Source organism: Anomaloglossus baeobatrachus, chromosome 8 (genome assembly GCF_048569485.1).
Source record: "Anomaloglossus baeobatrachus isolate aAnoBae1 chromosome 8, aAnoBae1.hap1, whole genome shotgun sequence".
NCBI classification, from domain to species: domain Eukaryota; kingdom Metazoa; phylum Chordata; class Amphibia; order Anura; family Aromobatidae; genus Anomaloglossus; species Anomaloglossus baeobatrachus.
The window spans coordinates 244,206,108-244,342,468 of NC_134360.1; the positions used below are offsets into that span (position 1 = coordinate 244,206,108).

Genomic DNA, 136,361 nt, shown 5'->3' on the forward strand with positions numbered 1-136,361 from the left:
GTCTTATAGTCCGGTGCGTCTTATAGTCCGAAAAATACGGTATATTAGATTTTATGACAGGGTATTGATCCATGGAACTAGTCTGATTGCCGGATGTGGAGTCAGGAAGGAAATTTTTTCCCCATTGGAACTTGTTTGCCACATTGGGGTTTTTTTTTTTTGCCTTCCTCTGGATCAACATGTTAGGCTACGGGTTGAACTAGATGGACTTAGAGTCTCCCTTCAACCTTAAAAACTATGATACTATGATACAGTGTGTCCACCCATATCCTGTCCACCGCCATTAACTTGAGAAACGGCGGCAGCTATAGGAATAGAAGTGGTGTCTAGGTATAGTAAAGTAGCCATGTGCTACGCAATGAAACCACCTATAGCGCCACCTGGTGGAAAACGGAGTTAGCATTTTTTAATCGAAAACGGAACGAGAGAGAAAAAAACTGAATTAAAAAAATTGTAGGGCATCATAAATTCAATACGAATCGACACCTTGCATACAGAAATGCTATGATATGAAACCCATGAACCCCCCCTAAACATTGAATGCTGGTCACACATATGGCGCTCATTTAACTTTGATGCTCAAAGTGGCCCCCGTCAGCTGCAATGCACATCTGGCCTCTGCACAGCATACTGTATCTTGCTGCACGTTGTGCAATATGGTAGGGGACACGTTTGCACAAGCATCTGTGATACGTGGTCGTAGGTCCTGCAATGTTGGTGGAGGGGTCGCATACACCTGCTGTTTGATGTGACCTCACAGAAAGAAGTCCAATGGGGTCAGGTCCGGTGAGCGGAGGCCACTCCACACAGCCACCATGCCCAATGACTTGTAGGAAGGTCTCCATGAGGTATCTCTTCACGTCCGCAGCCTTGTGAGTGTTACACATTCTAATCATAGCATTTCTGTATGCAAGGTGTCGATTCGTATTGAATTGATGATGCCCTACAACTTTGTAATTCACTTTTTTTCTCTATCTCGTTCCGTTTGAGATAAAAATGCTAACTCCATTGTTTTCCACCAGGTGGCGCTATAGGTGGTTTCAATGCGTAGCGCATGGCTACTTTACTATACCTAGACACCACACTTCTATGCCTATAGCTGCCGCTGTTCTCAAGTTAATGGCGGTGGACAGGATATGAGTGGACACACTGTATATGGAACCCAGATTGACAAAATACAGAGTCAGTCTTCATTATACAGTGAAACAACAATGTGCAGACTCTGGTGTAATGCCACCGCACAGTGTAACAAATATCACACCCACAAAATAGTACCCTGCACTATACCACCAAGTTGTTTCATAGCCAGCACGTATTTTCATCACTGTATTTGATACACTGCCGATTTTGCAAGTTTTCCCACCTACAAAGCATGGAGAGTAGAGTTGAGTGAACCCGCACAGACCTTTCCCAAAAAAACAGAGTTCAGGTTTGGAGATTGGGTACTTTACATATGCAAACAATTTGCGCGAGCATCTCTGTGCATGGGCACACTCAGTGCTCGGCCCAGTGCGAGCCGCTTGCAGTTTTTAATGGCTCACACTGCGGTTAACAACAGTGCGATCGAATATAGTTGCACCCAAACAATACAAACAAAAAAAAAAAAAAACGCCCTGCTCGCCCTCCCCTGGAAGTGATCTGTCTATGGCTGGCAGCATGTAGGCAGAGACCTGAACTGCCCAATCGGTGACTTTCCCCTGGGGTTATCTAAAGTCCGGCTGACCTGAACTTCCACGGGTCCGCTCATCTCTAATGGAGAGGTTGTAATTATTCTCATAGGTACACTTCAACGGTGACAGAGGGGAAAAAAAAAAACAGAAAATCACATTGTATTATTTTGCATGAAATAAGTATTTCATCACCAACCAGCAAGAATTCTGCTCACAGACCTGTTATTTTTTTTTTCTGTAAGGAGCTTCTACAGTCATGGACAAAAGTTTTGAGAATGCTACAAATATTAATTTTTACAAAGTCTACTGCTTAAGTTTTTCTAATGGCAATTTGCATATACTCCAGAATGTCATAAAGAGTGATCATCTTAACAGCAATTACTTGCAAAGTCAATATTGGCTAAGAAAATGAACTTTAACCCCCAAAATACATTTGAACATCATTGCATTCCTGCCATAAAAGGAGCAGCTAACATTGTTTTAGTGATTGTTCCATTAACACAGGTGTGGGTGTTGATGAGGACAGGGCTGGCGATCAATCAGTGATGATTAAGTAAGAATTACACCACTGGACACTTTAAAAGGAGGCTGGTGCTTGGTATCATTGTTTCTCTTCAGTTAACCATGGTTATCTCTAAAGAAACACGTGCAGCCATCATTGCTCTGCACAAAAATGGCCTAACAGGGAAGAGTATCGCAGCTACAAAGATTGCACCTCAGTCAACAATCTATCGCATCAGCAAGAACTTCAAGGAGAGAGCTTCCATTGTTGCCAAAAAGGCTCCAGGGCGCCCAAGAAGGACCAGCAAACGCCAGGACGGTATCGTAAAACTGTTTCAGCTGCGGGATGGGACTCCCAGCAGTGGCGAGCTAGCGCAGCAATGGCAGCAGGCTGGTGTGAGTGCTTCTGCACGCACTGTGAGGCGGAGACTCTTTGAGCAAGGCCTGGTTTCAAGGAGGGCAGCAAAGAAGCCACTTCTCTCCAGAAAAACCATCAGGGACCGACTGATATTCTGCAAAAGTTAGGGAGTGGACTGCTGAGGACTGGGGGAAAGTCATTTTCTCAGATGCATCCCCTTTTCGATTGTTTGGGACATCTGGAAAACAGCTTATTAGGAGAAGAAGAGGTGAGCGCTAGCACCAGTCTTGTCTCATGCCAACTGTTAAGCATCCTGAAACCATTCATGTGTGGGGCTGCTTCTCAGCCAAGGGAATCGCACCACTCACTGTCTTGCCTAAAAACACAGCCATCAATAAAGAATGGTACCAGAATGTCCTCCAAGAGCAGCTTCTCCCAACCGTCCAAGAGCAGTTTGGCGCCCAACAATGCCTTTCCCAGCATGATGGAGCACCTTGCCATAAAGCAAAGGTGATCACTAAATGGCTCATGGAACAAAACATAGAGATTTCGGGTCCATGGCCTGGAAACTCCCCAGATCTTAATCCCATTGAGAACTTGTGGGCAATCATCAAGAGCCGGGTGGACAAACAAAAACCAACAAATTCTGGCAAAATGCAAGCATTGCTTATGCAAGAATGGACAGCTATCAGTCAGGATTTGCTCCAGAAGTTGATTGAGAGCATGCCAGGGAGAATTGCAGAGGTCCTGAAGAAGAAGGGTCAACACTGCAAATATTGACTTGCTGCATTAACTCATTCTGTCAATAGAACCTTCTGGTCTCATAATATGATTGCAATTATATTTCTGTATGTGATGTAAACATCAGACAAAACACAATTAAAAACCAGAGGGCAACAGATCATGTGAAAATATCATTTTGGTGTCATTCTCAAAACTTTTGGATATGACTGTACTCTGCCTTCATTACCTGTATTTGCTGCACCTTTTTGAACTTATCTGTATAAAGCCCCCGTCACACGTCAGTGATTCCAGTACATAGGACGTCTGTTTTCATACGTACCGGAGACACGAACATATGCAGACCCATTAAAATCAATGGGCTTGCGCAGAAGTCTGTGTTTTGACATGGACCGTGTGTCCATGTGGAGCAGACGCGTGTCCGTGTGCTCTACACAGCGACATGTCAATTTTCTTTGGCAGAACGGTTGTCACACAGACTGCACACTGATGTGATCCGTGTGACACGTACTGGAGAAAACAAGTGTCTTTGAAATAAAATTATTTTTTATACTCGCCTGTTTCCAGCGCTGCTGTCACTTGCTTCCAGGCCCGCTCATTATGCTCATGCATATTCACTGCACCGAGGACCCAGAAGCAGCAGTGGCGGGGATAGGTGATTAAAAAGTTCCTGCTCTCCGTGTGCCATCACAGATAGCACACAGAGAACACACGTGTGCTAAAATCACGGCACACAAATGACCACCTTCAACATGGTGTTTGCAAAATGTTTGTTTTGGACGAACGTGTGAAAGAGGCCTAAGAGACACTTGTCCACACACTCTCAATCAATCACACTTCAACCTCTCCATCATGGTCAAGGAGCTGTCTAAGGACACCAGGGACATGATTCAAAATACAAAATCTCGCCTTGTGGGGTAAGGACGGTTCTGAGAAAGGTCAGGAATCAGCCCAGAGCTACACGGGGTGACCTGGTCAATGACCTGAAGAAAGCTGGGACCACAGTCTCCAAGATTACTGATAGTAACACACTACACCATCATGGAGTAAAATCTTGCAGGGCATGCAGAGGTCCCCTTGCTTATTAAACCAGCACATGTCCAGGCCCGTTTGAAGTTCGCCAATCACCATCTGGATAACACAGAGGAGAGATGGGAGAAGGTCATGTGCTCAGATGAGTGCAAAATAGAACTTTTTAAGGATGAGTACAACCTCAAAAACCGTCCCAACCATGAAGCATGGGGGTGAAAACCTGATATTTTCAGGGTGCTTTTGTGCAAAAGGTACAGGATGAAGGATTGATGGGGTCATGTATCACAAGAATTTGGCCAACAAACCTCCTTCCCTCAGTAAGAGCATTGAAGATGGTTGTGGCTGGGTTCTTCCAGCATGACAACCTGAAACACAAAACCAGGGCGACTAAGTAATAGCTACGTAAGAAGTGTTCCAAGGTCATGGAGTGGCCGCCAGTCTCCAGACCTGAACCCAATAGAAAATCTTTGGAGGCAACTGAAATTCAATGTTGCCCAGTAACAGCCCCGAAACCTGAAAGATCTGGAAAACATCCATATGAACGAGAGACCTGAAAGATCTGGAGATCTGTATGGAGACGTCGCCAAAATCGTTGCTGCAATGTGTGCAGACCTGGTGAAGATCTACAAGAAATGTCTGACCTCTGTAAGTACAAACAAAGGTTTCTACCATATATTAAGTTCTATTTCTCTATTGTATCAAATGCTTATTTTATGCAATAAAATGTTAGTTAATGATTTAAAAATCATACAAATGTGATTTTCTGGATTGCTTTTTGGATTCTGTCTGTCGCAGTTGACGTTACCTACGATAAAAATTACAGCCCTCTCCATTCCTTGTATGTGGGAAAACTTGCAAAATAGGCAACGTATCAAATACTTATTTTCTCCAGTGTATGCCCATTCCTCAATGGTAGACTGGCTTTACCGCTCAGTAATCCACTTTCTAGTGCAAAGAGTGAAGTCTCGCTTCCTTGTGAGTGGCTGCGGAGGGTTGTGGGATCCCGGTCTGCATGAAGAGCCCTTTCAGTGGAACATCAGGAGCACATTTGACACTAAATTGCATTAAATAAAATCACCAATCTGAAGCTGCCCATTACTTATAGATCACATATTAAAGGGCAGCCCTAGCTTTGGGATAGGTACTATTTAAAGAGGTTGTCCACAACTTTTACATTGATGACATATCCTAAGGATAGGTCATCAATGTCTGATCGGCCGCGGTCCGACACTCCACACTCTCGATGATCAGCTGGTCTTGGTGCTGACAATGGTAGCAGGCAGCCAGAAATGCTTAGTTCCGGAGCTGCCCCATGAACTGATAGCAGCCGCGATCGGGTACTATTGATTTGTATAGGAGGCGGATGTGCAGTACCCAACCTCAGCAGCTATCAGAAGACGGGGCAGCTCCGATACGGTGCATTTCCCGCTGACGCCGGCATCGAGAACAGCTGATCGGTGAGGGTGCCGGGTGTCGGACCCCGGCTGATCAGACATTGATAACCGATCCAAAATATATGCAATTAATGTTAAAGTAGTGGCCAACCCCTTTTAAGTGTCAGCATTTCTATATTCCTGCCTTCCTCTTACCTGCTGTATTCAGTGGTTGCAGTGACCCGGCATTAGACAGTTTGATTGCCCTCTTGAGTGATGTGCACAATAGCTTTCTGTATGTTCCAATTTCTGACTCCAGAGCTGACAGTGATTTCCACTGCTGTGGAAATGATCAGAAAGCAGAATGTAACTGCAGCCTATTGATTTGGAAATGTAGGACAGGTATTATATCCAGGGTAGCAGCCCTTGTGTCACATATTAGTCTACAGCAGTCGCACCTATCAACAAAGTTTGGAAACTGATTGTGAGGGCGGTGGTGGGCGAGAAGTAAAGCTTGTTAAATTAGAAAATATAAACCACATGTACAAATCCAACTGAATCCTTCCAGTGTGAATCCTACAAAGACCTCAGCATGATGGGACTGCTTTTGTATAGGTCAGTCTTAGGGAAAAGTCACCGTCATCAGTTCTAATGATCAAAACAGACCTAAGCGAAATCAGTAACCAGCTCATTTTATTTAAACATTGCGTTTATCTGATCCGATATCCAATATGGGGCTATTAATATCATGGCCACAAACTCATAAGTAAATCTTCAATATATCCCAGTATGTATACACAGGGCAAAGGGCCATATTCACTAAATAAACTGTTAGGGACGTTTCACATTTGCGCTATTTTGACGGAATCGGGTTCCGTCACTAATGTAGTACAGTTCATTTATTTACAGTGGAAGCGCGACATCATGTGGACACAGGCGGGTACTGCATGACACACACACGCGCCATAGTAACGCGCTTCCAATGTAAATAAATGAACTGTACTACATTAGTGACGGATTCAGTTTGCGTCAAAACAACGCAAGTGTGAAACTAGCCTCAGTGATTTCTAGTACGTCTTTCCAGAAGGATTTCACATTAGGGCAGATACATATCACATCTAGTACATATGGGGTTAGGCTGGAGCCCTATATTAAATAGGAATTCAGGTGTTCTGTGTACTTGATGTAACCCATATAAGTGGACAATCTATGACAACTGCGGAGCCCTCTCTAGAGTTTTCAGCCTCCGACCTTCTTCAGTAGGACCCATTTCATCTTCCCATTTTCCTTTTGAGCGGAATGGATGTTTTGTTCGTACGGAGATGACACCACCAGAAATAAATGAACTAGTAGTCATCCTCAGTATCATGTATTGGGATACACCGTTGTCTACAAGCCCCTCTGCCTGATATGCATGCCGTACCCGGAGGTACTGATACAATTCAGAGACATTCTAAACTCGCTTTGTAATTGTGAAGATTCCTTAATCTTGTCTCCCATTAAATGAGTAAAGGGAGGGAGCACTTTCTCCCCATCTCCTCCGTTGTCTGTCTCTGCGTATATCGCACTGCAGTTGCATAACATGCGAGTGCAGTGCAATATTTCACACGCTCCCCTAGGCTTGTATAGGGGTGCGTGAGTTGAGACTCGCTGCCAAACACAGCATGCTGAGATTGCACCGAGAGCGCGATTGAAAGGGAGAAATAAAAGGAAGGAGGACACTGCCTAATTGATTAACACTGGTGCAAGTCGATTTTTTTTTATCAGATCGCACTCGAACCAAAAAAAAAAAAAAAGAAAAATCGCAAGTGGAAAAGAGCCCTTAGTAGTAGAGTTGTTGTTTTGTTTTTTTTTTTTGCCAGAGGAGACGAGTGGAACAGGCTGCCACGAGAGGTTGTGAGTTCTCCTTCAATGGAAGTCTTTAAAAAGAGGTTGGACGGACATCTGTCTGGGGTGATTTAGTGAATCCTGCTTTGAGCAGGGGGTTGGACCAGATGACCCAGGAGGTCCATTCCAACTCTAATATTCTATTCTTTTCTATTCTGGTATATACTGTATGTCCCCATCCTGGTATATATGTTCCCATCCTGGTATATATGTTCCACATTCTGTTATACATGCCCCCCCTCCTTTTCTGACCTTAAACTTACACTATTCACCAAAAGTTAGGGTGAAATTTCTGGATTATCCTATGATGCCCTCTAACCTCTTCAGGTGAACTTAATGTAACCTCCTCTAATTTTTTGGATGCTCATGTCCATCTGTTCAATGTTTCAGGACTTTTTGCACAACTTCCTGTTCTCTAACAAGGAGCGTAATGGCAAAATTCACTATACGTGTTTGATCCATGAATTGCCCAGTAAATTTCGGGGTTCACTTAGAATTGGTATATAAACAGTTCTCCTCATCGGCTGTTTACATTTTGACATCATGAGACCAAGAAGAAACCCAACAATTGATCAGCAGCACCGCACTGTGAGGCTTCAAGCAGGATGTTCTCAGACGGACGAGGCCACTGCCTGAATCCCATTGAAAACCTGAGTCGACGTGTAGAGGACGCAACTCTGTACCCCAGAACCTCAATGACCTGAGGGCTGCCCTTCAAGAAGAGAGGGATGCCGGCCTCTGCAGACAATAACTCCACTTGTGACCAGCAGGAGACGTTGTTCTCAGCCGGAATTGATGCTCAAAGCCACATGACAAGTTACTGAGACATTGACATTTTTAGGGGATGTAGCCACCACTTTTGTTGTTTTTTGTTTCATTAAATTGTTTCAGATGAGGAAATCACCGCTGCATGCTTCTACTTCTACTTAAATGCCCTACTAAAAACATCACTTTAACGTGATGTATAGCGCTCTCCTTGATGTCTACAACATCATTGGCGGCCATCATTTCTGCTCAGCATGAATCGACTCTTATCTGTGACCAGCACCGAGGCCACTGGTCCCTCATCCAGCGTACACGACACCTGTGCCTGGTGCTGCGGTCAGGTACCTTGCAGATCGTCTAGCCAGCAGACCACGCTGATGTAAATGGTTTTGAATGGTCTGACGTGACACTTGGTGCCTCTCACCTGCCTTAAATGTGTCTGGAGTTGTGTGGCATTCATCATCCGTATCCGAAGGGCATTGTTCACAATGAAGCAGTCATCAGTGTGGGATGTGGACAGAGGACGTCCACTTCTCTGCCTTTCCATGACTCTTCCAGTCTCTCTGTATCTCTGTACAGCCTGCTGGTGACACTTTGTGACGCTCTAAGCTCAGTGACCACTTCCATCTGAGAACCTCCTGCTTGACGCCTCACAACTGGTGATCATTTGTTAGATGTCGTCTTGGTCTCATGATGTCAAAATGTGAAAAGCAGATGAGGACGACTGTTTAATACCAATTCTAGTTGAACCCCAAAATTTATTGGGCAATTGCTAATCAAACACCTGTTGTGAATTTTGCCATTAAGCTCCTTGTTAGAGAACAGCAAGTTGTGCAAAAAGTACTGAAACATTGAACAGTTGGACATGAGCATCCAAATGATTAGAGAAGGTCACATTGAGGTCACCTGAGAAGATCCGAGGGCATTATAGGAGAATACTGAAATTTCACCCGAAAGCCAAATATCCCTAACTTTTTGTGAGTAGCGTATCTCTAGGGTTGCATTTCCTTTATAAATAATGTGTAGTATATATCGTATCATATAGTCATTCTTTTCTAAGAAGCACAACTTCATCTTTACTGGTGGTAACACATGGAGGATTGCTTTCATCTATTACAAACTCCTGTAAGGCCCTGTGCACACAATGAGGTTATGCTACCACCGGCAACATCCAGCAGAAATGTTTCTAATCTGCTGAGAGTAAAAAGACTAATGATGATCCCATTACCATTCAGAAGAAATAATCCGATGTCTGGAAGCCTCTGGCAATGGGGAGACTGCAAGAAAGAAGACATATGAAATGACTATTACAGCGCTACTAATAACTACTGAGTTGTAGAAATATGACAGCAAAGACTCGGTTCAAACAACTGAATAGTAAAAAGAGTGCGAGTATAAAAGGGACCGAACAGCGTGATGGGGACATCGGCACCACAAAACTGAATTCAGCACAGCGGGGAACCGGGGAGCAGCGCAAGAGGATAATAGAGGAATGGTGAACCGACATAATAGAGAGAGGAAGGATGGAGACGAAGGAAGTAAAAGATGCGACAAGCAACTAATAGGGTCTGCGCTCTATAGCAATAATACCGTCAGATGAGGCATAATGCACCCACACTATACTGTCCTCGGTGAGACTAAACCCACCATGTAAAGCACAGGTCTCAAACACGCGGCCTGCAGACCCAGTGACGATCGCAGCTTTAAGCCGCGGGTCAGCGCCAGGCAGGACTTCACTAAAATTGAATCATTTGCGGTGCCGCGCAGAGGAGCTGTTTGCGCTGTACCAAGGGCTGCCTCCTGCCAATCAGATGCAAGGAAGTGACGTCGCTGTATGAAGTCACCTCCTTGCACCTGATTGGCGAGCAGCAGCCGCCATCTCCTCTACCGGGAACACCGCAAATGATCCAATTGTGGTAAAGTCCAGCCACCGACGCCGACACAGACACCCGGTATGGAGCTGCGATCGTCACAGGCAGCAACAAGCAGGTAAGGTACTGTACATGCTCAATAAGGGTTCGGGAGCACTGCGGTCTCCTCGCTGTGTTCTCCCTAGGAAGGGCAGTGACTCTGCAGCATAAATTTACATGCAAGACGCACCTCAGGTCAGATTTCACTGCGGGCCGCACAAGCACAGTGGGTGTGAGATTTTTAGAAATCCCATCCACTCCGCTTGTACTGTACCGCAGCATTTTGGATGAAGCTGAAACATGCTGCCTCCAAAACGCTGCAAACCCTAATCGTGTGCACGTAGCCTAATAAGAGGGAACGGAGGAAAGGTGGAGAATTTTTATTTTTTTTTGCGTAATACTAAAAAGATTGGGCACAATACTACAAAGCACAATACTACAAGGAAGGACACAATACTACAAGGATGGGCACAATACTACAAGGATGGGCACAATACTACAAGGATGGGCACAATACTACAAGGATGGACACAATACTACAAGGATGGACACAATACTACAAGGAAGGACACAATACTACAAGGATGGGCACAATACTACAAGGAGGGGCACAATACTACAAGGAGGGGCACAATACTACAAGGATGGGCACAATACTACAAGGAGGGGCACAATACTACAAGGATGGGCACAATACTACAAGGATGGGCACAATACTACAAGGATGGGCACAATACTACAAGGATGGGCACAATACTACAAGGAAGGGCACAATACTACAAGGATGGGCACAATACTACAAGGATGGGCACAATACTACAAGGATGGACACAATACTACAAGGATGGGCACAATACTACAAGGATGGGCACAATACTACAAGGATGGACACAATACTACAAGGATGGACACAATACTACAAGGATGGACACAATACTACAATGATGGGCACAGTACTACAAGGAAGGACACAATACTGCAAGGATGGGCACAATACTACAAGGATGGACACAATACTACAAGGATGGGCACAATACTACAAGGATGGGCACAATACTACAAGGATGGGCACAATACTACAAGGATGGACACAATACTACAAGGATGGACACAATACTACAAGGAAGGACACAATACTACAAGGATGGGCACAATACTACAAGGATGGACACAATACTACAAGGATGGACACAATACTACAAGGAGGGGCACAATACTACAAGGAGGGGCACAATACTACAAGGATGGGCACAATACTACAAGGATGGGCACAATACTACAAGGATGGGCACAATACTACAAGGATGGACACAATACTACAAGGATGGGCACAATACTACAAGGATGGACACAATACTACAAGGATGGGCACACTACTACAAGGATGGGCACAATACTACAAGGAGGGGCACAATACTACAAGGAGGGGCACAATACTACAGAGCACAATACCACAAGGATGGGCACAAAACTACAGAGCACAATACTACTGGGTACAATACTACAAGGATGAGCACAATACTACAAGGATGAGCACAATACTACAAGGATGAGCACAATACTACAAGGATGAGCACAATACTACAAGGAGGACCACAATACTACAAGGATGAGCACAATACTACAAGGAGGAGCACAATACTACAAGGAGGATCACAATACTACAAGGAGGGGCACAATACTACAAGGAGGGGCACAATACTACAACGAGAATCACAATACTACAAGGAGGGGCACAATTCTACAAGGAGGGGCACAATACTACAAGGAGGGGCACAATACTACAAGGAGGGGCACAATACCACAAGGAGGGGCACAAAACTACATGGAGGGGCACAATACTACATGGAGGGGCACAATACTACATGGAGGGGCACAATACTACAAGGAGGGGCACAATACTACAAGGAGGGGCACAATACTAAAAGGAGGACCACAATACTACAAGGACGGGCACAATACTACAACGAGAATCACAATACTACAAGGGGGGGCACAATACTACAAGGAGGGGCACAATACTACAAGGATGGGCACAATACCACAAGGAGGGGCACAAAACTACTGAGCACAATACTACAAGGAGGGGCACAATACTACAAGGAGGGGCACAATACTACAAGGAGGGGCACAATACTACAAGGAGGGGCACAATACTACAAGGAGGGGCACAATACTACAAGGAGGGGCACAATACTACAAGGAGGATCACAATACTACAAGGAGGGGCACAATACTACATGGAGGGGTCCAATACTACAAGGAGGGGCACAATACCACAAGGAGGAGCACAATACCACAAGGAGGAGCACAATACCACAAGGATGGGCACAATACCACAAGGATGGGCACAATACCACAAGGATGGGCACAATACCACAAGGAGGAGCACAATACCACAAGGAGGGGCACAATACCACAAGGATGGGCACAATACCACAAGGAGGGGCACAATACCACAAGGAGGGGCACAATACCACAAGGAGGGGCACAATACCACAAGGATGGGCACAATACCACAAGGAGGAGCACAATACCACAAGGAGGGGCACAATACCACAAGGATGGGCACAATACCACAAGGATGGGCACAATACCACAAGGATAGGCACAATACCACAAGGATAGGCACAATACCACAAGGATAGGCACAATACCACAAGGATGGGCACAAAACTACAGAACACAATACTACAAGGATGAGCAAAATATTACAAGGATGAGCACAATACTACTGGGCACAATACTGCAAGGATGGGCACAATACTACAGAGCACAATACTACTGGGCACAATACTACAGGGATGGGCACAATACTACAGAGCACAATATTACTGCGTACAATACTACAAGGATAAGCACAGAACTTCAAGGATGGGCACAATACTACTGGGTACAATACTACAAGGATGGGCACAATACTACAAGGATGGGCACAATACTACAAGGATGGGCACAATACTACAGAGCACAATACCACAAGGATGGGCATAATACTACAGGGCACAATACTAGAAGGATGGGCACAATACTACTGCGTACAATACTACAAGGATAAGCACAGAACTTCAAGGATGGGCACAATACTACGGGGTACCATAGTACAAGGATGAGCACAATACTACAAGGACGAGCACAATACTACTGGGCACAATACTACAAGGATGGGCACAATACTACAAGGATGAGGACAATACTACAAGGATGAGCACAATACCACAAGGATCGGCACAATACCACAAGGATGAGGACAATACTACAAGGATGGGCGCAATACTACCTAGCACAATACTACTGGGTACAATACTAAAAGGATGATCAAAATACTACAAGAATGAGCACAATACTACAGGGCACAATACTACAAAGGATGGGCACAATACTACAGAGCACAATACTACAAGGATGGGCACAATACTACAGAGCACAATATTACTGGGTACAATACTACAAGGATGAGCACAATACCACAAGGATGGGCACAAAACTACAGAGCACAATACCACAAGGATGGGCACAATACTACAGAGCACAATATTACTGGGTACAATACTACAAGGATGAACACATAACTAAAAGGATGATCAGAAAACTAAAGGATGGTCACAATACTACTGGGTACAATAGTACAAGGATGAGCACAATACTACAAGGATGAGCACAATACTACAGAGCACAATACCACAAGGATGAGCATAATACTACAGGGTACAATACCACAAGGATGGGCACAAAATTACAAGAATGAGCAAAATATTACAAGGATGAGCACAAAACTACTGGGCATAATACTACAAGGATGGGCACAATACTACCTAGCACAATTCTGGGGAACAGAAACTTGCAGTTCCAGCAAAGGAAATAGATTTTTGATAACAATGAAAGATAATTACCTTTCACAAATGGTACAGGACCCCACAAAAGGGGGAGCACTACTAGACCTTGTACTAACCAATAGGCCAGACCACATATCAAATATACAAGTTGGGCGTTACTTGGGGAATAGTGATCACAAAATAATAAGTTTTCATGTATTCTTTAGTAAGATGTCTAGTAGAGGGGCTACAAGGACACTAAACTTCAGGAAAGCAAATTTTAAACGGTTGAGAGATGATCTTAGTGCAATAAACTGGGATGATGTACTAAGTAATAAAAGTACACAAAGCAAATGGGAGACTTTTATGAGCATCCTGAATAGGGCTTGTGCAGAAAATATACCCTATGGGAACAAACATGCTAGAAATAGGAGGAAACCCCTATGGCTAAATAGAGCTGTAAGGGAAGCAATAAAAGAAAAACAGAAAGCCTTAAAAGAATTAAAGAGGGTAGGTAGTGATGAGGCATTATATAATTATAGAAAATTAAATAAAATATGTAAAAAGCAAATTAAGTTAGCTAAGTTTGAGACAGAGAGACTCATTGCGAGAGAAAGTAAAAATAATCCTAAAATATTCTTTAACTACATAAACAGTAAAAAACTGAAAAGCGATAGTGTTGGCCCCCTTAAAAATAGTCTTGGTGAAATGGTGGAAGGGGATGAGGGTAAAGCCAACCTGCTGAATGACTTTTTTTCTACGTTTTTTATACAAGAAAATGCCATGGCAGATGACATGACCAGTGATACCGTAAATTCACCCTTGATAATTACCTGCTTAACCCAGCAGGAAGTACGCCGCCGCCTCGAAATCACTAAGGTTGACAAATCTCCGGGCCCGGATGGCTACACCCCAGAGTACTACAGGAATTAAGTTCTGTGATAGATAGACCATTATTTTTAATCTTCTCAGATTCCTTAATAACAGGGTCGGTACCGCAGGACTGGCGCATAGCAAATGTGGTGCCAATATTCAAAAAGGGGACAAAAACTGAGCCGGGAAATTATAGGCCGGTAAGTTTAACCTCTACGGTTGGTAAAATCCTTGAGGGTTTCTTGAGAGATGCTATACTGGAGTATCTCAAGAAAAATAACCTTATGACAGAGTATCAACATGGGTTTATGAGGGATCGATCCTGTCAAACTAATTTGATCAGCTTCTATGAAGAGGTAAGTTCAAGCCTGGACCAGGGAAATGCAGTGGATGTTGTGTATATGGACTTTTCAAAAGCTTTTGATACGGTGCCACACAAAAGGTTGGTACATAAAATGAGAATAATGGGGATAGGGGAAAATATGTGTAACTGGGTTAAAAACTGGCTCAGTGATAGGAAACAAAGGGTGGTTATTAATGGTACGTACTCGGACTGGGTCTCAGTTCATAGTGGGGTACCACAGGGGTCAGTATTGGGCCCGCTTCTTTTCAACATATTTATAAATGACCTTGTTGGGGGCATGCGGAGTAGAATTTCAATATTTGCAGATGATACTAAACTCTGCAGGGTAATCAATACAGAGGAGGATAATTTTATATTACAGGGAGATTTATGTAAATTGGAGGATTGGGCTGAGAAGTGGCAATTGAAGTTTAATGTAGATAAATGTAAGGTCATGCACTTGGGTAGAGGAAATAACATTTATGATTATGTACTTAATTGTAGAACACTGGGTAAAACAGACACAGAAAAAGACTTGGGTGTATGGGTGGATGGTAAACTTCACTTTAGTGGACAGTGTCAGGCAGCTGCTGCCAGGGCTAATAAAATAATGGGATGTATTAAAAGAGGTATAAGTGTTCATGAAAAAAATATAGTTCTACCTCTGTACAAGTCACTAGTGCGACCGCACTTAGAATACTGTGTACAATTCTGGTCACCGATATATAAGAAGGACATAGCTGAACTGGAGAGGGTGCAGAGAAGAGCCACCAAGATTATTAGAGGAATGGGGGGGCTGCAATACCAAGACAGGAAAAACGAAGGCTTAGGGGGGATCTAATCACAATGTATAAATATATGAGGGGACAGTACAGAGACCTTTCCAAAGATCTTTTTACACCTAGGCCTGCGACTGGAACACTGGGGCATCCGCTACGTCTTGAGGAAAGAAGGTTTAATCATAATCACAGACGAGGATTCTTTACTGTACGAGCAGTGAGACTATGGAGCTCTCTGCCGCATGATGTTGTAAAGAGTGATTCACTACTAACATTTAAGCAGAGCCTGGACGCCTTTCTTGAAAAATGTAATATTACCAGTTATGTATATTAGATTTTATGACAGGGTATTGATCCATGGAACTAGTCTGATTGCCGGATGTGGAGTCAGGAAGGAAATTTTTTCCCCATTGGAACTTGTTTGCCACATTGGGTTTTTTTTTTTGCCTTCCTCTGGATCAACATGTTAGGCTACGGGTTGAACTAGATGGACTTAGAGTCTCCCTTCAACCTTAAAAAACTATGATACTATGATACAATACTACTGGGTACAATACTAAAAGGATGGGCACAATACTACTGGGTACAATACTACAAGGATGAGCACAATACTACTGGGTACCATAGTACAATATTACAGAGCACAATACTACAAAAATGGGCACAATACTACAGAGACAAACAATATTACTGGGCACAATACCACAAGGATGGGCACAATACCACAAGGATGGGCACAAAACTACAGAGCACAATACTGCAAGGATGGGCACAATACCACAAGGATGGGCACAAAACTACAGAGCACAATACTACAAGGATGAGCAAAATATTACAAGGATGAGCACAGTACTACTGGGCACAATACTACAAGGATGGGCACAATACTACTGGGCACAATACTACAAGGATGGGCACAATACTACTGGGCACAATACTACAAGGATGAGCACAGTACTACTGGGCACAATACTACAAGGATGGGCACAATACTACTGGGCACAATACTACAAGGATGGGCACAATACTACTGGGCACAGTACTACAAGGATGGGCACAATACTACTGGGCACAGTACTACAAGGATAAGCACAATACTACAAGGATGGGCACAATACTACTGGGCACAATACTACAAGGATGAGCACAATACTACTGGGCACAATACTACAAGGATGAGCACAGTACTACTGGGCACAATACTACAAGGATGGGCACAATACTACTGGGCACAATACTACAAGGATAAGCACAATACTACAAGGATGGGCACAATACTACTGGGCACAATACTACAAGGATGAGCACAATACTACTGGGCACAATACTACAAGGATGAGCACAGTACTACTGGGCACAATACTACAAGGATGAGCACAGTACTACTGGGCACAATACTACAAGGATGAGCACAATACTACTGGGCACAATACTACAAGAATGAGCACAATACTACTGGGCACAATACTACAAGGATGGGCACAATACTACTGGGCACAGTACTACAAGGATAAGCACAATACTACAAGGATGGGCACAATACTACTGGGCACAATACTACAAGGATGAGCACAATACTACTGGGCACAATACTACAAGGATGAGCACAGTACTACTGGGCACAATACTACAAGGATGGGCACAATACTACTGGGCACAATACTACAAGGATAAGCACAATACTACAAGGATGGGCACAATACTACAAGGATGGGCACAATACTACTGGGCACAATACTACAAGGATGAGCACAGTACTACTGGGCACAATACTACAAGGATGGGCACAATACTACTGGGCACAATACTACAAGGATGGGCACAATACTACTGGGCACAGTACTACAAGGATGGGCACAATACTACTGGGCACAGTACTACAAGGATAAGCACAATACTACAAGGATGGGCACAATACTACTGGGCACAATACTACAAGGATGAGCACAATACTACTGGGCACAATACTACAAGGATGAGCACAGTACTACTGGGCACAATACTACAAGGATGGGCACAATACTACAAGGATAAGCACAATACTACAAGGATGGGCACAATACTACAAGGATGAGCACAATACTACTGGGCACAATACTACAAGGATGAGCACAATACTACTGGGCACAATACTACAAGGATGAGCACAGTACTACTGGGCACAATACTACAAGGATGAGCACAATACTACTGGGCACAATACTACAAGGATGAGCACAATACTACTGAGCACAATACTACAAGGATGGGCACAATACTACTGGGCACAGTACTACAAGGATAAGCACAATACTACAAGGATGGGCACAATACTACTGGGCACAATACTACAAGGATGAGCACAATACTACTGGGCACAATACTACAAGGATGAGCACAGTACTACTGGGCACAATACTACAAGGATGGGCACAATACTACTGGGCACAATACTACAAGGATAAGCACAATACTACAAGGATGGGCACAATACTACAAGGATGAGAACAATACTACAAGGATGAGAACAATACTACAAGGATGAGAACAATACTACAAGGATAAGCACAATACTACAAGGATAAGCACAATACTACAAGGATGAGCACAATACTACAGAGCACAATATTACTGCGTACAATACTACAAGGATGAGCACAGAACTTCAAGGATGGGCACAATACTACTAGGATGGGCACAATACTACTAGGATGGGCACAATACTACAGGGCACAGTACTACAAGGATGAGCACAATACTACAAGGATAAGCACAATACTACAAGGATGAGAACAATACTACAAGGATGAGAACAATACTACAAGGATGAGAACAATACTACAAGGATAAGCACAATACTACAAGGATAAGCACAATACTACAAGGATGAGCACAATACTACAGAGCACAATATTACTGCGTACAATACTACAAGGATGAGCACAGAACTTCAAGGATGGGCACAATACTACTAGGATGGGCACAATACTACAAGGATGAGCACAATACTACAAGGAGGAGCACAATACTACAAGGATGAGCACAATACTACAAGGATGAGCACAATACTACAAGGAGGAGCACAATACTACAAGGAGGAGCACAATAATACAAGGAGGAGCACAATACTACAATGATGAGCACAATACTACAAGGATGGACACAATACTACAAGGATGAGCACAATACTACAAGGAGGAGCACAATACTACAAGGAGGAGCACAATACTACAAGGAGGAGCACAATAATACAAGGAGGAGCACAATACTACAATGATGAGCACAATACTACAAGGATGAGCACAATACTACAAGGATGAGCACAATACTACAAGGATGGACACAATACTACAAGGAGGAGCACAATACTACAAGGAGGAGCACAATACTACAAGGAGGAGCACAATAATACAAGGATGAGCACAATAATACAAGGATGAGCACAATACTACAAGGAGGAGCACAATACTACAAGGATGAGCACAATACTACAAGGATGAGCACAATACTACAAGGATGGACACAATACTACAAGGAGGAGCACAATACTACAAGGATGAGCACAATACTACAAGGAGGAGCACAATAATACAAGGATGAGCACAATACTACAAGGAGGAGCACAATACTACAAGGATGAGCACAATACTACAAGGAGGAGCACAATAATACAAGAAGGAGCACAATACTACAAGGATGAGCACAATACTACAAGGATGAGCACAATACTACAAGGATGGACACAATACTACAAGGATGAGCACAATACTACAAGGATGAGCACAATACTACAGAGCAGAATATTATAAGGATGGGCACAATACTGCAGAGCAGAATACTACAAGGAGGAGCACAATACTACAAGGATGAGCATAATACTACAGAGCAGAATACTACAAGGATGGGCACAAAACTACGGAGCATAATACTACAAGGATGAGCAAAATATTACAAGGATGAGCACAATACTACTGGGCACAATACTACAAGGATGGGCACAATACCACAAGGATGGGCACAAAACTACAGAGCATAATACTACAAGGATGAGCAAAATATTACAAGGATGAGCACAATACTACTGGGCACAATACTACAAGGATGGGCACAATACTACCTAGCACAATACTACTGGGTACAATACTAAAAGGATGAGCAAAATACTACAAGGATGGGCACAATACTGCAAGGATAAGCACAATACTACAGAGCACAATATTACTGGGTACAATACTACAAGGATGGGCACAATACTACTGGGCACAATACTGCAAGGATGGGCACAATACTACAGAGCACAATATTACTGCTTACAATACTACAAGGATAAGCACAGCACTTCAAGGATGGGCACAATACTACAAGGAGGAGCACAATACTACAAGGAGGAGCACAATACTACAAGGAGGAGCACAATAATACAAGGAGGAGCACAATACTACAATGATGAGCACAATACTACAAGGATGGACACAATACTACAAGGATGAGCACAATACTACAAGGAGGAGCACAATACTACAAGGAGGAGCACAATACTACAAGGAGGAGCACAATAATACAAGGAGGAGCACAATACTACAATGATGAGCACAATACTACAAGGATGAGCACAATACTACAAGGATGGACACAATACTACAAGGAGGAGCACAATACTACAAGGAGGAGCACAATACTACAAGGATGAGCACAATACTACAAGGATGAGCACAATACTACAGAGCAGAATATTATAAGGATGGGCACAATACTGCAGAGCAGAATACTACAAGGAGGAGCACAATACTACAAGGATGAGCATAATACTACAGAGCAGAATACTACAAGGATGGGCACAAAACTACGGAGCATAATACTACAAGGATGAGCAAAATATTACAAGGATGAGCACAATACTACTGGGCACAATACTACAAGGATGGGCACAATACCACAAGGATGGGCACAAAACTACAGAGCATAATACTACAAGGATGAGCAAAATATTACAAGGATGAGCACAATACTACTGGGCACAATACTACAAGGATGGGCACAATACTACCTAGCACAATACTACTGGGTACAATACTAAAAGGATGAGCAAAATACTACAAGGATGGGCACAATACTGCAAGGATAAGCACAATACTACAGAGCACAATATTACTGGGTACAATACTACAAGGATGGGCACAATACTACTGGGCACAATACTGCAAGGATGGGCACAATACTACAGAGCACAATATTACTGCTTACAATACTACAAGGATAAGCACAGCACTTCAAGGATGGGCACAATACTACTGGGTACCATAGTACAAGGATGAGCACAATACTACAAGGACGAGAACAATACTACAAGGATGAGGACAATACTACAAGGATGAGCACAATACTACAAGGATTAGGACAATACTACAAGGATGAGCACAATACTACAGAGCACAATACCACAAGGATCGGCACAATACCACAAGGATGAGGACAATACTACAAGGATGAGCAAAATATTACAAGGATGAGCACAATACTACTGGGCACAATACTACAAGGATGGGCACAATACTACAAGGATGGGCACAATACTACCTAGCACAATACTACTGGGTACAATACTATAAGGATGAGCAAAATACTACAAGGATGGGCACAATACTACAGAGCACAATACTACAAGGATGGGCACAATACTACAGAGCACAATACTACTGGGTACAATACTGCAAGGATGAGCACAATACTACTGGGCACAATACTGCAAGGATAAGCACAATACTACAGAGCACAATATTACTGGGTACAATACTACAAGGATGAGCAAAATACTACAAGGATGGGCACAATACTACAAGGATGGGCACAATACTACAGAGCATAATACTACTGGGTACAATACTACAAGGATGAGGACAATATTACTGGGCACAATACTGCAAGGATGGGCACAATACTACAGAGCACAATATTACTGGGTACAATACTACAAGGATGAACACATAACTAAAAGGATGATCAGAAAACTACAGGATGGTCACAATACTACTGGGTAAAATAGTACAAGGATGAGCACAATACTACAAGGATGAGCACCTTACTACAGGGCACACGGATGGGGGACATTACTTAACTAAACAAAAAAGTGCAGGTTTGTCATAATAAACAAGCAAAAAATGTTAAAAAAAAATTGATCCAAAAAGGTGTAAAAAAAATTTATATATATATATATATATATAGTGAGACTGTGACCGGGGTTGTCTATGACGGCCGGTACGTCTCGCCCCGGTTGTGCTCCCTCCATGTATAGAAAAGCAACTCCACTCCAGGGTTTATTGCTGTTTCCCTGCAGGCTGAATGGAGAGTTAAAAGGAAACAGGAACCGGGGTGTGGGCCCCTAGTGAGAGGGAGTGAACACAACTCCCTAAGCTTCTGCCGAAGAAGCACATGTGAGCCATTTCTGGAATCTGGCTTGTTGGTTCTGGAGGAGGATATTCCGGAAAACGTGTCGTGTGCTGTTTTGGATTTTGTTTGTGCAATAAACTGTGTGCTGAGACCATTGGCGCCTGGATCCCGTGTCTTCTGCCGCGCAGCCGACTACGCTACTTCACAGATGGTGGAGAACGCGGGCAGGCCAGCCTGGTGAGGTGTAGCATCCGTCCTTGGTGACCCAGTAGCGCATGTCCTGGATTCGAGCGGCTACACTACAGCCCAAACCCGGCGGCACCATGGAGGACATACTAAAGCAGCTGGCTCAGGCTAATGCACAGCAACAACAGACCAATGCACACCTGCTCCGGTCGTTGGATCGTCAGCAGCAACAGCACCAGCACTCCTTGCAATTGCAGGAACAAAGGCACCAAGAACAGATGGTCCTCCTGACCAAGTCGATCCGTGCCGGACCGGCAGCAACAACCCCGGGACCGGGTGACGACGGCAGCGTCCGGAAGGCGGTGAGACAAGCGTTGCAAAAGATGACCCCGGGGGATGATGTGGAAGCGTTCCTGGCTGTGTTTGAGCGGGTGGCCGAGCGGGAGAAGCTGCCGACCCCCCAGTGGGCTGAGGTATTGTCGCCCTATCTGACGGGGGAGCCCCAAAAAGCGTACCTGGACCTCTGTACCGAGGACGCCATAGAATATGAGACCCTGAAAGCCGAAATCCTTGCTCGGTTGGGGGTGAATACTTATGTACGGGCTCAGCGGGTAAATCAGTGGTTCTATGAGGAAGTCAAACCCGTACGCTCCCAGGCCTATGACTTGTTGCATCTGGTGAAGAAGTGGTTGCAGCCTGACACACTGAGCCCTGCGCAAATGGTGGAGAGGGTAGTGGTTGATCGCTTTGTGCGCACTTTACCCGTCACCATTCAACGGTGGGTAGGACAGGGCGATCCAAGTACCCTGGACCAATTAGTGTGCCTGGTGGAGCGGCATGTGGCTACGCAGGACTTGATACGGGACACTGAGACTTTGCGTGCCGCCCGTCGGTCCGGCCCCTCCAAGCCTCGGGCTAAGGACCCACCGCTGACACCGGTGCGGGAGTCCGTTACCGTCCCGTCTGAGGCCGCGTCCCGCCGTCCATGAGGTCCGGAAGGCTATGTACCCTAAACGACAACTCGTCAAGGGGGTTTCCTTCCCTATTAGATGTTGGCGGTGCCAGCGGGTGGGACATATGGAAGCCCAGTGTCCACTCACCACGGAGCCCATGGATTGTGGGGTTACCAGGCGGGGTTCAATGTATGCTCAGGCGGTGTGTACCGCGGACCTTGTCTCCCCGGAAACTGAGCCCCACTTGTGCCAAATACAGGTGAATGGATGTCCGGTTACAGGCTTGCTGGATTCCGGAAGCTTAGTGACCCTTGTGCGATCAACCCTAATGACTGAAGTAAAGGCCACAGGACGTACAGTGGGGGTGGTTTGCATACATGGGGACCGCCGAGACTATCCCACGGGGGTTGTCACCATCACAGCACCCTGCGGTCAGGTGCAACATGAGGTGGGACTTATGAACACTCTTCCCTATGACATGATCCTAGGAAGGGATCTGCCGTATTTTTGGACTCTATGGAAGGGGCCTTCTAAGTCCCCTCAGGTATTGGACAGTCCGGGGCCTGAGCCCGACAATCCCGAATCCGGGACGCCTGCCATAGGGGTCCCCATGATAGGGACAGAATGTGAACCCGATAGGTCATCCCTAGAGGTATTGGCAGGAGAGGCTGAGATGGTCGAGCCAATCCCGGAGTTGGAGGCGTCCCCGGATACGTTTGGGACAGCCCAACTCCAGGACCCTACATTAATACATGCCCGGAGTCGGGTGACAGTGGTTGACGGGGTGGCACAGGTGCCCGGTGCCCAGGTAAGGTACCCCCATTTCGCTCTTAAGCAGGACTTGCTCTATCAGGTAGATGAAATACGGGGCGTGGTGGTAGAGCAGTTGGTGGTGCCCCAGCCGTATCGCCGGCGGGTCCTCAACTTGGCTCATACACACCTGATGAGTGGCCACCTAGGGGCCAAGAAAACGCAGGAGCGAATATTGCAAAGGTTCTATTGGCCCGGGGTCTTTGGGGAGGTAAAACGGTTCTGCGAAACCTGCCCGGAGTGTCAGCTTACCGCACCCCTGGCCCACTTTCGCAGTCCGTTGGTACCGTTACCCATTATAGAAGTCCCTTTTGAACGGATAGGGATGGATCTGGTGGGGCCCCTCGTAAAGTCCGCTCGAGGGCACCAACACATCCTAGTGATCGTTGACTATGCCACCCGGTATCCAGAGGCGATACCTCTCAGACATACTGCGGCGAAGCTTATAGCTTGGGAGTTGTTTGCTGTGTTCTGCCGGGTGGGGTTGCCCAAGGAGATCCTTACAGATCAGGGGACCCCATTCATGTCTAAAGTGACCAAAGAGCTATGCCGGCTACTCCAGATCAAGCAGTTGCGTACGTCTGTGTATCATCCTCAACCGGACGGTTTAGTGGAGCGATTTAATAAAACCCTGAAAACCATGCTAAAAAGGGTGATTTCCAAAGACGGGAAAGACTGGGATATGATGCTTCCCTATTTGATGTTTGCCATCCGTGAGGTGCCACAGGCATCCACGGGGTTTTCGCCTTTTGAGTTATTATACGGGCGACATCCCCGGGGATTGTTGGACCTGGCAAAGGAAACATGGGAGCAGGAGTCCACCCCCCATAAAAGTGTGATTGAACACATTTTAGGAATGCAGAACCGCATAAACGCGGTCATGCTAATTGTGAAGGAGCATTTACAGGAGGCTCAGGCGCGCAGAGCGGCCGGTACAATAAACAAGCCACCGTGCGGACCTTTAACCCCGGGGATCGGGTGTTGGTGTTGGTCCCCACGGCAGAGAGTAAATTCCTGGCTCAGTGGCAAGGCCCCTACGAGATAAATGAAAGAATCGGGGCGGTCAACTATAAGGTATTGCAGCCCGGTAGGCGAAAACCTGAACAAATATACCATGTCAACCTGTTAAAACCTTGGCAGGAACGGGAAAGCCTGACCTCCGGAGAGGACGAGCCGGAAGTAAGGATTGGAGAAGCCCTCACCAAGCAACAGAGGCGAGAGGCCAGAAGGCTGGTTCAGCAGAACCCCGATGTCTTCTCCGAACTGCCTGGTAGGACCAGTCTGATACGACATGACATTGTCATCGAGCCTCACCTGAAGGTACGCCTGAAGCCATGCCGGGTGCCGGAGGCTCGAAGACAAGCCATATCAGAGGAAGAGAAGACAATGCTACGCCTGGGGGTCATCGAAAAATCCCGGAGTGAATGGGCTAGTCCCATTGACCTAATACCAAAACCCGATGGCTCCTTAAGGTTCTGCAATGACTTTAGGAGATTGAACGAAATATCCAAGTTCGATCTCTACCCCATGCCCCGGGTGGATGAGCTGATTGATAGGCTGGGACAGGCGCGATATTTCACCACGCTCGACCTGACCAAGGGCTACTGGCAGGTGCCACTGACGGAGTCCGCCAAGGAGAAAACCGCTACTTGGGCTACGTAATAGGCCAAGGAGTGATTAAGCCCCAAATTAACAAAGTTGAGGCGATCCAGAAGTGGCCTAGACCCCTGACCACGAAGCAGGTTAGGGCCTTCCTGGGTATCGTGGGGTACTACAGGAGGTTTGTTAAAAATTTTGCGGGACTATCAGCCCCCTTGACGGACCTTCTCAAAGGCAAGAAGTCCGTTATGGTGCGCTGGACTCCGCAGGCCGAGGACTCCTTCCGGGCCCTGAAGGGGGTCTTGTGCGGACAGCCCGTTCTTGTCAACCCTGATTTCCGGAAGGAGTTCGTAGTACAGACTGACGCCTCTGAGGTCGGCCAGGGGGCAGTGCTGTCTCAGGTGGTTCAGGGGGAGGAACACCCTGTCACCTTCTTAAGTAGGAAGCTCACCCCTCCCGAGCGGAATTATAGCGTAGTGGAGAAGGAGTGCCTGGCGATCAAGTGGGCCTTGGAGTCCCTACGCTATTACCTGCTGGGACGGCAGTTTCGCTTGGTGACTGATGACTCTCCGCTGGTCTGGATGAGGTCCGCCAAGGAACGGAATGCCCGGGTTACCCGGTGGTTCCTTTCTCTACAGAACTTCTGGTTTACGGTTGAACACCGGGCCGGAAGGTTGCAGGGCAACGCTGATGCCTTGTCCCGCGGCCCGTGTTTGATGGCGGTAGTTCAATCCCGCACGCCTGAACTGAGGGGGGGGGTATGTGAGACTGTGAACGGGGTTGTCTATGACGGCCGGTACGTCTCGCCCCGGTTGTGCTCCCTCCATGTATAGAAAGCAACTCCACTCCAGGGTTTATTGCTGTTTCCCTGCAGGCTGAAAGGAGAGTTAAAAGGAAACAGGAACCGGGGTGTGGGCCCCTAGTGTGTGAGGGAGTGAACACAACTCCCTAAGCTTCTGCCGAAGAAGCACATGTGAGCCATTTCTGGAATCTGGCTTGTTGGTTCTGGAGGAGGATATTCCGGAAAACGTGTCGTGTGCTGTTTTGGATTTTGTTTGTGCAATAAACTGTGTGCTGAGACCATTGGCGCCTGGATCCCGTGTCTTCTGCCGCGCAGCCGACCACGCTACCTCACAATATATATATATATATATATATATATATATATATACACACATATATATATACATAATATAAAAAAAAACAAAAAAACATGGAATCATTAAAAATGTCACTTTGTCCTGCAAAGAATGTGGCCCCTCAATTTTTTTTCTCACTATATTTGGACCATACACCCAGCTGAGTTTGAGACCCCTGATTTAAAGAAATGGTGCATCACAGACTGTCGTGTGGCGTTTTTTCACAGGATAGTTGTGTTATGTTAATGATGTCTGACATTTGTCTTAAAGAAAACACATTTTATTATTTGATCATTTCATTATTTTGCTTGTCCTATTTAATACGGAAATTGTGGTAGAATTCTTCAACAATATCTTAGACACAGATATTAAGATAGGACAATCGTCACTAACAATAGTTCAGAGACGTCAGCAAATGTGGTTTCACTAAGGTATTTTTAGGGTAGATCATTTTCTGTTTAAAGTGGCTATTAATGCAGATGGCCAGCAGAGGGCAGCAGCATTCAGCCTATGGCAGCACTACATGGAGGCTGCGCTCACATCAGAGAATGCTCTGGGCACAGAAGCTGGATCACACACTGGCATGATGAATGCCAAAATAGTGTCTGTTTTGCATACATGATGAAAGAATGCTTGAATGTTTGCATTGTATCTAAATAAAAAGTGTGAACAAAGCCTTACCTGAATATGGACAAACTCCGTTGTTTAAAGTGCACATAAATAAGTAGTAAAGGTTCGTTTATACAAACAGACACTCAATGACCATGGATCGGCAACTTGTTTGTCATTTACAAAAGATGACTTCTCCCAATGAACAAGTGCGGTGTTACTTCATCAGGTGAACAAAAGATTTATCAGGTTCCTAGAAATGTTCGGCCACAAAAATCTTTCAGTGTAAAGGTATGTGCACTTTTTTTTCCAGGGGGATTCCCACAGAAACCTGCCTGAAAAACAGCTCACAAACACTCGCTTTCTTGAAAACCACTAGCAGTGTTGAATAGTTAAAAAAAAAAAAACAGTCAGATAAATACCAGGGAAAAAAAAACAACCCACAGAGCGCTAGGAAAAAAAAATAAAAAAAAAATTAAAAGAAATTGTAAGACTAAAATGTCAAAAAAAAAAAAACACAGTAAAATTAAAAAAAATATAATAAATAAATCAAAAACATTAAGAAAGACTTTAGTTTGAGATCACCACCTGAAAAGTACATTGTGTGCACAAACCCCTATGGATCTATTAAAATAACGCAAAACACACACTTCCTAAAGCTTGCATTCCATGCTTTGCACCACCTTTATTGTGTATTTTAGACATTTTTTTCAGACCTTCTTGGCAAGTCGGTTTATCCTAATTAAAATGACTGCAAAATTGTCAAGCAAAATATCCACGTAAATTAAATGCATCAATATTTTGGTGCATTGAAAAGTGTTTGTCACCAGATTTCACATTCAAATTGCTTACTTTAAAGAGGACCAACCACCAGGATTTTGCTGTGTGAGGTGCGGGCGGTGCCATCCCGGCAGTAAGATGCTGAATCCAGTTGTAGAAGATCTGATGCTTGGTAGATGAAATATCTTTAATCAAAGTTGCAGAAATGCCCTGCACTTTGATTAACGGGTGCAACATGGGTGGGTCTTTGTGGGTCTGGTCCTCGGCGTATATTCTTGCTCCTCCTTTGGCTTCCTCCTGGCTTGCCCCCTTTTGTTTATTTGAATATCGTGCTGCCATTGCGGTTTGTTGGCGGCACATGCATGTTGCCACAGTAATTCTGTCTTCATTCAAATATTGTCGGAGTCGGCGCATGCGCAAAGCGTGATCTCCAGCATCATTTCCTTGAAGACAATGCGGTGAAGACTATGAGGGGCAGGGGCGTGTGCACAGATGTTAGAAACAATAAATAAATAAAACTGTGCAGGCGCTGATGCCTCTCGTAGCCTTCTTGACAGTGTCTTCAATAAAATGGCGATGGAGATCCCGGTTTGCGCATGCGCGGACTTCGGCGTCATTTTTATGAAGACAGAATTACTGTGACAATATGGACGTGGTGCCAACAAACAGCAATGGCAGGGCAATATTCAAATAAAGAAAAGGGGGCTAGCCAGGAGGACGCCAAAGGACGAGGAATAAACACCGAACACCTGACCCACAAAGATCTGTAGCCGATGCACCCGTCAATGAAAGTGCAGGGCATTTCTGCATCTTTGATTAAAGATATTTCTTCAACCAAGAATCAGATCGGTCTACAACAGGTATGCCTGGATTCAGCATCTTACTGCCCGTATGGCACTGCCTGGATTCAGCATCTTACTGCCCGTATGGCCCTGCCTGGATTCAGCATCTTACTGCCCGTATGGCACTGCCTGGATTCAGCATCTTACTGCCCGTATGGCACTGCCTGGATTCAGCATCTTACTGCCTGTATGGCACTGCCTGGATTCAGCATCTTACTGCCTGTATGGCACTGCCTTTACTTCATATCACAAATCCTGCTGGTTGGTCTTCTGTAATATATAGATCTCCTACACCTGTTGAGGTTGATGTACCTACTTTGAGAATCAAAGTCAAAATGGCTGTCTAATCGTGATATAAATATAAGCATTTTATCATCCACCTAGAATGAGCGCTGGTGTACTCAGTTCGCCCCCCCCAGCCTGACGGACAGCTGTGCATACTGAGCAGTGAGAGATTTCAGCAGCGAGGAGGACACGGAGGAGCTGTCAATCAGGCTGACCGGGCAGAGATTTGCTTCAATTTACATAAAGGATCATGCAGCCATTCTGATATAGATTTCCATGTAAGTACACCAGTCTCATCAGGTATAAGAGGTCTATTTAATAATGTATATAGTTTTCCATCTAGAACAAGTAGTAGAGTTGGAGCAATAAGATTCTTGCTTCTCTGGTCTTACGTCTAGTCCGGTTCTCTGTTGAAGCCGCAGCAGATCAGTCTGCACGTCTGCGGCTGGCATCCCGGACATGTCTGCCATTTACTAGTCCCCAAGACCTCCACACATCACAGGGTCTAGTAAACGCCAGAGGGCAGTGAAATACTTTTGCTCAACTTTGCTGGCCTGTATATTATAGACAGGATTAGTAAACATGTGTTTGTAAAACATAAAAGATAAGGTGGTAAGATAAGGTGAGGAAACAAAACAAAAAAATGGAGACCTGTCTGCCATTGCAATGTAGGAAAGTGCCCACCAGGATTTTTGTCAATTTTCTCCCATTGGCGCATCTGTGACATGATCGCGGTACACCAATGTGTTACCATGACATCCGGGGGGGGGGTCAGCTGATGACCCCTGTGTCTGACATCCCAGAGCCCCTGTGAAAGCCAGCGTTTAGCGGGCATTCATAGGAGATTGTGATTTTCACTATACATAGCCATGCTGATGCACTGCTATGTACAACACAAGCGATCAGATGATCACAGCTTCAAGTGCCCTATTACAGATCTATGCAGCAAGAAAAGGGTTAAAATCCACTCTGGCGAATAAAATAATAACTTAAGAAAGTGTGATCTTTATTTCTACGTGTTTCCGAGTCACAGCTCCCGCTACTCCGAAACATGCAAAAATAAAGATGACACTATTTTATTCGCTGGAGCGGTTTTTAGCCCTTTTCTTACTGCATCGATCTGCTATCCACCCATGGGGACTGCAGCAGCTGTTAAGACTACATGTGCTTTATAGTGACTGTTCACGACCACTCCAGGTGACCAACCTCCTTTTAATATATTATCTGATCCCTCCCGGATAAAACCCTATTAGCGCCTTTTTTTCCTTTTCAGCTTCTTCACCTAAGGAGACTTTTAAATACAGTAAAAAAACAAAAAAAAATGTGGTTTAAAAATCTTAAAAATACAAACAATGAAAAAACACAAGTTCAATTTGCCCCATTAAAGATATAATTATATATATATATATATATATATATATATATATATATATATATATATATATATATATATATACACACACATATACATATACATACATAAAAATAAATATATATAAATTTGGTATTACTGCATTCGAAAAGTCCAATCAATCAAAATATTAAATAAACTAGAGGCTGATCAATAAACAGTGTGACGAGAAAAAAAAAAACACATTTTTTTGCAGCCACAAAAAAAAAAAACTCACAGCCACAGATCTCGAAAACTGAAAGCATTACAGGTCTCGGAAAAATGGAGACAAAAGCAAAAATGTAGTTTTTTTGTTTTATTTTACAAATTTAAGTAACATTTTAATTAAACATTAAAAAAAAAATAAATAAATGTAAAATTATATATCTATATATATATTATATTTATTTTCTATGCAATTTCAATGCACTTGAAAATGTCCCCCCCCCAGCTTTTTTAGTGTATCACATGATAAAATGAATGGAGTCATTTAAAAAGTAAAATTCGACGTGCAAAACAACAAGCCCTCATACAACTGTGCACAGAACACTAAAAAGAGTTATGATTCCTGGAAGGAGATGAAAATATGAGAACGTAAAATTGCCCAGTCGGGAAGTGGTTGAGCAGGCTTTGCTAGTAATGGACAACCCCTTTTATCTCTTCCTTTACAGGGGAGCCCCATGTGTAACCTACTATACCCCAAATTACTTTGTCTGCTTTTTAATGCACACTTCAGCTCTTCTACGTCCTTCTACCCATTTCCAAACCTTGATGCTTCCCATGATTTTATTTGCCTTGGCAGCAGCTGTCTGGTTGGTAAAGTTACGTTTTCTGTCCGCAGACACCTTTAAATCCCTTTGTCAGTTTTTCCATTTAACATGATCTCAAACATAATTTTCTTTTTACTTTACATGTGTGAAAAATTAAATTAAACTTGTCATTTCTTTGCCTAAACCTGCAACGTCTCCAAGTCTCCTGTAATATATCATGCTCTCTGTTTTGCTACAGAGCACAGGGTTGCAGGTCCTCTGACACAATTGGCTCCCAACCTAAAATCTACAGAAGCCAAATAAAAATCTGTCTCCAAATTGATATGCAGATGAAATGAAAGGGGATTGTTGTGTCACAAGAGGCGGATTACCTATCAGGTTGGTATGAAGCACCAGCTCCCCACCGCTCAGCTGTTATGTGCTCCGGTGCCGGGTAATACGGGACACCACCTAGAATAAGAAGCGCAGGTTATTAAATATTGAGTGTTAGAATTATTACTATTTAAAGTACGCTGCTGGGCAAATCTATGGGGCAAGTGTGGAAAAATGCTGCAAAGCAAAATGCTTCTAAAAAGAGAAAAGTGTTAATTGTTTATTTTTATCAATCAACAAGATGCAAAGTGAAAAAACATAAGAAAAAACTAAATCCCATCATTACTTGGTGACTGTACTTGGTCTTCAAAACAGCATCAATTCTCCTAGATTTCCTTGTACACACCAGGGCAGGGGTCATGAACCTATGGCTCGCCAGGCAGATGTGACTCTTTTGATGGCCGTATCGTGCTCGCAGACAAATCTTCCAGTTTGTAAGACGAACTTTTTTTCCCCAAAACTGGGGGGAAAATGGGGTGAGTCTTACAAACCACATATGGCTTACCGGGGTGGCAGTGTTGGCGAAACTGAGGGCTCGTGGGGTGTTGCGGCAGTGAGCCCACAATAGCCAGCGGACTGGTTTGAATTTCCTGCAGCTGACGAGATCAACTTCAAGAAAATGGCCGCAGAGGCGACGCGTGCACAGATAGGACTCCGGCCATTTTTCTGAAGCACATCACATAAATCTGCACATGCGCTGTGGCCATTTTCTTGAAGTCTATATCGTCAACTGCAGGAGATTCAAAGCAGCCCGCTGGCAGATCAATGGCGCCTGCCGCTGTGACACCCCACGAGCCTCCAACAGTATCGCCGACCCCCCCAAACACTGACCCTCTTGAGTCGTGACACCCCCTTCTCTCCTGCCTCCTGGGACCTTCTGAGCCGCTTCACCACCACCGCTTTCCCCCTGGTGAGTACGGCTCTCACAAAATTATATTCTAAAATATGTGACGTTCATGGCTCTATCAGCCAAAAAGGTTCCCGACCCCTGCACTAGGTAGTAATTGATGCCCCCAAAAATTACCTTTGACATGGAAGCAAGATCAAGCAACTCAACAAGCCCATAAAGAGGAACGGAGAGCAGAACAATTTTGGCAAGGCCGCTTTCACACTGCGTTTTGTCCCCCGTTCAGTGGTCTTGGGTCGAACTCCCCACAAAACGGTATTAGGACATATTCTATGCCGAAGCCATTGACTATAATGGTGCAATGGAGTCACAGTGTGCTCTGTCGTGCATAATTTTTGGGCGTATACAGCTACTGGAGGCGGTCACCCAGATGTAGAAGAATGTGGCCGAGGGGACCAAAAATTATCATTTTGATGTTTGGAATTTTGTTTTTGTCACACAGTTTACCGATCAGATTAATTGATTTTATATTTTGATACATTAGGTATTTCTGAAAGCAGCGATACCAAACATGTGTATTATTTTAATTGTTTTATTTTCAGTGGGGTAAAAAGGGGGGGTGGATTTGAACTTTTACGTTTTTTTTATTTTTTCAAAACTTTTTTTTTACATTTTGTATTGATTGTAATAGTCTCCCTAGGAAACTTTATGACTGTAGCGTGTTTGCATCTCCTGATCGGAGCGATGCTGTAGACGTTTGTCATGGCAGTGTCAGGGGTCATCATTTGACCTCGCTCTACCATAACACATTGATGCCCACTAATTGCGTCACGGAGCCGCCGATAGCAGCGGGGAACGGCGCGATCCCCGCCGCAGCCCTTTAAATCGCGTTGTAAGGCTCTGTGCCCACGTAGCAAATTTTCATGCAGTTACGCTGCGTTCTGCACTGTCGCATAACTGCATGCATCCTGAGTCCCCTGCACAATATATGAAGATTGTGCCTAATCCATGTCCATGTGGCGTATTAGACGCAGCGCTTCGGCTACTACCGAAGCGCTGCGTTCAAAGAAGTGACATGTCACTTCTTTCATGCGCTTTGCATGCAGCCCCCGCTCTGTCTATGGGAGGGGCTGCATTCAGGGCGCATGAAATCGGCTTTTCAGTACGCACTGTTTCTGTAGCGATTTGAAGCGCACGTGTGCCGTTCAAATCGCTGCAGAAATTTCTGCAGGGACAGAACGCAACGTGGGCACATAGCCTTAGTGTTTGACATCGCAATCTAAAAGGTTAGCAGGCGGGTGTGGATCCACCCACGCCTATTGGCCGCACATATCTGCTGATCAGATCAACATGTGCGGGAAGTACAGCGGAGGTAGACACCAGAGCCCCGGTAACTGGAGGAAGGCGACCAAGGACATACCAATACATCTTTGGTCATTAAGAAGTTAAAGGGACTCTGGAAGCACAGAATAACTATTCAATGTACCGGGGGGCTTGGTGCTTCGTAACACCTCCAACCTGCTTTGATTCCCATCTATCTCCTCCCTTCTCTCACTGGAACAAGCCAGAGCTGTCAATCAAAGAAGAGGGGGTTGGAGATTGAGGGAAAACATGCAAGTGGGAAGGTTCACCGAAATGTCTGGCCACACCGTGATGCAGAGGGCACCCGTAGTTGGGATTGAACAGTCATTCTGTGCAGAGTTCCTTAAGGAATCCTGGAGGTGATGATCCGATCCAGAGAGCCCTGACAACAACGACATCATCATCATGTCTGCCTGGAATTACATGAAGAGTCAGAAGGATTTGCACAACCTCAAACACAGATCTTTGCTTCCTTCTCAGAGAAGTTTGGAACAACTTCTCTGCTGCTTTCTTTCAAAAACTGTGTACAAGGATTAACTAGGAGAGTGGATGCTATTTTGCAAGAAAAGGGCAGTCACCAAATGAAGAGGTGACTTTGGGTACCGTCTCACTAAACGACGTACCAGCGATTCAGACCACGATACGACCTGGTCAGGATTGCTGGTACGTCACTACAGGGTCGCTGGTGAGATGTCCCACAGTGAGACCTTACCAACGACGCAGCAACGATATGGCGGTCACTGGCACCCCGTCACATAGCACGATTCAAATCTTGATTAGTAACATAGGCGTGCATCTACATTGCCTTTTCCGCGACCCCTCTGCTCCGATTGGTGGTGGTAACTGCGTTGTGACTGGGCGGCCTTGCCTTTAGAGAAGGCAACATAATAGCGCTTCCATCCTTCTCCATCCTTGTCCATCCTACAGTCCCGATGCAGAATGGACCGTATTACGATCTGCGGTTACACGCGGGCCGGGACAAGTGAATTCAGCACTCTGAAATGTACTGCGATCTACAAGCCAAAACAGAGGATGGAAGCGGCCAATCCAAACGCAGTTGCCATCACCAATCGGAACAGAGAGGGCGCGGAAAACAACGAAGATGCACGCCTACGTGAGTCGCGAACAAGGTCGTTGGGTAAGGTGTCAAACACAGCGATGCGTGCTGCCCTGCGGGAGCCCGACGACCAAAAGATGAACCAGAACAGTTTGTAACGATCATTGATTTCACAGCAAGGGCCAGGTCGCTGCTTAGTGTCACACACACACAGAGATTGCTGATTAGGTCACTGGTACGTCACAAAACCTGGGACTCGGCAGCGATCGCTATGTGAGAAGTACCCCTTAGATTTCTCTTTTGTTTATTCACTTTGCATTTTGTTAATGTATAAAAAATAAACTATTTAACACTTCTTATATTCTTAAGCTGGTGTCACACTAAGCGACAACGACGTCGCTGTTACGTCACCATTTTCGGTGACGTAACAGCGACCTTGTAAGTCGCTGTTATGATCGCTGCTTAGCTGTCAAACACAGCAGAAGCAGCGATCATAACGTCGCTGTGCTACATGTACAGAGAGCAGGGAGCCGCGCTTAGCGCTGGCTCCTTGCTCTCCTAGGTACAGTACACATCGGGTTAATTAACCCGATGTGTGCTGCAGCTACATGTCACAGTGCAGAGAGCAAGGAGCCGCGCGCACTGCTTAGCGCTGGCTCCTTGCTCTCCTTGCTACAGTATACATCGGGTTAATTACCCGATGCGTACTGCAGCCACATGTCACAGAGCAGGAGCCGGCACTGGCAGCAAGAGCGGAGGCTGGTAACCAGCGTAAACATCGGGTAACTAGGGAAAGGTCTTCCCTTGGTTACCCGATGTTTACGCTGGTTACAGCTTACCGCAGCTGCCAGTGCCGGCTCCTGATCGCTTCATTTCGTCGCTCTCTCGCTGTCACACACAGCGATGTGTGTGTCACAGCGGGAGAGTGACGACCAAAAAATGAAGCTGGACATTCAGCAACGACCGGCGACCTCACAGCAGGGGCCAGGTCGTTGCTGGATGTCACACACAGCGACAGCGACGGGACGTCGCTGCAACGTCACAGAAAATGGTGACGTAGCAGCGACGTCGTTGTCGTCGTCGTTATGTGTGACACCAGCTTTACTTTGCAGCATATTTGTCACAACTGCCTTTCTTTTGCATAGTGCTGTGCTTCTTTAGAAAGATTAATCATTTAAAGTCCTGGGTATGACTGCATATCTGAAAAGAATGGGCTTCATTTGTATGTAGAATTCAGAGTGTTTACATCAATTCTCACTCCAAAAAAAGTCTACAAACAGGTTTATCTGTTTAAGATGTTAAATAGGAGAACATCTGTGCTCTGCAGATACAATGAGTGACACAACCACCTGATAGAAAGGGGCAGCACTATTTTATTTTGTGTATTGTTGGAGCTGGAAAATCCAACTTGAATATCCAGAATTCCTTTATCAGAATGGCCAGACTGTCTCCGGGCACTGGGAGAACAGATAGCTGCAGCCACAATCAGCATAAAAGACCACAGAGTGTCTTTAACATTGTATGTTTCTTGGGCAAGATAGAAGAGGCCAAGTTTTTTTTGTATCATCTCTAACAAGCCTGAAATGTATTTAATAGCCATTCCTTAAGATGTGCATGAGAAATGATAATTTTTAAGATGTCTAATGGGCGTTCAGAACCATAAATGAATGGGGCCCAATTGCAAAGATTTGTGATATGCTGTATCTTGATATAAAGTAATTACAATAAAAACAAAAATTTCCAAAATGCTCCCAATACAATGCCTCGATAAGAAGACTGGTAACATATACATTTTAATACCGATATGTACTTAGTTAAAACTACCTACATCAAAAATTAGGAAAAAAGATCTTCGCAATGGTATTGAGCCCATTGAGTGGGGAAATTGCTTTTAAGCATTAGGCTATGTGCGCACGTTGCGTAAATACATGCAGTTACGCTGCACTTTGTAGCGCAGCGTAACTGCATGCGTCCTGCGTCCCCTGCACACAGTCTATGGAGATTGTGCAGGGGCTGTGCGCACGTGGCGTCTTAGAGCGCAGCACTTTGGCTGCTGCCCGAAGCGCTGCGTTCTAAGAAGTGACATGTCACTTCTTCCGTGCGCTTTGCCGGCAGCTCCTGCTCTGTCTATGGCAGGAGCTGCAGGCAGAGCGCATGGAATCGGCTTTTTTTTTTTCTCTACGGACATTTTCTGCAGCGATTTGAAGCGCACGTGTGCTCTTCAGATCGCTGCAGGGCTAGTACGCAACGTGCGCACATAGCCTTACACACAAATCCAACACGTGTTACGCATTACACACTCATTGGTATTTGACCCCTTCAAGATTTTGCCTTTCCGGTCCCCCCACTATGTTGGAGGGATTGCGGTCATATTGGGAATCTATAGCACTTATTTAGGGAATGTAGCACGATTAATAACCTGCGGAGACCCTTACCTACGATGTTACTGGCCATAGGATTATTCTTCACACTCGTTAGGCACTCAGTAGGTGAAGAACACCAATTTATCACGTCACCTATTTTCAATCACCACAAATATCATTTTACGTCTACTTTTTGGAGTACGACTGAATTAACTATTGAAAAAATAGTAACTCGTAATATAATTTTATATATATATATATATATATATATATATATATATATATATATATATATATATATATATATATATATATATATATATATATATATATATATATATATATATATATATATATATATATATATATGAACACAACCATGCATTGAGAAATAGAAACCATAATCAATTATTAATGAAATTGGTTGTACCGGAATAGGAAATGCTCAACCTCTTTATCCTTAAAGGGAATTGGTCACTAGATTTTTCCCACCTAATCTGAGAGCAGCATAATGCAGGGGCAGAGATCCTTAGGCTGGTTTCACATCAGCGTTTTTCTGCCGCACTGCCGGATCCGGCACAAGGGCAGTACAGTACAATACAGTTCAGTTCACAGACAGTGCGGCAAGCCCCGGTCACATGCTGTCACATGCTCCGGTCACATGACCGCATGTGCCCGATGCTTGCCAGTGAACTGTATTGTACTGTACTGCCCTTGTGCCGGATCTGACAGTGCGGCAGAAAAACGCTGATGTGAAACCAGCCTTATTCCAGCAAGGTGTCACTTACTGAGCTGCTTAGGGGCACTTTGCACACTACGACATCGCAGGTGCGATGTCGGAGGGGTCATGTCGAAAGTGATGCACATCCGGCGTCGCATTCGACATCGTAGTGTGTAAATCCTAGATGATACGATTAACAAGCGCAAAATTGTCGTAATCGTATCATCGGTGTAGTGTCTGGGAATTCCATAATTACGCAACTGTGACAGGTACGATGTAGTTCCTCGTTCCTGCGGCAGCACACATCGCTGTGTGTGAAGTCGCAGGAGCGAGGAACATCTCCTAACTGTGTCCTGCGGCTCACGCCGGCTATGCGAAATGACAGGAGGTGGGCGGGATGTTTACGTCCCGCTCATCACCCCCCTCCGCTTCTATTGGCCACCTGCCGTGTGACGTCGCTATGACGCCGCACGACCCGCCCCCTTAATAAGGAGGCGGGTCGCCGGCCAGATCGACGTCGCAAGGCAGGTGAGTCCATGTGAAGCTGCCGTAGCGATAATGTTCGCTACGGCTGCTATCACAAGATATCGCTGCTGCGACGGGGGCGGGGACTATCGTGCTCGGCATCGCAAGCATCGGCTTGCGATGTCGTTGTGTGCAAAGTGCCACTTAGTGTCGTCTTGATAAGCTCCTGCTGATTAAACAGTGATTTTATCATTACTGGACTACTTGGCGTGCTGCAGATAGTCCAGCATAGTCATGAGCTCTGTGTCACTGCTAAAAAACATTGATTTTATCAAAATGTCAGCAAACAGCTCAGTAAGGCTGGACTCACACGAACGCATGAAAAAACTGTCCCGTTCTCATCCAGAAGAGTAGGGAGGATTTTTTTCTCCCTTGTCATCTGTGTGCTGTCCATGTGCAATCCGTTTTTTACTCAGCAGCCATTAGTGATTTACAGTCAGTTTATTGAGTCTGGTACGATTTCGGCAGCAAATTGCAACATGTTGCGAATTTTCTCTCATCCATATTCTGGATGATAAAAAAAAGCTGACCAACTGCTCCGCCTCATTGACTAACATTGGTCTGAGTGCACGGCACAGTGGCTCAGTGGTTAGCACTGCAGTCTTGCAGCGCTGGGGTCCTGGGTTAAAATCCAAGGAGTTTGTATGTTCTCCCTGTGTTTGCGTGGGTTTCCTCCAACACTCCAAAAAACATACAGATAGGGACTTTAGATTGTGAGCCCCAATGGGGACAGTGTTCCTGATGTATGTAAAGCGCTATGGAATATGTTAGCGCTATATAAAAATAAAGATTTGATTTTTGATTCTTTTTTTTTTAATGAGAGATTTTCTCACATTGCACTCGTCTGATTCATACGCTTGTGTAGGCGCTCCCTAAGAAACACATCGCTGGAATCAGCATCTGACTACTTTTGCGCAGATGAGGTAGCAAAAACCTGGTGACAGATTCCCTTTAATTGCTAAGTTAGCTAATCCTGTAAACTTCATCTTTCCCAAGCTTCTATTCTAGCTTTAAATGAGAATTTAGTCCTTTCTTCTTTGTCCCTCTCCCCTCCCCTTTCCCTTCTCTTTTGTTTTTAGTAAAATAATTTGGTTATTTTGTTATAACTTTATACTAATATGAAAAACCTATTAAACCCTACTATACTAAGGCTACGCTCAATTCCCTCAATGAGTTTTTGACACTGTGCATGTTCTGAGTCAAAAACACAGTGTCTTAGGGGTACTTCACACACAGCGAGATCGCTACTGAGATCGCTGCTGAGTCACGTTTTTTGTGACCTCATTAGCGATCTCGCTGCGTGTGACACTGAGCAGTGATCTGGCCCCTGCTGTGAGATCGCTGCTCGTTACACACAGCCCTGGTTCGTTTTTTTATTGTTGCTCTCCCGCTGATAAGCACACATCGCTGTGTGTGACAGCGAGAGCGCAACAACCCTGAATGTGCAGGGAGCAGGAGCCGGCGTCTGACAGCCTGCGGTAAGCTGTAACCAAGGTAAACATCGGGTAACCAAAGGTGGTTACCCGATATTTACCTTCGTTACCAGCCTCCGCAGATCTCACGCTGCCAGTGCCGGCTCCTGCTCCCTGCACACGCTAAGTTAAGCGGTGTGAGATGGTAACTAAGGTAAACATCGGGTAACCATACCCGATGTTTACCTTAGTTACCAGTGTCCGCAGCTTCCAGACGCCGGCTCCGTGCAAGCGCAGCGTCGCTTGCACGTCGCTGCTGGCTGGGGGCTGGTCACTGGTGAGATCTGCCTGTTTGACAGCTCACCAGCGACCATGTAGCGATGCAGCAGCGATCCTGACCAGGTCAGATCGCTGGTTGGATCGCTGCTGCATCGCTAAAGTGTGAAGGTACCCTTACAGTTACAGTAAAGTGGATGGCTTTATAGAACTCTCCTGCCCACAGCGCTTCTTTTTTACTCCGTGTAAACGGATCTGCGGAGCCTTTTTCCAATCTGCAGCATATCAATTTCTCTTGCCGCTACGCTCAGTTTTAGGCTGGATTCACATGATCATAATGCATCGGATGCGATATGCTACATATAATAATATGCTGTGCTGAAAGCTTGAGCCAAGTGTCATGCGACTGTGACCCGATCCTGCAGCTGCGGAGGAGAGGGTGGGATTAATCTCCACCATTGTCAGCTGACGCAATTATTGCACTGCACTCGAATATCATCTGAGTGCAGTCCGATGTGTCACTCGCACCCATAGACTTTTGTGCATGTGGGTGACACAGCTCTCACAGCATGCTGCGACTTTTCGCTCACTGAGAATCTGGATGAGAAAAAAAAGCTGTCATCTGCTCTCCCTCACTGAATCACATTGGTCCGAGTGCAATGAGTTTCTCATATTGCACTCGTCTGATTCATGCGCTCGTGTGAGCGTACCCTTGTGTGCAGATTTTCCCCTTAGGCTAGGTTCACATTTCCATTGTTTTAAATCCGTCAAACGTTGTTTTTTAGGGTGCTTTCACACTTGCGTTGTTTTCCTTCCGTTACAATCCGCCCTTTTGGAACACAGCGGAATCCGTTAATGGATTCCGCTGTTTCCCATAGACTTGTATGGATGACGGATTGTACCAAAAGGACCTGCGTTTCTTCCGCTGGGCGACGCTCCGTTGCTTCCGCCCAGCGGGAGGAACGCAGCATGTAACGTTGTTTTGAGCAGCGGAATCCTCTGGATTTCACTGCGCATGCTCTTTTTTTTTTTTTTAAATCACAAACTTTATTTTGGCTCGCGGTGGCCGAACGTTCAGCTGAGCGCCCGCCCGCCGGCAAGTGACAGCGCTCAGCTGAGCGCCCGCCCGCCGGCATGCCCGGGCTCCGGCAAGTGACAGCGCTCAGCTGATCACCCGGCGGCCGGCTGCAGGGAGCGATCAGCTGATCACCCGGCGGCCGGCTGCAGGGAGCGATCAGCTGATCACCCGGCGGCCGGCTGCAGGGAGCGATCAGCTGATCACCCGGCGGCCGGCTGCAGGGAGCGATCAGCTGATCGTTCACAATAGTCTGCCGCCGGTAAAACTGTAAAAAAAAAAAAAAAATCAAAACGGATTCCCTTGTTTTGCAGCATCCGTTGTACCACTATATGCAACACATCCGTTGCATCCGTCACACAACGCAATGCAACGGATGCCGTTCAACGCAAGTGTGAAACTAGGAATCCTGTGAAAAAACTGATCCGCCGCGTCCGTTACATCCGCTATGCATCCGTTTTTTGACGGATCAGTCATGATCAGTTTGTGTTTGGGACAGCCCAGTAGGTGTGCCAAACATGCTGGGCATGCTGAGTAGAGCAAGACGGAATCCAGCGCTGGATTCCGTTGTAAGACGGATTACGACGGAATCCAGCACCATAGACATCCATTACAAGCTTGACAAATGGCGACGGATTCCTGAGCGACGCGTTAATTTTGACGGCCAGAAAAACATTACATTCCGCGTTGTTCCCACCCGGCGGTCAGTCAAAAAATTACTTGATAGCGGCGCAGCGGATGCAACGCAAGGTAATCAGTCGCAATCTGCCACTAATACAAGTCTATGGGACCCAATGGAATCCGCTAAACAGATGCCGTTGTTTACCAGAGCCACGGATTGTGACTGATACATTTTAACGGAAATGTGAACCTAGCCTAAGACTTGTATTAACTACACGCGCACTGTGCATGACCGGAACCGCAGGAGTCTTCTGAGCATGCGCAGTGCACGTCAGAAGCCGACTAGCAAACACCAGGATGAGGCGGCGGCGATATTGGTAAGCGCGCACGCGAGATTCTGAAGGAACAGACGTGATGTCGCTCATGTAAATCCATGGTATCACGCCCACAGGGGTGTGATACCATGGAAAGCATACAAACGTCCACAGGGCGATGTGACGCCCATAGGGCTAGAGACCTATGCTATTTACATAGGGAATATGTAAGTAATAAAACGTATTTTATTACTTTCATATTACACAATATTACAAGAAGGGGATGGGTAGGAAGGGGTTAATAGCTCACACAGGCTGCTGCTTGTGGGTCAGAACGCTTTTTTGACCTGAAAGGTTCCCTTTAAATCCATTTATTTTTTTACTTTTTCCCCCAAGTATACACCATAATGTCTCATGAGCCGTGATGAGTTTGTTTCTCCTGGCTCAAAGTAAAGTTTAATCAAAATTAGCGATAGTGTTAAGTAAACAATGGCGGCCAATTCAATGTCTCCTCAGCTGTTTTCTACATTTGCAACTGTGTATTTTTTCATTAACTTATATAAACCTTAGAGCCTCACACATGAATCCAGCTTTTTTTGTTCAGAGTAGTCACTATTTCTTCAGACATAAAAACTTTTCCCTCTAAATAATTTGATCAAATTGCCCTTTTATCCAAAACAGTGTTTTATGGTGTCACAACCGTCGTCTTACATTGGTGGCACAGCACCTTGTATTATTCATGCTTGCAAGGTGGAGACAAAGTTAAACTTTGGGATTCTGAGAAATTACATTTTGGTAGTAAAGCAAATAAAAAAAATAAAAAAAGATGCAGCCAAGAGATCAGGTTTTTGCTGCAGAAAAAAAAAAAAGCAACATGTGCACACAGCCTAATGCTGCTACCCGCTGTCTCAGCATCTCTTCTGTACAAGTGCGCATGAGCGCAATGGTGGCCTCTGTGTGGATGATATAGGACGTGTCATGGACACGGAGCAGGGAAGGAGGACGGCGATGGCAGGAAGCAAGGTGGCCCCGGATTGAGACCAGTGACGTCCACTGGACCAGACCCCCCCCCCCAGGCGAGTATAATAAAAAGGCGTTTTTTTTACGTTCTACAGAGCAGCCTGGGCTCTTATATACAGCTTTCTTGAACAATGTATATAAGGGCTGGTGGTGGCTGCAGCTTATAGGGGACAAATCTGGTGACCAGTTCCCTTTAAAGGGACTCACAGAATAACTGTTCAAACCAAGTGCGGTCGCTCGGGGCATCATGTCGTGGCCAGTCACTTAACAGCTACCAGTAGTAACCTACAGTCAGTCAGTGTAATGTTTACCTGCCATCTTTTGCAGATTAGCCACAGACATGTTCACAGCAACTCAAAGCCCCTCCCCTAGTGCACAAGTTCCACCCCAACTATTAAGCTCCACCCCTTTCAGAGGCTGGTGGGGGGGCACAACTCTCCCTTTATCCACCAAAATGAACAGGACAGCAGACAAGCGGCTGAGGAGCTTCCTTCCTCTACAGCAGTCTCCAATCACACAGATGTGACTGATCAGAGCTTCTCAGTAACCAATCACAGCTCTGCGTCACAAGGGAGGGCGCTCATTGGTTAATGCAGTCTCCTGTCACACAGCCTCTGCCACTGAAAGGCGCCTACGATAAACAATCAGCGCTCTCCTCTGCAGGTGATTGGTACTGATGAGTGTTATTGTTGTCATGGCGACAGCACTGCAGCCAATCAGTGAGAGCAGCAGTTTTGGGGCATAACATCTACACAGACGCTGCAGCCAATCAGTGAGCTCAGCAGCTCTAGAGCGTAGCATCTACACAGGCGCTGCAGCCAATCCATGAGATCAGCAGCTCTAGGGCGTAGCATCTACACAGGCGCTGCAGCCAACCCATGAGCTCAGGAGCTCTAGGGCGTAGCATCTACACAGGCGCTGCAGCCAGTGAGCTCAGCAGCTCTAGGGTGTAGCATCTACACAGGCGCTGCAGCCAATCCATGAGATCAGCAGCTCTAGGGCGTAGCATCCACACAGGCGCTGCAGCCAGTGAGCTCAGCAGCTCTAGGGTGTAGCATCTACACAGGCGCTGCAGCCAGTGAGCTCAGCAGCTCTAGGGTGTAGCATCTACACAGGCGCTGCAGCCAGTGAGCTCAGCAGCTCTAGGGTGTAGCATCTACACAGGCGCTGCAGCCAGTGAGCTCAGCAGCTCTAGGGTGTAGCATCTACACAGGCGCTGCCGCCAATCAATGAGCTCAGCAGCTCTACAGCATACCATCTACACAGGCGCTGCAGCCAGGGAGCTCAGCAGCTCTAGGGCGTAGCATCTACACAGGCGCTGCAGCCAGTGAGCTCAGCAGCTCTAGGGCGTAGCATCTACACAGGCGCTGCAGCCAGTGAGCTCAGCAGCTCTAGGGCGTAGCATCTACACAGGCGCTGCAGCCAGGGAGCTCAGCAGCTCTAGGGCGTAGCATCTACACAGGCGCTGCAGCCAGGGAGCTCAGCAGCTCTAGGGTGTAGCATCTACACAGGCGCTGCAGCCAGTGAGCTCAGCAGCTCTAGGGTGTAGCATCTACACAGGCGCTGCAACCAGTGAGCTCAGCAGCTCTAGGGCGTAGCATCTACACAGGCGCTGCAGCCAATGAGCTCAGCAGCTCTAGGGTGTAGCATCTACACAGGCGCTGCAGCCAGTGAGCTCAGCAGCTCTAGGGTGTAGCATCTACACAGGCGCTGCAGCCAGTGAGCTCAGCAGCTCTAGGGTGTAGCATCTACACAGGCGCTGCAGCCAGGGAGCTCAGCAGCTCTAGGGTGTAGCATCTACACAGGCGCTGCAGCCAGGGAGCTCAGCAGCTCTAGGGTGTAGCATCTACACAGGCGCTGCAGCCAGGGAGCTCAGCAGCTCTAGGGTGTAGCATCTACACAGGCGCTGCAGCCAGTGAGCTCAGCAGCTCTAAGGTGTAGCATCTACACAGGCGCTGCAGCCAGTGAGCTCAGCAGCTCTAAGGTGTAGCATCTACACAGGCGCTGCAGCCAGGGAGCTCAGCAGCTCTAGGGTGTAGCATCTACACAGGCGCTGCAGCCAGGGAGCTCAGCAGCTCTAGGGTGTAGCATCTACACAGGCGCTGCAGCCAGGGAGCTCAGCAGCTCTAGGGTGTAGCATCTACACAGGCGCTGCAGCCAGGGAGCTCAGCAGCTCTAGGGTGTAGCATCTACACAGGCGCTGCAGCCAGGGAGCTCAGCAGCTCTAGGGTGTAGCATCTACACAGGCGCTGCAGCCAGGGAGCTCAGCAGCTCTAGGGTGTAGCATCTACACAGGCGCTGCAGCCAGGGAGCTCAGCAGCTCTACAGCATACCATCTACATAGGTGCTGAGCTCAGTGATTGGCTGCAGCGCTGTGGACGTGGACCTGGGGAGGGAGAGTAAAGCACAGCTTGCTTTTTAGTACGAGTAAATTAGGTGGCGGGGTCACCCGTTCACCGGCCTCTTCCCGCCATATAAACCTTCATCAGGGACAGGTCACCGTTATTAATACTCTGACCACGCCCACTTTTACCTCAGATATTTCACCAATTGTTAAATGGTGAATAAACCCGCAAAATATGAGCAGCGCCACAGACAGAACTGACGCCCGGTACATAACGAGCTACTACGGGCCTGACCCGCCCTACACGGCGCCCCGCACCGCCGCCGCTCACTGTTTCGCCTCACGCCGCCTCCGTCCATTGTGTTACAACCGAGTAAATACAGACACAATAACAGCCGCAGACCGCTCGCCACAGCCTGTCCTGACCACACCCACCGAGTCTGATTGGAACGCAGGAACACTCACTCCGCCTGTGATTGGATAACCTGATATAACAGTTTGTGCGTCACAGCCAATCAGCAGCCCCCTCCCCTCAGCAGGGCGGATGATGCACTAGAAGAGGCCTTGTACATTCAGTCATTGGCTGCCTGGCTTAGGCTTTGCTTCGAGAGTACAGCGCAGGCGCATTGGAGAGAAAACGAAAGACGACGGAGGAGCAGCTCCGGCTTGATTCCGTCGTTATTTGTGAGAAACACCGAGAGCGCAGCGGCCGCTGGCCGGTATCAGACCGGGGGGTCACACCGGGGGCTCCCCTGCTCTCTCGGCTGCTCCGTTGGGGTCTTGGAGGGGAAGAAAAAAATAATCTCTACTCTGGATCTAGACTCATCCGGCGGCCGCCGCCCACAGGTCAGTGCCCGCGCTTCTGCCGCGCTCCCCTCACTCCTTGTATCGCAAATCACAGGGCGAGCGTCCCTGTATTGCCCGAGAGATTGACCCTCGTCTCAGCCAATGAGCGAGCTGCGCACGTTTCCCTATTTTCGGTTTCCGGTCCACATCTTATTAGCCAATTACATTCTAGAGAAAATGTTTAGAGCCCGCCTCATCTCGACGTCACTTCCGGAATGTGATGTCGATCACAGTTCTAGACTCCTCGGGAGTGGCTGGAGCGGTGTCTTCATCCGAGATGTAGTCCCCAAACTAGGACTGTATTAACGTGCCGGTGCTGGGCGTGCGCTGCGGGGGCTCGTCTGAGCGGTGCTCTGTGAGGGAGGGCCTGCTCTGCCCTGGGCGTGCTCTGAGGTAGGAGGGTCTGGGCTGCGCGGGGCGTGCACTGTGAAGGGGGTGGATTATTGCTTCGTGGGGTGCGCACTTGGAAGGAGGGGGTGGGCACTGCTGCGTGGGACGTGCGCTGTTGGGGGTGGGCACTGCTGCGTGGGGCGTGTGCTGTTGGGGGTGGGCACTGCTGCGTGGGGCGTGCGCTGTTGGGGGTGGGCACTGCTGCGTGGGGCGTGCGCTGTTGGGGGTGGGCACTGCTGCGTGGGGCGTGCGCTGTTGGGGGTGGGCACTGCTGCGTGGGACGTGCGCTGTTGGGGGTGGGCACTGCTGCGTGGGGCGTGCGCTGTTGGGGGTGGGCACTGCTGCGTGGGGCGTGCGCTGTTGGGGGTGGGCACTGCTGCGTGGGGCGTGCGCTGTTGGGGGTGGGCACTGCTGCGTGGGGCGTGCGCTGTTGGGGGTGGGCACTGCTGCGTGGGGCGTGCGCTGTTGGGGGTGGGCACTGCTGCGTGGGGCGTGCGCTGGGGGGGGTGGGACGTGCGCTGGGGGGGTAGGGGTGGGGCGTGCGCTGAGGGGGGGAGTAGGGGTGGGCACGGGCGTGCGCTGGGGGGGTAGGGGTGGGCACTGCTGCGTGGGGCGTGCGCTGGGGGGGGTAGGGGTGGGCACTGCTGCGTGGGACGTGCGCTGGGGGGGTAGGGGTGGGGAGTGCGCTGAGGGGGGGAGTAGGGGTGGGCACTGCTGTGTGGGGCGTGCGCTGAGGGGGGGGTAGGGGTGGGCACTGCTGTGTTGGTCCAACTGCCTGGGGCATGCGCTTTTGAGGGAGGGCTCATCTGTGTGTACTTGGGTTGAGTGGTGGGCTCTGCTGCGAGGGGCATGCACTGTCGCAGGGTTCGGCATGCACTGTTGCGCGGGGCATTCGCTGTGGTGGGCACTGCTACGTCGATCCGACTGCCTGGTGTGCGCGCTTTTGATGAAGGGCTCAACTGCGTGCTCTTGGGATGGGTGGTGTTCTTGGCTGTGAGGGGCATGCACTGTCGGCAGGGGGGTGCGAGGCGTGAGCGGTTGGCGTGCTGTGGGGGGGGCGTGAGCTCAACTGCGCAGGGCGTTTGCGGTGGTGGGGACATGCGATTTGAGGCAGGAAGTGAGCTTGGCGTGGTGGGCTTGACTGTGAGGGGTGGGGGTGCTGCATGGGGTATGCACTGTCGGGGGGGGTCATGCTCGGTTGCATGGGGGAGGGGGCCTTGGCTGCGCGAAGTGTACAACGTCGGGGGGGGGGGGGGGGGGGGGGCGGCGGCGCTCGGCTATCATCGATCTGATGCTTTTTGTTTGGACAGTTCGCAAAATAATTTTATGCATCATGGGAATAAAGTATATAATTAAAAGAGATTTAAAAAAAATTGTGTAGTCTCACTTTTTTTTATTTTTATATACTTAAACTATATATTTTCTAATGATGCCAAAAGCGGAGTTATTTTACATTTTGCCAATTGTCTTTTTTCCATATATTTTGAGTACTCTTTGATTTTAAACATTTATTCATATTAGTACTTAAGATGTGCTGTTATAATTTATTCTTGGGTATACATAACTTGTGAATGTGATGACATATACACTAAAATATTTCAGTTAATGTGCAGTAGTATCACAGCAGTGATGTAAGTGGTGAACCAGCTCTTCATTATTATAGGTTGTCATCTGCAGTGTGTGTGTGTGTGTGTGTGTGTGTGTGGTGTTTTTTTTTTTTTTTTCCCTTTTTTCACTAATTGTTTTGTTTGCTCCTCAACCGTAGGACACTACAAAAGCCTACCGGGCATAATTCACCATCAAGATGGCAGGGGAATACGACAGCCCGAACCCCAGCTCTAGAATCATGACCTTCTACCCAACAATAGAGGAATTCCGCGACTTCAGACGGTACATAGCGTATATTGAATCCCAAGGGGCCCACCGTGCAGGTCTGGCCAAGGTAAGAGTGCCGCAGTAGTCTAGTAAATCATCCCGGACTTGTCAAATTTGCTGCTCTGTATAGGCATAACATGTCCTGCAACATCGCACCTGCGATGTCGTAGTGTGCAAAGTGCCCCTAAATGTGTTCTAATGGAAATAAGCTGCAGGGTGAAGTGTAGGGAGCAGATCAGCAGCCTAATGCTATGTTCACACAGTGCATCTTTGTGTTTTTTGAGGTCACAAAGATGCACCAAAATGCATGCATGTCCTTCCCCAGCAAAGTCTGAGATTTCTATGTTGCTGTCGACACTAAACACACACTAAAGTCATGAAGACTAACCTGGAAAGTAAACATTCCCCTGAGTTGGTGACTTCTGTATGCCGGCTGTCTGCTTAATCTATACAGTATACCAGGAGTATATTGACAGCTGCAGTCACTTGTAACATCTATTTTAGGTGGTTCCTCCTAAGGAGTGGAAGCCTCGGGTTTGCTACGATGACCTTGATGACCTGGTGATCCCGGCTCCCATTCAGCAAGTGGTCACTGGACAGTCGGGCCTCTTCACACAATACAACATACAGAAGAAACCCATGACTGTGAAAGATTTCCGGAGGATCGCAAACAGCGACAAGTAAGTGGCCGACAGCAGCCGTATACATGAGAAAATGTCTTTATATGTTACTGACCCGGAGTTACAACCTGCATTATATTTTCAAGATGCATTTAGTGGCCTACAGACTAACTCAGGAGCTGTAGTGTATTATACTCCGGAGCTGCACTCGTTGTTCTGCTGGTGCAGTCACTGTGTACATACATTACTTATCCTGTTCTGATCCTGAGTTACCTCCTGTATTATACTCCAGAGCTGCACTCACTATTCTACTGGTGCAGTCACTGTATAAATAAATTACACTACTGATCCTGAGTTACATCCTGTATTATACTCCAGAGCTGCACTCACTTTGGTTAGCACAGTTTTATATACTTTTTACCCTGGAGTGTGTTTGTTGTGTGGGGGTTTTTTTTTTGTTTTTTTTTTTTTTTTTTTTTTTTTACTCTTTCTTGCCTCAGGTTTTCCAAATCTATTTCTGTATCTCTCTCGGGGTCTGGATACTTATTTTCTTGCTTGTTTCTGCAGATATTGTACCCCTCGTTATACTGATTTTGAAGATCTGGAGCGCAAATATTGGAAGAACTTGACTTTCAATGCACCGATTTATGGGGCGGATGTGAATGGATCCCTGTATGACAAGGTAATGGGAGAGACGCTGTGATGGGACAATATTGTTATAAAGGAGTCCCATTTCCTAGGAGGAATGGTTCAGATTGGCTTTGTAGACTTCTCCATTAATGCTGGTTTTGTGCACACAGCACGTGACTGAGTGGAATATCGGCCACCTGAACACTATACTGGATGTGGTGGAGAGGGAGAGCGGCATCACCATTGAAGGTGTAAACACTCCGTATTTGTATTTTGGGATGTGGAAAACTTCATTTGCATGGCACACAGAGGACATGGACCTATACAGCATCAATTACCTGCACTTCGGGGAGCCAAAGTCATGGTGAGTGTTGTGATCACTGCTGCCCTGTGTGTGTGTGTGTGTGTGTGTGTGTGTGTGTGTGTGTGTATTTACACATGATCCATTATCTCTTCCCAGGTACACCATTCCACCAGAACATGGTAAACGGCTGGAGCGGCTGGCCAAAGGTACAGGAAAAATCTGCTATTTTAAGGGTTGATAATCTCCTCCGATTAGATCACTATGCTGGATTTAAGGTCCAGTCACACATAACGAGATTGTTACTACGGCAGTTTCCGAATCGTTGGTGAGATTGTTGGTGAGATGTCACACAGTCATTTTCCCAACGACTTTAGTAGCGATGCAGCGACCTGTATAACTATCTCATTGGTCGCTGGGACCCTGTCACACAGCAGCTATGTAACGATTCCGACCTTGAATTGGGGCGTAGTGTTTGATGCTGTAAGCCATGTAGGCGTGCATATGCGTCGCCTTTTCTTTATCGTTCCTTTATGGGAGACCCAGACCATGGGGTGTATAGCTAGCGACCTCCGGAGGACACACAAAGCACTACACTCAAACGTGTAGCTCCTCCCTCCGGGCTATATACACCCCCTGGATGACAATCTACCCAGTTCAACGCTTTGTGTTTCAGGAGGATACACACACTTTTATTTCCTCATATTTTTTTTCAATTTTATTTTAATTTTTTAAAGATTTGGAAGAAAAGCGGGTCCAGTCTGGACTCCCGGCATGTCCCTTCACGCTCCACTCTGCGGGGTGCTGTTAAGGTTGATCTTAATAAGGCTGGAGCCTTCACATGCCGTGCTCCTTCGCATCCTCTGTCGAGGCTCTGTTTGAAGTGGGAGCCATCACGGTCCTCTCTGCTTGCAGGAGGCCGGCTCCATCCACAGCCCTGTCTGGTCCCTGCTGGAAGGAGCGTTAACCCCCACTCAGGGACATGGCCCTGCGTCTCAAAGCTAAGTATTGAGACGTTTTTTCAGGGGTCCCGGGTGCTTTTATTATGGGGGCAGTATGTGCTTTAGCGTTACTGTTAATTTCGGCCGGTTCTGGGAATTTCCCATGAGAACCGCGCCGACGGTGCCTGCTCGTCGGCCGCACTTTAAAATCTAGGCCCCGGCTTCAGTTTGGGCCTAGTTTCGTTTTTGGCTTCTTCTGTATGTTTTGCATACAGCGCCGCCCACCGCCCGGCCAGCAGAGGGGAGGGCACTCCTCTCTAAGGAGATGTCCCCTCCCCTGTCTACCCCCCTGTATCTCTGTGCCCTCTGTTTTTCCCGCTCCTGGGCTTATACACGCCCCCCCTCCTTCTCCCAGCGCCATATTCTCAGCGTTTTTATAACACTGAGAAGCGCTGGATGCTACTGCTGCATACTTTTTGGAAAGCTGTCACTTTACAGGGGAGCGGTGAAATCCGGAGGACACACAGAGAACAGGGCTGGTAAGCCACAACCTATGGTTGTGGATTTTTATACACTCAGGCTTTCTACAGGAGTGTGTTTTGGCTGCAGAGCTTCCTCCACAGCAGCATGTCTGTCACTAGGAGCAAGGCTGCAAACATGTATGCTATATGCACTGCTTGCAAGCTAATTCTGCCAGAGCCTAGCACGTACCCACATTGTGATAACTGTGCTAATATGGTTGTGTCTCAGCCTGGAGCCTCCTCAGGGGTCCCTCCGGCTGCTTCGGTCCCGGTGGCTGAACCCCCGGCTTGGATAGCATCCTTTTCACAGGCTCTTTCCAAGTCGTTTGCCGATTCCATGGGGCAGCTGTCCCAGACGCTGCTGTCTATGCATCAGCCTCCCTCTCAGGGTGTCTCTGCGGCTCCGAGCTCTGCAGAGCCCTCAGAGCATGTCCTAGGACCCCGTCCCCCTAAACGGAGACGCACGGACCCTGCTCCTTCCTCGTCCCACGGCTCTGATTCACAAGCCGAGGTGCGGGGCGAGGATGATTCACTTACTGTGGGCTCAGACTCTGCCTCTATGTACCCCATTGACTTGTCTGAGGGCGATGCGGACGTTAGTGACTTGATTGCGTCCATTAACTCCGTACTGAACCTCAACCCACAGGAGTCAGAGGATCAACCCTCTCTGGTAGAGGTACACCAGTTTACCTCTCCTAAGAAACCTAGGAGTGTTTTTTAACCATTCCAGCTTTCAGACCACTGTTAACAAGCCTAGGGCCTGTCCTGACAAACGTTTTCCGAAACGTAGTTCAGATGACCGTTTCCCGTTTCCACCGGAGGTGGTTAAGGACTGGGCCCAGTCCCCAAAGGTAGACCCTCCAGTGTCCAGAATCTCAGCCCGCACAGTAGTTGCGGTGGCCGACGGCACTTCTCTTAAGGATCCCACTGACCGCCAGGTTGACCTTCTGGCCAAGTCTGTATTTGAGGCGGCAGGAGCCTCCTTCTCTCCGTCTTTTGCGGCGGTGTGGGCTCTTAAGGCTATCTCTGCCTCTCTGGCGGAGATTCATTCCCTCTCCAGGGACTCTATTCCTGAGATGGATGCCTTAACTTCCCGAGCTTCGGCTTTTGCATCCTACGCCATGGCTGCCGTCCTGGAGGCTTCTCACCGCACGGCAGTGGCCTCCGCTAACTCCCTCGCGATCCGCAGGATCTTGTGGCTTCGAGAGTGGAAAGCGGACACTTCCTCTAAGAAGTACCTTGCGAGTCTCTCTTTTACTGGGTCACGGCTGTTTGGGGAACAGCTGGATGACATAATTAAGGAAGCTACTGGCGGGAAGAGTACTTCCTTGCCACAAGCTAAAGCCAAGAAACCTACCCAGGGCAGGAACCAATCGAGGTTTCGTTCCTTTCGTTCCTCTAACTGGTCATCCTCTAAGCCCACAGTCTCGTCCACTACCGCCAAGGATCGTAAATCCAACTGGCGCGCAAAGCCGCGTCCTCAAAAGACCGGAGGAGCCGCTGCCACCAAGGCAGCCTCCTCGTGACTATCTGGCCGCGCCAGCAACGTCCTTGGTCGGGGGCAGGCTCTCCCACTTTGGCGACGTGTGGTTGCAACACGTCTCCGATCAGTGGGTGCGGGATATCATCACCCACGGCTACAGGATACCTTTTTCCTCCAGCCCGCCAAACAGATTTTTTCTGTCCACCCCCCCCCTGCTCCAAAGCCGCCGCCTTCTCTCAGGCCGTGGCATCCCTGCAGACCAACGGTGTAATTGTTCCGGTCCCCGCCCGGGAACGGTTCAGAGGTTTCTACTCAAACCTCTTTCTAGTTCCCAAAAAGGACGGTTCCTCCCGGCCCATCCTGGATCTCAAGCTTCTCAACAAGCATGTTCAGGTGCGGCACTTTCGCATGGAATCTCTAAGATCGGTCATTGCCTCAATGACCCAGGGAGATTTTCTGGCATCCATCGACATCAGAGATGCCTATCTGCATGTGCCTATTGCGGTTTCACACCAGCGCTGGCTACGCTTTGCGATCGGAGAGGAACATTTCCAGTTCGTGGCTCTTCCCTTTGGCTTAGCCACGGCCCCCCGAGTGTTCACCAAGGTCATGGCAGCAGTGGTTGCGGTCCTGCACCTCCAGGGGTTGGCAGTGATTCCTTACCTGGACGACCTTCTAGTCAAGGCCTCATCCAGTGTAGACTGTCAGCGGAGTGTCTCGCTCACTCTCGCCACTCTAGTCCAATTCGGGTGGCTTGTCAACCTCCCCAAGTCGACTCTGACCCCGACCCAGGTACTTCTGTACCTCGGGATGCAATTCGAGACTCTGCCGGCACTTGTCAAGTTGCCCTTAGTCAAACAGCAGTCCCTTCGTCTGGCGGTGCGCTCTCTGCTGAGGCACCGCCGTCATTCCATCAGACACCTCATGCAGGTGCTGGGTCAGATGGTGGCGTCCATGGAAGCGGTTCCCTTTGCCCAGTTCCATCTGCGTCCCTTGCAGCTGGACATTCTCCGCTGTTGGGACAAGCGGATCTCTTCTTTGGACAGGCTGGTGGCTCTGTCATCACAGGCCAGGAACTCCCTTCAGTGGTGGCTTCAGCCCCTCTCCCTTTCACAGGGACGGTCCTTCCTGACTCCGTCCTGGGTGATCCTCACCACGGATGCCAGTCTCTCCGGCTGGGGAGCGGTGTTTCTCCATCACCGAGCACAGGGCACTTGGACTCCGTCCGAATCAGCCCTCCCGATCAATGTGCTGGAGATCAGAGCTGTGTTTCTAGCTCTCCTAGACTTTCACCACCTATTGGCGGGCAAGCACATTCGGGTTCAGTCGGACAACGCGACAGCGCTTGCCTACATCAATCACCAGGGCGGAACTCACAGCCGTCTGGCGATGTTGGAGGTTCAACGAATCCTCCAGTGGACGGAGGACTCAAAGTCCACCATATCCGCAGTCCACATCCCAGGCGTGGAAAACTGGGAGGCCGATTATCTCAGCCGTCAAACCGTGGACGGCGGCGAGTGGGCCCTGCATCCGTCAGTGTTCAGATCAATCTGCCGCAAGTGGGGCACTCCGGAAGTAGATCTAATGGCTTCCCGGCACAACAACAAGGTTCCGGTTTACGTGGCTCGCTCCCACGATCCTCAAGCCTTCGCAGCAGACGCACTGGTTCAGGATTGGTCTCAGTTCAGTCTGGCCTATGTGTTTCCCCCTCTAGCGCTCTTGCCCAGGGTTCTGCGCAAGATCCGAATGGAGGGCCGTCGAGTCATACTCATTGCTCCGGACTGGCCCAGGCGAGCCTGGTACCCAGACCTGCTCCGCCTGTCCGTAGGGATGCCGTGGCATCTCCCGGACCGCCCAGACCTTCTCTCTCAAGGTCCGTTCTTCCGCCAGAATTCTGCGGCTCTCAGATTGACGGCGTGGCTCTTGAGTCCTGGATCCTGACGGCTTCAGGCATTCCCTCTGAGGTCATCTCCACCATGACTCAGGCTCGGAAGTCTTCCTCGGCTAAGATTTACCACAGGACTTGGAGAATTTTCCTGTCCTGGTGTCGCTCTTCCGGCCATGCTCCTTGGCCGTTCGCCTTGCCGACCATCCTGTCTTTTCTACAGTCGGGTCTACAGTTGGGTCTGTCCCTCAATTCACTTAAGGGACAGGTGTCGGCTTTGTCGGTATTGTTCCAGCGGCGTATCGCCCGACTGGCTCAGGTGCGCACCTTCATGCAGGGCGCATCTCACATCATTCCTCCTTACCGACGACCCTTGGATCCCTGGGACCTTAATTTGGTCCTCACGGCCTTACAGAAACCCCCTTTTGAGCCTCTCAGGGAGGTTCCTTTGTCTAGACTTTCACAGAAAGTTGTCTTTCTAGTAGCCATAACTTCTCTCAGGAGAGTTTCTGATTTGGCTGCGCTTTCTTCGGAATCCCCCTTTTTGGTGTTTCACCAAGACAAGGTGGTTCTTCGTCCGACTCCGGACTTTCTCCCTAAGGTGGTATCTTCCTTCCACCTTAACCAGGACATTTCATTGCCCTCTTTTTGTCCGGCCCCTGTGCATCGCTTTGAGAAGGCGTTGCACACCTTGGATTTGGTGCGGGCGCTCCGAATCTGTGTCTCGCACCACCGTTTTTCGGCGGTGCACCTCACTTTTTGTGCTAACCACGGGTCAGCGCAAGGGCCTCTCGGCGTCTAAACCGACCTTGGCTCGTTGGGTTAGGTCGGCTATCGCCGATGCCTACCAATCTTCTCAGGTGCCTCCCCCGTCGGGGATTAAGGCGCACTCGACCAGAGCTGTCGGTGCCTCCTGGGCTTTCAGGCACCAGGCTACGGCTCAGCAGGTGTGTCAGGCTGCCACTTGGTCCAGTCTGCACACTTTTTCTAAGCACTACCAAGTGCATGCTCATGCTTCGGCAGATGCGAGCTTGGGCAGACGCATCCTTCAGGCGGCTGTCGCCCATTTGTGAAGTTAGGTTTTGCCTACTTCTCCGTTTAGTTTATTTCCCACCCATGGACTGCTTTGGAACGTCCCATGGTCTGGGTCTCCCATAAAGGAACGATAAAGAAAAAGAGAATTTTGTTTACTTACCGTAAATTCTTTTTCTTATAGTTCCGACATGGGAGACCCAGCTCCCTCCCTGTTGCCTGTTGGCAGTTTTTTTGTTCCGTGTGCTTCACGGCTGTTGTTAGTAGACAGAGTGCTGGTTTTGCCGAGTTTTACTCTATCTCTACTTATGGGTGGATGTCCTCCTTCAGCTTTTGCACTGAACTGGGTAGATTGTCATCCAGGGGGTGTATATAGCCCGGAGGGAGGAGCTACACGTTTAGTGTAGTGCTTTGTGTGTCCTCCGGAGGTCGCTAGCTATACACCCCATGGTCTGGGTCTCCCATGTCGGAACTATAAGAAAAAGAATTTACGGTAAGTAAACAAAATTCTCTTTTTTCCACACCCCTCCGATTGGTGGCCAATACTGCGTTCTGATTAGGCGGCCGGCCTAGAAGGCAACTTTGTATCGCTTCATCCTTTGTCCCTTTTTGAGCTTTGCTTTGAGGATAGAACCTGCGACTCCACCCGGATTCATTCGTACTTTGTTCCCGGTTGCTTGCTTGCACTTTCGGATCGAAGCTGCATCTACACCCGGATTCATCCCTCCTTCCTTCTATCCTCCAAGCAAGGCTCAAAAAGGAACAAAGCATGAACCGATACCAAATCAGAACGCAGTACTGTTCTCAGCGCCAATCAATCGGTGCAGAGGGGGCGTGGAAAAGGTGACGCAACTATGCTCCTACGTGTCACTTTAAGTTCTCATCTAGGTCGTTAATGAGATCATTGCTAGGTGTCAAACATATACAGATCTATCCTGCCCAACAGGACTCCAACGAGCAAAAATGGCACAGGACATTCAGCAACGACCAATGATCCCACAGCAGGGGGCGGATCACTGGTACATGTCAAAGATAACGAGATCGCTGGTGAAGTCGTTGTTTCGTCACAGAAAATGTGACATAACGAGATCGCTAACAACATCGTTGCTATGTGTGAAGTGGCCTTTACAGTAATAAGTTAGCACTCTTATCGGGGGGGGCTCAAAGTTAAAGCAAATGCTAACACTTGCGCTTGTTTGTCTGGGAACTACCTAGTGTGTAATTTATGATTAGAGGCCATGTTTGGGAATGTCTACACTTGCTGTTCATTTCATTGATCTCCATTGTGTGACGCAGGATTCTTCCCCGGAAGCGCTCAGAACTGTGAAGCTTTTCTCCGCCACAAGATGACTGTCATCTCTCCATTCATCCTCAAGAAGTATGGCATCCCCTTTGATAAGGTAGGAGGATTGCCTAATTCACCCATGTCATGGGTATCAGCGAGGAGACATGTGAGCGTCTTCTACTTTCTTTTATAATTTCCCCGGTTTTTCCTTTTTTAGATCACCCAGGAAGCCGGAGAGTTCATGATCACTTTCCCTTATGCTTACCATGCTGGGTTCAACCATGGGTTCAACTGTGCAGAATCAACCAATTTTGCAACTTTAAGATGGATTGAATATGGGAAGCAGGCCGTCCTGGTAAGCAAAGTAATGCCTAAACTGTACCATTAAATGTGTCGCCAGATATTGTTACTTTCCACATTGTATGTCTGTTATTTCTTTGTCGCTCCATTGGGAGACCCAGACAATTGGGTGTATAGCTACTGCCTCCGGAGGACACACAAAGTATTACACTTAAAAGTGTAAAGCCCCTCCCCTCTGCTATACACCCTCCCGTGCATCACGGGCTCCTCAGTTTTTATGCTTTGTGCGAAGGAGGCACACATCCATTACGCCCACGGCTCCCCCCTCCACTGTATACGCCGACAGCCATGTTTTAAGCAGCACATACTGCTTCAGGGTCGGTACGCCAGGGGGCTTCTTCTTGATGCTGGGCCCCCTAGAGTGATGAAATATATATATGGATATATATGTTTGTATGCAGTTTCACAGTTCGGCTGTACATATGTATTGATTGCTGTGCACATTGCTCGGGCCATGTGGCACTCGCTCAGCCGGAGCCGGGGGCACTGGTTGAACTCCGCCGGCGTTACCTGTCCAGGCGGCAGGGACAGAGTTGCAGCTTTTGCTGAGAAACTCTGAGTCATTTTCACTATCCATGTCTCAGGCTATGGACAAATGGTCGGCTAAGAGACTAGGAGTTTGCAGTCCAGACCGGCCCCTTACACAGGCCCCGGGCACTGCGGGATCGCCCCAGGCCTCTATCGGTCTGCGACGAAGCGTGTTCCTGGGGTGGCCTCTAGTTATGACGTGGGGTACTCCAGCACGAACCGCAGTCCCAGTCCGGCTAAGCAGCCTTGCTTGGAATCTTCCCCGACTTCTTCAAGGGTCTCAGCTTGAGGACCCTCTAGAGGATGGGACGGAGGTCGCAACCCAGGACTCTGTCCGGACGTGGCTCTAAAGGCTTCACAGATACTGTACAGAAGCACACCTTCCCGGACAAGCGTTTTACTGAACGCCTTATAACACACGTTGTCCCTTCCCCTCTGACGTTGTTAAGGTTTGGGCTCAGTGTCATAAGGTGCCCTCCAGTCTCTTGACTGGCGGCTAGATCAGTAGTAGCAGTGGCTGACGGGTCCACGCTCAAGAATGCCACGGACAGACAGATAGAACTCCTAATGAGATCCATCTAGGAACCCATAGGCGCGTCCGTTGCCCCAGCCTTTGCAGGGGCGGGCACTCCAGGCTATCTCTGCTGCTCTGTCTCAGATTAATGCGGTCTGCTCCGCATTTTTGCGTCTTGACGTCTCAGGCGGTGGTATTTTCATCCTCCGCCGTGCACAGAGAACCTTTTCTGTATGACGGTCCAGGTCAGGGGAGTGGTCCCCACGTGTCCAAGACCGATGTAGGAGACATTCTGTCTTACGGTCACAGGATAGAGCTCAGTTCTTGTCCTCCGACTAGTTGCTTCAGAGCATCTCCGTCCCCCGAGCGAGCCGATGCATTTCCAGGCGGTGAACACCAGATAGGACGGATCACTCCACCCCGTTCTGGACTTCATACTGCTCAACGGACAGAGAACCTGACGGTTCCGGATGGAATCTCTCCGCTTTGCCATCGCCTTTGATGGCCCAAGGAGGCTTCCTAGCATCAATCGACATCAGGGATGCTTATCTCCACGTGCCGATTGTACCAGGATTTCAGCGCTTCCTGCGCTTCGCCATAGGGGACGAACACCTTCAGTTCGTGGCACTAACTCTCGGCCTGGCGACAGCCCCACGGGCCTTCACCAAGGTCATGACAACGGTGGTAGCGGTCCTACACTCTCAGGGACACTCGGTGATCCTTTACTTAGACTATCTGCTGGTCAAGGCTCCCTCTCGGGTGGCATGCCAACACAGCCCGAACATTGCTCTAGAGACTCTCCAGAGATTTGGGTAGATCATCAATTTCCCAAAGTCAAGATTGACACCGGCCCAATCACTGACATATCTCAGCATGGAGTTTCATACTCTCTCAGCGATAGTGAAGCTTCCGCTGGACATACAGCGTTCACTACAGACAGGGGTGCAATCGCGCCTTCGAGCCCAGTCACACCCTTTGAGGCGCCTCATACACTTCCTAGAGAAGTTGGTGGCAGCAATGGAGGCAGCTCAGTTTGCGCAGATTCATCTGCGCCCACTTCAATGGGACTTTCTCCGCAAAAGGGACAGCAAATCGACGTCCCTCGACAGGAACGTTGCTCCTTCTCGGGCAGCCAAGGCATCCCTTCAGCGGTGGCTTCTTCTCACTTCTTATCGAAGGAAAAATCCTTCCTGCCCCCATCCTGGGCGGTGGTCACGGCTGATGCGAGTCTGTCAGGGAGTCTTCCCCCCGCCACAGGGCTCAGGGTACATGGACTCAACAGAGTCCTCCCTCCCGATCAATGTTCTGGAGATGAGGGCAGTGTATCTTGCCCTAAAAGCGTTCCAGCCATGGCTGGAATGCAGGCAGATCCGATTTCAGTTGGACATCGCCACGGCGGTGGCATACATCAACCACCAAGGCGGCACAAGCAGTCGGCAAGCCTTCCAGGAAGTCCGGCGGATTCTGCTGTGGGTGGAAGCCACAGCCTCCACCATCTCCGCAGTTCACATCCCGGGCGTAGAAAACTGGGAAGCAGACTCTCAGTCGCCGGGCATGGACGCAGGGGAATGGTCTCTTCACCCGGACGTGTTTCAAGAGATTTGTTGCCGCTGGGTGAAGCCGAACGTCGACCTATTGGCGTCCCGGCACAACAACAAGGTCCCGGCATTCATGGCACGTTCTCAAGACCAGATTGGTCGCAGTTTCCACTGCCTTACGTATTCCTCCTCTGGCGATGCTGCCCAGAGTGTTACGCAAGATCAGATCCGACTGCCGCCGCGCCATCCTCGTCACTCCAGACTGGCCGAGGAGGTCGTGGTACCCGGATCTGTGGCATCTCACGGTAGGCCAACCGTGGACACTACCAGGCCGGCCAGACTTGCTATCTCAAGGGCCGTTTTTCCATCTGAATTCTGCGGCCCTCAACCTGACTGCGTAGCCTTTGAGTCCTGGATCTTAGCGTCTTCAGGGTTATCTCAAGAGGTCATTACCACTATGAGACAGGCCAGGAAACCAACGTCCGCCAAGATCTACCACAGGACGTGGAGGATCTTCTTATCCTGGTGCTCTGATCAGGGTTTTACTCTGGCCATTCGCCTTGCCCACTTTTCTGTCCTTCCTTCAATCCGGAATGGAAAAGGGGTGGTCTCTCGATTCCCTTAAGGGACAAATTTCGGCGCTTTCTGTGTTTTTTCAAAAGCGTCTAGCCAGGCTTCCTCAGGCACTCACGTTCCTGCAGGGGGTTTGCCACATAGTCCCTCCTTCCAAGCGTCGGCTAGAACCCTGGGATCGGAACAGGGTGATACCGGCTCTTCAGGAACCACCCTTCGAGCCAATGAGGGATATTTCTCTTTCACGCTTTTCGCAGAAGGTGGTCTTCCTAGTGGCAGTCACGTCACTCCGCAGAGTGTCTGACATAGCAGCACTGTCATGCAAAGCCCCCCTTCCTGGTGTTTCACCAGGACAAGGTGGTTCTGCGTCCGGTTCCGGAATTTCTCCCGAAGGTGGTATCCTCTTTTCATCTCAATCAGGATATCTTCTTACCTTCTTTTTTGTCCTCATCCAGTTCACCGATGTGAAAAGGATTTGCACTTGTTAGGTCTGGTGAGAGCACTCAGAATCTACATTTATCGTACGGCGCCGCTCGGATGCGCTCTTTGTCCTTGTCGCTGGCCAGCGTAAAGGGTCGCAGGCTTACAAGTCAACTTGGCTCAGTGGATCAAGGAACCAATTCTTGAAGCCTACCGTTCTGCTGGGCTTCCGGTCCCTTCAGGGCTGGAGGCCCATTCTGCCAGAGCCGGGGGTGCGTCCTGGGCATTGCTGCACCAGGCTACGGCTCAGCAGGTGTGTCAGGCGACTACCTGGTCGAGTCTGCACACTTTCACGAAGCACTATCTAGTGCATACCTACGCTTCGGCAGATGCCAGCTTAGGTAGGCGAGTCCTTCAGGCGGCGGTTGTCCACCTGTAGGAAGGAGCCGTTTTACGGCTCTTTTACCGAGGTATTCTTTTACCCACCCAGGGACTGCTTTTGGACGTCCCAATTGTCTGGGTCTCCCAATGGAGCGACAAAGAAGGGAATTTTGTTTACTTACCGTAAATTCCTTTTCTTCTAGCTCCAATTGGGAGACCCAGCACCCGCCCCTGTTCCCTTCGGGCTGTTCTTTTGTGTACACATGTTGTTCATGTTGAATTGTTCTTTTGGTTCATGGTTTCAGTTCTCCGAACATCCTTCGGATTGAATTTACCTTAGACCAATTTATAAGTTTCCTCCTTCCTGCTTTTGCACCAAAACTGAGGAGCCCGTGATGCACGGGAGGGTGTATAGCAGAGGGGAGGGGCTTTACACTTTCAAGTGTAATACTTTGTGTGTCCTCCGGAGGCAGTAGCTATACACCCAATTGTCTGGGTCTCCCAATTGGAGCTAGAAGAAAAGGAATTTACGGTAAGTAAACAAAATTCCCTTCTTTGTGACCGCACAATCGCAGCGCTGCTGTCTGTAGTGTTCTGGGGATGCTGATTTCTTCAGCGCTCTATTGGGAGACCCAGACGATTGGGGTATAGCTACTGCCCTCCGGAGGCCACACAAAGCACTACACTAAAAAGTGCAATGCCCCTCCCCCTCTGGCTATACCCCCCCGTGGTATCACGGGTTCTCCAGTTTTCAAGCTTTGTGCGAAGGAGGTCAGACATCCACGCATAGCTCCACAGATTTTAGTCAGCAGTAGCTGCTGACTATTTCGGATGGAAGAAAAGAGGGCCCATATAGGGCCCCCAGCATGCTCCCTTCTCACCCGTGGATGGTGTTGTAAGGTTGAGGTACCTATTGCTGGTACAGGGGCTGGAGCCCCACATGCTGTTTTCCTTCCACATCCCCTTGTAGGGCTCTGTGGAAGTGGGATCCTGCCGGCCTCTAAGCTCTGACGCCGGGCTCCATCCACAGACCCAGTTGAACCTGATGGATACGGAGCAGGAGTACAATCAGGGACATGGCCCTGCATCATACAGGTACTCTGTGTCCCCGGCAGGCACAGACACACTCCGGGCTGGCTGGGTGTTGTAGTGCGCCGGGGACCGTAACGTTGGAGTTAGTGTTCCTACAGTTTACTGGGGGACTTTGTGTTGTGGGAACGCAGCGCCGACCCCCACTGGACCGGGCGGCGCTGCTGTGACTTGTGGTGCGCCGGGGACACGCCGACCGCGCTTTTACGGCGGCGGCGTTTATAAATCCAGTCCCCGGCTTTTGCGGCCTAGCTCCGCTTCGTTCCCGCCCCCACCCTGTCAATCAGGGTAGGGGAGAGACGCTGTTTCGCAGCAGCGACGAGGGCTGGAGCCTGATTTACATGCTCCAGCCCTCTCACTAGGCACAGAGGGAAGCAGGCTTCCCGCTCTTAGTCAGGAACGCCCAGGGCCCGCCCCCCCTCCTCTCCCAGGACGCCGGCAGCCATTACATGCAGTCTGGCTGGAGGAAGGACGCAAGGCTCTGGGAGACCTGGACTAGGGGGCTTTTGGAGATCACACACCCGCTCTTAAGCGGGCGGTAAGCGGCTTTTCAGCTGGCCCCTCTAGTGCCTCAGTGTGTATTGGTGTACTGTGTCACCAGATATATATATTTAGTTATTTCTTGCACTGTAAGGTCGCTTCCTGGCTGGATACCCCAGATCGCTCTGAGGAAGCAGCAACATGTCATCCACAAAACGCAAGGCTGCCAAGGCTAGGGCTGTGTACACTGCGTGTGCTGCATGTGGGGCTGCTCTACCAGCAGGTTCCAAAGACCCCCATTGTGTGCAATGCTCAGATCCGGTGCTGCTTCGCCAGCCGGAGTCCGGAGAGGTAGTGACCCAGGCTGAGACGCTTGTAAGTCCTGCCCCGGTGTCAGGGACAGACTTTGCAGTTTTTGCTGATGGAATGTCTGTGACTATGGCAAAGATCCTTGAAACTTTGCAATCCATGACTGGGGCTCAGTCTATGGACACGGCGAGGTCTCTGTCCTCTAATCCCCCTCAGTTGGAATTAGTCCAGACTGCAAGGGGGTCCCCGGCTTCCCAGGCTGAGTATTATGACTCAGATGATAGCCCCAGCCACCCTAAGCGAGCTCGCTGGGAAAGACCCTCAACGTCATCACACTGCTCAGGGTCTCAGCGCAATCAGTCGCCCTGTGATGCGTCTGAAGAGAGTGATCAGGAGTCTTATCCTGGAACCCCTCTCAATCTGGATACCCCGGATGGGGACGCCATGGTAAACGATCTTATCTCAGCCATCAATAGACTGTTGGATATTTCTCCCCCAGCTCCTTCTGCAGAGGAGGCAGCAGCAGAGCAGGAGAAGTTTCGTTTCCTCTATCCCAAGCGTAAATTGAGTGCTTTCTTGGATCACTCTGACTTCAGAGAATCAATCCAGAAACACGACGCTCATCCAGAAAGGCGTTTCTCTAAACGTTCTAAGGATACACTTTTTCCTTTCCCCCCTGATGTGGTCAAGCGCTGGACCCAGTGTGTCCAAAAGTAGACCCCCCGATTTCCAAACTTGCAGCTAGATCCATAGTTGCAGTGGAGGATGGCGCTTCACTTAAGGATGCCAATGACAGACAGATGGACCTTTGGTTAAAATCTGTCTATGAAGCTATCGGCGCGTCGTTTGCTCCAGCATTCGCAGCCGTATGGGCGCTCCAAGCTATTTCAGCTGGTTTAGCAAAAGTGGATGCTATCATACATCCAGCGGCGCCGCAAGTGGCGTCCCTTACCTCGCAGATGTCTGCGTTTGCGTCTTACGCTATCAATGCGGTCCTAGAATCTACCAGCCGCACCTCAATGGCGTCCGCCAATTCGGTAGTTTTGCGCAGAGCCTTGTGGTTAAAGGACTGGAAAGCAGATGCTGGTTCCAAAAAATGTTTAACCAGCTTGCCTTTATCTAGAGATAGACTGTTTGGCGAGCCATTGGCTGACATCATTAAACAGTCCAAGGGTAAAGACTCTTCTTTACCCCAGCCCAGATCAAGCAAACCTCAGCAGAAAAAATGGCAGCAGAGGTTTCAGTCCTTTCGAGGTTCGGGCAAGACACAATTCTCCTCGTCCAAAGGGACTCAGAGGACGCAAAGAGTCTCAGATTCCTGGCGGGCTCACGCACGCCCCAAGAAAGCAAATGGAGGAACCGCTTCCAAAGCGGCTACCTCATGACTTCCAGCCCCCCCCCTCCGCATCTCCGGTTGGGGGCAGGCTCTCCCGCTTTTCCGACATTTGGACGTCACAGGTCAAAGACCGGTGGGTGACAAACATTTTGTCTCGCGGGTACAGAATCGAGTTCAGTTCTCGTCCTCCAGCTCGGTTCTTCAGAACCTCCCCACATCCAGACCGAGCAGATGCCCTGCTGCAGGCGGTGGACTCCCTAAGAGCGGAAGGAGTAGTGGTTCCTGTACCGCCTCAGGAACAAGGGCGAGGGTTTTACTCCAATCTCTTTGTGGTTCCAAAAAAGGACGGCTCGTTCCGTCCTGTTCTGGATCTAAAGCTGCTCAACAAACATGTGCACGCCAGACGGTTCCGGATGGAAACCCTCCGCTCTGTCGTTGCCTCAATGTCTCAAGGAGACTTCCTTGCCTCAATAGACATCAAAGATGCTTATCTCCACGTGCCAATTGCTACAGAACATCAACGTTTTCTACGTTTTGTGATAGGAAACGACCATCTTCAGTTCGTAGCTCTGCCATTCGGTCTGGCGACAGCCCCCCGGGTCTTCACCAAGGTCATGGCGGCGGTGGTAGCAGTCTTGCACTCTCAGGGACACTCGGTGATCCCTTACCTAGACGATCTACTTGTCAAGGCACCCTCTCAAGAGGCATGCCAACTCAGTCTACATGCTACGCTGGAGACTCTACAGACGTTCGGATGGATCATCAACTTTCCAAAGTCGAATCTGTCACCGTCACAGTCGCTAACGTATCTTGGCATGGAGTTTCATACTCGAGCAGCGAGAGTGAAGCTTCCGCTGAACAAGCAGCGGTCCCTACAGACAGGGGTGCAATCCCTCCTTCAAGGCCAGTCGCACCCCTTACGGCGCCTCATGCACTTCCTCGGGAAGATGGTGGCAGCCATGGAAGCAGTTCCCTTTGCGCAGTTTCATCTGCGCCCACTTCAATGGGACATTCTCCGCCAATGGGACGGGAAGTCAACGTCCCTGGACAGGAAAGTCTCTCTTTCCCAGACGGCCAAGGACTCTCTACAATGGTGGCTCCTTCCCACCTCATTGTCTCAGGGAAGATCCTTCCTGCCCCCATCCTGGGCAGTGGTCACGACAGATGCGAGTCTGTCAGGGTGGGGAGCAGTGTTTCTCCACCACAGGGCCCAGGGGACGTGGACTCCGCAGGAGTCCACCCTTCAGATCAATGTTCTGGAAATCAGGGCAGTGTATCTTGCCCTACTGGCCTTCCAACAGTGGCTGGAAGGAAAGCAGATCCGAATCCAGTCGGACAACTCCACAGCGGTGGCATACATCAACCACCAAGGAGGGACGCGCAGTCGGCAAGCATTCCAAGAAGTCCGGCGCATTCTAATGTGGGTGGAGGACACAGCATCCACCATATCCGCGGTTCACATCCCAGGCGTAGAAAATTGGGAAGCAGACTTCCTCAGTCGCCAGGGCATGGACGCAGGGGAGTGGTCCCTTCACCCGGACGTGTTTCAGGAAATCTGTCGCCGATGGGGAGTGCCGGACGTCGACCTAATGGCGTCCCGGCACAACAACAAGGTCCCGGCATTCATGGCGAGGTCGCGCGATCAAAGAGCTCTGGCGGCAGACGCATTAGTTCAAGATTGGTCGCAGTTCCGGCTCCCATACGTCTTCCCGCCTCTGGCACTCTTGCCCAGAGTGTTACGCAAGATCAGATCCGATTGCAGCCGCGTCATACTCGTCGCCCCAGACTGGCCGAGGAGATCGTGGTATCCGGATCTGTTGCATCTCACGGTCGGTCGACCGTGGTCACTGCCAGACCGACCAGACTTACTGTCCCAAGGGCCGTTTTTCCATCAGAATTCTGCGGCCCTGAACCTGACTGTGTGGCCATTGAGTCCTGGATCCTAGCGTCCGCAGGATTATCTCAAGGAGTCGTAGCCACAATGAGACAAGCTAGGAAGTCTACGTCTGCTAAGATCTACCGCAGAACGTGGAAAATTTTCTTATCCTGGTGCTCTGCACAGAGAGTATCCCCTTGGCCATTTGCATTGCCCACCTTTCTTTCCTTCCTGCAATCGGGGTTGGAAAAGGGCTTGTCGCTCAGCTCCCTTAAAGGGCAAGTCTCGGCACTATCCGTGTTTTTTCAGAAGCGTCTAGCACGTCTTCCTAAGGTGCGCACGTTCCTGCAGGGGGTCTGTCATATTGTGCCCCCGTACAGGCGGCCGTTAGATCCATGGGATCTGAACAGGGTACTAGTTGCTCTCCAGAAGCCGCCTTTCGAGCCTCTGAAAGAAGTTTCCTTTTCTCGCCTGTCACAGAAAGTGGCGTTTCTTGTTGCGATCACATCGCTTCGGCGAGTGTCGGAGCTGGCAGCTCTGTCATCCAAGGCTCCCTTCCTGGTGTTCCACCAGGACAAGGTAGTGCTGCGCCCCATTCCGGAGTTTCTCCCTAAGGTCGTATCCTCGTTTCATCTTAATCAGGATATATCCTTGCCTTCCTTTCTTTGTCGCTCCATTGGGAGACCCAGACAATTGGGTGTATAGCTATTGCCTCTGGAGGCCACACAAAGTATTACACTTAAAAGTGTAAGGCCCCTCCCCTTCTGGCTATACACCCCCAGTGGGATCACTGGCTCACCAGTTTTGTGCTTTGTGCGAAGGAGGCAACACATCCACGCATAGCTCCACTTTTTAGTCAGCAGCAGCTGCTGACTATGTCGGATGGAAGAAAAGAGGACACATATAGTGTCCCCAGCATGCTCCCTTCTCACCCCACTGTATGTCGGAGGTGTTTGTAAGGTTGAGGTACCCATTGCGGGTACGGCGGCAGGAGCCCACATGCTGATTCCTTCCCCATCCCTTTTTACAGGGCTCTGGGTGAAGTGGGATTTACCGGTCTCCAGGCACTGAGACCGTGCTCCATCTACAGCCCCTGGAGAAGATGCTGGATGGAGCGGAGTACATCAGGGACATGGCCCTGCTTCCTCAAGGTACTCTGTGTCCCCGTGCATTTGGCGCTCACACCGCAGCATGCTGGGTGTTGTAGTGCGCCGGGGGACATCAGCGCTGCGGCGCCTGTGCCATGGCCTCATTCAGCTTTGCTGAAGCAGGCTCACTTATGGGAATTGGTCGCGCCGGCCGCTGGGACTGCGGCGCGGCTGGCACTTGTAGTGCGCCGGGGACTTCAGCGCGGCCTGCGCTTTTACGGCGGCCGCGCTGATAACTAGAGTCCCCGGCTTTTGCGGCCTGCTTCCGTTCGTTCCCGCCCCCAGACCTGCCAGTCAGGAGAGGGGCGGGACGCTGGCCACTTCCAGGAATCGGTCGCGCCGGCCGCTGGCAGCGGCGCGGCTGGCACTTGTGGTGCGCCGGGGACTTCAGCGCGGCCCGCGCTTTTACGGCGGCCGCGCTGATAACTCGAGTCCCCGGCTTCTGGGCCTAGCTCCCTTCGTTACCGCCCACAGCCCTGACAGTCAGGGTAGGGGCGTGACGCTGCATAGAGCAGAGCTGAGAGCTGGAGTATGTTTTGCATACTCCACCCCTCTCACTGTGTGCACTGTGAGTCCGGATTCCCGCACTTTCTCAGGCACGCCCACGGCTTCCTTCTCTACAAGGACACCGGCAGCCATTAGTGTCAGTTTCTGTACGATACAGAGACAAGTGTGGAAGACCCTGGCATTCTGATAGTCACACAATCGCTGTAACAGGCGTTAAGCAGCACCTGTGGTGCTAACCCCACTAGTGCAGAAGTGCACTTATAGATATGCTTGTACTATATACATTGCACTGTTTGGTCGCACGTTGTATATACCCTCCTGGATTATGCGGAGGAGTTATCAGCATATTCTCTGTGTAAAACAAAGGTGCAGAACCACATGTTTTTCTATACAGCTGGTACAGCATGTACGGCTATACGGCCGGCAGGTACATAGACTCCCATTGTATGCACTAATGGCCAGGGGATGAGGACGGTGTCTGCAGTATTTACTGACAGTTTTTCTGAGACTATGGCTATGATACTAGAAGCCTAGCAGTCCGGACATGTCTCTCACAATATGGGCACTGTTGAATCATTGATCCATGGCCCCCCTCAGTGTGAATAACTAACAGCTCCGGGAATGTCACACGCATCCCAGAGTCACGGCTCTGCACGGACGTCAGTCCCAGACAGCCTAAGTGGGCTCGCTATGAGCGGCCTCGGTTTCATCAGGGTCCTAACAGAAGGACTCGCTGTGTAATGAGGCGGAAGTAGCGGCTCAGGATTCTGATCCTGAGACCGCTCTCAATCTGGATACACCTGATTGTGACGCCATAGTAAATAATCTTATAGCGTCCATCTATAGAATGTGGGTTATTTCTCACAGCTCCTCCAGTGGAGGAGTCAGCTTCACGTATTTTTCTGGACCACTCTGCCTTCAAAGAGGCAGTCCAGGAACACCACGCTTATCCAGATATGCGCTTCTCCAAACGACTTAGGATACACGTTATCCCTGTCCCCTGACTTGGTCAAGGACTGGACCCAATGTCCCGAGCGGCATCCTCCAATCTCCAGGCTTGTAGCTAGATCCATAGTTGCAGTGGGAGATGGAACTGCAAACTCAAAGATGCCACTGACAGACAGATGGATCTCTGGTCGAAAGCCATCTATGAGGCTGTCGGCGCACCGTTGGCTCCGGCATTCTCTCCCTTGGGGCACTCCAAGCTATTTCAGCTTGTCTTACACAGATTGACACGGTTACACGTACATCTGTGCCGCAGGTGGCATCCTTAACCTCTCAAATGTCTGCATTTGTTTCTTACGCGATTCAGGTTGTCCTGGACTCTGCGAACCGTGCGGCGGTAGCCTCCGCTACTCCGTGTTTTTAAGCAGAGCCTGGTCTGCTCGTTAAGTGAATGGAAGGCAGATTCTGCTTCCAAAAAAGGTTGCCTAACCAGTTGCCTTTTTCTGCTGACCGACTGTTTGGTGAGCGTTGGATGTAACCATCAAACAGTCCAGGGGTAAGGATTCATCCTTTCCTCAGCCCGGACACAACAAACCCCAACAGAGCAAGAGGCAGTCGGGGTTTTCGGCCTTTTCGAGGCTCGGGCAGGTCCCATTTTTCCTCGTCCAATGTGGACTCAAAAGGATCAGAGGAGCTAAGATTCTTAGCGGGCTCAGTCTCGCCCAAAAAAGCGACAGTCTGAAAACCCGCTTCCAAGGCGGCTTCCTCATGACTTGCGGCCTCGGTCGGTAGCAGGCTCTCCCGCCTTGGCGATATTTAGCTGCCATAGGTCAATGACCATTGAGTGTGAGACATTCTGTCTCACGGGTACAGGATAGAGCTCACTTCTCGTCCTCCAACTCGATTCTTCAGAATTTCTCCACCTCCCGGCCGGGCCGCTGCTCTTCTGCAAACAGGGTGCACTCTATAGGCAGAAAGAGTGATGACCCCCGTTCCTCTTCAGGAACAAGGTCACGGTTTTTACCCCAAATTCTTTGCGGTACCTATAACAACGGGCCGTTCCGTCCCGTTCTGGATCTAAAAATGCTCAGCAAGCTCGTGGACACCAGGCGGTTCCGGATGGAATCCCTCCGCCATGTCATCGCCTCAAGGTCCCAAGGATATTTCCTAGCATCATTAGGCATCAAGGATGCTTATCCACACGTGCCGATTGATCCAGAGCACTAGCGTTTCTACGCTTCGTTATAGGAGACGAACACCCTCTGTTCGTAGCTCTACCTTCCGGCTAGCGACAGTCCAACTGGTCTTCGCCAAGGTCGGGGCAGCAGTAGTCACAGTCCTGCACTCTCAGGGTCACTCTGTGGTCCCGTATTTAGACGATCTACTTGTCAAGGCACTCTCTTAGGAAACATGCCAACACTGCCCGAACGTTGCGCTGGAGACTCTCTAGAGTTTTGGGTGGATCATCAACTTTTTAAAGTCAGATCCGACCCCGACCCTATCGATAACATATCTAGGCATAGAGTTTCTTACTCTCTCAGCGATAGTGAAGCTGCCGCTAGACAAACAGCATTCACTACGGGCTGCAAGCTCTTCTTTAAGAACCAGTCGCACACATTGAGACGCCTCATGCACTTCCTACGTAAGATGGTAGCAATGGAGGCAGTTCCTTTCGCGCAGTTTTACTGCGTCCACTACAATGGGACATTCTCCGCCAATGGGACGAGGAGTCGACGTCCCTCAACAGAGTCGTCGTTCTTTCTCAGGCGGCCAAGGAATCTCTACGGTAGTGGCTTCTTCTCACCTCTTGGTCAAAAAGAAGGTCCTTCCTATCCCCGTCCTGGGCGATAGTTACGACAGACGCGAGTCTATCAGGGTGGGGAGCAGTTTTTCTCCACTACAGCGCTCAGGGTACGTGGACTCAGCAAGAGTCCACTCTTCAGATCAATGTTCTGGAACACAGAGCAGTGTATCTTGCCCTACAATCCTTCCAACAGCGGCTGGAAAGCAAGCATATCCGACTTCAGTCGGACAGCTCCACAGCGGTGGCATACATCAACCACCAAGGAAGAACGCGCAACCGGCAAGCCTTCCAGGAAGTCCGGCAGGTTCTGATGTGGGTGGAAGACGCGGCATCCACCATATCCACAATTCACATCCCAAGTGTGGAAACTAGGAAGCTGACTTCCTAAGTCGCTGAGGTGTGGCCGAAAGAGTATGGTCTCCTCACCCGGACGGGTTTCAGGAGATCTGGCGCCGCTGACAGAGGCCGGACGTCGATCTAATGGCGTCACGGCACAACAACAATGTGCCAGCTTCATGGCACGGTTTCACAATCATCGAGCTCTGGCGGCAAACGCCTTAGTTCAGCATTGGTCGCAGTTCCAGCTACCTTAGGTGCCACCTCTGGCATTGTTGCCCAGAGTACTGCGCTAGATCAAGACCGACTGCGGCCGCGCCATCCTCGTCGCTACAAATTGGCCGAGGATGTTGTGGTACTCGGTTCTGTGGTGCCTCACGGTAGGCTAACCGGGGGCACTACCAGACCAATCAGACTGGCTGTCTCAAGGGCCATTCTTCCATTTGAATTCTACGGCCCTCAACCGGATGGTGTGGCATTGAGTCCTGGAACCTAGTGTCGTCAGGATTACCTCAGGACGTGGTTGCCACCATGAGACAGGCTAGCATACCAACGTCCGCCAAGATTGACCACAGGACGTGGAAGATGTTCTTATCTCGGTGCTCGGCGCAGGGTGTTTCTCCCTGGCCGGTTGCATCGTCTATGTTTCCTTCCTTCCTGCAATCTAGGTAGGAAAATGGGTTGTCGCTCAGTTCCCTTTAGGGACAAGTCTCAGCGCTATCTGTATTTTTTCAGAAACGACGACTTCCTCAGGTACGCACGTTCCTACGGGGAGTTTGTCTTCTCAGCACTCCGTACAAGCGGCCGTTAGAGCCCTGAGATCTGAACAAGGTTCTAATTGCTCTCCAGATGCCGCCTTTCGAGCCTTTGAAGGATGTCTCCCTTCCCGTTTTTTCACGGGAAGTGGCCTTCTAGTAACGGTCTCGTCTCTTAGGAGAGTTTCCGAGCTAGCAACGCTCTCATACAAACTCCCTTCCTGGTCCTTCACCAGGACAGGGTAGTTCTGCGTCCGGTTCCGGAATTTCTCCCTAAGGTGGTATCCCATTTTCATATCAATCAGGATATCACCTCACCTTCTTTGTGTCCTCGTCCAGTCCATCAATTTCAGAAAGATTTGCATCTGTTGGTTCTGGTGAGAGCACTCAGGTTCTACTTCCCGCATGGCGCTCCTGCGCCACCCGGATGCACTCTTTGTCCTTGTCGCTGGTCGGCGTAAACAGTCGCAAGCTTCCAGATCCACCCTTGCTCGGGGGCTCGAGGAACCAATTCTTGAAACCTACAGTTCTACTGGGCTTCTGGTTCTCTCAAGGCCGAAGGCCCATTCTACCAGAGCCGTGGGTGCATCCTGGGCATTACGGCACCAGGCTACGGCTCAGCAGGTGTGTCAGGCACCCACCTGGTCGAGTCTACTTACTTTTACCAAGCATTATCAGATGCATACCTACGCTTCGGCAGACGCCAGCCTAGGTAGATAAGTCATTCAGGCGGCGGTTGGCCACCTGTAGGAGAGGGCCGTTTGACGGCCCTATCATGAGGTATTCTTTTACCCACCCAGGGATTGCTTTTGGACATCCCAATTGTCTGGGTCTCCCAATGGAGCGACAAAGAAGAAGGGAATTTTGTTTACTTACCGTAAATTCCTTTTCTTCTAGCTCCAATTGGGAGACCCAGCACCCGCCCTGTTTTCTCGGGGTTTTTCTGTTTTTTCGGGTACACATGTTGTTCATGTGGTATGGTTCAGTTCTCCGATGTTTCCTCGGATTGAATTGGTCTTTAAACCAGTTATTGGCTTTCCTCCTTCTTGCTTTGGCACTAAAACTGGTGAGCCAGTGATCCCACTGGGGGTGTATAGCCAGAAGGGGAGGGGCCTTACACTTTTAAGTGTAATACTTTGTGTGGCCTCCAGAGGCAATAGCTATACACCCAATTGTCTGGGTCTCCCAATTGGAGCTAGAAGAAAAGGAATTTACGGTAAGTAAACAAAATTCCCTTCTTTGTCCTCATCCGGTTCACCGGTATGAAAAGGACTTGCGTTTGCTAGATCTGGTGAGAGCACTCAGAATCTACATTTCCCGCACGGCGCCCATGCGCCGTTCCGATGCACTTTTTGTCCTTGTCGCTGGTCCGCGCAAGGGGTTGCAGGCTTCTAAAGCCACCCTGGCTCGATGGATCAAAGAACCAATTCTAGAGGCCTACCGTTCTGCGGGGCTTCCGGTTCCTTCAGGGCTAAAAGCCCACTCAACCAGAGCCGTGGGTGCGTCCTGGGCATTACGACACCAGGCTTCGGCTCAACAAGTGTGCCAGGCAGCTACCTGGTCGAGTCTGCACACTTTCACCAAGCATTATCAGGTGCATACCTATGCTTCGGCGGATGCCAGCTTAGGTAGAAGAGTCCTGCAGGCGGCAGTGACACCCCCGTAGGGGAGGGCTGTTTTGCAGCTCTAACATGAGGTATCTCTTTACCCACCCAGGGACAGCTTTTGGACGTCCCAATCGTCTGGGTCTCCCAATAGAGCGCTGAAGAAGGGAATTTTGTTACTTACCGTAAATTCCTTTTCTTCTAGCTCTTATTGGGAGACCCAGCACCCGCCCTGTTGTCCTTCGGGATTTTTTTGTTGTTTGCGGGTACACATGTTGTTCATGTTGAACGGTTTTTCAGTTCTCCGACGTTATTCGGAGTTAATTTGTTTAAACCAGTTATTGGCTTCCTCCTTCTTGCTTTGGCACTAAAACTGGAGAACCCGTGATACCACGGGGGGGGTATAGCCAGAGGGGGAGGGGCCTTGCACTTTTTAGTGTAGTGCTTTGTGTGGCCTCCGGAGGGCAGTAGCTATACCCCAATCGTCTGGGTCTCCCAATAAGAGCTAGAAGAAAAGGAATTTACGGTAAGTAACAAAATTCCCTTCTTTGTACATTGTTTGCAGTGCTCCTGCAGGAAGGACATGGTGAAAATCTCCATGGACGTCTTTGTGCACAAGTTCCAACCTGAGAGATATAAACTCTGGAAGGCCGGAAAGGATTTCACTGCTATCGACCACTCGCTGCCCACCCCAGAAGCTGCTGAATTTGCAGATGATCAACAGGCCGACACAGATCAAAAGAAAAGGTCCGTTAAAAATAAGTCCACCCACCCTTTTCCTCCAAAGCACAGGTATTGATCTGATATAATTAGGCTTACCTTCTGGCGATCTGTCCAGACGAGCCTTTTACATACTATAGATGTCTGTTAATATCACACAAGATGAACTCAAAAATGTGTATCCGCTACTGGTCAGTGTAGTGATGCCGATCTATATTACATGGGCATGCGCATTAGTTGACAGTGTTTTATATGGGGTTTTTGGTTAGGTTTTTTCTTCTTTTTAGGGTTGGCTCATGTGACCATAGAGGAATGTGTGTGGTTTTGTTTTTTTTTTTTTTTTTTTTTTTTCTTTGTCGCTCCATTGGGAGACCCAGACAATTGGGTGTATAGCTATGCCTCCGGAGGCCACACAAAGTATTACACTAAAAGTGTAAAGCCCCTCCCCTTCAGCCTATACACCCCCCGTGCTCACGGGCTCCTCAGTTTTTATGCTTTGTGCGAAGGAGGCAGACATCCACGCATAGCTCCACAGCTTGGTCAGCAGCAGCTGCTGACTAGGTCGGATGGAAGAAAAGAGGGCCCATAACAGGGCCCCCAGCATGCTCCCTTCTCACCCCACTTTGTCGGCGGTGTTGTTAAGGTTGAGGTACCCATTGCGGGTACACAGGCAGGAGCCACATGCTGTTTTCCTTCCCCATCCCTTAATGGGCTCTGGGTGAAGTGGGATCCAGATCGGTCTCTAGGCACTGGGACCGTGCTCCCTCCGCAGCCCCTGGGAATCTGCAGGATAGGAGCTGGGTATCGTCAGGGACAAGGCCCTCCTACTATGAGGTACTCTGTGTCCCCGTGGGGACCGCGCATGGAGCGCTGGTGCCATACACATTACAGCACTGCTGGGTGTGTTAGTGCGCCGGGCATGGAGCGCTTGGGCCAGACACTTTCCAGCTCTGCTGGGTGTGTTAGTGCGCCGGACATGGAGCGCTTGTGCCAGGCACTTTCCAGCGCTGCTGGGTGTGTTAGTGCGCCGGACATGGAGCGCTTGTGCCAGACACTTTCCAGCACTGCTGGAGGTGTTCGTGCGCCGGGGGACTACCGCGCGGCCGCGCTTATAACTTTAGCCCCCGGCTTCTGCGGCCTAGTGTCGTTTATTCCCGCCCACAGGCCTGCCAGTCAGGGGAGGGGCGGGACGCTGCACGGTTCGTCAGCGGAGGGCTGGAGCATACCTTAGTATCCTCCGCCCTCCTCACTCAGTACAGTGGGGCACTGGATTCCCGCACTTTTCTTGGGCACGCCCACGGTCTCCTCCTCCCCACAGAACGCCGGCAGCCATTCCTGTCAGCGATTCAGACGCTGGAGAGGAGAGACAACACAGGGAGACCCAGGCAGGGAATCTGGTGACCACACAACCGCTCTGAGCGGTCGGTAAGCAGCACCTGTGGTGCTGGCCCCACTGAGTACCGAAGTGTATATATATGTATATATATATATATATATATATATATATATATATATATATATATATATATATATATATATATATATATATATATATATATATATATATATATATATATATATATATATATATATATATATATATATATATATATATATATATATATATATATATATATATATATATATATATATATATATATATGCTTATAGGCTATACATTGCACTGTACGGTCGCTCTGTTGATTTTTGGCTATATACCCTCCTGGTTGTTCTCAGAGGAGACAACATGTCGTCTGCAAAAAGCAAGGGTGCCAAAGCACAGGCGTACTTTGCAACCTGTACCTCATGTACAGCTGTACTACCGGCAGGTTCCACTGACCCTCATTGTGTGCAATGCTCTGCCCCTGTGGCACTTACTCAGCCGGAGCCTCTGCTACAGGTGGCCCAGGTGGATCCACCTGCTACCACTGTCCAGGTGACAGGGACGGAGTTTGCAGCCTTTGCTGACAAACTGTCTGAGACTATGGATAAATGGTCTGCTAAAATACTGGAAGCATTGCAGTCCAGACCGATGATTCATCCCCCTCAATTGGAACAGCAAAGTGCCCCGGGGGTAACCCATAGGTCCCAGGGTGAGGTCTCTGACACGGACCGCAGTCCCAGGCCGCCCAAGCGGGGTCGCTGGGAAATTCCTTCCACTTCATCACACTGTTCAGGGTCCCAGCAGGGTGACTCTCTGGAGGATGAAGCGGAGGTATCAGCTCAGGATTCTGATCCTGAAGCCGCTCTCAACCTAGACACACCTGAAGGTGACGCAGTAGTGAATGACCTTATAGCGACCATCAATCAGGTGTTGGATATTTCTCCCCCAGCTCCTCCAATTGAGGAGTCTGCTTCTCAAAAGAAATTCCGTTTCAGGTTTCCAAAGCGTACATTAAATATGTTTCTGGATCACTCTGACTTCAGAGAGGCAATCCAGAAAAACCGAGACTGTCCAGACAAGCGTTTTTCCAAGCGCCTTAAGGACACACGTTATCCCTTTCCCCCCCCCCCACCCCCCCACCCCCGAGGTTGTCAAGGGCTGGGCGCAGTGTCCTAAGGTGGATCCTCCAATCTCCAGACTGGCGGCTAGATCCATAGTTGCAGTGGAAGATGGGGCTTCACTCAAAGATGCCACTGACAGACAGATGGAACTATGGTTGAAATCCATCTATGAAGCTATAGGCGCGTCTTTTGCCCCAGCATTCGCTGCCGCATGGGCACTCCAAGCTATCTCAGCTTGTCAGGCGCAGATTCATGCAGTAACACGTACATCTGGCCCGCAAGTGATGTCCTTAACCAATCAGGCGTCGGCGTTTGCGTCCTACGCCATTAATGCTATCCTGGACTCTGCGAGCCGTACGGCGGTGGCATCCGCCAACTCGGTGGTACTCCGCAGGGCCATGTGGCTACGTGAATGGAAGGCAGACTCTGCTTCCAAAAAGTTCTTAACCGGTTTGCCATTTTCTGGCGACCGCTTGTTTGGTGAGTGATTGGATGAAATCATTAAACAATCCAAGGGAAAGGATTCATCCTTACCCCAGTCCAAACCAAACAGACCTCAACCACGGAAAGTACAATTGAGGTTTCGGTCCTTTCGGACCGCGGGCAGATCTCAATTTTCCTCGTCCAAAAGGCCTCAGAAAGATCAGAGGAACTCCGATGCATGGCGGTCTAAGTCACGTCCTAAAGACCGCCGGAGGAACCGCTCCCAAAGCGGCCTCCTCATGACTTTCGGCCTCCCCAAACCGCATCCTCGGTCGGTGGCAGGCTTTCCCGCTTTTGCGACACCTGGCTGCCACAAGTAAAAGACCGTTGGGTGAGAGACATTCTGTCTCACGGTTACAGGATAGAGTTCAGCTCTCGTCCCCCGACTCGTTTCTTCAGAACATCTCCACCCCCCGACAGAGCCGAGGCTCTTATGCAGGCGGTGGGCACCCTGAAGGCGGAAGGAGTGGTGATCCCGGTTCCTCTTCAGCAACGGGGTCACGGTATTTACTCCAACTTGTTCGTGGTGCCAAAAAAGGACGGATCCTTCCGTCCCGTTCTGGACCTAAAGCTGCTCAACAAGCATGTGAAAACCAGGCGGTTTCGGATGGAATCGCTCCGCTCCGTCATCGCCTCAATGTCCCAAGGAGATTTCCTGGCATCAATAGACATCAAAGATGCTTATCTCCACGTACCGATTGCACCAGAGCATCAGCGCTTCCTGCGCTTCGCCATAGGGGACGAACACCTTCAGTTCGTGGCACTACCTTTTGGCCTGGCAACAGCCCCACGGGTCTTCACCAAGGTCATGGCAACAGTGGTGGCAATCCTACACTCGCAGGGACACTCGGTGATCCCTTACTTAGACGATCTACTTGTCAAGGCACCCTCTCAAGGGCCATGCCAACACAGCCTGAACATTGCTCTGGAAACTCTCCAGAGATTCGGGTGGATCATCAATTTTCCAAAGTCAAATCTGACACCGGCCCAATCACTGACATATCTTGGCATGGAGTTTCATACTCTCTCAGCGATAGTGAAGCTTCCGCTGAACAAACAGCGTTCACTACAGACAGGGGTGCAATCTCTCCTTCATGGTCAGTCACACCCCTTGCGGCGCCTCATGCACTTCCTAGGGAAGATGGTAGCAGCAATGGAGGCAGTTCCTTTTGCGCAGTTTCATCTGCGCCCACTTCAATGGAACATTCTCCGCAAATGGGACAGGAAGTCGACGTCCCTCGACAGGAACGTCTCCCTTTCTCGGGCAGCCAAAGCTTCCCTTCAGTGGTGGCTTCTCCCCACTTCTCTGTCGAAGGGGAAATCCTTCCTACCCCCATCCTGGGCTGTGGTCACGACGGACGCGAGCCTGTCAGGGTGGGGAGCGGTCTTTCTCCACCACAGGGCTCAGGGGACTTGGACTCAGACAGAGTCCTCCCTTCAGATCAATGTTCTGGAGATGAGGGCAGTGTATCTTGCCCTAAAGGCGTTCCAGCCGTGGCTGGAAGGCAAACAGATCCGAATTCAGTCGGACAACTCCACAGCGGTGGCATACATCAACCACCAAGGCGGGACACGCAGTCGGCAAGCCTTCCTGGAAGTTCGGCGGATTCTGCTGTGGGTGGAAGCCACAGCCTCCACCATATCCGCAGTTCACATCCCGGGCGTAGAAAACTGGGAAGCAGACTTTCTCAGTCGCCAGGGCATGGACGCAGGGGAATGGTCCCTTCACCCGGACGTGTTTCAGGAGATCTGTTGCCGCTGGGGCATGCCGGACGTCGACCTAATGGCGTCTCGGCACAACAACAAGGTCCCGACGTTCATGGCACGGTCTCAAGATCACAGAGCTCTGGCGGCAGACGCCTTAGTTCAGGATTGGTCGCAGTTTCAACTCCCTTATGTGTTTCCTCCGCTGGCACTGTTGCCCAGAGTTACGCAAGATCAGGGCCGACTGCCGCCGCACCATCCTCGTCGCTCCAGACTGGCCGAGGAGGTCGTGGTACCCGGATCTGTGGCATCTCACGGTCGGCCAACCGTGGGCACTGCCAGACCGACCAGACTTGCTGTCTCAAGGGCCGTTTTTCCATTTGAATTCTGCGGCCCTGAACCTGACTGTGTGGCCATTGAGTCCTGGATCCTAGCGTCTTCAGGATTATCTCAAGACGTCATTGCCACCATGAGACAGGCTAGGAAACCAACGTCCGCCAAGATCTACCACAGGACGTGGAAAATATTCCTGTCGTGGTGCTCTGCTCAGGGTGTTTCTCCCTGGCCGTTTACCTTGCCCACTTTTCTGTCCTTCCTTCAATCCGGATTAGAAAAGGGTTTGTCACTAGGCTCCCTTAAGGGACAAGTCTCTGCGCTCTCTGTCTTTTTTCAGAAGCGCCTAGCCAGACTTCCACAGGTACGCACGTTCCTGCAGGGGGTTTGTCACTTCGTCCCTCCTTACAAGCGTCCGTTAGAACCCTGGGATCTGAACAGGGTGCTGATGGTTCTTCAGAAACCACCGTTCGAGCCAATGAGGGATATCTCTCTCTCACGCCTTTCGCAGAAGGTGGTTTTCCTAGTAGCAGTCACTTCGCTTTGGAGAGTGTCTGAGCTAGCAGCGCTGTCATGCAAAGCCCCCTTCCTGGTGTTTCACCAGGACAAGGTGGTTCTGCGTTTGGTTCCGGACTTTCTCCCTAAGGTGGTATCCCCCTTTCATCTCAATCAGGATATCTCCTTACCCTCTTTTTGTCCTCATCCAGTTCACCAATGTGAAAAGGATTTGCACCTGTTAGATCTGGTGAGAGCACTCAGATTCTACATTTCTCGTACGGCGCCCCTGCGCCGCTCGGATGCACTCTTTGTCCTTGTCGCTGGCCAGCGTTAAAGGAAACAAGCTTCCAAATCAACCCTGGCTCGGTGGATCAAGGAACCAATTCTCGAGGCTTATCGTTCCTCCGGGCTTCCGGTTCCCTCAGGGCTAAAGGCCCATTCTACTAGGGCCGTGGGTGCGTCCTGGGCATTGCGGCACCGGGCGACGGCTCAGCAGGTGTGTCAGGCGGCTACCTGGTCGAGCCTGCATACTTTCACGAAACACTATCAGGTGCATACCTATGCTTCGGCAGATGCCAGCCTAGGTAGGCGAGTCCTTCAGGCGGCGGTTGCCCACCTGTAGGACGGAGCCGGTTGCGGCTCTATTATGAGGTATTATTTACCCACCCAGGGACTGCTTTTGGACGTCCCAATTGTCTGGGTCTCCCAATGGAGCGACAAAGAAGGGAATTTTGTTTACTTACCGTAAATTCCTTTTCTTCTAGCTCCAATTGGGAGACCCAGCACCCGCCCCTGTTTTTTGTATACACATGTTGTTCATGTTGAATGGTTTCAGTTCTCCGATATTCCTTCGGATTGAATTTACTTTAAACCAATTATAATTCTTTTTCCTCCTTCTTGCTTTTGCACCAAAACTGAGGAGCCCGTGAGCACGGGGGGTGTATAGGCAGAAGGAGAGGGGCTTTACACTTTTAGTGTAATACTTTGTGTGGCCTCCGGAGGCATAGCCTATACACCCAATTGTCTGGGTCTCCCAATTGGAGCTAGAAGAAAAGGAATTTACGGTAAGTAAACAAAATTCCCTTCTTTGTTTTTTGTTTTTTTTTTTCTTCTTCTGCCCATTTTGAGATAGATGAATATAACGCACGGTATTTGTAATTTAGTTTGTGTGTTGTTGGGTTTTGTATTTTATTATTATTTATTATTATTATTAGGTCCTATAAATTATTACTATAAATATTAGAGTGTGTGTGTGTGTGTGTGTGTGTGTGTGTGTGTGTTTTTGTTTGGAGTGTTTTTGATATGTCAAGTTTTTATTTTGGGCAATAGCCCTTTAAAGGAAAGTTTTTAATATTTATACCAGTGCAATTTATAATACAGCAATCAAACAGTTTTAGGCTGTGTGCATACGCTGCGTGGGTTTTTTTTTTTTTTTTTTTTTGGTATTTTTGTTTTGTTTTTTTCCCTCTCACAGATTTTAGTCAATACTGCTGGGAAAAACACATCCCAGCAGTCTATGGGAATCCTGAAGTGCTGTGCACAGATTTATGTGCAAGAAAAAGAAAATGCACCAAACAATTTGTCAATTGTTTCTGCATTATTTATTTTATTTATTTTTATTTTTTTTTTTAACTCATTTGAGAATCCCAGTGCATGCTGGGGTACTAAAACAAAACCTAATCGGGGGCATAGACTGTAGTTACTGCTCCCTCCCTAAGACAAAGCATCATCAGTGATGATATAGATGGGGGTTTAGGAGGAAAATTACTTTGCATAATCCCTGTCATTTGTCCTGTATTGCAGATTAAGGCTATGTGCGCACTAGGCGTTTTTGCCGCGTTTTTAGCGGCGTTTTTTACCGCGTTTTTGTGCTGAAAACGCAGTGACATTGCTTCCCCAGCAATGTCAATGGGTTTTCAGAAGTGCTGTCCTCACACAGCGTTTTTTTTTTAGCTGCGTTTTTGTGGTGACCACAAAAACGCAGCATGTCAATTATTTCTGCGTTTTCCACTGCGTTTTTCACTCATTGAATTCAATGAGATGTTAAAAACGCAATGAATAACGCATATAGCCGCGTTTCTATGACTAAAAACGCAGCTATACACGCAAGGGGTGGGCACTACAGTGACGTGTACAGGAAGAGGATTCCTTCTGTTGGTAAACAAAGAAGCGTGAATCCTCCCGGTACAGTCACCGCTGCCTCCACCTCCCGTCCGGTGCATGTCAGCTCCGTGCGGCGCCATGTCTGGGCGGGAGGTGGAGGCAGCGGCAAAAACCAAAGTGAACAGTAGAAAAAAAAAATGTCATATACTCACCTATCCGCAGGGTCCTGGTGCCATGCCCGCTCCCATCTCCTCCCGGTCCCGCCGCTCTGGCTGTGTGCAGTCTCCCCGGGGCAGGACCTTGCTTACAGGACCTGGCGGTGGATCACCTGATGCAGTCACCTGACGCATCAGCTGATCGTAGTCTCGCCGGCTTTTTCGGCCGGCTATCAGCTGATCCTGCCGTCAGGGGACTTCATCAGCTGATTACCGGCAGCGATCGTATAGGATCAGACTCCTGTCCAATCGATCGCTCCAGGAGCTGCCGGTAATCAGCACAGCACATAAGTGAGTATTTTTTTTTTTTTTTTTTTTTTCTACTGATGCATCAGCTGATTGTATAATCGGCTTTTATACAATCAGCTGATGTGTGATGGGATTCAGGCACTTGATCCTGACACATCATCTGATCGCTTTGCCTTCCAGCAAACCGATCAGATGATATTGGATCCTGATTGGACGGCGCGGGACCCTGACCCAGGATTACTGCGGAGGGGGGTTTATTTCAATAAAGATGGAGTCACTAATTATGTTGTGTTTTATTTCTAATAAAAATATTTTTCTCTGTGTTGTGTTTTTTTTTATCATTACTAGAAATTCATGGTGGCCATGTCTAATATTGGCGTGACACCATGAATTTCGGGCTTAGGGCTAGCTGATAATATAGCTAGCCCTAACTCCATTATTACCTAGCTAGCCACCCGTCACCAGGGCAGCTAGAAGAGTTGGATACAGCGCCAGAAGATGGCGCTTCTATGAAAGCGCCATTTCTTCGGCGCTCTATTGGGAGACCCAGACGATTGGGTGTATAGCACTGCCTCCGGAGGCCACACAAAGCAATTACACTAAAAAGTGTAAGGCCCCTCCCCTTCTGGCTATACACCCCCAGTGGGATCACTGGCTCACCAGTTTTTCTGCTTTGTGCGAAGGAGGTCAGACATCCACGCATAGCTCCACTGTTTGTAGTCAGCAGTAGCTGCTGGCTATATCGGATGGAAGAAAAGAGGGCCCATATGGGGCCCCCAGCATGCTCCCTTCTCACCCGCGGTGGTGCTTGTAAGGTTGAGGTACCTATTGCTGGTACAGAGGCTGGAGCCCACATGCTGTTTTCCTTCCACATCCCCTGGAGGGCTCTGTGGAAGTGGGATCTTGCCGGCCCCCAAGCCCTGGGGCCGGGCTCCATCCACAGACCCAGAGAACCTGCTGGATTTGGAGCGGGAGTGCCGTTCAGGGACAAGGCCCTGCAACTTTCAGGTACTCTGTGTCCCCGGCAGGCACGGACACTCTCAAGGCTTGCTGAGCGTTATAGTGCGCCGGGGACAGTAGCGCTGTGCGCTGGGGTTAGGTCACTGCAGCTTTGAGTGACGTTACATGTTGGGGAACTACTGCGCCGACCGCTACTGGAGCGGCGGCGCAGCTGCGACTTGTGGTGCGCCGGGGACTTTGCGCCGACCGCGCTTTTACGGCGGCGGCGCTTCTAACTTTAGCCCCCGGCTTCTGCGGCCTAGCGCCGCTTCGTTCCCGCCCCCACCCTGTCAATCAGGGTAGGGGAGAGACGCTGCTCAATTGGCAGCGCCGAGGGCTGGAGCTTTATTTACATGCTCCAGCCCTCTCACTAGGCACAGTGGGAAGCAGGCTTCCCGCTCTTCGTCTGTATACGCCCAGGGCCCGCCCCCCCTCTCCACAAGGACGCCGGCAGCCATTACACATGCGGTCTGGCTGGGGAAAGGCAGCAGGCTCTGGGAGACCCAGACTAAAGGGATTTCGGCGACCACACACCCGCTCCTAAGCGGGCGGTAAGCTGCACTTTAGTGCTGGCCCCACTAGTGCCTCAGTGTTATATTAGTGTACTTTTTTCTTGGTACTATATATATATATATATATATATATATATATATATATATATATATATATATATATATATATATATATATAATTTGCACTGTAAGGTCGCTTCTTGGCTGGACACCCTGTACTGCTCTGAGGAGGCAGCAACATGGCATCCGCAAAACGCAAGGGTGCCAAGGCACAGGCTGTGTACACTGTTTGTACTGCATGTGGGGCTAATCTACCAGCAGGCTCCAACGACTCTCATTGTGTGCAATGTTCAGTCCCAGTGGCACTTCGTCAGCCAGAGCCTATGGTGGTAGTGGCCCAGGCAGAGACGCCTGTGAACCCTGCCCCGGTGACGGGGACAGACTTTGCAGTTTTTGCTGATAAAATGTCTGTGACTATGACAAAAATCCTGGAGACCTTGCAGTCCAGGCCAGTTGCTCAGACCATGGACACTGCTGTGTCTATGCTCTCCGGTCCCCCTCAGTTGGAACTAATCCGTACTTCAGGGGGGTCTCAAGCATCACAGGCTGAAGTCTCTGACTCAGATGACAGTCCCAGGCAGCCTAAGCGAGCTCGCTGGGAAAGACCCTCCACGTCATCACACTGCTCAGGGTCTCAGCGAGAAGAGTCTCTCTGTGATGAGACTGAGGACGGTGATCAGGATTCTAATCCTGAGGCCCCTCTCAATCTGGATGCTCCTGATGGTGACGCCATGGTTAATGACCTTATATCGGCAATTAATAGACTGTTGGATATTTCTCCCCCAGCCCCTTCTGCAGAGGAGGCAGCTGCACAGCAGGAGAAGTTCCATTTCCTATATCCCAAGCGTAAATTAAGTGCTTTTTTGGACCACTCTGACTTCAGAGAATCGATCCAGAAACACGACGCTCATCCAGACAAGCGTTTCTCTAAACGTTCTAAGGATACCCGTTATCCTTTTCCCTCTGAGGTGGCCAAACGCTGGACCCAGTGTCCAAAGGTGGATCCCCCAATTTCCAAGCTTGCGGCTAGGTCCATAGTCGCAGTAGAGGATGGCGCTTCACTTAAAGATGCACGACAGACAGATGGACCTTTGGTTGAAATCTGTCTATGAAGCTATCGGCGCGTCGTTTGCTCCAGCATTCGCGGCCGTGTGGGCACTCCAAGCTATTTCAGCTGGTTTAGCACAGGTGGATGCTTTCATACATCCAGCAGTGCCGCAAGTGGCGTCCCTAACTTCGCAAATGTCTGCGTTTGCGACCTATGCTATCAATGCTGTCCTAGAATCTACGAGCCGTACCGCTATGGCGTCCGCCAATTCTGTGGTTTTGCGCAGAGCCTTGTGGTTAAAGGACTGGAAAGCAGATGCTGGTTCCAAAAATGCTTAACCAGCTTGCCATTATCTAGAGACAGACTGTTTGGTGAGCCATTGGCTGAAATCATAAAACAGTCCAAGGGTAAGGACTCTTCCTTACCACAGCCCAGAGCAAGTAAACCTCAACAGAAAAAGTGGCAGTCGAGGTTTCGGTCCTTTCGAGGCTCGGGCAAGGCCCAATTCTCCTCGTCCAAAAGGACTCAGAAAGAACAAGGGAGCTCAGATTCCTGGCGGGCTCACTCACGCCCCAGGAAAGCAAATGGAGGAACCGCTTCCAAAGCGGCTACCTCATGACTTTCGGCCTCCTCCCTCCGCATCCTCGGTCGGTGGCAGGCTCTCCCGCTTTTGCGACATTTGGCTGTCACAGGTCAAAGACCGGTGGGTAACAGACATTCTGTCTCGCGGGTACAGAATCGAGTTCAGTTCTCGGCCTCCACTTCGGTTCTTCAGAACCTCCCCACACCCCAACCGAGCAGATGCCCTGCTGCAGGCGGTGGACTCTCTAAGAGCAGAAAGAGTCGTGATCCCTGTCCCCCCTCAGGAACGGGGGCGAGGATTTTACTCCAATCTCTTTGTGGTTCCAAAAAAGGACGGCTCCTTCCGTCCTGTTCTGGACCTAAAACTGCTCAACAAGCATGTGAACGCCAGGCGGTTCCGGATGGAATCCCTCCGCTCAGTCATTGCCTCAATGTCTCAAGGAGATTTCCTAGCATCAATAGACATCAAAGATGCTTATCTCCACGTGCCGATTGCTACAGAGCACCAATGCTTTCTACGCTTCGTGATAGGAGACGACCATCTTCAGTTCGTAGCTCTGCCATTTGGTCTGGCGACAGCCCCTCGGGTGTTCACCAAGATCATGGCGGCAGTGGTAGCAGTCTTGCACTCTCACGGACACTCTGTGATCCCTTACTTGGACGATCTACTGGTCAAGGCACCCTCTCAAGAGGCATGCCAACTCAGCCTGAATGTTGCACTGGAGACTCTCCAGGCGTTCGGGTGGATCATCAACTTCCCAAAGTCAAATCTGTCACCGACCCAATCACTAACGTATCTTGGCATGGAGTTTCATACTCTCCCAGCGATAGTGAAGCTTCCGCTGGACAAGCAGCAGTCTCTACAGACAGGGGTGCAGGCTCTCCTTCAAAGTCAGTCGCACTCCTTAAGACGCCTCATGCACTTCCTCGGGAAGATGGTGGCGGCAATAGAGGCGGTTCCGTTTGCGCAGTTTCATCTGCGCCCACTTCAATGGGACATTCTCCGCCAATGGGACGGGAAGTCAACTTCCCTGGACAGGAAAGTCTCCCTTTCCCAGACGGCCAAAGACTCTCTGCAGTGGTGGCTTCTTCCCACCTCATTATCACAGGGAAGATCCTTCCTACCACCGTCTTGGGCGGTGGTCACGACAGACGCGAGTCTGTCAGGGTGGGGAGCAGTCTTTCTCCACCACAGGGCTCAGGGTACGTGGTCTCAGCAGGAGTCCACCCTTCAGATCAATGTTCTGGAAATCAGAGCAGTGTATCTTGCCCTACTAGCCTTCCAGCAGTGGCTGGAAGGAAGGCAGATCCGAATTCAGTCGGACAACTCCACAGCGGTGGCATACATCAACCACCAAGGGGGGACACGCAGTCGGCAAGCCTTCCAGGAAGTCCGGCGGATTCTGATGTGGGTGGAAGCCACAGCCTCCACCATATCCGCAGTTCACATCCCCGGCGTAGAAAACTGGGAAGCAGACTTCCTCAGTCGCCAGGGCATGGACGCAGGGGAATGGTCTCTTCACCCAGACGTGTTTCAGGAAATCTGTCGCCGCTGGGGGGTGCCGGACGTCGACCTAATGGCGTCACGGCACAACAACAAGGTCCCAACCTTCATGGCACGGTCTCGCGATCAAAGAGCGCTGGCGGCAGACGCCCTAGTGCAAGATTGGTCGCAGTTCCGGCTCCCTTATGTGTTTCCACCTCTGGCACTCTTGCCCAGAGTGCTACGCAAGATCAGATCCGATTGCAGCCGCGTCATACTTGTCGCCCCAGACTGGCCGAGGAGGGCGTGGTATTCGGATCTGTGGCAGCTCACGGTCGGCCAACCGTGGGCACTCCCAGACCGACCAGACTTACTGTCCCAAGGGCCGTTTTTCCATCGGAATTCTGCGGCCCTGAACCTGACTGTGTGGCCATTGAGTCCTGGATCCTAACGTCTTCAGGATTGTCCCAAGGGGTCGTTGCCACCATGAGACAGGCTAGGAAGCCCACGTCCGCTAAGATCTACCACAGAACGTGGAGGATATTCTTATCCTGGTGCTCTGCTCAGGGAGTGTCTCCCTGGCCATTTGCATTGCCTACCTTTCTTTCTTTCCTGCAATCTGGGTTAGAAAAAGGTTTGTCGCTCGGCTCCCTTAAAGGTCAGGTCTCGGCGCTATCCGTCTTTTTTCAGAGGCGTTTGGCACGCCTTCCTAAGGTGCGCACGTTCCTACAGGGGGTTTGCCATATCGTACCCCCGTACAAGCGGCCGTTAGATCCATGGGATCTGAACAGGGTACTAGTTGCCCTCCAGAAGCCGCCCTTCGAGCCTCTGAAGGAGGTTTCACTTTCTAGACTATCACAGAAAGTGGCTTTTCTGGTAGCGATCACATCTCTTCGGAGAGTGTCTGAGCTGGCAGCACTATCATCCAAGGCTCCCTTCCTGGTCTTCCACCAGGACAAGGTTGTGCTGCGCCCTATTCAGGAGTTTCTCCCGAAGGTGGTATCCTCTTTTCATCTTAATCAGGATATCTCTTTGCCTTCGTTTTGTCCTCATGCAGTTCATCGGTATGAGAAGGATTTACATTTGTTAGATCTGGTGAGAGCACTCAGAATCTACATTTCCCGCACGGCACCCTTGCGCCGTTCGGATGCACTCTTTGTCCTTGTCGCTGGTAAGCGCAAAGGGTCGCAGGCTTCTAAGGCCACCCTGGCTCGATGGATCAAAGAACCAATTCTTGAAGCCTACCGTTCTGCTGGGCTTCCGGTTCCATCAGGGCTGAAGGCCCATTCTACCAGAGCCGTGGGTGCATCCTGGGCATTACGACACCAGGCTACGGCTCAACAGGTGTGCCAGGCAGCTACCTGGTCGAGTCTGCACACTTTCACCAAACATTATCAGGTGCATACCTATGCTTCGGCGGACGCCAGCCTAGGTAGAAGAGTCCTGCAGGCGGCAGTTGCCTCCCCGTAGGGGAGGGCTGTCTTGCAGCTCTAACATGAGGTATTTCTTTACCCACCCAGGGACAGCTTTTGGACGTCCCAATCGTCTGGGTCTCCCAATAGAGCGCTGAAGAAGAAGGGAATTTTGTTACTTACCGTAAATTCCTTTTTCTTCTAGCTCTTATTGGGAGACCCAGCACCCGCCCTGTTGTCCTTCGGGATTTTTGGTTTGTTTGCGGGTACACATGTTGTTCATGTTGAACGGTTTTCAGTTCTCCGATGTTACTCGGAGAGAATTTGTTTAAACCAGTTATTGGCTTTCCTCCTTCTTGCTTTTGCACTAAAACTGGTGAGCCAGTGATCCCACTGGGGGTGTATAGCCATAAGGGGAGGGGCCTTACACTTTTTAGTGTAATTGCTTTGTGTGGCCTCCGGAGGCAGTGCTATACACCCAATCGTCTGGGTCTCCCAATAAGAGCTAGAAGAAAAGGAATTTACGGTAAGTAACAAAATTCCCTTCTTTCTGGGGTGGCTGCGGGACTGCAATTCACAGCGGGGGTGCCCAGAAAGCATGGGCACCCTTCACTGTGGATTCCAATCCCCAGCTGCCTAGTTGTACCCGGCTGGACTCAAAAATTGGGCGAAGCTCACGTCATTTTTTTTTTTTAAAATTATTTCATGAAATTCATGAAATAATTTAAAAAAAAAGGGCTTCCCTATATTTTTGGTTCCCAGCCGGGTACAAATAGGCAGCTGGGGGTTGGGGGCAGCCCGTACCTGCCTGCTGTACCCGGCTAGCATACAACAATATGGCGAAGCCCATGTCATTTTTTTTTTCTTTTTGGGCAAAAAACTGCATACAGTCCTGGATGGAGGATGCTGAGCCTTGTAGTTCTGCAGCTGCTGTCTGCTCTCCTCCATACACTAGTGAATGGAGGATGCTGAGACTTGTAGTTCTGCAGCTGCTGTCTGCTCTCCTGCATACACTAGTGAATAGAGGATGCTGAGACTTGTAGTTCTGCAGCTGCTGTCTGCTCTCCTGCATACACTAGTGAATGGAGGATGCTGAGACTTGTAGTTCTGCAGCTGCTGTCTGCTCTCCTGCATACACTAGTTCTGCAGCTGTCTGCTCTCCTGCATACAATGAACATTTTGAAGAAGGAAATGACATCAGACCTTTTTTTTTTTTTTTTTTTTTTTTCATCAACAATCTTTAATGGCATTGTGCACTGATTAAAAACGCAGTGAGCAAAAACGCAGCAAAAAACGCACCAAATCGCGGCAAAAACGCATGCGTTTTTGCCGCGTTTTTTTAGCCGCGGGTGCGTTTTTTAGACAAAAACGCACATAAAAACGCAGCGTGAAAAAAACGCCTAGTGCGCACATAGCCTTAAAGTACTGGATAACCCCAGCTTAATCAATTCAAGGCCCTAATTAAAATATATGTAGTGTATACTCTCCTCCTGCCGCAGTGCTATTCCCGATATGCCGCTCTTTGTTTGCAGACTGCCTGCTGAGATGTGGAGATCTGTGATTGAGTATTAATAATTATAAAAAAAAAAAACTGAAACCTGGTAAAGCTGATAAAAAATTGCTAATGGCTTACTACAAAGGCAAGTTGGCAGTGGATGGAAGAACTCTATAGTTTGCCTTTTAAACTTATTTGGGTTTTGCTTTTTTTTTTTTTTTTTTTTTTTTTTTTTTTTTTTTTTTTTTTCTCTCCAGCGTCACCAAACAACGCATAGGAACCAAACGTCACCGGGTGTGTCTGGAGGTTCCCAAGGAGCTGAGCCAAAGCAAAGAATTTAAGGAGGAACTCTGTCCGGAGCAGTGTGACGTAGAGACCCCTTGTGCTGAAAACACAAAAGTTGAAGATGACACTGAAGCAGGTAAACACTTCTGTGAAGTGACACTGTACAAAAAAAAAAAAAAAAAAGATACTGTTCTAAAGTGATTCTTATAGAAGTGACAGGTAAAACCATTTCTCCTGGTTAACCAGCTGTACTCTCCGTTACACCAGTATTTACTCTTTTGTCTTACTTTATACTGGCTTGTTTGGGTGGCACTTTATGGCTGATGTATGTAGAGATTAGCAAATGAATTTGCAGGATCGTGGTCAGTATCCTATGGCCGCTGGACAGGAGCCCTGTGAGCCGCCTTTTCCTTGTCGCCATACTTGCCGGCTTCAATGATGACATCGTGCAGAGATCAGGAAAGGTAAAAAGCTGTCCGCAAGGCTCCATCCAGCGTCCATGAAATGCTGATCTGGACCAGGGTCCTGCAAATCAATTCGCTCATCTCTACTAGGGGGCTACGTTATTACCGCATGTCATCTAGAATTCCTTCTGTACAGTGTATATATCCTTATGAGCATTTAATATGCATGAAATTGTACTGATGTGGGGAGTGTGTATGTATGTATGTATGTATATATATGTGTGTGTGTATGTATGTACATATAATATAATATATGTATGTATGTATGTATGTATGTGTGCAATATATTAATTATATCTGTTCTTTTATACAGATGTGAATGTTTGGCACAGATGTGTGAATAAAGGTAATAGAAACTGAACTCCTATTTCTTCCTGTTTTAGGGTCTTCCGGACAGCAATTTGAAACCTTAAAAAATGTTGACGGCTATGCCACCTCAGGAACAGCCACTCCAGTCTCTAACCCCGGGAGTCCTTCCACCAGTGCAGAGAGCTCCTCTTTGTTTTCATCCCAGGACAGCTCGGGTTCATCAGATACAGACTCGGATGCTCCACGTGCATCCTCCCCTAAGAAGTCTCGCAGCATGCACAGCTATGCCAAAGGGCAAAGTAAGGCCACCATATGGAAGAAAACCAGTGCAATGGGCAGCTTTACAGAGCAGGAGCTAAAAGAGGTACATGGCAGTCATGAGAAGGTGGCATCGTCGACTGTTAGGGGGCGTTCACTAAGAGGGTTTGATTGTGATCTGATGTGGGTGAAGGGTGTCGTAAAGTAAAGCTGTATCCTTCAACTTGCAGGTGGCAGAGAATCACCTGGACTCCATTCAGGAGAATTTCAATGCCAAGAGCCGCAGACAGCCTCTCTCCAAGCTTCCCCGTTACCACCCTTTGGTGATGAAGGATAGCGGCAGTGAGGATGGTATGTGTCCGGAATAGCTGTACTTTCCAATTCAATATGAGAAGTTCGAATGCTGCAGCTGATTAACTTACTTTTTTTTTTTTCTTTGTGATCTGTAGATCAGCCAGAGCAAATGCTTATGGATGAAGAATTTGAGGAGACTGAGACATGGGCCAAACCCCTCGCTCAGCTCTGGAACAACAAACCCCCAAATTTTCAGGTGGAGCAAGAATACAATCTAGCGATGTCTCGGGTGTCTCCACACTGCTCCATCTGTTTGCTTTTCCAGACTTACTATCAGGTAGGTAAATACCAGTGGATGAGAGGCAGACTTGTATTTAATGAGTGAATTTTTGTTTTCGTTTAAATATTTCTAAAATTTTCAATTTAAATATAATGGTAAATATAACACTTTGACCAACTGGCGGCACGATACAAGCGCCTGTTGGTAAGCTTTTTACATATCGGTAGTTTACACAGACTAAAGCAAACGATCTATATTGGCTCGCTCAGTGCATATGAGCTGCCATTGTTTTGTGCCTTTTATATCACCTACATTGGTGTAATGATTAAGAGCTTTAACTGGCCAAACACATTCGATGGATGTTGTACAATGGCTTATTAGCTGACAGTGTATCCCATACACAGGAGAATTTGATTGGTGGAGTGCTCCTTTGTTCTCTGAAAAAGCCGCCATTTGACATTTGTGGTTTATCTTTGAGAGAACAATGAGATTCAGTATCCCAAAATTGTAGGTGCCCAATTGACACCTTCCCCAACCATGGCACATACAGAGTGTCGGCCACACCCGTCATCATTTGGGTTTAGCTTAAATCCTTCTGGTATGGAGGCCGTAAGTTCTAGAATTTAACACAGTTTACTGAAAGCCATGAATCAAACCTGTTCCTTTTATCCACCAGTCTGAGTGCACCGAACTGAACAAGACAGAGACCCCCATCGGATTCCACCTGAAGACTAAGCCCATTATCCCAGAGATGTGCTTCACAACCACCAGCAGCACCTCAGAGCTCAACCTGTCTGTCCCACACCTGGAGGATGATGGGACCAGTCTGCTCATAACCTGTAGAAATTGCAACGTGTGTGTTCATGCCAGTAAGTGCCACTCTGGTGACGCATGTATTTGTGCACAAAGCACCCAGTGTTATGGCCAAAACAGGGCTAATGGTAACACGCCTGTAGAGCCATGTGATTCTCTGGCAGTAGCAGGTGTAATCACTTTTTTGATCTTATGGTGTTAGTAATGTGGTCCTTGCTGTTGATAATTAACTTTTAGGAAAAAAATACTGTAAGGCTATGTGCCCACGGGCAATGTACCCGTGGAAAACCTGCGGACATATCTGGATTTTCTAGATAAATCCACAGGTTTTAGCAAATACAGACACTTCCTATGTTATCCCATGGGACATGGGGAGTGTTTGTGTCCATGCTGCAGTATGTGCGGCTGCAGAATATGCTGTGGATGTCCCGCAGCCGCACGTAACTTCATGTCAAGTATTCCTGCGGATGTCCCGCCTCTCCGCTCTGCTGTTAGAGGCCGAGACTTCCGCAGGTAAGTCGCACGAATGTCTGCAGGCTTACTGCAGATATTTTGCTGGAATCCCGCAGCATTGGATAGCTGCGGATTCCGGGGAGCAGCTGCGGTGAACATGCGGATATATCCGCGGGTACATAGAGTCCCGTGGGCACATAGCCTTAGGCTGTGTGCACACGGTGTTTGCTGCCTGCGTGTTTTTTTTTTTTTTTTTTTTATTCCCCTTTCCCTGCATTTCAATGCTGAAAGCAATGAGCAGTTCGCTGCAAAAAAAGAAGGGAATTTTGTTTACTTACCGTAAATTCCTTTTCTTCTAGCTCCAATTGGGAGACCCAGACAATTGGGTGTATAGCTATTGCCTCTGGAGGCCACACAAAGTATTACACTTAAAAGTGTAAGGCCCCTCCCCTTCTGGCTATACACCCCCAGTGGGATCACTGGCTCACCAGTTTTAGTGCCAAAGCAAGAAGGAGGAAAGCCAATAACTGGTTTAAAGACCAATTCAATCCGAGGAAACATCGGAGAACTGAACCATACCACATGAACAACATGTGTACCCGAAAAAACAGAAAAACCCAGAGAAAACAGGGCGGGTGCTGGGTCTCCCAATTGGAGCTAGAAGAAAAGGAATTTACGGTAAGTAAACAAAATTCCCTTCTTCTTTGTCGCTCCATTGGGAGACCCAGACAATTGGGATGTCCAAAAGCAATCCCTGGGTGGGTAAAAGAATACCTCATGATAGGGCCGTCAAACGGCCCTCTCCTACAGGTGGCCAACCGCCGCCTGAATGACTTATCTACCTAGGCTGGCGTCTGCCGAAGCGTAGGTATGCATCTGATAATGCCTGGTAAAAGTAAGTAGACTCGACCAGGTGGGTGCCTGACACACCTGCTGAGCCGTAGCCTGGTGCCGTAATGCCCAGGACGCACCCACGGCTCTGGTAGAATGGGCCTTCGGCCTTGAGAGAACCAGAAGCCCAGTAGAACTGTAGGTTTCAAGAATTGGTTCCTCGATCCCCCGAGCAAGGGTGGATTTGGAAGCTTGTGACTGTTTACGCCGACCAGCGACAAGGACAAAGAGTGCATCCGGGTGGCGCAGGAGCGCCATGCGGGAAGTAGAACCTGAGTGCTCTCACCAGAACCAACAGATGCAAATCTTTCTGAAATTGATGGACTGGACGAGGACACAAAGAAGGTGAGGTGATATCCTGATTGATATGAAAGTGGGATACCACCTTAGGGAGAAATTCCGGAACCGGACGCAGAACTACCCTGTCCTGGTGAAGGACCAGGAAGGGAGTTTGTATGAGAGCGTTGCTAGCTCGGAAACTCTCCTTAGAGACGAGACCGTTACTAGAAGGCCACTTCCCGTGAAAAGCGGGAAGGGAGACATCCTTCAAAGGCTCGAAAGGCGGCATCTGGAGAGCAATTAGAACCTTGTTCAGATCTCAGGGCTCTAACGGCCGCTTGTACGGAGTGCTGAGAAGACAACTCCCCGTAGGAACGTGCGTACCTGAGGAAGTCGTCGTTTCTGAAAAAATACAGATAGCGCTGAGACTTGTCCCTAAAGGGAACTGAGCGACAACCCATTTTCCTACCTAGATTGCAGGAAGGAAGGAAACATAGACGATGCAACCGGCCAGGGAGAAACACCCTGCGCCGAGCACCGAGATAAGAACATCTTCCACGTCCTGTGGTCAATCTTGGCGGACGTTGGTATGCTAGCCTGTCTCATGGTGGCAACCACGTCCTGAGGTAATCCTGACGACACTAGGTTCCAGGACTCAATGCCACACCATCCGGTTGAGGGCCGTAGAATTCAAATGGAAGAATGGCCCTTGAGACAGCCAGTCTGATTGGTCTGGTAGTGCCTCCGGTTAGCCTACCGTGAGGCACCACAGAACCGAGTACCACAACATCCTCGGCCAATTTGTAGCGACGAGGATGGCGCGGCCGCAGTCGGTCTTGATCTAGCGCAGTACTCTGGGCAACAATGCCAGAGGTGGCACCTAAGGTAGCTGGAACTGCGACCAATGCTGAACTAAGGCGTTTGCCGCCAGAGCTCGATGATTGTGAAACCGTGCCATGAAGCTGGCACATTGTTGTTGTGCCGTGACGCCATTAGATCGACGTCCGGCCTCTGTCAGCGGCGCCAGATCTCCTGAAACCCGTCCGGGTGAGGAGACCATACTCTTTCGGCCACACCTCAGCGACTTAGGAAGTCAGCTTCCTAGTTTCCACACTTGGGATGTGAATTGTGGATATGGTGGATGCCGTGTCTTCCACCCACATTAGAACCTGCCGGACTTCCTGGAAGGCTTGCCGGTTGCGCGTTCTTCCTTGGTGGTTGTTGTATGCCACCGCTGTGGAGCTGTCCGACTGAAGTCGGATATGCTTGCTTTCCAGCCGCTGTTGGAAGGTTTGTAGGGCAAGATACACTGCTCTGTGTTCAAGAACATTGATCTGAAGGGTGGACTCTTGCTGAGTCCACGTACCCTGAGCGCTGTAGTGGAGAAAAACTGCTCCCCACCCTGATAGACTCGCGTCTGTCGTAACTATCGCCCAGGATGGGGATAGGAAGGACCTTCCTTTTGACCAAGAGGTGGGAAGAAGCCACCACCGTAGAGATTCCTTGGCCGCCTGAGAAAGAACGACGACTCTGTTGAGGGACGTCGACTCCTCGTCCCATTGGCGGAGAATGTCCCATTGTAGTGGACGCAGTAAAACTGCGCGAAAGGAACTGCCTCCATTGCTACCATCTTACGTAGGAAGTGCATGAGGCGTCTCAATGTGTGCGACTGGTTCTTAAAGAAGAGCTTGCAGCCCGTAGTGAATGCTGTTTGTCTAGCGGAAGCTTCACTATCGCTGAGAGAGTAAGAAACTCTATGCCTAGATATGTTATCGATAGGGTCGGGGTCGGATCTGACTTTAAAAAGTTGATGATCCACCCAAAACTCTAGAGAGTCTCCAGCGCAACGTTCGGGCAGTGTTGGCATGTTTCCTAAGAGAGTGCCTTGACAAGTAGATCGTCTAAATACGGGACCACAGAGTGACCCTGAGAGTGCAGGACTGTGACTACTGCTGCCCTGACCTTGGCGAAGACCAGTTGGACTGTCGCTAGCCGGAAGGTAGAGCTACGAACAGAAGGTGTTTGTCTCCTATAACGAAGCGTAGAAACGCTAGTGCTCTGGATCAATCGGCACGTGTGGATAAGCATCCTTGATGCCTAATGATGCTAGGAAATATCCTTGGGACCTTGAGGCGATGACATGGCGGAGGGATTCCATCCGGAACCGCCTGGTGTCCACGAGCTTGCTGAGCATTTTTAGATCCAGAACGGGACGGAACGGCCCGTTGTTATAGGTACCGCAAAGAATTTGGGGTAAAAACCGTGACCTTGTTCCTGAAGAGGAACGGGGGTCATCACTCTTTCTGCCTATAGAGTGCACCCTGTTTGCAGAAGAGCAGCGGCCCGGCCGGGAGGTGGAGAAATTCTGAAGAATCGAGTTGGAGGACGAGAAGTGAGCTCTATCCTGTACCCGTGAGACAGAATGTCTCACACTCAATGGTCATTGACCTATGGCAGCTAAATATCGCCAAGGCGGGAGAGCCTGCTACCGACCGAGGCCGCAAGTCATGAGGAAGCCGCCTTGGAAGCGGGTTTTCAGACTGTCGCTTTTTTGGGCGTGACTGAGCCCGCTAAGAATCTTAGCTCCTCTGATCCTTTTGAGTCCACATTGGACGAGGAAAAATGGGACCTGCCCGAGCCTCGAAAAGGCCGAAAACCCCGACTGCCTCTTGCTCTGTTGGGGTTTGTTGTGTCCGGGCTGAGGAAAGGATGAATCCTTACCCCTGGACTGTTTAATGGTTACATCCAACGCTCACCAAACAGTCGGTCAGCAGAAAAAGGCAACTGGTTAGGCAACCTTTTTTGGAAGCAGAATCTGCCTTCCATTCACTTAACGAGCAGACCAGGCTCTGCTTAAAAACACGGAGTAGCGGAGGCTACCGCCGCACGGTTCGCAGAGTCCAGGACAACCTGAATCGCGTAAGAAACAAATGCAGACATTTGAGAGGTTAAGGATGCCACCTGCGGCACAGATGTACGTGTAACCGTGTCAATCTGTGTAAGACAAGCTGAAATAGCTTGGAGTGCCCCAAGGGAGAGAATGCCGGAGCCAACGGTGCGCCGACAGCCTCATAGATGGCTTTCGACCAGAGATCCATCTGTCTGTCAGTGGCATCTTTGAGTTTGCAGTTCCATCTCCCACTGCAACTATGGATCTAGCTACAAGCCTGGAGATTGGAGGATGCCGCTCGGGACACTGGGTCCAGTCCTTGACCAAGTCAGGGGACAGGGATAACGTGTATCCTAAGCCGTTTGGAGAAGCGCATATCTGGATAAGCGTGGTGTTCCTGGACTGCCTCTCTGAAGGCAGAGTGGTCCAGAAAAATACGTGAAGCTGACTCCTCCCCTGGAGGAGCTGTGAGAAATAACCCACATTCTATAGATGGACGCTATAAGATTATTTACTATGGCGTCACGATCAGGTGTATCCAGATTGAGAGCGGTCTCAGGATCAGAATCCTGAGCCGCTACTTCCGCCTCATTACACAGCGAGTCCTTCTGCTAGGACCCTGATGAAACCAAGGCCGCTCATAGTGAGCCCGCTTAGGCTGTCTGGGACTGACGTCCGTGCAGAGCCGTGACTCTGGGATGCGTGTGACATTCCCGGAGCTGTTAGTTATTCACACTGAGGGGGGCCATGGATCAATGATTCAACAGTGCCCATATTGTGAGAGACATGACCGGACTGCTAGGCTTCTAGTATCATAGCCATAGTCTCAGAAAAACTGTCAGTAAATACTGCAGACACCGTCCTCATCCCCTGGCCATTAGTGCATACAATGGGAGTCTATGTAACCTGCCGGCCGTATAGCCGTACATGCTGTACCAGCTGTATAGAAAAACATGTGGTTCTGCACCTTTGTTTTACACAGAGAATATGCTGATAACTCCTCCGCATAATCCAGGAGGGTATATACAACGTGCGACCAAACAGTGCAATGTATATAGTACAAGCATATCTATAAGTGCACTTCTGCACTAGTGGGGTCAGCACCACAGGTGCTGCTTAACGCCTGTTGCAGCGATTGTGTGACTATCAGAATGCCAGGGTCTTCCACACTTGTCTCTGTATCGTACAGAAACTGACACTAATGGCTGCCGGCGTCCTTGTAGAGAAGGAAGCCGTGGGCGTGCCTGAGAAAGTGCGGGAATCCGGATTCACAGTGCACACAGTGAGAGGGGTGGAGTATGCAAAACATACTCCAGCTCTCAGCGCTGCTGTGCTATGCAGCGTCACGCCCCTACCCTGACTGTCAGGCCTGTGGGCGGTAACGAAGGGAGACTAGGCCCAGAAGCCGGGGACTCGAGTTAACAGCGCGGCCGCCGTAAAAGCGCGGGCCGCGCTGAAGTCCCCGGCGCACCACAAGTGCCAGCCGCGCCGCAGTCCCAGCGGCCGGCGCGACCGATTCCAAGAAGTGGCCAGCGTCCCGCCCCTCTCCTGACTGGCAGGTCTGGGGGCGGGAACGAACGGAAGTAGGCCGCAAAAGCCGGGGACTCTAGTTATCAGCGCGGCCGCCGTAAAAGCGCAGGCCGCGCTGAAGTCCCCGGCGCACTACAAGTGCCAGCCGCGCCGCAGTCCCAGCGGCCGGCGCGACCAATTCCCATAAGTGAGCCTGCTTCAGCGAAGCTGAATGAGGCCATGGCACAGGCGCCGCAGCGCTGATGTCCCCCGGCGCACTACAACACCCAGCATGCTGCGGTGTGAGCGCCAAATGCACGGGGACACAGAGTACCTTGAGGAAGCAGGGCCATGTCCCTGATGTACTCCGCTCCATCCAGCATCTTCTCCAGGGGCTGTAGATGGAGCACGGTCTCAGTGCCTGGAGACCGGTAAATCCCACTTCACCCAGAGCCCTGTAAAAAGGGATGGGGAAGGAATCAGCATGTGGGCTCCTGTCGCCGTACCCGCAATGGGTACCTCAACCTTACAAACACCTCCGACATACAGTGGGGTGAGAAGGGAGCATGCTGGGAGCCCTTAGTATGGGCCCTCTTTTCTTCCATCCGACATAGTCAGCAGCTGCTGCTGACTAAAAAGTGGAGCTATGCGTGGATGTGTTGCCTCCTTCGCACAAAGCACAAAACTGGTGAGCCAGTGATCCCACTGGGGGTGTATAGCCAGAAGGGGAGGGGCCTTACACTTTTAAGTGTAATACTTTGTGTGGCCTCCAGAGGCAATAGCTATACACCCAATTGTCTGGGTCTCCCAATGGAGCGACAAAGAAAATGTATTTTTGGCATAGTTTTTCCTGCTAGAACATGCAGATTTGGTTGCAGTTTATGATCTAAGGTTTCACAGATGAGACCATTGCGCTTATTCCTGCAGCTGGGATTTTATATCCCAATGTAACCATTCAACTGCCCTTGAAGGCAACGTGGGACAATTGTGAGGGTCTCTTACATGACCACGTCGGGAGGGATTACTCATTACACCCTAATGAGTCGTGTAAAACAAGCGCCTCTCCCTCCTGCGGCTTCCCCTTGCTTTATAGCAACTGATATTGGTATTGTTAACTGTGTCAATTCTGCTAGGTGTAACCCTTATTTTATCTAATTTAGGTTGCTATGGAGTGCCTAAAGATAAAGCCGTCAAAGGCTGGGTATGTTCCCGATGTGAAGAAAATGCCATGTCGGAGGTAAGGCGACTCACCCTGATCTTTGTCATTTAAAACTGTAAGGAAAGTCTCTAGCATCAAATTTAATCTTGCGGTGTTTGTTCTTTTTTAGGATTGCTGCCTCTGCTCGCTACGTGGAGGAGCCTTACAGAAAGCCAATGATAACCGGTATGCTTTAATCTTCTTTACCAATTTCCCTCATGGGTTTTTTTTTTTTTTTTTTTATTCCTGCTTCCTGTGATTGCACCTCATCAGGACTAAATTGTTGGCCTAAATATGTATATAGTATTAATACGTCATTCTTTAATACTAAATGGGTTTTGTTTGTTTTTTTTTTGTCCTCGTGCTAGGTGGGTGCATGTGATGTGTGCCGTGGCAGTGGCTGAAGCAAAATTTGTGAATATTCCAGAGAGGCGCCCAGTAGACATCAGCAAAATCCCCTTGATGAGGTTCAGACTGGTAAGTATCCATTAGGCTAGTTATATGGGCAGTTGATTTGAAGGTAGTTGACTTTGGAAATAAAGAAATTGGCATAATTTTGAGATGTATATGTACAGATCTGAATTTTTTTTGTCTTTCTTTCTAGAAATGTGGTTTCTGCAAGAAGAGGAGAAAGCGGGTGGCCGGCTGCTGTGTCCAGTGCTCCCACGGGCGATGCCCCACTTCATTCCATGTCACCTGCGCCCAAGCTGCCGGTGTGATGATGCAGCCTGATGACTGGCCATTCGTGGTGTTCATAACTTGCTTCAGACACAAGCCGTCCCAAAACGAGGTAACACATTAGATCTCATCTGCTTTTCACATAAATATTTGTATGTATGCATGGCACTAGCTAACACACTGGGAGGTTTTTGTTTTTTCTTTTTATCCCAGTCTATCTTGTTAGGCTATGTGCCCACGGGACTATGTACCCGTGGATATATCCGCAGGTTTCCCGCAGCAGATCCCCATAGCTGCGGGATTCCAGCGAATTATCTGCGGTAAACCTGCGGACATTCGTGCAACTTGCCTGCGGAAGTCCCGGCCTTTATCTCCATAGATGAGGGCTGGGAATTCTGGAGATATTTCTGCAGGAATAATTGACATGCAGTTACGTGCGGCTGCGGGAAATCCACAGCATATTCCACAGCCGCACATACCGCAGCATGGACACACACTCCCCATGTCCCATAGGATAACATGGGAAGTGTCTGTACTTGCTAAAACCTGAGGATTTATCTAGAAAATCCAGATACATCCGCAGCAAAATCCGCGGGTACATAGCCTTAAAGGGATTGTTCACCTGCTTGGTGCCAATTTATTTTCCATTCCTAAAGGGGTTGCACCAAGTTGGAAGATTTCCTGTTTTGTTGATTGTGGGAGGACATAACTTGCCAATGGCTTGAATCCTCACTAAACCTGAGGCTTTGAAGAGCCGTAGCTGATCTTGCACACTGCCATACTAATAATTTTTAATGGGACCACCGGATATAGCTAGGCGGATGGTCTTCAACTCTTCCATAAATATAAATGGAGAGGCAGTGCGTATTATCAGCCACCACTTCTGTACCAGTTCCGTGGATTAGTGGGAGTCCCAGAGGTGTTAGACCTGCAGCAATCTGAAAGGTATCCTCCATCCAATTGATGGCGTGTAACTTCCAAACCTGAGGATACTTTTTTGAGTTAACTGAGCACTATCCGTTAACTAATCAGTGAGCCTATCCAATGGTGGAGTTTCTAACTCTTCTCTGTAAGTATTTGTCTCAATTTTTTTTATTTAAATAATAAAACTCTTGTGAGCATAGACCACATAAACGTTGATTGTGCCGGGGATACAAAAGCAAAACGCTACAAAATTGTTAATGGAGCTGAACTGCAAAACATTTTTCTTTAACGTTCCTTTGGGAGACCCAGACCATGGGTGTTTAGCTTCTGCCTCCGGAGGACACACAAAGTACTACACTTAAAAGTGTAGCTCCTCCCTCTGAGCTTATACACCCCCTGGTAGCCAGTCCTAGCCAGTTTATCGCTTTGTGTTCAGGAGGCACACATCCACACATGCATTCTCATCTGATTTGTTTGACTTTTGGAAAGAGTTTGAAGAAAAGCGGGTCCATGTCTGGACTCCCGGCATGTCTCTTCTCACCCCACTGTGTCGGCGGTGTTGTTAAGGTTGATTTACAAGGCTGCAGCCTTACATGCCGCGCTCCTTCACCATCCCTTCTGGGCTCTGGCTTGAAGTGGGAGCCAGCACGGTCTCCATGCCTGGCAGGAGTCCGGTCTCCATCCACAGCCCCTTGAGGATTCTGTTGGACCGGAGCACTCATCCCCAGGGACATGGCCCTGCGTCTCAGCAGCTAAGTACCTGAGTCGTTTATGTTGGGGGTCCCGGTTCTTTATTGTAAGGGGAGAGTATGCTGTATGTGATTGTTTTAACTTTTCCGGTGGGTTCTCTAGCTTTTACCTGAGAACCGCGCCGATGGTGCCTGCTTGTCGGCCTCGCCGCTTAAATTTAGGCCCCGGCTTCTCCGGAGGCCTAGTTTCATTTTCCTGCCCTCGCATGTCACTCATGCAGCGGGACAGGTTCGGCTCCTCCCGGCGGCCGTTCTACACAGGGGAGGGACACTCCCCACTGCTGGGGCGTCCCTCCTTCCCTGCAGGTCTCTATAGCCCTCCAGTTCACGCTCTTTTATAGGAACGCCCTCTTCTCAGGCAGAGTTCACTCTGCTCTGGGACATCCTGCATTCTGCATCTCTGCTGAGGTGCTGCGACTGGGGGACCGGGCTTCGGGATCTGGAGGGCACACAACACCGCGCTCAGTGGTCTGGTAAGCCACAGCCGGTCTCCGGTTGTGGACCTCTGTATATTCTCCCTGGGGTTCATTCTCTGTAAAGCCCCCACTCCAGCAGCATGTCTCACACAAGGAGCAAGGCTCCAAAGCTTTATTCTGCGTGCACTGCATGTAAGCTCCTGCTGCCTGAGCCGAGCACCTATCCACATTGTGATGTCTGCTCTAACTTGGCGGTGCCACAGCCTGGAGTCTCACCCCCAGTGGTCTCTCAGGCTGCTGCTGCACCTGTGATTGAACCCCCGGCCTGGGTAGAGTCCTTCTCTAGGTCCATTTCTTTGTCGCTCCTAATTGGGAGACCCAGACAATTGGGTGTATAGCTACTGCCTCCGGAGGCCACACAAAGTACTACACTTAAAAGTGTAAGGCCCCTCCCCTTCTGGCTATACACCCCCCCGTGGGATCACGGGCTCCTCAGTTTTATGCTTTGTGCGAAGGAGGCCAGACATCCACGCATAGCTCCACTGTTTAGTCAGCAGCAGCTGCTGACTATGTCGGATGGAAGAAAAGAGGGCCCATACTAGGGCCCCCAGCATGCTCCCTTCTCACCCCACTTTCTGTCGGCGGTGTTTGTTAAGGTTGAGGTACCCATTGCGGGTACGGAGGCTGGAGCCCACATGCTGATTCCTTCCCCATCCCCATTAGGGCTCTGGGTGAAGTGGGACTTGACCGGTCTCCGGGCACTGAGACCGTGCTCCATCCACAGCCCCTGGAGGATCTGCTGGATACGGAGCGGAGTTTTCTCAGGGACAGGACCCTGCTCCATCAGGTACTCCGTGTCCCCGTGCTTATCGCACGCACACTGCAGCATTGCTGGGTGTGTTAGTGCGCCGGGGTAAACAGCGCTGCTGCGCTGGTGCCGTTACTCACTACAGCTCTGCTGAGTGAGGTGACTTTGTACGATCGGCCGATCCGGCCGCTGGGGTCAGTGTTTACTGGTCGCGGCTGGGATTTGTGGTGCGCCGGGGACTTCCGCGCTGGCCGTGCATATATGACGGCCGCGCTAGATTACTACAGTCCCCGGCTTTTGCGGCCTAGTTCGTATCGTTCCCGCCCCTGGACCTGCCAGTCAGGAGGAGGGCGGGACGCTGTACAGTCCAGCAGCGTTAAGAGCTGGAGTCTGTTTTTACATACTCCAGCCCTCACACTAGGCACAGGGGGACGCAGTTTCCCGCTCTTTTGTTTGGGACGCCCACGGTCCGCCCCTCTTCACAGGACGCCGGCAGCCATTCCTGCCTGCACGCTGAACTGCGGAGGGGAGGCTGGGAGACCCAGACAAGGGATTCTACGATCTCACACCCGCTTTTCAGCGGGCGGTAAGCAGCCCTCAAGGGCTCTCCCCCACTTGTGCCATAGTGTACTTTTGTATTTTGTGCTGGCAATACTTTGCACTGTACAGTCGCTGGTGGTTTTCTGCTATATACCCTCCTTAGATTTCTCAAGGAGATAACAGCATGTCGTCCGCAAAAAGCAAAAGTGCCAAGGCACGGACTTTATATGCTGCTTGTACCGCATGTGGGGCTACTCTACCGGCAGGTTCCACTGACCCCCCCATTGTGTGCAGTGCTCGGCCCCTGTGGCAATTGCTCAGCCGGGGCCGCTGCTAGAGGTGACCCAGGGAGAACCACCTGTGAATGCTGTCCAGGTGACAGGGACGGAGTTTGCAGCTTTTGCTGACAAATTGTCTGACTGTCTAAAATTCTTGAAACATTGCAGTCTAGACCAGTAACTCAGACCATGGGCACTGTTGATCCATTGCCCCCTGGTCCCCCTCAGCTGGACCACTTCCTAGCTCCGGGGGTGTCATATGCACCCCAGGGTGACGGCTCTGACTCGGACGACAGTCCCAGACAACCTAAGCGGGCTCGCTATGAGCGACCCTCAACTTCATCACACTGGTCAGGGTCCCAGCGGGACGACTCTGTGTGATGAGGCGGATGTAACTGATCAGGAGTCTGATGCTGGGGCCGCTCTCAATCTAGATACCCCGGATGGTGACGCCATAGTGAATGATCTTATAGCGTCCATCAATAGGATGTTAGATATTTCTCCACCAGCTCCTCTTGCGGAGGAGGCAGCTTCACAGCAGGAGAAATTCCATTTCAGGTATCCCAAGCGTAAATTAAGCACGTTTCTGGACCACTCTGACTTTAGAGACGCAATCCAGAAACACCACGCTTATCCAGATAAGCGTTTTTCCAAACGGCTTAAAGATACACGCTATCCTTTTCCCCCTGACGTGGTCAAGGGCTGGACACAGTGTCCCAAGGTGGACCCTCCAATCTCCAGGCTTGCAGCCAGATCTCTAGTTGCAGTGGAAGATGGGGCGGCACTTAAAGATGCCACTGACAGACAGATGGAGCTCTGGTTAAAATCCATCTATGAAGCTATTGGAGCGTCGTTGGCGCCAGCATTCGCAGCTGTATGGGCACTCCAAGCTATTTCAGCTGGGCTTACACAGGTCGACACGGTCACACGTACATCTGCTCCGCAGGTGGCACCCTTGACCTCTCAAATGTCTGCATTCGCGGTCTTACGCGATTAATGCTGTCCTGGACTCTACGAGCTGTACGGCGGTGGCGTCAGCCAACTCTGTGGTTTTACGCAGAGCCCTGTGGTTGAGAGAATGGAAGGCAGATTCTTCTTCCAAGAAGTGCTTAACCAGTTTGCCTTTTTCTCGTGACCGATTGTTTGGTGAGCGTTTGGATGAAATCATTAAACGCTCCAAGGGTAAGGATTCATCCTTACCTCAGCCCAGACAAAACAAACCTCAACAGAGGAGGGACAGTCTGGTTTTCGGTCCTTTCGAGGCTCAGGCAGGTCCCAATTCTACTCGTCCAAAAGGACTCAAAAGGATCAGAGAGGCTCAGATTCTTGGCGGACTCAATCACGCCCAAAAAAGCCAGCCGGAAGAACAGTTACCAAGACGGCTTCCTCATGACTCTCGGCCTCCTCTCTCCGCATCCTCGGTCGGTGGCAGGCTCTCCCGCTTTGGCGACATTTGGTTGTCACAGGTCAAAGACCGTTGGGTGAGAGACATTCTGTCTCACGGGTACAGGATAGAGTTCTGCTCTCGTCCTCCAACTCGCTTCTTCAGAACTTCCCCACCGCCCGACCGAGCCGATGCTCTGCTGCAAGCGGTGTCCGCTCTAAAGGCGGGAGGAGTGGTGACTTCTGTTCCTCTTCAGGAACAAGGTCACGGTTTTTACTCCAATTTGTTTGTGGTGCCAAAGAAAGACTGGTCGTTCCGTCCCGTCCTGGATCTAAAGCTGCTCAACAAACACGTAAAAACCAGGAGGTTCAGGATGGAATCTCTCCGCTCCGTTATCTCCTCAATGTCTCAAGGAGATTTCCTAGCATCAATAGACATCAAGGATGCTTATCTCCACGTGCCAATTGCGCCAGAGCATCAGCGTTTTCTACGCTTCGTTATAGGAAGCGAACACCTGCAGTTCGTAGCTCTACCTTTCGGGCTGGCGACAGCCCCTCGGGTCTTCACCAAGGTCATGGCAGCAGTAGTAGCAGTCCTGCACTCACAAGGTCACTCCGTGATCCCGTATTTGGACGATCTACTTATCAAGGCACCCTCTCAAGAGGCATGCCAACACAGCCTGAACGTGGCACTGAAGACTCTCCAGAGTTTCGGGTGGATTATCAACTTTTCAAAGTCAAATCTAACCCCGACCCAATCACTAACATATCTTGGCATGGAGTTTCATACTCTCTCAGCGATAGTGAAACTTCCACTGGACAAACAGTGCTCGCTACAGATAGGGGTGCAATCTCTCCTTCAGGGCCAGTCGCACCCCTTTAGGCGCCTCATGCACTTCCTAGGGAAGATGGTAGCAGCAATGGAAGCAGTTCCTTTTGCGCAGTTTCATCTGCGTCCACTACAATGGGACATTCTCCGCCAATGGGACGGGAAGTCGACGTCCCTCGACAGGGAGGTCTCCCTCTCTCAGGCAGCCAAGGAATCTCTCCGGTGGTGGCTTCTTCCCACCTCATTGTCAAAAGGAAAGTCGTTCCTACCCCCATCCTGGGCGGTGGTCACGACAGATGCGAGACTATCAGGGTGGGGAGCAGTGTTTCTCCACCACAGGGCTCAGGGTACGTGGACTCGGAAAGAGTCCACCCTTCAGATCAATGTTCTGGAGATCAGAGCAGTCTATCTTGCCCTACAAGCCTTCCAACAGTGGCTGGAAGGCAAGCAGATCCGAATTCAGTCGGACAACTCCACAGCGGTGGCATACATCAACCACCAAGGGGGAACACGCAGTCGGCAAGCCTTCCAGGAAGTCCGGCGGATTCTGACGTGGGTGGAAGACACAGCATCCACCATAGCCGCCGTTCACATCCCAGGCGTAGAAAACTGGGAAGCAGACTTTCTCAGTCGCCAGGGCATGGACGCAGGGGAATGGTCCCTTCACCCGGACGTGTTTCAGGAGATCTGTCGCCGCTGGGGGATGCCGGACGTCGACCTGATGGCGTCACGGCACAACAACAAGGTCCCGGTTTTCATGGCACGGTCTCACGATCACCGAGCTCTGGCGGCAGACGCCTTAGTTCAAGATTGGTCGCAGTTCCGACTACCGTATGTGTTCCCACCTCTGGCATTGTTGCCCAGAGTGCTCCGCAAAATCAGGTCGACTGCCGCTGCGCCATTCTCGTCGCTCCAGACTGGCCAAGGAGGTCGTGGTACCCGGATCTGTGGCACCTCACGGTAGGCCATCCGTGGGCACTACCAGACCGTCCAGACTTGCTGTCTCAAGGGCCGTTTTTCCATCTGAATTCTGCGGCCCTGAACCTGACTGTGTGGCCATTGAGTCCTGGATCCTAGCGGCCTCAGGTTTATCTCATGAAGTGGTTGCCACCATGAGACAGGCTAGGAAACCATCCTCCGCCAAGATCTACCACAGGACGTGGAGGATATTCCTATCTTGGTGCTCGGCTCAGGGAGTTTCTCCCTGGCCTTTTGCATTGCCTACTTTTCTTTCCTTCCTGCAGTCTGGGTTGGAAAAAGGTTTGTCGCTTGGCTCCCTTAAGGGTCAAGTCTCCGCGCTATCCGTATTTTTCAGAAACGCCTGGCGCGACTTCCTCAGGTACGCACGTTCCTGCAAGGGGTTTGTCATATCGTCCCCCCTTACAAGCGGCCATTGGAGCCCTGGGACCTGAACAAGGTTCTAATTGCTCTCCAAAAGCCGCCTTTCGAGCCTATGAAGGAGGTTTCCCTTTCTCGTCTTTCACAGAAAGTGGCCTTTCTAGTGGCGGTCACGTCTCTTCGGAGAGTGTCCGAGCTGGCGGCGTTATCATGCAGATCTCCATTCCTGGTGTTTCACCAGGACAAGGTAGTACTGCGTCCAATTCCAGAGTTTCTTCCCAAGGTGGTATCTTCCTTTCATCTCAATCAAGATATCACTTTACCGTCTTTGTGTCCGCATCCAGTTCACCAATTTGAAAAAGGTTTGCATTTATTGGATCTGGTGAGAGCACTCAGGATCTACATTTCCCGCACGGCGCCTCTGCGCCGCTCGGATGCACTCTTTGTCCTTGTCGCTGGTCAGCGTAAAGGGTCGCAAGCTTCCAAATCCACCCTTGCGCGTTGGATCAAGGAACCAATTCTTCACACCTACCGTTCTGCTGGGCTTCCGATTCCATCAGGACTGAAAACCCATTCTACCAGAGCCGTGGGTGCGTCCTGGGCATTACGGCACCAGGCTACGGCTCAGCAGGTGTGCCAGGCGGCTACCTGGTCGAGTCTGCACACTTTTACCAAGCATTATCAGGTGCATACCTACTCTTCGGCGGATGCCGGCCTAGGTAGACAAGTCCTTCAGGCGGCGGTGGCTCACCTGTAGGAAAGGGCTGTTTGACGGCCCTATCACGAGGTATTCTTTTACCCACCCAGGGACTGCTTTTGGACGTCCCAATTGTCTGGGTCTCCCAATTAGGAGCGACAAAGAAGTAGGGAATTTTGTTTACTTACCGTAAATTCCTTTTCTTCTAGCTCCAATTGGGAGACCCAGCACCCGCCCTGTTTTTCTTAGGAAATTTGTTTTTTTCGGGTGCACATGTTGTTCATCTTGAACAGTTCAGTTCTCCGAGGTTGTTTCTCGGGTTGAATTTGTATTTAAAACAGTTATTGGCTTTCCTCCTTCTTGCTTTTGCACTAAAACTGAGGAGCCCGTGATCCCACGGGGGGGTGTATAGCCAGAAGGGGAGGGGCCTTACACTTTTAAGTGTAGTACTTTGTGTGGCCTCCGGAGGCAGTAGCTATACACCCAATTGTCTGGGTCTCCCAATTGGAGCTAGAAGAAAAGGAATTTACGGTAAGTAAACAAAATTCACTTCTTTTCTCTCAACTCCCCCCTGCTCAAAGGCCGCCGCCTTCTCGCAGGCCGTGGCGTCCTTGCAGGCAAACGGACTGATTGTCCCGGTTCCCGCTCAGGAACGGTTCAGAGGTTTTTACTCAAATCTCTTCCTAGTTCCAAAAAAGGACGGTACCTTCCGGCCCATCCTGGATCTCAAGCTTCTCAACAAGCATGTCCGGGTGCGGCATTTTCGCATGGAGTCTCTGCGATCAGTCATTGCCTCTATGACCCAAGGGGAGTTCCTGGCGTCCATCGACATCAGAGATGCCTATCTACATGTGCCAATCGCAGTGTCACATCAGCGTTGGTTACGTTTTGAGATAGGAGAGGATCATTTCCAATTCGTGGCTCTCCCCTTCGGGTTAGCCACGGCCCCTCGGGTATTCACCAAGGTCATGGCAGCAGTGATTGCGGTCCTGCACCTCCAGGGGTTGGCAGTGCTTCCTTATCTGGACGACCTTCTGGTCAAGGGTACATCCAGCGCAGACTGTCAGCGGAGTGTTTCGCTCACTCTCGCCACCCTAGCCCAATTCGGGTGGATTGTCAATCTTCCCAAATCCACTCTTGACTCCGACCCAGAGTCTCACGTACCTAGGGATGCAGTTCGAGACTCTGCCGGCACTTGTGAAGTTGCCCTTAGTCAAACAGCAGTCCCTTCAGCTAGCGGTGTGCTCTCTCCTGAGGCCCCGCCGTTATACCCTCAGGCGTCTGATGCAGGTGCTGGGTGAAATGGTGGCCTCCATGGAGAGGCGGTTCCCTTTGCCCAGTTCCATCTGCGTCCTCTGCAGCTGGACATTCTCCGCTGTTGGGACAAGCGGCCTTCCTCCTCACAGAGGTTAGTGGCTCTGTTGCCACAGACCAGGGGCTCCCTTCAGTGGTGGCTTCAGCCCCTCTCTCTGTCTCAGGGACGCTCCTTCCTGGCCCCGTCCTGGGTGATCCTCACCACGGATGCCAGTCTATCCGGCTGGTGAGCTGTACATCTCCACCACAGAGCACAGGGCACTTGGACTCCGTCTGAGTCAGCCCTTTCAATCAATGTGCTGGAAACCAGAGCTGTGCTTCTAGCTCTCCTAGCCTTTCACCACCTGTTGGCGGGCAGGCACATTCGAGTCCAGTCAGACAACGCGACAGCGGTTGCCTACATCAATCACCAGGGCGGGACACGCAGCCGCCTGGCAATGTTGGAGGTCCAACGCATTCTTCAATGGGCGGAGGACTCAAAGTCCACCATATCCGCAGTCCACATCCCTGGCGTAGAAAACTGGGAGGCAGATTATCTCAGCCGTCAATCCGTGGACGGTGGCGAGTGGTCCCTGCACCCGGCAGTGTTTCAGTCAATCTGCCGCAAGTGGGGCACTCCGGACGTGGACCTAATGGCATCCCGTCACAACAACAAGGTTCCGGTTTACGTGGCTCGCTCCCACGATCCTCAGGCCTTTGCAGCGGACGCGCTGGTTCAAGATTGGTCCCAGTTTCGTCTGTCCTACGTGTTTCCCCCTCTAGCTCTCTTGCCCAGAGTCCTGCGCAAGATCAGAATGGAGGGCCGTCGGGTCATTCTCATTGCTCCAGACTGGCCCAGGCGAGCTTGGTACCCAGACCTGCTCCATCTGTCCGTAGAGGTGCCGTGGCATCTTCCGGACCGTCCAGACCTTCTCTCACAAGGTCCGTTTTTCCGCCAGAATTCTGCAGCTCTCAGATTGACGGCGTGGCTCTTGAGTCCTGGATCTTGACGGCTTCTGGTATTCCTCCTGAAGTCATCTCCACTATGACTCTGGCTTGGAAGTCTTCCTCGGCCAAAATCTATCACAGGACCTGGAGAATTTTCCTGTCCTGGTGTCGCTCTTCCGGCCATGCTCCTTGGCCTTTTTTCCTTGCCGACCCTTCTGTCCTTTCTACAGTCCGGTCTGCAGCTAGGACTATCCCTCAATTCCCTCAAGGGACAAGTCTCGGCTCTGTCAGTGTTGTTCCAGCGGCGTATTGCCCGGCTGGCTCAGGTGCGCACCTTCATGCCGGTCGCGTCTCACATCATTCCGCCTTACCGTCGGCCCTTGGATCCCTGGGACCTCAATCTGGTCCTCACGGCCTTGCAGAAACCCCCCTTTGAGCCTCTTAGGGAGGTTTCTTTGTCTCGTCTTTCACAGAAAGTGGTCTTTCTAGTGGCCATAACTTCCCTCAGGAGAGTCTCTGATTTGGCTGCGCTCTCTTCGGAGTCACCTTTTTTTGTTTTTTCATCAAGACAAGGTGGTTCTCCGTCCGACTCCGGACTTTCTCCCTAAGGTGGTTTCTCCTTTCCACCTTAACCAGGACATTTCCCTGCCTTCCTTTTGTCCGGCTCCTGTTCATCGCTTTGAAATAGCGTTGCATACTCTGGATCTGGTGCGTGCTCTCCGGATCTGTGTCTCGCACCGCTGTTCTTAGGCGGTGCACCTCTCTTTTTGTGCTAACCACAGGTCGGCGTAAGGGCCTCTCTGCTTCTAAGCCGACCTTAGCCCGTTGGATTAGGTCGGCCATTTCCGATGCCTACCAGAGTACTCAGGTGCCTCCCCCGCCGGGGATCAAGGCACACTCGACCAGAGCTGTCGGTGCCTCTTGGGCTTTCAGGCACCAGGCTACGGCTCAACAAGTCTGTCAGGCTGCCACTTGGACTAGCCTGCATACCTTTTCAAAGCACTACCAAGTGCATGCTCATGCTTCGGCAGATGTGAGCTTGGGCAGACGCATCCTTCCCTTCAGGCGGCTGTCGCCCATTTGTGAAGTTAGGCTCCGCCTACTTCTCAGTTTTCTGTTTATTCCCACCCATGGACTGCTTTGAGACGTCCCAATGTCTGGGTCTCCCATAGGAACGATAAAGAGAGAATTTTGTTTACTTACCGTAAATTCTTTTTCTTATAGTTCCGTATTGGGAGACCCAGCACCCTCCCTGTTGCCTGTTGGCAGTTTATTGTTCTGCGTGTTATCACCGGCTGTTGTCGTAGACAGAGGCTCCGGTTGTTCCGGTTCTTGCTCTGTCTTTACTTGTGGGTGGCTATTCTCCTTCAGCTTTTGCACTAAATTGGCTAGATCTGGTTATCCAGGGGGTGTATATGCTCAGAGGGAGGAGCTACACTTTTTAGTGTAGTACTTTGTGTGTCCTCCGGAGGCAGAAGCTATACACCCATGGTCTGGGTCTCCCAATACGGAACTATAAGAAAAAGAATTTACGGTAAGTAAACAAATTTCTCTTTTTAATGTTTGTATTCAAAGTAAAATTAAAGCACTTTTAAGTGCCATAACTGGGGACCTGGACACCGGTGCAGTAGAGGTCTTATTGTGTTCTTGGTTTAGGCTTGTAGTGTGGTCTTGTGGTGTTACTGATTTGGCATTCCTCTAATTTCAGGGTAGAGACTCGCACCAAGACATCGTGGCGGGACAGCTTGTGATCGGCAAGCACAAGAACGGCCGCTACTATCAGTGCGAGGCCATCAAGCTGACAAAGGAAACTTTTTACGAGGTCAATTTCGATGATGGCTCTTTCAGTGACAATCTTTATCCAGAGGACATTGTGGTGAGTGAGGAGGAAACTTATATGAAATCTCAGCAGGACGCAGAAGTTGTTGTTCTGCTGAATACAATTTTGTCCAAATCAACCGGGTCTGTCCAGAAGTATGTGTGTGTCCCCTTCCAATATTAGAGCAGGTCCGTAACCCTAGACCAAATCCAGTCTAACATTTTAAAACCAAGAACAGACGTGTAAAGTTTTTTTATTTATTGAATTAATCTATTTTTCTTGTAAAAATAACATAATGAGCACCATGGTTAGAAGCCAAGCAGTAATGTCTGAGCGGGGTCTCCTCTCTGTGGTGGAGGCTGCTGCAGACTTCTCCAGTCTTGTGACCACTACTCTGGTCACAAGAGGTTGTCTTGTTCAAACACAAATTCCCTTTTCTTAACTTTTTTTTTTGTCTTTTTCCTTAGTCCTATTTCTGTGTTTTTCATGCTGCGGTCCTGTGATGTTCTTGCCATCTTTTAGTTTTTCTTTATTTGCCCATTACCTATATGTACACAACCGATGTAACTTCCTTGCTGCTCGTTCTTTTAGCTGGATTTCATAATTTCCTTTTTTTTTTTTTTTTAAATTTCCCAAACAGAGCCGTGACTGCCTTAATCTGGGCCCACCACCCGGAGGGGAGATCGTGCAGGTCCGTTGGACGGACGGACTCGTCTATGGCGCCAAGTTTGTCGCATCGCACACAATTCAAATGTATCAGGTGAGCGCAGAGGGGCCTGGTAGGAAACGTTTCCTCTTTTATTTCTTTGTGGCTGACTGTTCCTTCTATGCAAAATGATCTGCTTTTTGGGTTTGTTTGTTTTTTTTTTTTTTTTTTTCCCTCTGGATACATAATAGGAAACCCTATATAAATGCATGAATTAAATTAATTTACTAATTTTCCAATTGGAATTTTTTTCTTTTTTTAGATTGAATTTGAAGATGGTTCGCACGTATCTGCGAAAAGAGACGATGTGTATACACTTGACGAAGAGTTACCAAAGAAAGTAAAGTCTCGCCTGGTCAGTACAAGTTGCCATTGTCATTTATTGTGGGCAAACAATAGGTGTCATTATGTGCCATAAGTCAGGAAGCTGCCAAGGTAAATGCAGGTTTCTAAGAGAAGGCCCAGAGCATCTACATTAACCTTTTCGGTTCGGCACCTAGTGTACAGATACAAATCCGCAGACCTATCTTGGTTAGGTCAGTATCTGCACCAGGGATGCACATACTATTGCTGCACAGGGGCCAAAGAGGTAAAGGGGCCTTTACAACCTCTCCCAAAAGCAGGGGGAATTATGCGTTTTGATGAGCTATTGGACTGCAAAGGGTCCTTTCTTTGTCGCTCCATTGGGAGACCCAGACAATTGGGTGTATAGCTTCTGCCTCCGGAGGCCACACAAAGTATTACACTTAAAAGTGTAAAGCCCCTCCCCTTCTGCCTATACACCCCCCCCCGTGCATCACGGGCTCCTCAGTTTTTATGCTTTGTGCGAAGGCCCAAGTGGAACCACCTGCTACCACTGTCCAGGTGACAGGGACGGAGTTTGCAGTATTTGCTGACAAACTGTCTGAGAGTATGGATAAATGGTCTGCTAAGATACTAGAAGCCTTGCAGTCCAGGCCGGTAACACAGGCCCCGGGCACTGTTGAATCATTGACCCCAGGCCCCCCTCGGTTGGAGCAGCAAAGTGCTCCTGGGGTGACCCATAGGTCCCACGGTGAGGTCTCTGACACGGACCGCAGTCCCAGACCGCCTAAGCGGGCTCGCTGGGAAATTCCCTCGACTTCATCACACTGCTCAGGGTCTCAGCAGGAGGACTCTCTGGAGGATGAAGCGGAGGTGGCAGATCAGGATTCTGATCCTGAGGCCGCTCTCAACCTAGATACACCTGAAGGAGACGCCATAGTGAATGACCTTATAGCGTCCATCAATCAGGTGTTGGATCTTTCTCCCCCAGCTCCTCCAATTGAGGAGTCAGCTTCTCAGCAGGAGAAATTCCGTTTTAGATTTCCCAAGCGTACAATGAGTACGTTTCTGGATCACTCCGACTTCAGAGAGGCAGTCCAGAAACACCGAGCTTGTCCAGATAAGCGCTTTTCTAAGCGTCTTAAGGACACACGTTATCCCTTCCCCCCTGACGTTGTCAAGGATTGGGCTCAGTGTCCCAAGGTGGATCCTCCAGTCTCCAGACTGGCGGCTAGATCCATAGTTGCCGTGGAAGATGGGGCTTCACTCAAAGATGCCACTGACAGAGAGATGGAGCTCTGGTTGAAATCCATCTATGAAGCTATCGGCGCGTCCTTTGCTCCGGCATTCGCAGCCGTATGGGCACTCCAAGCTATCTCAGCTTGTCACTCGCAGATTAATGCAGTCACACGTGCCTCTGCTCCGCAGGTGGTGTCCTTAACCTCTCAGGCGTCGGCGTTTGCGTCCTACGCCATTAATGCTGTCCTGGACTCTGCGAGCCGTACGGCGGTAGCTTCCGCCAATTCGGTGGCAGTCCGCAGGGCCATGTGGCTACGTGAATGGAAGGCAGACTCTGCTTCCAAAAAGTTCTTAACCGGTTTGCCATTTTCTGGCGACCGCCTGTTTGGTGAGCGATTGGATGAAATCATTAAACAATCCAAGGGAAAGGACTCATCCTTACCCCAGTCCAAACCAAACAGACCTCAACAACGGAAGGTACAATCGAGGTTTCGGTCCTTTCGGCCCGCGGGCAGGTCTCAATTCTCCTCGTCCAACAGGCCACAGAAGGGTCAGAGGGACTCCGATTCATGGCGGTCTAAGTCACGTCCTAAAAAGACCACCGGAGGAACCGCTCCCAAAGCGGCCTCCTCATGACTTTCGGCCTCTTCACACCGCATCGTCAGTCGGTGGCAGGCTCTCCCGCTTTTGCGACGCCTGGCTGCCACAGGTACAAGACCGTTGGGTGAGAGACATTCTGTCTCACGGTTACAGGATAGAGTTCAGCTCTCGTCCTCTGACTCGATTCTTCAGAACATCTCCGCCCCCCGAGCGAGCCGATGCTCTTCTTCAGGCGGTGTGCACTTTGAAGGCAGAAGGAGTGGTGATCCCTGTTCCTCTTCAGCAACAGGGTCACGGTTTTTACTCCAACTTGTTTGTGGTGCCAAAAAAGGACGGATCTTTCCGTCCTGTTCTGGACCTAAAACTGCTCAACAAACACGTAAAAACCAGGCGGTTCCGGATGGAATCGCACCGCTCCGTCATCGCCTCAATGTCCCAAGGAGATTTCCTAGCATCAATCGACATCAAAGATGCTTATCTCCACGTACCGATTGCACCAGAGCATCAGCGCTTCCTGCGTTTCGCCATAGGGGACGAACACCTACAGTTCGTGGCACTGCCTTTCGGCCTGGCGACAGCCCCACGGGTCTTCACCAAGGTCATGGCAACAGTAGTAGCAGTCCTACACTCTCAGGGACACTCGGTGATCCCTTACTTAGACGATCTGCTTGTCAAGGCACCCTCTCAAGTGGCATGCCAACACAGCCTGAACACTGCTCTGGAGACTCTCCAGAGGTTCGGGTGGATCATCAATTTCCCAAAGTCAAATCTGACACCGACCCAATCACTGACATATCTTGGCATGGAGTTTCATACTCTCTCAGCGATAGTGAAGCTTCCGCTGGACAAACAGCGTTCACTACAGACAGGGGTGCAATCTCTCCTTCAAGGCCAGTCACACCCCTTGAGGCGCCTCATGCACTTCCTAGGGAAGATGGTAGCAGCAATGGAGGCAGTTCCTTTTGTGCAGTTTCATCTGCGTCCACTTCAATGGGACATTCTCCGCAAATGGGACAGGAAGTCGGCATCCCTCGACAGGAACGTCTCCCTTTCTCAGGCAGCCAAAGCCTCCCTTCGGTGGTGGCTTCTTCCCACTTCATTGTTGAAGGGGAAATCCTTCCTACCCCCATCCTGGGCGGTGGTCACGACGGACGCGGGTCTATCAGGGTGGGGAGCGGTTTTTCTCCACCACAGGGCTCAGGGTACCTGGACTCGGCCAGAGTCCTCCCTTCAGATCAATGTTCTGGAGATAAGGGCAGTGTATCTTGCCCTAAAGGCGTTCCAGCCGTGGCTGGAAGGCAAGCAGATCCGAATTCAGTCGGACAACTCCACAGCGGTGGCATACATCAACCACCAACACGCAGTCGGCAAGCCTTCCAGGAAGTCCGGCGGATTCTGCTGTGGGTGGAAGCCACAGCCTCCACCATATCCGCAGTTCACATCCCGGGCGTAGAAAACTGGGAAGCAGACTTTCTCAGTCGCCAGGGCATGGACGCAGGGGAATGGTCCCTTCACCCGGACGTGTTTCAAGAGATCTGTTGCCGCTGGGGGATGCCGGACGTCGACCTAATGGCGTCCCGGCACAACAACAAGGTCCCGGCATTCATGGCACGGTCTCAAGATCACAGAGCTCTGGCGGCAGACGCCTTAGTTCAGGATTGGTCGCAGTTTCAACTGCCTTATGTGTTTCCTCCTCTGGCACTGTTGCCCAGAGTGTTACGCAAGATCAGGTCCGACTGCCGCCGCGCCATCCTCGTCGCTCCAGACTGGCCGAGGAGGTCGTGGTACCCGGATCTGTGGCATCTCACGGTGGGCCAACCGTGGGCACTACCAGACCGACCAGACTTGCTGTCTCAAGGGCCGTTTTTCCATCTGAATTCTGCGGCCCTCAACCTGACTGTGCGGCCATTGAGTCCTGGATCCTAGCGTCTTCAGGGTTGTCTCAAGAGGTCATTGCCACTATGAGACAGGCTAGGAAACCAACGTCCACCAAGATCTACCACAGGACGTGGAGGATATTCTTATTCTTATCCTGGTGCTCTGCTCAGGGTTTTACTCCCTGGCCATTTGCCTTGCCCACCTTTCTTTCCTTCCTTCAATCCGGATTGGAAAAGGGTTTGTCGCTCGGCTCCCTTAAGGGACAAGTCTCAGCGCTCTGTGTTTTTTCAGAAGCGCCTAGCCAGACTTCCACAGGTACGCACGTTCCTGCAGGGGGTTTGTCACATAGTCCCTCCTTACAATTGTCCGTTAGAACCCTGGGATCTGAACAGGGTGCTGATGGTTCTTCAGAAACCACCTTTCGAGCCAATGAAGGATATTTCTCTCACGCCTTTCGCAGAAAGTGGTCTTCCTAGTAGCAGTCACTTCACTTCGGAGAGTGTCTGAGCTAGCAGCGCTGTCATGCAAAGCCCCTTTCCTGGTGTTTCACCAGGACAAGGTGGTTCTGCGTCCGGTTCCGGAATTTCTCCCTAAAGTGGTATCCCCCTTTCATCTCAATCAGGATATCTCCTTACCCTCTTTTTGTCCTCATCCAGTTCACCAATGTGAAAAGGATTTGCACTTGTTAGATCTGGTGAGAGCACTCAGACTCTACATTTCTCGTACGGCGCCCCTGCGCCGCTCGGATGCACTCTCTGTCCTTGTCGCTGGCCAGCGTAAAGGGTCACAGGCTTCCAAATCAACCCTGGCTCGGTGGATCAAGGAACCAATTCTCGAAGCTTCTGGGCTTCCGGTTCCCTCAGGGCTGAAGGCCCATTCGACCAGAGCCGTGGGTGCGTCCTGGGCTTTGCGGCACCAGGCTACGGCTCAGCAGGTGTGTCAGGCGGCTACCTGGTCGAGCCTGCACACTTTCACGAAACACTATCAGGTGCATACCTATGCTTCGGCAGATGCCAGCCTAGGTAGGCGAGTCCTTCAGGCGGCGGTTGCCCACCTGTAGGAACGGGCCGTTTTACGGCTCTATTACGAGGTATTATTTTACCCACCCAGGGACTGCTTTTGGACGTCCCAATTATCTGGGTCTCCCAATGGAGCGACAAAGAAGGGAATTTTGTTACTTACCGTAAATTCCTTTTCTTCTAGCTCCAATTGGGAGACCCAGCACCCGCCCCTGTTCCCTTCGGGCTGTTGTTCTTTGTGTACACATGTTGTTCATGTTGAATGGTTTTCAGTTTTCCGAACTTCCTTCGGATTGAATTTACTTTAGACCAATTTATAAGTTTCCTCCTTCCTGCTTTTGCATTAAAACTGAGGAGCCCGTGATGCACGGGGGGTGTATAGGCAGAGGGGAGGGGTTACACTTTTTAAAGTGTAATACTTTGTGTGGCCTCCGGAGGCAGAACCTATACACCCAATTGTCTGGGTCTCCCAATTGGAGCTAGAAGAAAAGGAATTTACGGTAAGTAAACAAAATTCCCTTCTTTTAGATTGTGCTTGCACAGTGGCCTCTTCGGTCTGTCCCACCAATTTAGTGTTGTCTGTAGAGACTTTAACAGGTGTAGAGCAGCTTGGTTGGCACCATGTTGTCCCTGATCGCTTTGTCTTTAATATTTGCTCATTTCCCTACAGTCGGTGGCGTCTGATATGCGTTTTACAGAAATCTTTGCAGAAAAGGATGTGACGCCAGAAGTGAAACGACAAAGGGTCATCAACTCCAGGTATCGAGAGGACTACATCGAGCCAGATCTGTATCCAGAAATCACAGAGTGAAGCTTCTCTTCCCGGCTGCCTTTTACCCACTTAATCCGCCGTACTGGAAAAAAAAAGGCAGCGGGGGGAAAAAAAAAAACCCTGGCCAATTGTCTCGTTCACTTTGGACTTTTGTCTTCTGTACTGTGACATTTTTACTTTGGATTAAGGTTTAACTATTTTTTTTCTTTTGAAATCTGTCATCAAACTTTTGGCAAGACATAATGGATGAATTGGTTACCTGGTGCCCTGCATTTCATTGGGATCCACAAAGTCTCCTGAAGCTTGCGGGGGGCTTGTCAGGCCGCGCACCCAGAACAGTGTTACCAGTAGTCTCTATTGTTAGAGACCTAATCCTTTGTTCATCTCTGCACCCCAACACCCCCCACCCCATTTATTTTTATTTTTGGAGGGAAAACTGCGTTGCATAAAATCCGAAACGCCGGACACCCCCCCCCCCCCCCCCCCTATGAAATTGCGTCCCCCTCTTCCTGATTGATACATTGTTGCTTCAGTTTGATACATTTTTGCATTTGGAAGCTGGACTCGTTTTTTTTGATATTTAAAGCCGGAGACTGTGGACTTGTAGATTTTCTCTGATGCTCCGTGAAGGGAATTGGGGCCGTCTGATGGGATTTTGAGCAACGGTTACAATATTACGGAGGGGTTAAACGGCCTTTTCTGACCCACTGAGTGTCTACCTCTCATCTTACAGCTAAATGTCTGTTCTGAATTGATCAAAACCTGAGTTTGTTAGTAGAGAACTTGAGGCCTGTGTGCTTAATGCATATGCATTAACTTGCTGGCTCTTGATGTCTCTTACATGCAAACATCCCTTGGGGCGCCAAGAAGTGGGACCCCAGCCCATGGTCACCCCATACTGGTTCGGCAGCTTTTTATTCTACACCATGTGTTTCTACCACTCCAAAGGTGGAGATTATACCTGCACTCATCTCTCCCAAAATTGAGGGTTAAAGCAAGAGACTGGGTGACCATATTTATTATTCAGTGCTGCCCCTTCCGCTCTTCACTCACCTTTTTTCATATGTGAATATATCTGGAAATACATCTTTGGGTACAATATTCATCACAAGATGCTTCTTAATACTTCTCAACAGTATTTAAATGAAAAAAATGAATTTCTTTTTAATTTTTGAGAAATATTAGTAACCAGAGGAATAAAAAGTACCATTACTCTGCTATACCCGACACGCTTCAAACCGACCGCCTTCCCCCCTTCCCCCTTGCCCACCTCCATGGCCGTTAATTTAAAACACTTATTTATAAATGAAATGTTTTGGGTTTTTTTGTAAGAATAGCTACCTAGTCCCCCCTGGGAGTCCGCTGTAGCCAGCCATTTCTTGTAGTGGATAGCCCTGTAGTGACCCTATAGGAAGGTTGCAAGTCAAACTTATAAGCTGAAGCGTACCGTCTCGCACAGAAGAGGAGCACGTCTGGAAGTCGCCAGTCATGGAGGGAGACGCGGCGGCTCGGACAAGGAATCTCTGGACTTTTTAGCCTTTTCTTGGTGTATAACCAAGATCGCTTGCTACCCTTGTGCTGTCTTCTGCGGCATTGATCCCTGTTAACAAGAAAAAAAAGTTATTTTCTTTTTAAACTAAAATTAAATTATACAGCAACGTAGAGCATTAATTTTAGCAATAAACTTGTGTGGCGTGCAGCTATTGTCTGGATATTATTATTTGACTATATGTGGTATTTAAATAAAAAAAATTGTAAAAATGTATCACTCTGTAATACCGTTCTCCTTACTGATCATGGAGTGTGGACGCTTGGATGTTTTTTGAGGAGGAGTACACTGTGTCTTATGCCTCTTTCACACTGTAGTGAAATAAAAAAACACACTTTTCTTTGTCGCTCTATTGGGAGACCCAGACAATTGACAATTGGGTGTATAGCTACTGCCTCCGGAGGCCACACAAAGTATTACACTTAAAAGTGTAAGGCCCCTCCCCTACTGCCTATACACCCCCCCTGGGATCACGGGCTCCTCAGTTTTCATGCTTTGTGCGAAGGAGGCACACATGCACGCATAGCTCCACTGTTTAGTCAGCAGCAGCTGCTGACTTTGTCGGATGGAAGAAAAGAGGGCCCATACTAGGGCCCCCAGCATGCTCCCTTCTCACCCCACTTTTGTTGGCGGTGTTTGTTAAGGTTGAGGTACCCATTGCGGGTACGGAGGCTGGAGCCGACATGCTGCTTTCCTTCCCCATCCCCTTAGGGCTCTGGGTGAAGTGGGATCCTATCGGTCTCCAAGCACAGGAGACCGTGCTCCGTCCACAGCCCCTGGGAATCTGCTGGACATGGAGCTGAGTATCGTCAGGGACAGGGCCCTGCTACATTAAGGTACTCTGGGTCCCCGTACAGATCGCGCACACACACCAGCATTGCTGGGTGTGTTAGTGCGCCGGGGACAGCAGCGCGGCGCGCTGGTGCTTTACTCACTGCAGCTTTGCTGAGTGAGTTTCTGTATTAGGAACTGCCGCGCCGGCCGCGGCTGGCGGTTTTTTACACTGCGGCGCGGCTGGGACGTGTGGTGCGCCGGGGAACTTCCGCGCTGGCCGTGCTTATATGACGGCCGCGCTTATAAATCGAGTCCCCGGCTTTTGCGGCCTAGTTCCGTTTCGTTCCCCGCCCCCAGGCCTGCCAGTCAGGGGAAGGGCGGGACGCTGGTCAGAACGTCAGCGCTGAGGGCTGGCGTCTGCTTAGCATACTCCAACCCCCCTCACTAGGCACAGTGGGACGCTAGTTTCCCGCACTTTGTCTGGGGCACGCCCACGGCCCGCCCCTCTTCACAGGACGCCGGCAGCCATTCCTGTTTGCAGTCTGAGTGGAGAAGGGACACGAGCTCTGGGAGACCCAGGCACGGGATTCTGGCGGTCACACACCCGCTTTTCAGCGGGCGGTAAGCAGCCCTCGAGGGCTTACCCCACTAGTGCCGCAGTGTTCATTTGTACTTTATGCTTGTATGCTATACATTGCATTGTACGGTCGCTATTCTTGGCTATATACCCTCCTAGATTGCTAGACAACAGCATGTCGTCCGCAAAAAGCAAAGGGGCCAAGACACAGGCTTTCTATGCTACTTGTACCGCATGTAAGGCTGTTCTACCGGCAGGTGCCACTGACCCCCATTGTGTGCAATGTTCGGCCCCTGTAGCACTTGCTCAGTCGGGGCCTCTGCTAGAGGTGGCCCAAGCAGAACCACCTGTGAACACTGTCCAGGTGACAGGGACTGAGTTTGCAGTTTTTGCTGATAAACTGTCGGTGACTATGTCTAAAATCCTTGAGACTTTGCAGTCCAGACCGGTAACTCAGACCATGGGCACTGTTGATTCAAGGCTCCCTGGTTCCCCTCTTTTGGAACACATCCGTGCTCCGGGGGGGGTCCCATGCATCCCGGGGTGATGGCTCTGACACGGACGACAGTCCCAGACAGCCTAAGCGAGCTCGCTATGAGCGACCCTCGACTTCTTCACACTGGTCAGGGTCCCAGCAGGAAGGCTCTCTGTTTGATGAGACAGAGGTTGCTGATCAGGATTCTGATCCTGAGACCGCTCTCAATCTGGATACACCTGATGGGGACGCAATGGTGAATGATCTCATAGCGTCCATCAATAAAATGTTGGATATTTCTCCCACAGCTCCTCCAGTGGAGGAGTCAGCTTCACAGCAGGAGAAATTCCATTTCAGGTATCCTAAGCGTAAATTGAGTACTTTTCTGGACCACTCTGACTTTAGATAGTCAGTCCAGAAACACCACGCTTATCCAGATAAGCGTTTCTCCAAACGTCTTAAGGATACACGTTATCCCTTTCCCCCTGACGTGGTCAAAGGCTGGACCCAGTGTCCAAAGGTGGATCCCCCAATCTCCAGGCTTGCGGCTAGATCCTTAGTTGCAGTGGAAGATGGGGCTTCACTTAACGATGCCACTGACACAGATGGAGCTCTGGTTGAAATCCATCTATGAAGCTATCGGCGCGTCGTTCGCTCCAGCATTCGCAGCCGTATGGGCACTCCAAGCTATTTCAGCTGGTTTGGCGCAGATTGACACTGTCACACGTACATCTGTTCCGCAAGTAGCGTCCTTAACCTCTCAAATGTCTGCATTTGCGTCTTACGCTATTAATGCTGTCCTGGACTCTACAAGCCGTACGGCAGTGGCGTCCGCCAACTCCGTGGTTTTACGCAGAGCATTGTGGTTAAGGGAATGGAAGGCAGATTCTGCTTCCAAGAAGTGCTTAACCAGTTTGCCTTTTTCTGGTGACAGACTGTTTGGTGAGAGATTGGATGAAATCATTAAACAGTCCAAGGGTAAGGATTCATCCTTACCTCAGCCCAGACCAAATAAACCCCAACAGAGGAAGGGACAGTCGAGGTTTCGGTCCTTTCGAGGCTCGGGCAGGTCCCAATTCTCCTCGTCCAAAAGGACTCAAAAGGATCAGAGGAGCTCAGATTCTTGGCGGGCCCAGTCACGCCCAAAGAAAGCAGCCGGAGGAACCGCTACCAAAGCGGCTTCCTCATGACTTTCGGCCTCCTCTCTCCGCATCCTCGGTCGGTGGCAGGCTCTCCCGCTTTGGCGACATTTGGCTGCCACATGTCAAGGACCGTTGGGTGAGAGACATTCTGTCTCACGGGTACAGGATAGAGTTCAGTTCTCGTCCTCCAACTCGATTCTTCAGAACTTCTCCGCCTCCCGGCCGAGCCAATGCTCTTCTGCAGGCGGTGTGCTCTTTAAAGGCAGAAGGAGTGGTGATCCCTGTTCCTCTTCAGGAGCAAGGTCACGGTTTTTACTCCAACTTGTTTGTGGTGCCAAAAAAGGACGGGTCTTTCCGTCCTGTTCTGGACCTAAAACTGCTCAACAAGCATGTGAAAACCAGGCGGTTCCGAATGGAATCCCTCCGCTCCGTCATCGCCTCAATGTCTCAAGGAGATTTCCTAGCATCAATAGACATCAAAGATGCTTATCTCCACGTGCCGATTGCTCCAGAACACCAGCGTTTTCTACGCTTCGTTATAGGAGACGAACACCTTCAGTTCGTAGCCCTGCCTTTCGGTCTGGCGACAGCCCCAAGGGTCTTCACCAAGGTCATGGCAGCAGTAGTAGCAGTCCTGCACTCTCAAGGTCACTCTGTGATCCCTTACTTGGACGATCTACTTGTCAAGGCACCCTCTCAAGAGGCATGCCAACACAGCCTGAACGTTGCGCTGGAGACTCTCCAGAGTTTCGGGTGGATCATCAACTTTTCAAAGTCAAATCTGACCCCAACCCAATCGATAACATACCTTGGCATGGAGTTTCATACTCTATCAGCGATAGTGATGCTTCCGCTGGACAAACAGCGTTCACTACAGACAGGGGTGCAATCTCTCCTTCAGGGCCAGTCGCATCCCTTGAGACGCCTCATGCACTTCCTGGGGAAGATGGTAGCAGCAATGGAGGCAGTCCCTTTCGCGCAGTTTCATCTGCGTCCATTACAATGGGACATTCTCCGCCAATGGGACGGGAAGTCGAAGTCCCTGGACAGGAACGTCGCCCTTTCTCAGGCGGCCAAGGATTCTCTTCAGTGGTGGCTTCTTCCCACCTCATTGTCAATAGGAAAGTCTTTCCTACCCCCATCCTGGGCGGTGGTCACAACAGACGCGAGTCTATCAGGGTGGGGAGCAGTTTTTCTCCACCACAGGGCTCAAGGTACGTGGACTCAGCAAGAGTCCACCCTTCAGATCAATGTTCTGGAAATCAGAGCAGTGTATCTTGCCCTACAAGCCTTCCAGCAGTGGCTAGAAGGCAAGCAGATCCGAATTCAGTCGGACAACTCCACAGCGGTGGCATACATCAACCACCAAGGAGGGACACGCAGTCGGCAAGCCTTCCAGGAAGTCCGGCGGATTCTGACGTGGGTGGAAGACACGGCATCCACCATATCCGCAGTCCACATCCTGGGCGTAGAAAACTGGGAAGCGGACTTCCTCAGTCGCCAGGGTATGGACGCAGGGGAATGGTCTCTTCACCCGGACGTGTTTCAGGAAATTTGTCGCCGCTGGGGGAGGCCGGACGTCAACCTAATGGCGTCCCGGCACAACAACAAGGTCCCGGCCTTCATGGCACGGTCTCACGATCTCAGAGCTCTGGCGGCGGACGCCTTAGTTCAAGATTGGTCGCAGTTCCGGCTGCCTTATGTGTTCCCACCTCTGGCGCTGTTGCCCAGAGTGCTACGCAAGATCAGGTCCGACTGCCGCCGCGCCATCCTCGTCGCTCCAGACTGGCCAAGGAGGTCGTGGTACCCAGATCTGTGGCATCTCACGGTAGGACAACCGTGGGCAATACCAGATCGGCCAGACTTGCTGTCTCAAGGGCCGTTTTTCCATCAGAATTCTGCGGCCCTGAGCCTGACTGTGTGGCCATTGAGTCCTGGATCCTAGCGTCTTCAGGACTATCTCAAGAGGTCATTGCCACCATGAGACAGGCTAGGAAACTATCCTCTGCCAAGATCTACCACAGGACGTGGAAGATATTCTTAACTTGGTGCTCTGCTCAGGAAGTTTCTCCCTGGCCATTTGCTTTGCCTACCTTTCTTTCCTTCCTGCAATCCGGGTTGGAAAAAGGTCTGTCGCTCGGCTCCCTTAAGGGACAAGTCTCTGCGCTATCTGTATTTTTTCAGAAGCGCCTAGCACGACTTCCTCAGGTACGCACGTTCCTGCAAGGGGTTTGTCATATCGTCCCTCCTTACAAGCGGCCGTTAGAGCCCTGGGATCTGAACAGGGTTCTAATTGCTCTCCAGAAGCCGCCTTTCGAGCCTTTGAGGGATGTTTCCCTGTCTCGCCTTTCACAGAAAGTGGCCTTTCTAGTAGCGGTCACGTCTCTTCGGAGAGTGTCCGAGCTAGCAGCGCTGTCATGCAAATCTCCCTTCCTGGTGTTTCACCAGGACAAGGTGGTTCTGCGTCCGATTCCGGAGTTTCTCCCTAAGGTGGTATCCCCCTTTCATCTCAATCAGGATATCTCCTTACCTTCTTTGTGTCCTCGTCCAGTCCATCAATGTGAAAAGGATTTGCATTTGTTGGATCTGGTGAGAGCACTCAGAATCTACATTTCCCGCACGGCACCTCTGCGCCGCTCGGATGCACTCTTTGTACTTGTCGCCGGCCAGCGTAAAGGGTTGCAGGCTTCCAAATCCACCCTGGCTCGGTGGATCAAGGAACCAATGCTTGAAAGCTACCGTTCTGCGGGGCTTCCGGTTCCATCAGGGCTGAAGGCCCATTCTACCAGAGCCGTGGGTGCGTCCTGGGCATTACGGCACCAGGCTACGGCTCAGCAAGTGTGCCAGGCGGCTACCTGGTCAAGTCTGCACACTTTTACCAAGCATTATCAGGTGCATACCTATGCTTCGGCGGATGCCAGCCTAGGTAGACAAGTCCTTCAGGCGGCGATTGCTCACCTGTAGGAAAGGGCCGTTTTTATGGCCCTATCACGAGGTATTAGTTTACCCACCCAGGGATTGCTTTTGGACATCCCAATTGTCTGGGTCTCCCAATAGAGCGACAAAGAAGGGAATTTTGTTTACTTACCGTAAATTCCTTTTCTTCTAGCTCTAATTGGGAGACCCAGCACCCGCCCCTGTTTTTTTGTGTACACATGTTGTTCATGTTGAACGGTTTCAGTTCTCCGATATTCCTTCGGATTGAATGTGCTTAAACCAGTTTATTGGCTTTCCTCCTTCTTGCTTTTGCACTAAAACTGAGGAGCCCGTGATCCCACGGGGGGGTGTATAGGCAGTAGGGGAGGGGCCTTACACTTTTAAGTGTAATACTTTGTGTGGCCTCCGGAGGCAGTAGCTATACACCCAATTGTCAATTGTCTGGGTCTCCCAATTAGAGCTAGAAGAAAAGGAATTTACGGTAAGTAAACAAAATTCCCTTCTTTCATTGACTTGTTATAGGTCACTTGTCCACGTCGCTGATGTCGCGTGCTTCCGGGTCCTCGGTGCAGTGAATATGCAATGAGCGGGCCCTGAAGCAAGTGACAGCAGCGCCGAAAACAGCATTGCTGGAGACAGGCGAGTATAGAAAAGCATTTTATTTCACAGGCACGTGTTTTCTCCGGTATGTGTCACATGGATCACATCACTGTCATCCGTGTGACATCAGCGCTGCCCGAGAAACTGACTTGTGTCCGCACGGAACAAATGGACACACGTGTGGTCCATACAGACAGTCCTTTTGAAATCACTTATGTGTGTGCAGACCCATTGATTTTAATGGGTCTGCATATGTCCAAACTTATAAACGGCAACATACGTACTGGAATCCCTCTTGTAAAAGAGACCCTATGAGGCTGGAGAGCTCAGGTGATGAATATAATAGCTCTATGGTGTTTGTATGTATATATATTATATTATAGTGTATGTATGTATATATATTATATTATAATATATATTTCTTTAACGTTCCTATGGGAGACCCAGACAATGGGTGTATAGCTACTGCCTCCGGAGGACACACAAAGTACTACACTCAAAACGTGTAGCTCCTCCCTCCTAGCATATACACCCCCTGCTAGCCAGTCCTAGCCAGTTCAATGCTTTGTGTTTCAGGAGGCTCACACACACATGCATTCTCTGTTTTTGATTTTTGATTTTTTCCTTCTGGATCAAAGATTTGGAAGAAAAGCGGGTCCAGCTGGACTCCCGGCATGTCCCTTCTCACCCCACTGTGTCGGCGGTGCTGTTAAGGTTGATTTTCCAAGGCTGGAGCCTTCTCATGCCGCGCTCCTTCACCATCCCATGCTGGGGCTCTGGCTTGAAGTGGGAGCCAACACGGTTCTCACTGCTTTGCAGGAGACCGGTCTCCATCCGCAGCCCTTTTTCAGGATCCTGCTGGACGGAGCTATCACCCCCCAGGAACCTGGCAACCTGCGTCTCACAAGCTAAGTATATGAGACGTTATTACCACAGAAAGTGGTCTTTCCAGGGGTCCTTTATATTTATTGGGGGAGTATGTTTTGTGTTAACGTTTCCGGCCGGTTCTCCAGTTTTCACTGGAGAACCGCGCCGATGGTGCCTGCACGCCGGCCGCATGTTTTACTCTAGGCCCCGGCTTCGCCTGAGGCCTAGTTTCGGTTTCCACTGTCTCTGCATGTCAGTCAGGCAGAGGGACAGTGTGGCTCCGCCCAGCGGCTGTGCAGCACAGGGAAGGGACACTCCTCACTGAGGAAGGATTCCCTCCCCTGGCTACCTCATTTGCCGCTCTCAGAGTAGGCCCCGCCCCCTCTCCTCGCTCCGGTCGCCATTTTCTCAGCGTTCTCTGTGCCTGCATAGGCACAGAGATTCCACATTGTGACGAGTGGGGGCCTGGGCTGAGGGACTGGAGGGCACAGACATGTCTGTTTAAACGATCTGGCAGCCACAACCTCCGGTTTGTGCAGCTGCTCATTTTATCTGTTTATATATGCTGGGGGCCATTCTAGACAGAGCCCCCACCTCTGCAGCATGTCTCACAGAGCGAGGCTGCAGGCTGTTTTTATTATCCACTGCAGGTAGTCTCGTACGGCTGTACCGAGCTCATAACCACTGTGGCCCCTCAGCTTGGAGGCTCATTAGTGGTCCCTCCAGCTGCTCCGGCTTCGGTAGCTGACCCCTGGTTTGGCTGGAATCCTATTTCCAGGGGTCGGCTGTCCCGGAATCTGCTGAGCATGCAGCCCCCTTCTCAGGGCGTTTTCTGCTACAGCTCGCTCAGCAAAGCTCACCAGAGGACTCTCCTTCTGGGCTCAGACCCCGTCCTCCTGACATGGAGACGCAGGGTCCCCTGTCCTCCCCGTCCCGCAGCTCCGATTACAAGCTGACTCACTGGACGAGGAGGATGTCTCTACCATGGGCTCGGACGCTACTTTATGTACATTGATCCGTCCGTAGGTGACGCAGATGCTAATGATTGGATTGCGTCCATTATACTTGTACTGGACCTCCATCCGCCTGTATCAGGGGAGTATTCCCCGCTGGCAGAAAGGCATCAGTATACCTTTAACAGGACGAGGAGTGTGTTCCTTAACCACTCCAGTTTTCAGCTGCGTCCAAACCCACAGCCTGTCCTGTCAGACCCCAAAGCGGGGTTCTGCTGCCTGTTTCCCCCTCCCATCAGAGGTGGTCAAGGAGTGTACTCATTCGCCAAGGGTGGCCCCTCCGGTGTCTGGACTTTCAGCCCGGATAGTTGTATCAGTGGCTGACGGCACCTCTATAAGGATCCCACGGTACATTAATTTTGTACTGGACCTCAATCCGCCGGAGTTACCTTGCCTAGGAGAACACAATGTGTGTTCCTTAACCACTCCAGTTTTCAGGCCCCTGTGACCAAGCCCAGGGTCCGCTCTGACAGTCGCTTCCCATGAAGCGTGATTCTGAGGACTGTTTTTCCCCTGTCCACCAATGGTGGTCAAGAAGTGGGCTCATTCACCTCAGGTGGCTCAGCCCGGACCGTTATGTCGGTGGCTGGTGGCTCCTCACTTAAGGTTTTGCCGTCCGCCCGGTTGTCCTTCTGGCCAAATCGGTATGGGGGCGGCAGGAGCTTCGTTCTCCTCCGCTTTACAGCAGTGCGGTTTTTTTGTAGCCTTCTCTGCTTCTCTAGAGGAGATGCATTCCCTCACAGGGACTCTATGCCCAAAACTGTTGCCTGAACTCCCAGACTTCAGTCTTTTCATCCTATGCCATGTCTGCCATGCTGGACACCGCACGGCGGTGGTCTTGGCTACTTCCACGCTATCTGCAGGCTCCTGTGGCTTTGGAAATGGAAGGCAGATGCTTCTATAGAAGTTCCTTGCTGGGCTCCCCTTTGGTGGGACCAGTCTCTTCGGAACCAACTGGATGAAATTAAGGAAGCTCTTGGCGGGGAGAGTTCTTCCTTGCCACAAACCTAAACCAGGGAACCTGTCCAGGGCAGGAATCAGTTGAGGTTTTGGTTGTTTCCGTTCCTCCATCTGATTGTTCTCTAAGCCCTCGGCCTCGTCCTCTAGCTCGGCCTAGGTTCATAGAACCAAATGGCTCGAAGCTGCGTCTTCAGAAGACCACAGGAGATGCTGCCACTGAGTCAGCTTCCTCCGAGCTATCTAGCCACGCCAACAACCTCCTTGGTCGGTGGCAGGCTCTCTCCACTTGGCGACGTATGGTTTTAACACGTCTCCGTTCAGTGGGGGCGGGATTATATCTCCCATGGCTACAGGATGGAATTCTATCCACCCGCCAAACAGATTTTTTCTGTCAACTCCTCCCGGCTCCAAGGCCGCCGCCTTCTCACAGGCCGTGGCATTTCTTGCAGGCCAATGGAGTAATTGTACCGGTTCCCGACTGGGAACGGTTCTGAGATTTTTTGCTTAAATCTATTCCTAGTCCCCGAAGAGGGCGGTGCCTTCCGACCTGGATCTTTAGCGTTTCAAGCATGGTCAGGTGTGGCGTTTTCATGTGGAGTCTCGGTCTTGTTCCGTGTGTTTTTCACCGGATCAATCAAGAACCCAAGGAGATTCCCTAGCAGCCATCGGCATCAGAGATGCCTATCTGCAGGTGTCAATCGCAGTTTCACACCAGCGTTGACTACGTTTTGCAATCGGAGTGGTCCAATTCGTGGCTCTTCCCTTGGGGTTAGCCACGGCCCCTCGAGTATTCTCATTGGGGCAGCTGTGATTAGGGTCCTGCACCCCTAGGGATTGGCAGTGATCTTTTGCCCTTGACGGCCTTCTTGACGGGGCTTCATCCAGTGCAGACTCTTAGCAGAGTGCTTCGCGCACTCTCGCCACTCTAACCTATTCGGGTGGCTTGTCATTCTGTCCAAGTCCACTCTGACTTCGAACCAGAGGTTCTCAGGGACGCAATTCGAGACTCTATCGGCACTTGTGAAGCTGCTCTTAGTCGATCAGTAGTCCCTCCGCTGGCGGTCGACGTCGTTCTATCAGACACCGAATACAGGTGCTGGTCAGATGGTGGCGTCAATGGAAGCGATTCCTTGCCCAGTTTCTCCTGCGTCCTCTGAGACTGGATGTTTTCCGCTGTACAAGCGAACTTCCTCCTTCCACGGGGTGGTGGCTTCGCCACTGACCAGGGTCTCGTTTCAGTGGTGGCTTCGGCCACTCTGTCTCAGGGACGCTCCTTCCTGGCCCCGTCCCGGGTGATCCTCACCAGGATGCTAGTCTATCCGCCTTGGGAGCAGTATATCTCCACCGTGGAGCGCAGGGCGCTTGGACTCTGTCCGAATCAGCCCTCTGGATCAATGTGCTGGTAATCAGAGCTGTATTTCTAGCTCTCTAAGCCTTCACCATCTGTTGGCGGCTAGGCACATTCGAGTCCAGTCGGACAACGTGACAGCGTTTTCCTTCATCAACTTCCAGGGCGGGACACTCAGCCGCCTGGCAATGTTGGCGGCTCAACGCATTCTTCAGTGGACGAGGGACTCCTAGTCCACCGTATCCGCAGCCCACATCCTAGATGTGAAAACTGCGAGGCAGACTATTTCAGCTGTCCAACCGTGGTCCACGATTCTCAGGTTTTGCGGCAGACACACTGGTTCATGTTTGGTCCCAGTTTCGTCTCTTTACGTATTTCACCCTCTAGCTCTTGTCCAGAGTCCTGCGCAAGATCAGTAAAGAGGGCCGTCGGGTCATTCTCATTCTCCAGACTGACCCAGGCAGGCTTGGTACCCTGACCTGCTCCTTCTGTCCGTTGGGTTGCCATGGCATCTTCCGGACCGTCCAGACCTTTTCTCAAAAGGTCCGTTTTTTTCCGTCAGAATTCTGGACTCTCAGATTGACGGCGTAGCTCTTGAGTCCTGGATCGTGCCGACTTCTGGTATCCTTCCTGAAGTCATCTCCGCTATGACTCGAGCTCCAAAGTGTCCTTTGACCTTTTTGGCCTTGCCGACCCTCCTGTCCCTTCCACAGTCCGGTCTACAGCTAGGACTATCCCTCATTAAGGGACAGGTCTCGGCTCTGTCAGTGTGTGCCAGCGGCGTATCGTCCGGCTGGCTCCGGTGCGCTCCTTTAAGGGCGCATCTCACATCATTCCGCCTTTCCGGCGGCCTATGGAGCCCTGGGACCTTGATCCGGTCCTCCCGGTTCCCAGAAACCCCCCTTTGCGCCTCTTAGGGAGGTTTCTTTGTTTCATCTTTCACAGAAAGTAGTCTTTCTAGTGGCTATAATTTCCCGCCAGAGAGTTCAGGCTGCACTCTCTTCGGAGTCACCCCCTTTTTTGGTCTTTTGCATCAAGACAAGGTGGTCTCCGTCCGACTCCGGACTTTTTTCCCTAAGGTGGTTACTGCTTCCACCTTATCCGGGGCAATTTTCCTGCCTTCCTTTTGTCCGGCTCCTGTTCATCGCTTTGAGGAAGCGTTGCATATCCTGGATCTGGTGCGGGCGCTCCGGATCTATGTGTCTCGCACCGCCGTTATTAGGCGGTGCACCTCTCTCTGGTGCTGACTGCTAGTCAGCATAGTGGTCTCTCGGCATCTAAGCCGACCCTGGTTCGTTGGCTTAGGTCGGCCATTTCCGAGGCCTATAAGTGTACTCAAGTGCCTTCCCCGCCGGGGATCAGGGCACACTTGATCAGACCTGTCGGTGCCTTTGGGCTTTCAGGCACCAGGCTACGGCTCAGTAGGTCTGTCAGACTGCAGCTCGGATTAGTCTGCATACTTTTTCGAAGCACTACCCAAGGCATGCTCATGCTTTGGCAGACGCGGGCTTGCGCAGACGCATCTTTCAGGCGTCTGTCGCCCATTTGTGAAGTTAGGTTTTGCCTGCTTCTCAGTTGTCTGTTTATTCCCACCCATGGACTGCTTTAGAACGTCCCATTGTCTGGGTCTCCCATAGGAACGTTAAAGAAAAAGAGAATTTTGTTACTTACCGTAAATTCTTTTTCTTATAGTTCCGTCATGGGAGACCCAGCACCCTCCCTATTGCCTGTTGGCAGGTTTCTTGTTCCGTGTGTCTTCACCGGCTGTTATTGTTGTAGACAGAGGTTCCGGTTCTTCCGGGTTTTACTCTGTCTCTTCTTGTGGGTGGATGTCCTCCTTCAGCTTTTGCACTAAACTGGCTAGGACTGGCTAGCAGGGGGTGTATATGCTAGGAGGGAGGAGCTACACGTTTTGAGTGTAGTACTTTGTGTGTCCTCCGGAGGCAGTAGCTATACACCCATTGTCTGGGTCTCCCATGACGGAACTATAAGAAAAAGAATTTACGGTAAGTAACAAAATTCTCTTTATTGCTGTGTGTAGTTACCAAGTGTTTGTGTAGGCGCTGTACATGTTCTGGGTGTTGTCTGGGTGTGATGGGGGGTGAGAGCAGTGTTGTTTGTGTGTTGCATTGTTTGTGGAGCGCTGTGTGTGTAGCGTTGTGTGTGTGTTGCGCGGTTTGTGTGTGTGTGGTGTGTTTTGGGGGGAGGTATGTTTTGTGCAATGTGTGTGTTGTGCGGTATGTGCATATATTTGTGTGTGCAGCGTTGTCTGTGTGTGGGTGTCTGTGTAGGGCAGTTGTTTGTGGTTCCCAGTGTGTGTGTGTGGTGTGTTGTGCAGTGCACGCGCGCATGTGTGTGTGTGTGTGTGTGTGTGTGTGTGTGTGTGTGTGTGTTGGGGAGAGGTGTGCACTTCCCATCGTGCTCCATCCCCCATGCAGCGCACTCCCTATCGTGCTCCATCCCCTATGCTGCGCACCCCCCATCATGCTCCATCTCCCATCCTGCGCACTCCGAAACGTGCTCCATCCGCCATGCTGCGCACTCCGAAACGTGCTCCATCCGCCATGCTGCGCACTCCGAAACGTGCTCCATCCCCCATGCTGCGCACTCCCAAACGTGCTCCATCCCCCATGCTGCGCACTCCCCATCGTGCTCCATCCGCCATGCTGCGCACTCCCCATCGTGCTCCATCTCCCATGCTGCGCACTCCCAAACGTGCTCCATCCGCCATGCTGCGCACTCCCAAACTTGCTCCATCCCCTATGCTGCGCACCCTCCATCGTGCTCCATCTCCCATGCTGCGCACTCCCAAACGTGCTCCATCCGCCATGCTGCGCACTCCCAAACGTGCTCCATCCGCCATGCTGCGCACTCCCAAACGTGCTCCATCCGCCATGCTGCGCACTTCCAAACGTGCTCCATCCGCCATGCTGCGCACTCCCAAACGTGCTCCATCCGCCATGCTGCGCCAGCATCAGCCTCTCTGTCCCCAGCATCAGGCTCTCTGTCCCCAGCATCAGCCTCTCTGTCCCCAGCATCAGCCTCTCTGTCCCCAGCATCAGCCTCTCCTCTCTGTCCCCAGCATCAGCCTCTCCTCTCTGTCCCCAGCATCAGCCTCTCCTCTCTGTCCCCAGCATCAGCCTCTCTCCTCCCAGCCTCCCCCAGCATCAGCCTCTCTCCTCCCAGCCTCCCCCAGCATCAGCCTTCCCCTCCCAGCCTCCCTCAGCATCAGCCTTCCCCAGCATCAGCCTCCCAGCCTCCTTCAGCATCAGCCTTCCCCTCCCAGTCTCCCCCAAGATCAGCCTCTCTGCTCCCAGCCTCCTCCAGCACGCCGTGCTCCTCTGCCGACACTCACACACACGATCGCATACACTCACACACACCCGATCCCGACACTCACACACACCCGATCGCATACACTCACACACACAGACACTGACGATATCGCACATACGCGCTCAGTCACAACATCCGGAGATACCACATGCTTCTGGCCATGTGATCCTCCGTCAGGTCCTGGAAGGTCACAACAGCACAGTATCGAGGCCGAGAAGCAAGCGATATCGCCGGATGCTGTGAGTGTGTGGATGCGATGTGATGTGTGTGTGTGTGTGAGAGTGAGTGTGATCTGATGTGTGTGTGTGTGTGTGCTGTTATGTGTGTGCGCGTGTGGATCTTCCGCCGCTGCAGGACCTTGATGCGCTTGTAACCATGCCAACGTATCCCGTCCCCCGCTCGCACGGGAGCCCACACCACTCCCGTGCGAGCGGGGGATGGGGGAGAGAGGGGGGGGAGTACAGTACTCACCTCCGTGACAGCCGTGTCAGTTCGGGGAATGCGCGGGGGGAGGTGGGCGGGGCCAGAGCTAGCGTGCGTTGCGTGAGGGGGGCGTGGCGTGGCTGAATTGCCAATGCCTGCAGGGTGCCGGGGCGAGAGGCCAATCTGTGGGGGGGGGCGGAGCCTGGGCGAGCGACTGGCCAATCCGTGTGGGGGCGCAGCCTGGGCGAGCGGCCAATCGGTGTGGGGGGCGGGGCCATGGCGAGCCCAGCGGCCAATCAGCTTTGTGTCACCGTAAGGACACAATTTTGAAGCAAGACAGACAGACAGAATAAGGCAATTATATATATATATATATATATATATATATATATACTAGAAGGTGGCCCGATTCTACGCATTGG

General features: G+C 50.0%; 1 protein-coding gene and 1 long non-coding RNA gene across 3 annotated transcripts; one reads left to right on the forward strand and one right to left on the reverse strand.

Moving 5' to 3' along the window:
* Positions 1 to 5,897: 5,897 nt before the first annotated feature.
* LOC142248963 (uncharacterized) lies at positions 5,898 to 32,230 on the reverse strand. The gene is made up of 3 exons (XR_012724969.1): positions 32,148 to 32,230; positions 9,556 to 9,604; positions 5,898 to 6,015 (listed from the first exon to the last, which is right to left on the reverse strand). It is a non-coding gene; the product is annotated as an uncharacterized LOC142248963 (long non-coding RNA).
* Positions 32,231 to 46,686: 14,456 nt separating this feature from the next.
* On the forward strand, positions 46,687 to 121,637 carry KDM4A (lysine demethylase 4A). 2 transcript variants are annotated; one of them, XM_075320477.1, is made up of 22 exons: positions 46,687 to 46,931; positions 49,087 to 49,263; positions 49,701 to 49,876; positions 50,384 to 50,498; positions 50,617 to 50,810; positions 50,907 to 50,956; positions 57,906 to 58,009; positions 58,112 to 58,249; positions 74,963 to 75,144; positions 91,056 to 91,219; positions 91,931 to 92,220; positions 92,345 to 92,465; positions 92,564 to 92,745; positions 93,365 to 93,557; positions 100,684 to 100,760; positions 100,852 to 100,907; positions 101,090 to 101,198; positions 101,326 to 101,511; positions 113,311 to 113,478; positions 114,062 to 114,181; positions 114,390 to 114,482; positions 119,837 to 121,637. In XM_075320477.1, exons 2-22 carry the CDS (start codon positions 49,126 to 49,128, stop codon positions 119,975 to 119,977), a joined length of 2,997 nt encoding a protein of 998 aa, XP_075176592.1. In that variant the 5' UTR covers positions 46,687 to 46,931; positions 49,087 to 49,125; the 3' UTR covers positions 119,978 to 121,637. The 2 variants fall into 2 exon arrangements, with proteins under 2 accessions (XP_075176592.1, XP_075176593.1); XM_075320478.1 differs by lacking the exon at positions 46,687 to 46,931 and adding an exon at positions 47,156 to 47,324.
* The last annotated feature ends 14,724 nt before the right edge of the window (positions 121,638 to 136,361 follow it).

Bases quoted from the DNA above. Each gene is read 5' to 3' on its own strand.
- KDM4A (XM_075320477.1), top strand. From the start codon at position 49,126: ATGGCAGGGGAATACGACAGCCCGAACCCCAGCTCTAGAATCATGACC. The intron at 92,466-92,563 runs GTATGTGTCCGG...TGTGATCTGTAG, and splicing joins GGATAGCGGCAGTGAGGATG to ATCAGCCAGAGCAAATGCTT. The intron at 92,746-93,364 runs GTAGGTAAATAC...TTTATCCACCAG, and splicing joins TTTTCCAGACTTACTATCAG to TCTGAGTGCACCGAACTGAA.